At 44.6% G+C, this 144179-nt stretch overlaps 2 protein-coding genes across 6 annotated transcripts in view; both read left to right on the top strand.

The window, feature by feature from the left end:
• The first annotated feature begins 23153 nt into the window (after window positions 1-23153).
• Window positions 23154-81972, top strand: SLC17A5 (solute carrier family 17 member 5). 5 transcript variants are annotated; one of them, NM_001171293.1, is made up of 11 exons: window positions 23274-23367; window positions 36011-36207; window positions 37879-38112; window positions 43681-43768; window positions 47172-47258; window positions 49016-49134; window positions 52307-52465; window positions 58956-59088; window positions 61220-61367; window positions 75118-75208; window positions 80573-80710. In NM_001171293.1, the coding sequence occupies exons 1-11, from the start codon at window positions 23274-23276 to the stop codon at window positions 80708-80710; spliced, it is 1488 nt and encodes a 495-aa protein (NP_001164764.1). The 5 variants fall into 5 exon arrangements, with proteins under 5 accessions (XP_051710119.1, XP_051710117.1, NP_001164764.1 ...); XM_070073278.1 differs by lacking the exon at window positions 23274-23367 and adding an exon at window positions 32583-32702 and having other exon boundaries at window positions 80573-81972; XM_017344781.3 differs by lacking the exon at window positions 23274-23367 and adding an exon at window positions 35367-35497 and having other exon boundaries at window positions 80573-81972.
• A 59721-nt stretch (window positions 81973-141693) lies between these two features.
• EEF1A1 (eukaryotic translation elongation factor 1 alpha 1) overlaps window positions 141694-144179 on the top strand; it is a gene marked incomplete at its 5' end in the record, with an annotated part of 2521 nt that continues 35 nt past the window's right edge. Inside the window, 7 exon segments of the mRNA NM_001082339.1 lie at window positions 141694-141865; window positions 142123-142302; window positions 142416-142712; window positions 142793-142943; window positions 143045-143301; window positions 143468-143702; window positions 143805-144179. The exon segment at window positions 143805-144179 is cut by the window's right edge and continues 35 nt beyond it. Coding sequence (NP_001075808.1) covers window positions 141722-141865; window positions 142123-142302; window positions 142416-142712; window positions 142793-142943; window positions 143045-143301; window positions 143468-143702; window positions 143805-143929 — 1389 coding nt within the window. The 3' untranslated portion in view covers window positions 143930-144179.

Below are 144179 nucleotides of genomic sequence, written 5' to 3' on the forward strand. Positions count from 1 at the left end.
CTTTATCCTGTCCTTTTTTGGACAATTTTTAAATTATGACATAAGGAAATTTACCACTTTACCTAATGACTTCTGCTTTATGTGTCTTATGTTAAAAGAAATTGTTCCTATTACAGTCATAAAGATATTCCTCTATATTTTCTTCAATAGTCTTAAAGTTTTACTTTTCACAGTTAGGTTTTTAATCCATCTAAGATTTTTTTTTTTATGTACCACATGAGGAAGCTATCTAATTCATGCTCTCAACACATGTGTTAAGTTAAAAAACTTTCTTCTACTGATTTGCATTGTCATCTGTAGCAGTGTTCTGGTGGTTCCTTAATATATTTTCCTCCTTGGCCGACGCCACGGCTCACTAGGCTAATCCTCCGCCTTGCAGCGCCGGCACACCAGGTTCTAGTCCCAGTCGGGGCGCCGGATTCTGTCCCGGTTGCCCCTCTTCCAGGCCAGCCCTCTGCTGTGGCCAGGCAGTGCAGTGGAGGATGGCCCAGGTGCTTGGGCCCTGCACCCCATGGGAGACCAGGAAAAGCACCTGGCTCCTGGCTCCTTCCATAGGATCAGTGCGGTGCGCCGGCCGCAGCGCGCCAGCCGCGGCGGCCATTGGAGGGTGAACCACCGGCAAAAAGGAAGACCTTTCTCTCTGTCTCTCTCTCACTGTCCACTCTGCCTGTCAAAAAAAAATATATATATATATATTTTTCCTCCTTTATTCTATATATTAGGGGAATGTTTAACTAAAAACATGAACATCCAGACTTAATTACATTTCCCAGTCATATTTGCAACTAACTGCAGCCATGTTCTGGCCAAGGAATTGTTAGTAAAAATAATGTTATCAGTCCTTCATGAAATGTCCCCAAAGGGAAGAAGCATTGCTTTTTCCTTTACCTCTTCCTTATTGGTGGAATAAAGACATGATGGCTAGAGCTGGAGTAGCCATCCTAAACAGCAGTTGAGTTTAGAAAATAAAGTAGGGGCTGGCGCTATAACACAGCTGATTAAGGCCACAGCTTGCAGCACCAGCATCCAATGTGGGTGCCAGTTCGAGTCCTGGCTGCTCCACTTCCAATCCAGCTCCCTGCTAGTGTTCCTGGGAAAGCAGCAGAGGATGGCCCAAGTACTTGGGCCCTACACCCATGTGGGGAGACCCAGCAGATGATCAGGGCTCCTGGCTTTGGCCTGAACCAGCCCTGGTCGTTGCAGCTGTTTAGAGTGTGAACCAACAGATGGAGGATAACTCTGTCTCCTTCTGTCTCTGTAATTCCACTTTTAAATTTCAAATAAATCTTTTTTTTAAAAAAAAAAAGGAAGTTAAAGAGATATCTATATTTCCATGCTTATTGCAGCACTACTCACAGTAGTCAAGAAATAAAAACAACCTAAGTGATCATCTACTGATAAATAGATAAAGAAAATATGGTACATATACACAATGGAATATTACTCAGTCACAAAAAAAGGATAAAATCTTGTCATTTGCAACAACATGGATGAAATGAAAGGTCATTGTGTTAAGTTAAATAAACCATGCACAGAAAGATAAGTACCACATGATCTCACTCATATGTGGAGTCTAAAAAGATGTTAAAATGGTGGGGCTGGTGCTGTGGCATAGAAGGCTAAGCCTCTGCCTACAGTTCTGTCATCCCATATAGATGCTAGTTAGAGTCCCGGCTTGCTCCTCTTCTGACCCAACTCTCTGCTTATGGCCTGGGAAAGCAGTGGAAGATAGTCCAATCCCTTGGGCCCCTGCACCTATGTGGGAGACCTGGAAGAAATTCCCAGCTCCTGGCTTCAGATTGGCTCAGCTCTGGCCATTGCGGCCATTTGGGGAGTGAATCAGTGGATGGAAGACATTTTTCTTTGTCTCTCCCTCTCTCTGTCTGTAACTCTACCTCTCAAATAAATATATAAAATCTTTTAAAAAAGCAGAATGGTGGTGATCAGGGTTGAAGAGGGAAAGAGACAGGGATGGGACAAGGTTGATTAACGGTTAACAAGTTATTATTAGTTAGGAGTAAGAAGTTCTAAGGTTCTATTGCACAAAGAAAGATAATGTTAGTATATACAACAAATCTCTTTTTTTAAGATTTATTTATTTATTTGAGAGGCAGAGTTGCAGAGAAAAAAGGAGAGACAGAGAGAAAGATCTTCCATCAACTAGTTCAAATGGTCTCAATGGCTGGGACTGGGCCAGGCTGAAGCCAGGAGCCAGGAGTTTCTTCCAGGTCTCCCACATGGGTGCAGGGGCCCAAGCACTTGAGCCATCTTCTGCTGCTTTCCCTGGCACATTAGCAGAGAACTGGATAAGAAGTGGAGCAGCCAGGACTCAAAATGATGTAGCAGGTAGATTGCAATTCAATGCTACAAATGTTTTGGAGAGAGACTCCTGATTTCTAAGCCTTAAAGTGCTGTAAACCTGTTGGGCCTGTAACCACATTTGGCCATCATTCCACTCCTCAGCGTTGTGCAGGGCAACAAACACTTGAGGTCTGTTTTGTAAATCAGGACCCAGAGACACAGAGGGAGTAAGTGGACAGGAATAAATGCTGGAAGAACATATAATATTATTAAAACAACTATATGTTTCATTTGTCCTTCAGAAACATTAGTAAGTAGATAGTTGTTTCTGTGTATTAGAAAGCTATGAAAGGCAAATTATTTATTAGAAAAGTATTCATAAATGGTGCACATTTTTAGCCCTTAATAACTTATGAAAGTCTATATACAAAGTTAATTGAAAATGAATCTTTTTTTTTTTTTTTTTGACAGGCAGAGTGGGCAGTGAGAGAAAGAGACAAAGAGAAAGGTCTTCCTTTTGCCGTTGGTTCACCCTCCAATGGCTGCCGTGGCCAGCGCATCACGCTGATCTGAAGCCAGGAGCCAGGTGCTTCTCCTGGTCTCCCATGCGGGTGCAGGGCCCAAGCACTTGGGCCATCCTTCACTGCCTTCCCGGGCCACAGCAGAGGGCTGGCCTGGAAGAGGGGCAACTGGGACAGAATCAGGTGCCCCGACTGGGACTAGAACCCGGTGTGCCGGCACTGCAAGGCGGAGGATTAGCCTAGTGAGGTGCGGCACCAGCCTGAAAATGAATCTTAATGGAGAATGGGACTGGCAAGAGAAGAGGGAGGGGGAGGAGGGGTGGGAGTGTGGATGGGAGGGCTGATATGGTAGGAAGAATAACTATATTCCTAAAGTTGTACTTATGAAATTTGTATTCCTTAAAAATAAATTTAAAAAATAGCTTACAAAGGGTTTCACTTGCATTTTAGAAAGCAAACCCTCCAGGAGCTGGCACTGTGGTGCAGCGGATTAAAGCCCTTTTCTGCAGTGCCAGCATCTCATATGGATGCCAGTTCAACTCCTAGATGTTCCACTTCCAATCCAGCTCTCTGCGGTGGCCTGGGAAAGCAGTGGAAGATGTTCCAGGTCTTTGGGGCCTCACACCCTCATGGGTGACCTTGAAAAAGCTCCTGGTTCTTGGCTTCGGATCTGCGCAGCTCACTCCCCTATGCATTTCTCTCACTGAATAAAAAGCTTAAGAAAACTTACCATGCTGTCTGGTATATTTGAGCCAATATTCAGAATTCTTCTCTGAATTCATGGCAAGAACCCACACAGCTTATTAACATAAGAAGTTTGGTAAGCAAAACAGTTTTTTTTAATATTTATTTATTTGAAAGTCAGTGTTACACAGAGAGAAAAGGAGAGACAGAGAGAGTGAGAGAGGTCTTCCATCTGCTGGTTCACTCCCCAATTGGCCGAAATGGCCAGAGCTGTGCTGATCCAAAGCCAGGAGCCAGGAGCCAGGAGCTTCCTCTGGGTTTCCCACATGGGTGCAGGGTCCCTAAGGACTTGTGCCATCTTCTACTGCTTTCCCAGGTCATAATAGAGAGCTGGATTGGAAGTGGAGCAGCCGGGACTCGAACTGGCGTCCATATGGGATGCCAGCACAACAGGCAGCGGCTTAACCCGAACGCCACAGCGCCACACCCCCTCCCCCCCCCAGTAAAACAGCTTCAAAACCAGAGGCCATACAGGATGCCAGCTCTGCAGGCAGTGGCTTTATCTGCTATGCCACAGAAGATCTTAAAGCAGACATGAGGAAGAATAGTAATTGGCATTGTAGGTACATAAGGTGACAAATAAATTCATCCAGACCTTACATTCTGAATCCAAGAAAAGCCTATGCAAATACTCATTATGCCAACACCCAAAGAAGTCAGACCTAGAACAGTGCCCAGAGCTTCCCCACCAGCTGCCATTCTGCATCAGCCTGACATCTAGTGGTCACAGAAGTTGATGCAACATGTTACTGGGGGCACAGCTTGCATCTTACATAAGCCCAGCCTCGTGCTTGTCTGTGCCTCCTGGTCAATGCTTACTGCATAAAATCAAGGGGGAGAGAAGAGTAGACATTCCTGTTACAATATGCCCATTTGGCTCCTATAACAACAACAAAAAAAGCATAGATTGGGTTCTCTGTAGACAGAGAAGTTTATTTCTCACAGTTCTAGAAATTGGAAAGTCCAAGACCAAGTTTCTGGCAGACTTGGTGCCTGGTAGGGGACTCTTTCTTGGTTCAAAGACAGTTTCTTGTGCTCACTTCGGCAGCACATATACAAAGACAGTTTCTTTTCACTCTGTCCTCACACAATAGAAGGGGCAAGGTAGCTCTCTGGGGCCCTTTTATAATGACACTAATCCTATTAATGAGAGTTCTGCCCTTGTGGCCTAATCATCTCTCAGAGGTCCCTTCTCCTAATGCCATCACATTGACAATTAGGTCTCAACATTTTAATCAGGGGTAGAACACAAACATTCAGACAAGAGAACACTGTGACAATGAAAACACAGTTATTGAAAAAATGCTTAGGAAGGCACGTTCCCAATTACCAAAATATATAATTCTAACACTTGTTATATAATTAGGAGTCTACCTGAGTTAAGTGTTTAATGGCACTTGCTTAAACATCAGAGAAACAGATCATTAATAACTGCAGCCTATACTACAGTTAGATGGTTGGCTCAGGTATACAGAAAGTTGAAGACATAAAAAAGAGATCACAGGGACTTCAGGATTACCACTCTAATTGTAAATGGCCCTATATTCATTATCATAGATGTCACTGTGAATTAAAGTATTTTAATTTTCCTCAGTAAAATACAAAGATTATCTCAATTCAGTGCCAACTTCAACCTTAAGACAAAGACCACCTAGCCTAATCACACCTTTTGGTATACATTTTGGAGACTATTTTTGCAGTACTTGAAACTAGGACTAGGTCACTTACTCCAAAACATAAGGGGTCTTCACAGAATTCATGGAAAATGCATATTATGAAAAAACTATGCATGGATTTCAGTTTTTTGCACCAAAATAAACTGATATCTAGTTGTTATAACATTTCTGAACAGAATTTGCTTTGAGGCACTAAGAATAAGACATCAGTTAAAAAGAGTCTCAATAAGAACAACGCAAATGCTGCTAGCATTGAAGCAAGAACAAACATCAAATTCATCCTGAAGCTCCTGTAGAAGAATGATGAAATCATCGATGCTTTATGAAAAATTGGTGGGGGCAATGCCCCAAAAGAAGTCAGCAGCTCGCCAAAGGGTAAGTGTTAGTTTGAAGAAAGGAAGAGACAACACTGACGATGAAACCTGCAGCAACAGACCATCCAGATAATAAACTGTATTTGTGCCCCAGTTGAAGAGCACAGACAATTCACAGCAGGAACAATAACCAGCATCACAGATATCTCATTTGTTTCAGCTTACACAATTCTGACTGAAAAAAATTAAGTGGAGCAAACCTTCACTCTATAGGTGGCAAGATTGTTGTGCCCAGATCAGCTACAGACAAGAGCAAAGCTTCCAAATGGAAATTTTAAATAAGAAAGATCAAGGTTCTGTAGGATTTCTTTAAAGAATTATTAACAGCAGCTTAAACGTGGCTCTACCAATAAGATTCTAAAGACAAAGCATTAATCAAAGCACAGGCTACCAAGGCGTGGAAATGTTTCAGTCAAAGTAAAAGCAGACCAGTCAAGAACAAAGGTCATGGCATCAGATCTGGGGGATGTTCAGACATTTTGTTTGCTGACTTTCTAGAGGACCAGAGAATGGCATTTCTTTATTATTGACAGTATTTGAGAAAGTTAACCAAACACCCAGGAAAACTTCCCCAGAGAGTCTTCCTCCACCACTACAATACTCTGGCTCGTTCCTCTCACTAAACAAGAGAAATTTTGGAGAATTCCCATGGGAAATCACTAGGCAACTATCTTACAATCTTGATTTGACTCCTTCTGACTTCTTCTAATCTCAAGAAATGTTTAAAGGGTGCCCATTTTCCTGCGGTTAATACCATAGCGATGTCATCATTGACAGTTCAATTCCCAGGACCCCCCACTCTTTGGGGATGGACTAAATGGCTGATCTCATAATATAAAAGTATCTTGAACTTGATGGAACTTATGATGAGAAATATAATTTACATTTTTAGCTTTTCATTACATTTTTCCATGAACTTTTTGAAGTTCCCTTGTGTACCCATGTTCTGGAGATATTTTGATACTATTTTTATATCCCTTTTGAATTTTCAGTGTCCAAATTGTTAACAAATTAAATAATATACATCAACCTTTGTCAGGAAACAGCAAAATGAACCACCTCCATTGTTTGCGACAGGGAAAACATTTAAGAGACCGCTTATAAACCACAATGAATCTGGGCAGCACCAGTCAATTTGCCTATATAATGGACAATTTCCACAGAAATACTAACTTCTTGATAAAAAGCTGACAATTTCAAAAATATATATGACGTGGGAATCTATTAATAACAACAGCATTATATTTTATAGGTTCCACTATCTGCATTGTTTTAATAAACAAGATGTTTGTTAAAAATACAGAAAGTGTGCTTCTAAACTTTCAGTCTATTATATGTATCAGTTTATACATAATCAACGCAGACAATTGTTTTTATACTGGAATTTAAGACACAGGAATTGAAAGAGTAGTAGGCCACAAAGTAGTAGACCCTGTACTTTTTTTAAAAAAAGTTCTATCTATCAAGAGAAATTGGTGTTCACAGCCACCACCGAGCGCCCTTCACTCTAACACCAGCACCACCTCTCCCTCAGCGAGCTCCAGCTAAAGGAGAAGCAGGGTACCTAAGGCGGTCTTCATTGCACGGCTCGACAAAGCACACTTCTCATAAATTGGCTGAAGATAACGCTACCAGGAAGGAACTACCTACAAAAGCCACTCGCAAGAGTGCACCCTCTACTGGAGGGGTGAAGAAACCACACTGTTCCAGGCCTGGTACTGTAGCACTCTGTGAAATTAAGAATTAGAAGTCCACTGAGCTTCTGAGTCACAAACTCCCCTGCCAGCAACTGGTGTAAGAAATCACTCAGGACTTCAAAACAAACCTGTGCTTCCAGAGCAAAGCTATTGGTGCTTTGCAGGAGGCAAATGACACCTATCTGCTTGGTCTTTTTGAAGACATCAGCCTGTGTGCTATTCATACCAAATGCGTAACAATCATGCCAAAAGACATTCAGCTAGCATGCTGCATATGTGGAGACATTTTTAGGAATCCACTTTCATGGGAAACAGCTCATTCTCAAAAAAAATTTTTTTTCTCTTCTTGTTGTAATGGTGTGACAAACTGTGGTATATCCATAGGACAAACATTAGTCAGCAATAAAAAGAAAGGATTTGTCAAGCAATAAAATGACACAAAAGAGAATCTTAAAGGCTTAATGCTAAAGTCAAAGAAAAATCTACATATTGTATAATCTCAATATTTTTTTTTTTTGACAGGCAGAGTGGACAGTGAGAGAGAGAGAGACAGAGAGAAAGGTCTTCCTTTGCCGTTGGTTCACCCTCCAATGGCCGCCACGGCCGGCGCGCTGCGGCCGGCGCACCGCGCTGATCCGAAGGCAGGAGCCAGGAGCCAGGTGCTTCTCCTGGTCTCCCATGGGGTGCAGGACCCAAGTACTTGGGCCATCCTCCATTGCATTCCCTGGCCACAGCAGAGGGCTGGCCTGGAAGAGGGGCAACCGGGACAGAATCCAGCACCCCGACCGGGACTAGAACCCGATGTGCCGGCGCCGCAAGGCAGAGGATTAGCCTAGTGAGCCGCGGCGCCGGCTTTAATCTCAATATTAAAACATTCTGGAAAAGGTAAAACTAAGGAGACAGTTAAAAATCAGTGGTTGGCAGGAGTTGGGGAAGACTGGATGGAAATAAATCATGGAACATGAGGGAATTCAAAGCAGAAAGACTGAATGATTTTGTAATGGTTGATACATAGCATTTTGCATTTATCAAAACCCACAGAACTATACAACACAAAGAATAAACTCTAATGTAAACTATGGACTTAGTTAATACTGTATTAATAGGGGCTGGCTCTGTGATGTAGTGGGTAAAGCAACCACCTGCAGTGCCAGCATCCCATATGGGCAACGGTTTGAGTCTCAGCTGCTCCACTTCCAATCCATCTCTCTGCTATGGCCTGGGAAAACAGTAGAAGATGGCCCAAGTCCTTGGGCCCCTGCACCCACATGGGAGACCCAGAAGAAGCTCCCGGCTCCTGGCTTCAGATTGTCACAGCTCCGGCCATTGTGACCATTTGAGGAGTGAACCAGCAGATAGAAAACCTCTCTCTCTCCCCTTGCCTCTGCCTCTCTGTAACTCTGCCTTTCAAATAAATAAATAAATCTTTTTTTAAAAAAATTCATCAATGTAATGAAATACTACAGAAATAATGAATTTTAAACTAACAAATCCAATAGTAATCTAAAAAATAACGTATTAATAATAACGTAATAATACCGATTATTACAAAGGAACCACACCAATGCGCCAACATAAGGTGTTACTAATAAGGAAACTAGTGGTAGGCATTTAGCCTGACAGTTAAGCTACAGGTTGGGACATCCACATCCCACATTAGAGTGCCCGAGTTCAATCATGGCTCTACTCCTTCGGCTTCTTGTTAACACACACCCTTGGAGGCAGCAGGTAATGGCTCAAGAAGTCATGTCCCTGCCACCCATGTGGGAGACTGGGACAGGGTTCCTGAATCTTGCCTTTGGCTTGGCCCAGCCTCAGCTGTTGCGTGCTTCTGGGGAGTGAACCAGCAAATGGGATCTCCTCTCTCTTTCTCTTTCTCTGACTCTCAAATAAATAAACCAAATAAATAAATTATAAAATGATGCATTTTTTAAAAAATAATAGATGAGTCCAGCATTGTGGTGTAACAGGTAAAGCCATTGCTTTCACCACCGGCATCCCATATAGATGCAGGTTCTAGTCCTGGATTCTCTATCTTGGATCCAGCTCCCTACTAATGTGCCTCCAAAACAGCAGAAGATGCCTTAAGTACTGGAGTTCCTGCCACCCATGTGGGAGACCAGGATAGTTTCTGGTTTCTGGCTTTTGCCTGGCCCAGCCCTGCCTGTTGCGGACATTTAAAGAGTGAACCAACAGGTAGAAAATCAATCAATCACTCTCTCTCCCTCCCTCCCTCCCTCTCTCTCTTAACTCTGCCTTTCAAATACATATAACAGAAGAAACTGGATAGAGGGGTAAGAGGAAAAAGAGGAACACATGGGAACTCTTTTCAGTTACATTTTTTCTAATATATCCAAAAGTGTTCTAAGATATAAAGTGCCGCGAGCGTCTCAGGGAGTCTGGCCGGCAGACTCAACCCAGGGCCTGTGACAACGGTTTCTCGGGCGAGAAAAGAACGAACGACGTTTATCCGTCTTCAGTAGACTTTTTATTAGAGAAAGTAAACGTGACAGAGGGAGGAGGAAAGGAGAGGAGAGAAAAAAAGCTTCCGCCTTACACCCGCGGCTTATATACAAAATGCGACCAATCAGGAGCAAGCTAGAGTCCATGCATCAGGCACACCAATCCTGTCTCTGTTCACGTGAAAGGCATGCGTCGTTCGGCCAATCAGGTGAGGTGTCACGCAGCAGGCAGGCAGGCAGACTCACTGCGGGGGGGGGGGGGGGGGGGGCCTGCCGCCATCTTGTTGTTTACCGCGACCTCGATCCCTCAGCCTCCGGAGAGCCCTGCCCGTAGGAAAGCCCCCCCGGTCAAAACCGAAAGTAAAAACCTCCGCCTAGCGATACTGCCGCGGACTATTCCCCAACAATAAAGTATATTAATTTAAAAATAGAGACTTAGCAACATATCAACCAATTTCAATTGAACCTATTGGGGATCCTAATTCTAATAATCCAACTGTAAAAGGCCACCTTTAAGACAATTGAAGAAATTTAAGTATAGATGAGTAATAGATGATATTAATGAGCTGTATCATTTGTCTGATATAATTGAAACATTGTAGGGTTTTTTTTAGGATTATTTATTTTGATTTATTTGAAAGCAGAGAGAGAGAGAGAGAGAGAGATCTTCCATAAGCTAGTTCATTTCCCAAATGCCCACAACAGCCAGGGCTGGGCCAGACAAAAGCCAGGAACCAGAAACTCCATTTTGGTCTCCCATATGGGTAGCAGGAATTCCAGTACTTGAACCATCATCCGCTGGGAGTCAGCAGGGAGTTAGATTGGAAGCAGAGTAGCCAGTGCTTGAAAAGGCACTCTGGGGGGCTGATGCTGTGCTGCAATGGGTTAAAGCCCTGGCCTGAAGTGCCAGCATCCCATATGGGCGCCAACTGGAGTCCCAGCTGCTCCTCTTCCGATCCAGCTCTCTGCTATGGCCTGGGAAAGCAGTAGAAGACAGCCCAAGTCCTTGGGCCCCTGTACCCTCATGGGAGGCCCAGAAGAAGCTGCTGGCTCCTGGCTTTAGATCAGTGTAGCTCCGGCCTTTGTGGCCATCTGGGGAGAGAACTAGCGGATGGAAGACCTCTCTCTCTGTCTCTACCTCTCTCTGTAACTCTTTCAAATAAATAAAATAAATCTTAAAAAAAAAAAAAGAAAAGAAAAGAAAAGAAAAGGCACTCTGATATGGAATGCAGGCATCCCAAGTGGCTGTTTAACTGATGTACCACTACACCCACCCCAGCATCATTATCCCCACTCGAAATATATTTAATATTTGGAAATTGTTTTTACAGTAGTCCCTTGGTTGTATAGGAGGTGCAGAATAGGAAGGCTCAAGTTGATAGAATGGGAAACATATAGAATCAATTTGACAAAATGGATGAACTAGTAACCACCAACACTGAATACTCAATAGTTTATTATTCTACATCCTCTATGCATATTTTAAATGTTTCATAGTGAAACATTAAACATTTTTCTCATGACTATAAGGCATAAGAAACAGAATCAAACCACCTGTTCACAGCAAGGAAAGCATAGGGAAGACTAGGTTTTAACTAAGTAATAATTGGAATTCCTTTTCAAATTTCAGGTTGTAATGTTAATACAACACAAAGACAGCATAATTTCATTAAGATTTCTTCATAGCATACAATTTATACATTCCCAGGCCTAAGTAATCAGAAAATGTCAACAATGGAAACAATGATTCTAAGATACAATTCAAGCTATCAATAAAAATTCCTTCCAAGCTTTATACAGGTATGATAGTGTTAACTTGCTTAAACATTTGATTTATTCATTCCTGTGCCTAAGTAATCATAAAATGATGACAATGAAAACAGTAACTTCTGGGACACAACTGAAGTTATCAAAAATAAATGGGGGGGGGGTGGCACTGTGGTGTAACGGGTTAAAGCCCTGGCCTGAAGTGCCCGCATCCCATATGGGTGCCAGTTCGAGTCCCGGCTGCTCTACTTCCAATCTAGCTCTCTGCTATGGCCTGGGAAAGCAGATTTGACAGAATTTTTAAAAACATCAATGATTGAACTTTAATATTGATTTATTAGCATTATAACTAGTGACTTATAATACTGATGTTTTATTCCTGAGGAATTCAATTAGAAACATCACTTGATTTCTCTTTTTACTTAAATTACTAGATGAGGAAAATGACTATAAATGGTCCCTACTAAAAGAATGCTTAAAAATTAAAGTCAGCTATCCTTTTGAAAAGATTAACCATAGCTTCTCCACAAACAAATCTTCATATTTCATTTCAAATTGTATTGGATTTACATAAAAATGTAAAAGTTCATCTGTCAGAAAAACAGTTACAGCTGTTTTAATTGGCAGGTTATCCTAAAATTTTCTAGTATCAAAATTCCATTGATGTAAGAAGCAGTTCCAGCAGGGACAGACTTTTACCAAATGACCCTGTTAGAAATTCTAAGAGTCTTTCAAATCTTTTCAGTGGATGTGCACCTCCTGGGAGAGAAGTGTCAAGGCTGTGCACCTTCTCCCCAGTTCATAGAGCCATCTGGCTCAGCTCTTCCACAGAGTAGGGCACTGAAAGCTCAGGACATTAGGTCTGTAAAACTTCTAGAAGAAACACAGGAGAAAAGCCTCTGGACACTGGTCTTGGCAATTATTTCTTTCACATAACACCAAGAGCACAGGCAAAATAAACAAAAGTAAACAAGTAGGACTGCATCAGACTAAAAAGCTTCTGCACTGCAAAGGAAGCAATCAACAAAGAGACCATCTAGAAAGTGGGAGAAAACAGTTACGAATCATGCATCTGGGGCTGATACACAAAATAATACAAGGAAAAGACAATTCAGTAGCAAGAAAACCAAAAAGCCAATGTTTAAATGAGCGAAGGATACAAATAGACTTTTCTCTAAAGAAGGCATATAAATGGCCAACAGGTATACAAAAAAGTACTCAACATCACTAATCATCAGAGAAATGCAAATCAAATCCAAAATGTAGGGCAAGCATTAGGCCTTATTGGTAAGATGTCCATGTCTCACATCCATGGCCTGGTTTGATTGTCAACTCTGGCTCCTGACTCCAGCTTCCTGCTCATGCAGATCTTGGAGGGCAGCAGTGACAGCTCAAGTGACTGGGCTCCTGCCACCCACATCAGAGACCTAGATTGAATTCCTGGCTACCAGCTTCTATTGCAGCCCAGTTCCAACCACTGCATGCATTTGGTGAATGAACCAGCAAACAGGAAATAGCTCTCTCTCTCCCTCCCTCTGTGTGTGTGTGTGTCAAATAAACAAATAATGAATAATTTAAAATGAGATGTCATTCATATCTGATAAAATGACTATAATCAAAAAGACAAAAGTTAGCAAGTGTTGACAAGAATGTGAAGAAAAGGAAACCCTGCTGATGAGAAACTGTTGATGAGAAGATAAAATGATGCAGTCCGTATGTGAAGCAACATGGAGTTTCCTCAAAATATCAAAACTAGAATTACCTGGGCCCAGCACTGTGGTGCAGTGGGTTAAGCTGTCGCCTGCAACACCAGTGTCCCCACTAATGCATCTGGGAAAGCAGCAGAGGACGGCCCAAATCCTTGGGCCCCTACACCTATGTGAAAGACCCAGAAGAAGCTCCTAGCTCCTGCCTTCAGATCAGCTCAACTCCAGCCATTGTGCCAAATTGGGGAGTGAACCAGACCTCTCTCTCTCTCTATCTCTATCTCTCTTTGTAACTCTGTCTTTCAAATAAATAAAATAAATCTTACAAAAATTAATAACCTGGCTGAGGTTGGAGGATAGTATGCTTAATGAAATCATCCCGTCTCAGAACAAATACCACACAATTCCAGTTACATGCAGCACCTTCCGAAGCATCACAGAAGCAGAGACTAGAAAGGAAGTTGCCAGGGGTTGCAGGAAGAGTAAAGTGGAAAGTTATTCAATTAGTAAAAATGTCAGTTATGCAAGATGAATACATTCTAGAGCTCTGCTTAGTGAATAATAGTGGACTGTAAATAATACTGTTCATTTGAAAAGTTTAAAGGGTGGGGATAGATGTTTAGCCTAGCAGTTCAGATATTGGTTAAGACACCATTGTCCCACATCAGAGTGCCTGGGTTCCATGCCTACCCTCCAGTCTGACTCCAGTTTTCTGCGGCAGGTCCTGGAAGGAGCAGTAATGGCTCTAGTGATTCGGTTTCTGTAATCCATGTAGGAGTTCTGGATTAAGTTCCCAGCTCCTGGGTTCAGTCCCAGCCTCGCTCCAGCTATTGTAGGCATCTGGGGAGTGAACCAGCAGATGTGAACTCTTTCTCTGTGAATCTCTCTCTCACTCTCCCTGTCTGTCTCCCTCTTTCCCTCTCTCCATCTGCCTCTTAAATAAATAAGTTAAGAGGGTAGATCTCGTGTTAAGGGTTATCACAACAAAAAGACAAGCAAAAAAGAAAAGAATCGCAAGAAATTTTCTGGAAATAATAGCACATGTCTATGACCTTGAAATTGGTGATGAGGTCATGAATACAGGCATTGTCTAAATTCAAATTGTACACAATAAATATGTACAGTTTTGTATAGCAATTATACTTCAATATCATTTTTAATTCATTGATTTCATGTTTTCTTTCCTGTTATAAAATAGCAACAAACTGTTTCTGAGCTACTGGGTCTGTAATTAGTCAGAAAATATTAATGTCAATGTGCAAAGAATTCTGAACAAAAACAGTTACCAGAGAGGGCTAAGCACTGTGGTTCTGCATATTTCTTAGAAGACAGCAGAGCCATAATCTTCTAATCTGCCTGAGTCATTCAAGTTTAAGTTGCTTCACACGCACTTTCAGCTCATTTTAAGGTTGTTCTGTTTTTGTACTTCTGTTGTGATTTTCTACATTGATTTGCTATGTTTCACTGATGTTTTATGACATTTGCAAAATTTAAACTCCCTGAAGCTGAGGAGAAAAACAGTTGAAGAGACATATCTTCTTATCTTTTTCAGTGTGTTTCAATTTTAGATAGTAGTCTCTTTCAGGTTTTTCACAGAAACAACCCTACTTGTGTCTTTTTTTATTTTGTTTAACATGGCTAGTTTTTCAGCTATTCAGGGAAAGGAAATTGACAAGGGAAATGCTATAAAATTTGTAATCAGTAGGTTTAAGTGCAATTATGCTCAAAAGTGTTAAGATGCAAAGGTGACATATAAGGTGTATAAAATTAAGGGAAGTATGAAGAAGCACCATTATAGGATTTGAATACCAGGAAAGGCAAGAAATCAGAATTGTAAGAGTGACTCTCGCTGACATTGAGTAAATTACTTCCCTCAATTGCCATCTATTAGTGGCCCGTCTTTTTTAAAAAATATACGTATTTATCTGAAAGGGAGAGATAAAGAGAGATCTTCCATCTGCTGGTTCACTCCTCAAAGGGCCAGCTCTCCAACATGAGTAGCGAGGGTCCAAGCACATGCGCCATCTTCCATTGCTTTCCCAGGTACACTAGCAGAGAGCTGGATCAGAAGTGGAGTAGCAGGGCCAGTACCGTGGTACAATAGGTTAATCCTTCGCCTGTGGCACTGGCACCCATATGGGTGCCACTTCTAGTCCCAACTGCCCCTCTTCCCATCCAACTCTCTACTATGGCCTGGGAAAGCAGTAGGGGATGGCTCAAGTGCTTGGGCCCCTGCGCCCACATGGAAGACCTGGAAGAAGCTCCTGGCTCCTGGCTTAGGATCGGCACAGCTCTGGCCATTGCAGCCATCTGGGGAGTGAACCAACAGACGAAAGACCTTTCTCTCTGTCTCCCCCTGTCACTGTCTGTAACTCTATCTCTCAAATAAATAAAATCTTAAAAAAAAAAAAAAAAAAAAAAAAAGAACAAGAAGAAGTGGAGGAGCTGAGACTCAAACTGGTGTCTATAGGCAGCTAAACCCACAATGCCACACTGTCCCCTAGTTCCCCTCTTTAAAATGGTTGTAACAAGACATCTGTGTCAGAAGAATTGCCCAACTGCTAAGTCGTAAAGCACTGAGAAAACTCAATCTCTACTGTGAAAACAATGAACATCTTCTATCATACAAACATGACAGAAGACATTTACCTATCTTACTTTGCTTACATTTTGGTCACTTGCTAAGGACACCTAACACTAGAACTGCTTAGAAAAAATGGGATAAAGACGCCAGCTCTGTGGCATAGTAGGCTAAGCCAGTGCTGGCATCCCATATGGGCACCATTTCGAGTCCCACCTGCTCCAGTTCAGATCCAGCTCTCTGCCTATAGCCTAGGAAAGCAGTGGAAGATAGCCCAAATGCTTGGGCCCCCGCACTCATGTGGGAGACCCAGAAGAAGCTCCTGGCTTCAGATCGGCCCAGTTCCAGCCATTGCAGCCATTTGGGGAGTGAACCAGCAAATGAAAGACATTTCTCTCTGTCTCTGCCTCTCAAATAAATACATAAAATCTTTAAATTAAAGAAAAAGAAGAAGAAGAAATGGGATATGGAAATGTATGTTCAGACTATCCTTTTTTCAAACTTCTTCCTAAAAATATCATTCTTCCTCTGGAGCACATTAATCATATAACACTTGCTCAGTAGAAAACAGAAATAAAACATATCCCCTGTTCTTCATAATCGAGTATTTCCTTTGAATGATATTAAGAAGTATTTTCTTCAAGTTAAATTTCATTTCTTAGTTCTTTGAAGGCAGAAACCATGTTTATACATCTTGTATACTCTTTTAGCAACCAGGACAGTGCTTTGAACACAGTATACTCCACAAAAACTTGTTGTGTATCCAGAGATGAGTCAAGGTTCTTGCTATCATGAATAAGCCACACACTATCCAACTGTCATAAGTAACCCTAATTCAATGTGCTTTAACAAAAATATGCATTTTATGTATAAGAGCACAAGTAGAGATTCAAGAGGAATCATAAAATAGAAGGAGACATTTTAGCCTCAACAAATAAAAACTCACCATACACAAAATAAACAAATATGTTGGGGGAACAATAAAAGCAAAAAAATCAGATGTATAATGTTCAATATGAACAATGAATAAAGTATACAGCAAGTGGCACGAATGGTGAGAGACTGGAAATGTAACCTGGGGCCAGTTTGTAAGGGCTTGTGATCCATATCAAAGAATTTCTTTTTAGGGTTTATTTATTTATTTATTTATTTATTGAAAGGCAGAAATACGGAGAGAGAGAAAGAGATCTTCCATCCGCTCATTCACTCCCCAAAAGGCCACAACGGCTGGGCTATGCCAGGCCAAAGCCAAGACCCAGGAGCTTCTTCCAAGTCTCCATGTGGGAACAGGGGCTCAGGCACTTGGGCCATCTTCCTCTACTTTTCCCAGGCGTGTTAGCAGGGAGCTGGATTAGAAGTGGAAGGGTAGGGATTCAAACCCATGCCCAAACAAGATGCCGGCACTGCCAGCAGAGGCTTAACCTTCTATGCTACAGTGCTGGCTATATCAAAGAACTTAAATTTAACCTGCTAGACTCCAAAGTGGAGTGCATTCACCCAAGAGCATATGCAAAATGACCCAGGGAGAAATCAGATCACCGATTAATGTGTCTACCTTTTCTCATCCTTTGTACTTTTGACTATTGACAGGTCAAGTGTGAATGAGAGAGGGAGATTTATAACGAAATACTACATATTGGGTACACAGCCAGAATTTCTATTAATGGGACACAAAATTACAAATTGTAAAGATCTAGCCAATCAGCTACCACTGAAGCTTTTTTTAAGGGGATAGCGGAATCATTATCCCTCCACATTTTGGAGGAATAACAATAAAGTCCATGAAGATGACTTCATGTTGGAGTGGAGAGAAATCTTAGATTTAATGGAATATTTCCTATCAAAAACATTTTTTAGGTATTTTAGCATGCCACCTTAAATCAATTGCCTTGGATCATTGACATAGGTAAGCTGGCTTGTGTGGTACTGTTTTAATGTTTCTCCTTTGCATAAAGCATTTTCTGTATAAATATTTCTATTAATACTCGTAAAAGTTACAATATTACAAGGGAAAAATGATCAGTGGAATTTTTTTTATTTAATTTATTTGAACGGCAGAGTTACAGGGAGAGAGGTGGAGAAAGAGAGAGAGAAAGAGAGAGAGAGAGAGGGAGAGAGATCTTCCATCCACTAGTTTATTCCCCAAATGACCGCAATGGCTGGCACTGGGCCAGGCCAAGGCCAGGCGTCAGGAGCCCCCTCCTGGCCTCCTATGTGGGTGCAGGGGCCCACACACTGGGCCATCCTCCACTGCCCTCCCAGGTACATCAGCAGTGAGTTGGATTGGAGGTGTGGCCCTATAAAACTATCCTTTCTTTATCCCAATCTTCCCAGTGTAATGATTATGGATACATGCTATAAGTATAAAATGCACACCTAATTTCAAAGATTTAGCACCAAAAAAGAGCATATCTCACAAATAATTTCATATTGACTAGATGCTGACTTAGTAACTTTTGATTCATTGAGTTAAGTGATACATAATTATAAAATAACTGGTTTTTACTTTTTTTTTTTTTTTTTTTTTTTTTGACAGGCAGAGTGGACAAGTGAGAGAGAGAGAGACAGAGAGAAAGGTCTTCCTTTTTGCCGTTGGTTCACCCTCCAATGGCCGCTGCGGCCGGCGCGCTGCGGCTGGCGCACCGCGCTGATCCAATGGCAGGAGCCAGGAGCCAGGTGCTTTTCCTGGTCTCCCATGGGGTGCAGGGCCCAAGCACCTGGGCCATCCTCCACTGCACTCCCGGGCCACAGCAGAGGGCTGGCCTGGAAGAGGGGCAACCGGGACAGAATCCGGCGCCCCGACCGGGACTAGAACCTGGTGTGCCGGCGCCGCTAGGTGGAGGATTAGCCTAGTGAGCCGCGGCGCCGGCCTGGTTTTTACTTTTTTAATAGGGCTACTACAAAATTTAAAACTACATATATAGATTCTATTGGAATATAATAGTCTAAAGTGTCAATAAAGGAAGGAATTACCAACCAAAAAATAAATAACATTCATAACAATCTTCTACAGTAGTGTGCAAACAGGCAGTAAATGCTACAGATAAAGAAGAAAAAAGTATCATCTTACTTTAAAAAAAATAGTCTTGGGAAGGAAATAAACAAAAACAATAGTACTTCCTCTGGGCCTAGAGTCAGCGACACTCCAGTAGGAAACAGTGTACACCATGCCCAACTCTTGGCTTCTATCATCTGCCTAGGAGAAATGGAAAAGAAGACACAAAAAAAGCCTCGAATATCTTATTGTACCAGAAAGTAAGGTATTGCCCAAAAAAACACAACAATGGAAGCATGTAAAAGAGACATAGGAGACAACTGAAAGACCTCCCAATCACCAATTTGAGCAACAAAAGTAATAATGCAGAGTTGGATCATAGCCAAAGTATAAAATAAATACTACATGATTGAATAAACAAATGGGGGAAATAGACAAATCCTCTACACAAAAGAATTCTGCCCCTCAAAGTAGAGGGGCACATCTCCTCATCTCTCAAGTGTAGGCTATATACACTGCCTTCCTGCTAAAAAGAAAAGTAGGGAAACAGGGGAAAAAAGAGTAATTTTACAGTAGAAAAACTTGACAAACACTGTATCAAGCATGTGATAACACTTAACATCTACCAATGATAATCATCAGTGATAAGTTATATTGACAGCACATTCCTGTGAAATTACACATTTTACTTCTATGATATTCCCTAAAAAAATCCTAACCCCAGTTTAATGATAAGAAAACTATGTCATTTGTGACAAGGAGTCACTATATTACATACAATAAGTCAGGCAAAGAAAGATAAGTATTGCATGATCTCTCTTATGTGGATTTTTTTTTTTTTTTTTTGACAGGCAGAGTGGACAGTGAGAGAGAGAGAGACAGAGAGAAAAGTCTTCCTTTTGCCGTTGGTTCACCCTCCAATGGCCGCCACGGCTGGCACCGCACTGATCCGAAGCCAGGAGCCATGTGCTTCTCCTGGTCTCCCATGGGGTGCAGGGCCCAAGCACTTGGGCCATCCTCCACTGCACTCCCTGGCCACAGCAGAGAGCTGGCCTGGAAGAGGGGCAACCAGGACAGAATCCGGTGTCCCGACCAGGACTAGAACCCGGTGTGCCGGCGCCGCTAGGTGGAGGATTAGCCTATTGAGCCGCGGCGCCGGCCTCTTACGTGGAATTTTAAAAATTGATCTCATAAAATTTAAGATGTAATGGTGGTGGGAGTAGGGTGAAGGGAAAGATGGAAAACGGCTGATTATCAGGTACTAAGTTGGGGCCGGTGTTGTGACATAGCAGGTAAAGCCGTTGCCTGTGACACCAGCATCCCATTTGGGCAGCCAGTAAGTCCCGTCTGCTCCACTTCCAATCCAGCTCCCTGCTAATGGCTTAGGAGAAGCAATAGCACATGGCCCAGATGCTTGGGACCTTGCCATCCACATGGGAAACCTGGAAGAAGCTCCTGGCTCCTGGCTTCAGCTTGGCCCAGCCCCAGCAGTGGTAACCATCTAGGGAATGAAGCAGCAGATGGGAGATTCTCTCTCTCTCTCTCTCTCGCTCTCTCTCTCTCTCTGTTAATCTGTCTCTCCCTCTGTAACTCTGCCTTTCAAATAAATAAATAAAATATGTATTAAGTTTAGTTAAGAAAGGGAAGTTCTGACATTCTATACAGTAGGGTTACTACAGATAACAATAATGTATTGTGTGTGTGTGTGTGTGTGTATTTAAAGCTGGAAGAGAGATTTTGAATGTTTTCAGCAAAATAGATGATAAACATTTGCAGTGATAGCTATGTTTACCCTATGTGGAACATTACACAGAATATACATATCAGAATATCACAGGATACTTCATAAATATGTATAATTCAAATGTGTGTTAAAAATTTAAAACTACAAACATCAGACAAATCCAAATTGAGAGACTTTCTATAAAACCTAAGAGTAATTTACAAAACTGTTAAGAGACACAAAAACATGGCCGGCGCCACGGCTCACTAGGCTAATCCTCCACCTGCAGCGCCGGCACCCCAGGTTCTAGTCCCGGTTGGGGCGCCAGATTCTGTCCCGGTTGCCCCTCTTTCAGGCCAGCTCTCTGCTGTGGCCCGGGAGTGCAGTGGAGGATGGCCCAGGTGCTTGGGCCCTGCACCCCATGGGAGACCAGGAGAAGCACCTGGCTCCTGGCTTCGAATAGGCACAGCGAGCCGGCCACAATGCACCAGCCGTAGCGGCCACTTGGGGGGTGAACCAACAGAAAAAGGAAGACCTTCTCTCTGTCTCTGTCTCTCTCTCTCTCTCACTGTCTAATTCTGCCTGTCAAAAAAAAATTTTCATGAAAAAAATAAAGAGACACAAAAACAAGGGAAGTCTGAGATCACAAAACATAATGTGGCATTTTGGGTAGACTCTCAGACAGAAAGGATATTATGTAAAAACAAGACTGAATATACTGTGAAATTTAATTAATAATCCATCAATATTTGTTCACCAATCGTGACAAACTATCATATTAAAGTGAGATCTTTTTTTAAAAAAAGATTTATTTATTTATTTGGAAGGCAGAGGCAGAGAGAAATAGAGATCTTCCATCCACTGATTCACTCCCCAAATGGCTTCAATGGATGGAGTTGGGCTGATCTGAAGCCAGGAACCTGGAGCTTCTTCCAGGTCTCCCACATAGGTGCAGGGGCCCAAGAACCTGAGCCATCTTCTGCTTTCCCAGGTCGTAGTAGAGAGCTGGATCAGAAGTGGAACAGCTGGGACTTGAACCAGCACCCATATGGGATACGAGTACTGCAGGTGGTGGCTTTACCTGCTACACCACAGAAACGGCCCCAAAAGTGAGATCTTAACAACCAAACTAAACAAGGAGTATGGAGAATTCCCTGTACTGTCTTTGCAACTTCTCTGTAAATCTAAAACTTCTAAAATGATTTTATTTTTTAATTAAAAGAAACTCCACTGATTTGAAATCTTCCAAGTGTGTTGGACTTGACAAGTCTTTATTTCCTGGTCCAAGTCCTCTGTGACTGTGCAATTCAAAGTGTGGTCACCTGACAGCTTGTTAGCAATACAGAATCTCTGGCCCATCCCAGATGTACTGGAGTTTTCAGAGAAGTGGAACTAACCGGAGACAAAGAGAGAATAAGGTATTGGCTCATACAGTATTGTCCCACAGGCTTCAGGTGCAGTCGGAAGGCAAAAGCTGGAGAATTCTATCAGAGACGTGGGGGCTGCTCTCTGAGATCTGATCAGGTCTTCAACTATTGAGGCCCACCCACATCGCAGAGGGTAACCAGTCTCACCTAAACTTTACCTATCTGAATGTTAACCTCAACCAAAAGCATCCTCCAGGTTAACACAAAACAAACCATCGCCCCAGACCTGCTGGACCTGAGCATACCTTTGAAGAGATCCACCAGATGATTATAGGCATACTCGGGTTTGAGTGGCATTTCTCTGCAACCCTCAGAGAATTTAAAATCTACGTGGTAATTTCAGTAACTCAGAAACAAGACTTGATTTGCTGTTTTAGATGGAAAACTTGCCCAGCACCCACTGATCTGGAAATTATAGGCATGCCTTCAGGAATTCTCATCCCACTTTGTGGGTAAACGTCCTTTCCCTTGGTTCCTACGCGAACTTCCCTAACCTCTTACCTGTTCTCCCAAAACACTGACCTTGAGTTTCCCTGTCCACGTGTCATGTTTTCATCCATCTCCACAGAAAGCCCTTGTTTAACCCACCATGGCCTACCAGATCTGCCTGCCCAGACAGCCTGGTAACATTTTCCTAGTTCCTCTTTCTCAGGAGCAGCAAACATTAGCAGAACCTGTCCACGTGAGACTCAGAGAGATCCCGACCCTCTAAGACATCAGAGGCTTCCACAGACTGAGCCGCGTGAAACTGCCTACACTGGATTATTTTTACCCACCAATTCGGGAATATCCTAGGACTCAACATAGTCCCATTTTCTGTTTTTCCACCTTAGAAGCTACTTTGGGGACGATATGCCGTGGCAGGGTGGACCGCACAAAGGTTGTTAACAGTCATGGCAATTTTCTCCCGACAGCTGGGCGTCAAACACACGCCCGGAGTTCCACCGAAACTGTCTCATTCTTCCGGAGGGCGGGCCCTCGCGCTTCACACGGGGGCGCCACGGAGGCAGACGGTCCCAGGAACCCCGGCAGCCCCGCTGGCCCAGATGCCGACCACTCCCCACCGCACCGGAACCCCCGCCCCACGCACCCCGGAGTTGCCCGAACCTAAGATGGCGGCGGCGCGGGCGGAGTCGGCGCGGCCGCCTCTGGGCGGGGCCACGATGACCTAACCCAGCCCGGAGGCGGCACCAGCACTCGTCCCGCCCCGCTGCGCCGGTGAGGCCCGGGGGCTTCGGCTGAGGGACCCGAGCGTTCCTCTTTGCGCGGTAGCAAGCAGATTGATTCAGCGGAGCCGTCATGAGGGCCCCGCTTCGGGCCCAAACCCTGAACGACGGCGAGGAGAGCACGGACAGCACCCCGCTTCTGCAGGGCCCCCGGCAGGCCGAAGCCGGTGAGCTGTGGGGCTGTTGAGGGTCTTCGGACGGGCGGCGGTCCCGGGGAGGGTGTGGCCAAGAGGATCCACACCCTGCGCCAACGCGCTGGGTCTGCCCAAGCCCTAGGGGATTCGAGGAGGAACCTCGTAGGGCGGGCGGGGACTACGAAGCGGAGACGCCGAGGCTGGGCCGGGGGCTCAGGAGTGGCCTTGGCAGGTGCCTTGGCAGGTGCAGCCCTGCGGGGCGGGACAGAGAGCAGCTGTGTGCCTCAGGCCGTGAGGTCCTAGTTTTCAGTAGTGCAGTGATGGGGACTCGGTGGGAGAACCACCTGGGAGAGAGCCTTCAAATTAATGGGCAAAGGGCTGAGCGGAGGACCCCGGGTATGAGTAGGAGCGACCTGGGGGGGAGTCCTGCAAATCAGTGGACCAAGGACCAGGGAGAGCCGCTGGCTCTCCTCCCCTATCACAGCCAGGTTTCCACAGAGGGATATCAGCCAGCATGTGATCTGGGCGTGAAGGAGAGACCAAAAAAGACGGTGGCTAACATTTGTGAGTATGCAGAGGGCATTTATTGCATAACCCAGCGAATATCTTGACATTGTGCAGGGAGACAAAAAATGCTGCTGACGTTTCAATTTTTTTCCAGCTAGCAGTCCACAGTTTAAGAAACATTCTGATTTTTCCACAAGATATGTTATGTAGGGAGCTCTAAGGTAATTTGCCAAAGATCTTGCAACGAACAGAAAAGGAATTACTTTACAAAGCATCTTCCTTGAATTTGGGGAAATGAAAATATTTTGCTCTTTGACACTTTTCTAACATAGCTTCTTTAAAAGTAATGAAAACCTAAAGAGCAGTTCAGTTAGCGAGCATTCGATAGTTTCAAAGATATGTGTGTGACAAAGAGTTGAATTGGAAATTTGCCTTTTTGTGTCTTTTTCTGTGTTGTCTTTTTGTTTCTAAGCTTACCGGATGGTGACAGTAAAGGTGGCAATGATATGGCTTCATCAGGCATCTGAGAGATTATTTTAATCGAAGTTAAATACTATACAGAAGTGATGTTTTACCTGGAGTATGGACTTAGTACCATAAGCTAACCTTTTTTTCCTGTGGCTTTTAAATAGTGTTAGAGCTCTGGCCAGCGCCGCGGCTCACTGAGCTAATCCACCTGCGGTGCCGGCACCCCGGGTTCTAGTCCCGGTCAGGGCACCGGACAGAAAGCAGGTCAGTAATTGCCTGGAAACTATGGGCAGCAGGAAGTTGACTGCAGAAGCTCTGGGGTATTTTAGGGGCAGGGGAGTGGTAGGAGTAATAGAAAAGTTCTACATTTTGATCATGAGTGCAATGAACAAATGTATACATTTGTCATGTAAATTATATTTCAATAAAGATGATGAAACAATTTTTTAAATACCTCATAGTACTACTTTTAAAAAGAGTTCCTACTTGACTGATGAGTTAAGTATATAGATCTAATGATCTGGGGCCAGTGCTGTGGCGCAGCAGGTTAACACCCTAGCCTGAAGCACCGGCATCCCATATGGGCACCGGTTTGAGTCCTGGCTGCTCCACTTCCGATCCAGCTCTCTGCTATGGCCTGGGAAAGCAGTGGAAGATGGCCCAAGTCCTTGGGCCCCTGCATGCATGTGGGAGACCTGGAAGAAGCTCCTGGCTCCTGGCTTCGGATTGGCGCAGCTCCAGCCATTGCAGCCAATTGCGGAGTGAACCAGCGGATGGAAGACCTCTCTCTCTCTCTGCCTCTCCTCTCTCTGTATAACTCTGACTTTCAAATAAATAAATAAATAATCCTTTAAAAAATAAAATAAAATAGATCTAATGATCTTAGCCCTGCTGTTGCTGGCTTGAGGCTGCCCTCGTTATAGCCACTTTCCTTCTTCTTTTTACTCTTTTCCTTTTTTTTTTTCTTTCAATTTGAGAGACAGAGAGAGCTCCCATCTGCTGGTTCAGCCCCCCAGATGCCCTAGCCAAAAGTAACAGCTAACAATACAATCCAGATCTACCATGAGGGTGCAGAAACCCAATTACTTGAACCATCACCCAGCATCCACATTAGCAGGAAGATACAGAATCAAGAACTGGAGCCAGGAATTCAACCCAGGTAGTGTGATATGGGTCACAAGGGTCTTAACTAGCATTTTAACTAGTATCTTACCTGGCCTCTTAGCTGCTAGGCTAAATGCTCACTCCCTTATTTTCACTCTTTACATAGACACTGAGAAGCAAATGAAGTAAAAATATCAGCAACACATGAGTTTTACTGTTTAAGTATGATGGATGCGTTATTGAAGAGGAGTGTGCAGTTCCAGGATATTGTTTTTGTTTTTGTTTTTTGTTTTTTGACAGGCAGAGTGGACAGTGAGAAAGAGAGAGAGAAAGGTCTTCCTTTGCCGTTGGTTCACCCTCCAATGGCCGCCGCGGCCGGCGCGCTGCAGCCAGCGCACCGCGCTGATCCGATGGCAGGAGCCAAGTACTTATCCTGGTCTCCCATGGGGTGCAGGACCCAAGGACTTGGGCTATTCTCCACTGCACTCCCTGGCCACAGCAGAGAGCTGGCCTGGAAGAGGGGCAACTGGGACAGAATCCGGCGCCCCGACCGACTGGGACTAGAACCCGGTGTGCCGGCACCGCAAGGCGGAGGATTAGCCTAGTGAGCCGCGGTGCCGGCCCAGGATATTGTATTAATCAGTAATATTTAATGTTCAGCCATATGCCTGGGATATTGTGAGCAGGAGAAGAGAAGAGCACTAAGGAAAAGAGGAGGGAAGAGAAAGATGGTTTAACAACCTTCTGGAAGCTGCCAGGAGCGACCTGCGTGCCTCCCAGTGGTGTCCCCTCTCCTGACTTTAGCAGTGGTATCTACCATGTGTGATCTAATAGGGGAAACAGAATAACCCTTATAAATGTTTTGAAATATTAAATATAAATGTTTTATATATTCAGTTGGCACATGTAAGAAAGTGTGTATGTGTATTTAATAAAGAAAAATTTTCTATCCAGAATGACTTTTTGAAAAGTTTTGGTACCAGAAGGAGCCAATGTTTAGTAGTCCAACTTTCCTTTCCATAGGTTTAGATGTATTCTATTTAGCTTTTATGTTTGTTTCTGGAACAAACCGGTATGAAATTAGCTGTACTTTATCTATACCTATGTATATAGTTTTGCTTTTAAGAGAAGTGCTGACAAAGATGTCATAGTCATAAAATTTTATGACGGTAAAAAGGCTCCTGGTGGAGCGACATTTACCTGTATGTGCAGGCAGCTGAGGGCTAGAGGGGGTGAGGTGCAGACAGTCGCACATAGTGGTGGGAATTAAGGACCAGCCTCAGAGGCCTGCTCGTTAGTCCCATTGTTCGTCCTCAGCACACAACTCTGCCACATTTGGTTATAGTCAGTAAATCCCTATTTGCAAAATAGCTTACCATTTTTACTTGATCCTTCCCAAATTTGAAAGTTCCCTACCCCAGCATGAGTAAAATAGATATGGTTTTAAATGAGAAACAATGTTTCTTTATTATGAGGGGTAAAACTGGGCTGTGTCTTCAGTGTTAAGAATTATCTCTGGGGCAGATTGTTGGTACAGGGCTTTAAGATGCAGCTTGGGACACCAGTATCACATGTGTAAATGCCTGGATTTGAGTCCCAGGTCCACTTCCAATTCCAGCTTCCTGCTAATGTATGCCATGGGAGGCAGCAGTGATGGCCCAAATAGTTGAGTTTCTGCTACTCAGAAGGGAGGCCTGGATTAGGTTTAGGGCTCCTGTCTTCTACTTAGCCTAGCCAGACATTTAGGGAGTGAACCAGCAGATGGAACAATTCTCCGACTCTCTGCTTCTCAAATAAATAAAAGTTTTAAGAATTAATACTTCTGAGTTGGATATAACAAGATTCTCAGTAACAGGCCTATGATTTTCTTCCTAAGCATTTGCTTCCACTGAACTCCACAGAATTCAAAGATGCCCACTAGAATGATGGGAGAAGGGCAGCTCCATGAGAAACAACAGGACAGGACATCTGAAAGTTTTTCTGCCTGATTTAGACAGGAGGGAAAGAGGAAATTAAGCAAGGAGGAGAAAAGCTTTCCCTCTCACACATAAAACAATTCTTCATTCGTAGCACGTTTGACCAACTGGAGGTTTGCTTTTGTATAAATGAGCTATCCCTTGTATTGATTATTGATTGATCATCTGTACTGATTCAAAATACCTTGTAGCAATGTTATTCATGTTAGGAGAAATCAGCTTCAGGGCTTCCAGGACATTTCTGTATGTATGTCTGTATAGACAAAGTATAGATTAGAGTTGTGTGCCTAGATGCCAGTCTCAACTCCACTAACTAGCTGTGTGAACTTTAGCATGTTACCTAACTTCTCTGTGTTTTTTTTTTTTTTTTGTGGTAAATCAGGAAAATAATATATCTGATTACAGGATTATTGTTATCATTAAGTGAGCTAATATAAGAAGTGCTTAGAAGAGTTTTGCACAGAGTTAGCATAAGCTGCTGTTACTATCAGGAACAGTGAGACCATTTGGAGTTTGCATTCCTCAGAGAACTGGCACCAAAAAAATAAGGGCCCATCGGTCATTGTCACCGTATTGAAATTTCTATTTTCCTGCTTATAATTATGATAATCTCATACATCCTATACTTTGTTTCTTTTCTCTCTCTCTCTCTCTCTCTCTCTCTCTCACTTTTATTTTGGGAATTTACATTCAATGTTGAGTTAAAAGCATTGGGTTTCACAGACAAGTAACTGTGGGGTATAGAGTGATGGCAGAGAGCAACCATTTTTTTTTTTTTGAAGATTTATTTATTTATTTGAAAGGCAGAGCTACAGAGAGACAAAGGTGGAGAGAGAGAGAGAGAGAGAGAGAGGCATCTTCTATCACTGGTTTATTCCCCAAATGGCCACAATGGCTGGAGCTGGGCAGCTCCAAAGCCAGGAGCCAGGAGCTTCTTCTGGGTCTCCTACATGGGTACAAGGACCCAAGGACTTGGGCCATCTTCTACTGCTTTCCCGAGCCATTGCAGAGAGCTGGATCAGAAGTGGAGCAGCCAGGATTCGAACTGCCTCCCATGTGAGATGCCGGCACTGCAGGCAGAGGCTTTACCCACTATGCCACAGCACTGGCCTTGAGAACAACTGTGTTACAGAATGAAGGAAAATGGCCTTGGGTCATGTGTGATAGTCACTGTTAGTATTGAAGTATCTGGGTCCATTGTAACAGACATTAGCTTGGGAGCTAAGAATACATAGGATTCATCAGGAATTGATCACCCATAGGCAGAATAAGACTAGTCAACTACCGTATTTAAAATTGCCCTTTTTTAAAAGCGAGACTTATTTTATCAATTTTAGATAGGCAATCTTTTTTTAATGCAATACCCTTTCTTTGTTTTTGTTTTTGTTTTTGACAGGCAGAGTTAGACAGTGAGAGAGAGAGACAGAGAGAAAGGTCTTCCTTTTTCTGTTGGTTCACCCCTCAGTGGCCACTACGGCCAGCGTGTTGCGGCCGGCGCACTCCGCCTATCTGAAGCCAGGAGCCGGGTGCTTCCTCCTGGTCTCCCATGCGGGTGCAGGGCCCAAGGACCTGGGCCATCCTCTACTGCCTTCCCAGGCCACAGCAGAGAGCTGAACTGGAAGAGGAACAACCAGGACAGAATCCAGCGCCCCGACCGGGACTAGAACCTGGGGTGCCGGCACTGCAGGCGGAGGATTAGCCTAGTGAGCCGTGGTGCCGGCCACAATACCCTTTCTAGTGGGGCTCACTTGCTCCAGTAGACACCCTGCTGTACAGAAGATCGTCATCTTTGTATTGAGCATACATCTAGACATAGATTATAGGCCTTGTCTTCAGTCCCTCATCACTCTGTACCTGTGACCCTCTCAGTAGCTACAGATTGAAAATATCCGGAAAAAAACATGTATTGTTGCTGACTTGTACTATGTAGTTAGGCCTATGCTGGTTGACAATTGCACCTGTAATGAATGTGTACAGACTCTTCTTGCCATTATTGCCTATGCATTGACAGCTATCTATGTAGCACTCTAATTGTATTCAGGATTTTAAGTCACCTAGAGATGATTTAGAGTACACGGAAGAGTATGTGCAGGTTGGATGCAAATACGAAGCCATTTTTACATAAAAGACATGAGTGTTTCTACTAAGGGTCCTGGAAACAATCCGCTACTCAGGATTCTGAGATGACTGGCCCAGGCCCATCCCTCCCCACTGCCTCTCCCTTCCACGACGAGTAAATGCTCAGACATCCTCAGATTTTCACCAGCCTTGCCTTGCTGCCTGTACTTCCTTGCTCATCAGAACTCGGTGTCCTAGGTATACACTGGCACTCCCCACTGCTCTCTCAAGGATGACTGCTTGTTTTTCATGTGTCACACTAATGGATGAGGTTGATGACTCTTGCCCGTAGGCCAGGCCCCCTTTCCACGACTTGGTTGCTCTCCGCCACCCACTTCACCTTTTGCTTCATTCATCACAGGCTTTGCCATTACCCATGGTGACTTAGCCAACACTGTTCCCTCAGTTCTCCGGACTCCTACATGTCTAACGATTTCCTTCCTTCTTTGACCATCCTTGTACCGTGTCATCTCCCACAACTGCTTTAACCACAGCTAGGCATCCTTCCTACTTGCTTGTGTAACTACCCTACTTTCACTCTCTCTGACTTCACCTGGACCTTGATTTTTTTTAATAGGAAAGTTCACACATATACAAAAATAAAAGGATATAGTAAACTCATATGTAACCATGTTAAACAGTAAAACAGTTACTACTTGGCCAGTCTTGTTTCATTTATTCTTATGCTCATATATTATTATTTTGAAGCAAATTATAGATACCATTGTCATTTCATACATAAATATTTTGGTGTGTATCTCTAAAAGATAAGGATGCTTTTTAAAATGTTGTTTTCTTTATTTGAAAGGCAGAGAGACAGAAATAGACGTCGCTCATCTGCTGGTTTGCACCCCAGATACCTACAATAGCCAAGGGTGGGGCTGGCTGAAACCAGGATACCTGGAACTCTGAGTCTGCCACATGAGTGGCAGGGACACAAGTTACTTGAGCCAATATCTGCTGCCTCCCAGGGTATACTTTAGCAGGAAGCTGGAATCAGAAATGGAGCCAGGAGTCAAACCCAAGCACTTGGCTAGGGAGTTTTATTTATTTGAAAGGCAGAGTTACAGAGATAGACAGAGAGAAAGGTTCATTCTCTCTGACTCACTCCCCAAATGGCGTTAACTGCCGGGGCTGGGCCAGGCTGAAAGCGAGGAGCTAAGAGCTTCTTCCCAGTATCCCACATGAGTGCAGAAGCGTAAGCACTTGGGCCATTCTTCCACTGCTTTCCCAGGTACATAAACAAGGAAGTGGATTGGAAGAGGAACAGCTAGAACTTGAACTGGTGCCCATATGGGATGCCAGCATTGCAGGTGATAGCTTTATCTGCTATGCCAGAACGCTGGCCTCAACCAGGACACTTTTTAAAAATAACTCTAGGCCGGCGCCGCGGCTCACTAGCCTAATCCTCCGCCTTGCGGCGCCGGCACACCAGGTTCTAGTCCCGGTCAGGGCACCGGATTCTGTCCCGGTTGCCCCTCTTCCAGGCCAGCTCTCTGCTGTGGCCCAAGAGTGCAGTGGAGGATGGCCCAAGTGCTTGGGCCCTGCACCCCATGGGAGACCAGGATAAGTACCTGGCTCCTGCCATCGGATCAGCGCGGTGCGCTGGCCTCAGTGCGCCGGCCACGGCGGCCATTGGAGGGTGAACCAACAGCAAAAGGAAGACCTTTCTCTCTGTCTCTCTCTCTCACTGTCCACTCTGCCTGTCAAAAAATAAAAAAATTAAAAAAAAAACTCTAGTACTATTACCATAAGAAATAAAAGTAATTCTTATTGAATACCTAATAAATGTTCATATTTCCCTAATTATATCATAATTTTCTATGCTTTGTTCCTATCAGGATCTCAATAATGTCTTCCAAATAATCAAAATGTTTCTTAAGTCTCTTTTAATCTGTAGTTCCCTCCCCACACTCTTTTTTCTTATAATTTATCTTCCTGTGTTGTCATATATAGCGCATATTTTCTTCTGTTCCCTGTGTTGACTGTAGATTTGTAATTGGTAGGTCTCGAGGTCTGACCAGCTGATTCTGTCTGATCTACTGTCAAGAGGACTTCATAGGTGGGATTGTGTGCTTCTGTCAGGAGACACCTCTGTACTTTGAAGCCACAAAAGTATATCCCAGTTCTCCAGGCCCTCCTCTAGGCACTGCAGACACAACAGTGAACAGGATAGAACTGTCATCTTGGGTCAGAATCAAAGCCCGACGCTTCCTTTTCTTTCCAGGAGTCTGCAGTCATCTGCCCTTGTCTTTGTCATTACCTCCATCTCATCACCCCCTGCTTTCTCAGCACCCACAGACGTGCAGTGCTTGAAGTTACACTCCAGGGCACAGCGCTCCACCCATTCCGGGTGGGTGTCCACCCGCTCGGCAATCCTGTATCCTTTCCTGGAAACCACGTGTCGCACAAATCCCGATGTCTCACAAATGAGAAATAACCTCAGTTCCTAACAACCTCAATTCCTAATATCCAGAAAAAGCCACAATACTATCAACAGTTCATAGCTACTGAAGGCTTACTGTGTAGTAAGCAGTGTTCTGAGTATTTTACATCCACCAACCAGGTAATAATTATAACCCTAAAACAGGCAAAACACTTAGACTGGTACCAAGCATAGAGTAAGTACTCAATAAACATTATTATCTTATGTTTTTAAACTCAGTACCTGCCATCCCACTCAATTGTCTTAGTTCTTAGAATTGCCATTGCACACAGTCCATGTAGTCCACCCACCTCGGATCACTTGGGATTTCCTCTCCCTGCGCCTTCCTTTCTCATGTCCCTCCCTCTGTACATGCTGCTGCCTTTGTTCCCATTATTCTCCCACTTCTCACCAGCCTGGTGATTTCCTGTTCACTGTGAAGACTCATCAAATACGCTTTCTCCTAAGGATTTCCCTGACCGGGCCCCACCTGCAAGCATATTCATATACCTCATTTGCCCCTTGCCATCTCTATGTACACAGTATTTTCTCTTTTGGCATAACTTCCTCCAGGGTAAAAAATAAATAAATAAATAAAGGAACTCATTTTTACTGTGTGCCTATGGTTATTTTGTTTAATTCCCACACAGCTTACTGAGGTGGTTGGTAGTTTCCTTATTTTGGAGCTGAGAAACCCAAGGATGGAAACTATTAAATAACTCCTACAGAGACCACAGCCAGTGACAATCAGAACTGAGATGCATTTACAGGTCTGCTTCACCCTAAATTAGCCTGTGTTCTTTCAGGTACACCCTCTTCAGCTGCACCCACTCCACCTTCCTAAGTGTGAGCCGCATTTCAGAAGTTGATGTTTGTTTTGATGGGTGCTCTGTTCGTTATGCTGGCATGATTTTGCTTTGAACTCAATTTCAGCGTGGTGGGTGCTCAGTGGATGTTCTTTCTCTTTGTCATGCAAGCTTGCTTTTGTTGGATCAATTTCAAGACTTACCCAAATTTATGGGCACATGTTGCTCTACCACCCTACTTTCCTGAAATGTAGCTTTCCTGTCTGAATATATCTATAACCAAAAATCATCTCTCTTTTATTCTATTTATTTATTTATTTATTTATTTATTTGAAAGGCAGAGTGACAGAATGAGAGAGTGAGATTTTCCTTCTGCTGCTTCACTCCCTAAATTGCTGCAACAGCTCAGGCTAGGCCAGGCTGAAGCTAGGAGACTAGAGCTCCATCTGGGCCTCCCACATGGGTGGCAGGGACCCAAGTACGAGGGCCATATTCCACTGCTTTCTCAGATACATTAACAGGGAGCTGAATCAGGATCAGAGCAGCCAGGACTGGAACTGGTGCTGATATGGGATGCCAGGGTGGCAGGCAGTGGCTTAACCCACTGTGCCACAATACCACCCCCTCTAACCAGGCAAAACCATTTTTATAAAGCTAATAGCCATTTATTTTTAATATTTTTAAAATATCAGCTATATATGTATCATATGATGTCTGTGCTTTTTATTTTCTGACTATTGGTTGCATCCCCTAAAGTTAAAATTGTCTGGTCCATTACTTGTAGATAAGATTTTCAAGTAATATCACTAGTAATTTAAAATCATTTTACTTGGCACTCACATTGTAGCATAGCGGGTAAAGCCAACTCCTGTGATACCAGCATCCCATATTGGTACCAGTTTGTGTCCTGCTGCTCCACTTCTAATCTAGCTCCCTGCTAATGGCCTGGGAGGGCAACAGAGGATGGCCCAAGTGCTTAGGCCCCTGCACCCATGTGGGTGACCCAGAAGCTCCTGGCTCCTGGCTCCAGATCCACGCAGCTCCAGTCATTGTGTCATTGCAGCCATTTCGAAAGTGCACATTCAGATGGAAGATACCTCTCTCTCTCTAACTCTGCCTTTCAAATAAATATTAAAAAAAAAAAAAAAAGATATATCATAATCCAAAGCATCACCTGAGGGGAAACTAGTAGCATACAGTAAAAGCAGGCAACTGCAAATGAGGATAGAATGAAGAAAAAAAAAATAATGTACCAAGTCAGAATAACGTAAAATAAAGTTGCTTAGGGTAAGGAAATTACTGATAGCCCTCCCTCTCACTTATTCCCACCTCTAACACTTAGGCAAACCCTGGTAATTCTACCTTTTAACTTATGTCAGATCTGCCCATTTCTCTCCATTGCCTCCTGCTTTGTGCCTAGTTTAAAACATCTTCACCTTACACCTGGAAAACTATAACAGCAACCTTAAATGGTCTCTCTGAATCTACTTCCCCCACACCTCATCACACTTGCCTTAGCAGCCTTCGTGCGGCACTTGTATAAGCTCTTTAAACCATAAATCACATCCTGTCATTTCTTTGCTGGAGTAGATAATCAACATTTTAAATAGTGCCTGGCCAATGCAGACATGATACATGAATATGAACTTTTTGCATCAAAATTTTCAAAGTAATACATTTTAGTCGCCCAGAGTTGGCAAGATTACAATTCCTCAGCCCACATTCAGACTTCACGTATTACAAATATTGCATGAGAGAATGATGATGAAAAATGTTTTCTCCTACAGAACATGCCTTACAGAAGCCAAACTGTCCTTAACTGATTAGATGCCCATTTGGCTGGAACAGAAAGAGCAAAAGCATCTAAATTCAAGTCACAGAGGTAGTGTCCTTGGAGTCTTGGAAATGCAGTTCTCACAGAACTGAATTTAACCATGTTGGTGTGCCATAATTCTAATAGTCATACCCCTGAAAATAGGATTCAAGAATGCCAGTTGACAAATGATCTGTTAAAAGTTGCAAATCTTGCATAGAGAAAGAATAGAAAAGTGAATTGGATCCTGGTATATTGATGTGTGCCTAAGTATAGTTGTGCCATATTCATTAGTGGTTTAGTCTGGGTCAACCCATCTGAATCAGTACCAAGACATCTGTGCTCCGAAAAATGTATTTTTGTTGGAGATCAGGTCAATGAAAACAACAGGATTCCTGTGTAGGAGGAAACACATGCATGTATGTAGTACTAATGTGTCATTGCCAAATAACATATTTTCATATATACATATTTGGTTTTAACTTATCATTGCCTAAGGAAATAGATGTACCCGTCTTTTAATAGATATTTATCACTAAATGTTTGCCAAACTTAAAGGTAGACGGCCCTGAGTTAGGCCATCTAATTAGCTGGCTTTCTGAATTCCCATCTGTCTTCAATTGTGCAACTCAATAAAACAAAAAAAATATGTGCATAGGCCTACAATTAAAATTTTAAAATGGCTCAAACTCCTCCTCTCACATAATCCTTCTTTCATTGGTTCCTCCAACCTATTCAGCCATCCCCCTTATGTTTTTCTTATCATTGTGCTACCTTCACTTATTTCTCTTTGACTGTGGGCTCTTTAAGCATGATAACAACTGAATAACTGTCGCAGATGCTGCAAGTGTGCGCCTGGATTCTTTAGTGTGCTTAGTTTAGAAGAGCCTTTAGGTATTAATCATGGCTTCCGATTTAAACCCAGCCTCTGAGGATACTCTTCAAGGTAAGAAATCTGTCCAGAGGGCTTTCAAGCCCTCATCTCGCAATGGATTGTTTTTACCATGCCACCTTTACAACAAGCTGGCTTCCAACCCATACATATGCTGTGCCCTTGAAAATACTCAAGGGCTTACTCACCATGTTTTAGGTGTTTTTTTAGAAATAGTGATATCATTAAAATCCCCATACCAACTGACTGGGACTAAGGGTACATTTTGACTCCGGAATAGGGATTTTTTTTTTTTTTTTTTTTTAGCAAAATTGATAAAGTCATTATCGCTGTTTTAGTGAACTGGTTACAGTTCAGCTTTCATGTGACTGATTTTTACCAAAATTACAGTTGCTCTGGGAGCCAATTCTCTTTGATAAATATTTTTAGATATGTTTAATCTAAGAATGTTAGATTATTCATGATTATTCATTTGTGTACCTCTTAAAGACTAACGTTTTTCATGATTTAGACAGTGTCATCTAATGTATCCTTTTAATTAAGGTTTTCCTCCAATCTTTATTTCAGCTCCAGCATGCTGCTCTGCTCGTTACAATTTAGCAATTTTGGCCTTTTTTGGTTTCTTCGTTCTCTATGCATTACGTGTGAATTTGAGTGTCGCATTAGTGGACATGGTAGATTCAAATACAACTCTGGCAGATAATAGAACTTCCAAGGAGTGTGCAGAGCATTCTGCTCCCGTAAAGGTCCCTCATAGCCAAACGGTAGGTGGTATTTTTTAACCTTAAAATACTTACAGGTCTTAAAATCCTAGTTGGTCTTTCTTCATCCTACAAAAGCCGCAAACACTGCTTTATGTGTACTTCCAATCAGTTTCTTTTTATGTTGTTCAACTGGTTGAACAAAAACTTACAACTAGAACTACTGCTGCTGTGCTAGAATACAGCATGGTTGGTTCCAACAGCAGTTCTTCAATTTTCTCACTAGTTTACCATCCTTGAAGAGGATTTGTGAAACCTTGTTTGGCATTATCAGAAAATTGGATTGTTTGAAATGTTGCTAAATAGTTTCAGTAGGACTTGTAAGAGCTGTGTCACACATAGAGTTACTATTACAGGAGAGTGTAGGTGATCTCAGCTAAAGGATGAAAAATAAGAATTGGTCAATCTCTAAGGAAATTCTTTTCCAAAATCTATACAGATCCAACTTAAGCTTAAGTCATTTAGCTTCCCTTGTGTTATTGTGGAGCTGATAAAGTGTGTGTTCATCGTTTGAATTGAGTTTTATACACTTGAAATATATACTCTGCTTGTCATACAAGGAGACACAACAGGGAGAAAAGACTAGTGAGTGTGCTTTTGTCCATTTCCTGTGCTCCCAGAGGAGCCAGATGGCACTTTGGTGAGTCTCCTCTGTGGTATACAAACATGAGTATTTAATTAGCAGAGAGGATGGCTCCCCAAACAAGCATCCATACAAAATAATGACAACAAAAATTTATATTTGACTTTAATAATGTTGCTGAGTGACATGTTTGGGTGTACATCATCTGCTTTCTCCACTTCAACTTGTGACCTGCAGGGACAGTACTGGTCATTCAGGAAGTCTGGAATTCCACATATAAGCTGCAGATTGGTCTCCTACACAGGGATAATTATAGGTTTGCCTTGTATTGTCCCCTTTGTTAAGTGTATTTGTTGACCTAGCAACTTATCTTGATCTGCCTTTATGGGCAGTGGAAAAAAAATCCCAACACAGTGGCTCAATTGTACAGCTACATGCATTAAAGATGTCAGATATTCACATCCGTCACTAAGTCATCATTAGTTCTTTACTACTGCTGCTGTTAATTGAAAAACAGGAAGTTTATAGCTTGTTTTAAATTCTTACTCTTGTATTATTTCATGTGCATGTTCAATTACTTGGTCTGAAAAGGGGAGATATTAACTACCTATATTTGTGCATTCTGACATCCAACATTACGTGAACACTTACTGTGTATCGGGACTTTTTTTATGTATTTAATCTTCCCAGGTCACACATCCAGTAACTAATAGAGCTGGGCTCAAACCCATGCCTGACTCCAAAGGTTGGCTCAAGCGCTACAGTATCTTGTTTAACAGGTTTCTGGATTAGGCTTACGGCTGTTTCTTGCGGCTTCTTGGTTGGAGTTAATACAAAGCCTCCACAGCTCATCCTAGAGTCTAGTTCATAAAATTTCAAGCCCTTTCAAAAATTTATGACTTTCAGTTCTTTTCCATCCACTTGTAGAAGCAACTTGTCTGTATTTTGATGACCTACCCACCCCCTAGAAAGATGGCATAGTCCAATACTGTTGTTCAGAATTTCATTTATAGGTACTTGCATGCCAGAAGGAGACAGAAGCTATTTAGTGAAGGTCTTAAAGGATTGTTTTTTGCCTCCTATTTTTATAGGGTAAAAAGTACCAGTGGGATGCAGAAACTCAAGGCTGGATCCTCGGGTCCTTTTTTTATGGCTACATTGTCACACAGATTCCCGGGGGCTACCTGGCCAGCAGAGTCGGAGGGAAACTGCTGCTAGGACTGGGAGTCCTTGGCACCGCTGTCTTCACCCTGTTCACGCCCCTTGCCGCAGATTTAGGAGTTGGAGCTCTCATTGTGCTCAGAGCACTGGAAGGACTGGGAGAGGTAATTTTTTAAAATACATGTATAAATATTTTAATTGACATATAGTGGTTGTACATATGTTTGGGGTACAGTGTGGTATTTCAGTAAAATGTGTATACAATGTGTAATGATCAGACCAGGGTAATTGACATATTCATTACTTACCATTTCTTTATGTTGGAGATAATTTTTTTCTCCTTTTCTTTCTAAGTGAATTTTGAAATAAATGAAAAGAAATACACCTGTTAGACTTGGTGGGCATCTCAGAAAAGAACTGAGAGCCAATTTTTTTCTCTTATTTTACTTCTTACCCTGTGTCACTTTATTTTCTTCTTCTTCTTTTTTTTTTTTTTTTTTTTAATTTTCTTCTTAAAGATATCATTCTTTGGGCCAGCGCTGCGGCTCACTAGGCTAATCCTCCGCCTGCAGCACCGGCACCCCGGGTTCTAGTCCCAGTCAGGGCACTGGATTCTGTCCCGGTTGCTCCTCTTCCAGTCCAGCTCTCTGCTGTGGCCCGGGAGGGCAGTGGAGGATGGCCCAAGTGCTTGGGCGCCTGCACCCGTGTGGGAGACCAGGAGGAAGCACCTGGCTCCTGGCTTCGGATCGGTGCAGTGTGCCAGCCATAGCAGCCATTTGGAGGGTGAACCAATAGAAGGAAGACCTTTCTCTCTCTCTCTCTCTCTCTCTCTCACTGTCTAACTCTGCCTGTCAAAAACAAACAAACAAAAATATATAATTCTTTGTTATGAACCAAAGCATAACAACAGATGATGTTATGGCACCTACCAGGAGGAAGCACCTGGCTCCTGGCTTCGGATCAGTGCAGCGTGCTGGCCACAACGCACCGGCCGTAGCGGCCACTTGGGGGGTGAACCAATGGAAAAGGAAGACCTTTCTCTCTCTCTCACTAACTCTGCCTGTCAAAAAAATAAAAATAAAAAATAATAAAATAAAATAGAGAACCAGTTAACTAGAAAAGAACCTGGGTAGTAGATGAGGTCTCCAGGGAAAGCACCTGAGAATTGGAAACTTGGGGCTGGCACCATGACCTAGCTGGTTAAGCTGAGGCCTGCAATACCCACATCCCACGGGGGCACTGCTTCAAGTCCCAGCTGCTCCACTTCTAATCGAGCTCCCTGCAAATGGTCTGGGATAAGCAGCAGAAGATGGCCCAAGTGTTTGGGCCCCTGCACCCACATGGGAGATCTGGAAAGCTCCTAGCTCCTGGGTTCAGCCTGGTGCAGCCCGGCTATTGTGGCCATCTGGGGAGTGAACCAAAGGATGAAAGATTCTCTGTCTCTCTGTCACTGTCTCTTTTCTCTCCCTCTCTCTGTGTAACTCTGACTTCCAAATAAATTAAAAAGTCTTTTTTAAACATCAGAAACTTTACTCAAAGACTAGAGAAAACATCTTCCAGGGGGAAATGCCTTAGATCAAACTGTAAGAGATAAGAAAATAAACAATTACAAAAATGGTTAAGATTTGCTATCCTAACCTCTTGTACTTTTGCCAAGATTGTCTCTGCTCTATCATTGATGCCCAGATCTAAAACACATTTTACAAAATAGACCCTTAAATTGCTCTTTTTCACTTTTTAAAATTTATTTATTTTTATTTATATGAAAGCAAAGAGACACAAAGGGAGAGGTAGAGAGGGACAGAGACAGAGAGAAAGAGAGAGAGAATCTCCCATCCACCGCTGATTCACTGCCCACATATCCGTAACCTGCCAAAGCTGGCCAAGCAAAAGCCAAGAGCTGGGAATGCTGTCTGGGTCTTCCTTTGTGCGTGACAGGGACTCAGCCACTTGAGCCATCACCACTACCTCCCAGCGTGCACATTAGCTGGAAGCTAGAATCAGGACTGGAGCCAGGACGCGAACCCAGGCGCTCTCATATGGCATGCAGGTATCTCACGTGCTGTCTGAACCACTACACCAAATACGGGCCCCCTGTTTCACTTTTAAATGTGTTGTTATTTGTGGAGCTGCTTCTGTATCATTTGTACTTTTATTTTTTCTAGTGTTCTAACTTACAAACAAAATTATGATCTTATAGAACTACCGCAATTTAGTTCTATGTTTTTAGAATTATTCCTGCTATTCTTAGAATTATCTTTTTTCTCCTCCTAAGGTGTTATCATTAAATTTTTTTTAATTTTTTAATCTTTGTTTACTTTTTCACTTCTTGTTTGCATTTCGTCATGTGTACTTCCCTTTTTAAATAATGATCTCTTTTCCTTTTAATTCTGAACTTCTCCCTGTGAAATCCTGGCATATTTTAATTTGTTCTCCTTGAGTCTTTAACTCAAGCAGGATGGTGGCCTCATTGTTTGGTATATAGCGTGAAGGTGTGTCCTACTATGTTGGAGAGAATACTAGACTGCAGTCAGAAAACCAGAGGTTAGACAATAATAGCTCCACTCTATCTAAGAGCGAAACTGTGGTGAGTCCTAGCCTCTGGAGGTCAGTTCTAAAATACATGACCCATCCTCAGTCACAGGATGGCTGTAACACTCAGGTGTGATGAGGTTAGCTGGACTACATTAGAAATTGCCAAGTGCTATTTGAATTTCAAGTTTTATCATTCATCTGAATATTCTTATTTAATGCTTATCAGTAGAGCTCTATTAAATAAACTCTTCATGTTACAAAATAAAGATCCCCCCCCCCATTACCAGGTTTCTCTTCTCCTTATCTAAGTAAAGTGTACTTAATTGTAGTATATTTTCTCTGATCAAGGTATTGAATCTCCTTGCTGAACATTTTACCCTCCTGTTTATGCCACCAATTTAACATTATAGTGCACCTCTTATATTACCACTGCCATTTCAAGGGACCATTTTATTTCTAAGTAGAATCTCAGTTGTATTTATCCTTAGGTTCTCTCATTTTTGTCCATTCTTCGATCTGTATCACATTGCCTTATCCAGAGAACTGAGCCTAGATCCATATCTTTCATCCCTACCAACTGAATCACCACAAATATACCTTGTCCCTGGGGTTTTGTACTCTGCAGGCATTTCTAAACAGTGTCTCAAGTTTTATTTTATAAAGATTGCATCCTATGGCTGCTCCATGATACAGATTCTAGATATTGCAACATAGCCTAAATCCTCTTTGCCTTCCCTTCTCTTTTTCCTCCTTCTTTTCCTCCTCCTTCTCCTCTTCCTCCTCCCCCATCTCTGCTTCCTCTTCCTCTTCTTTTTTTGAGAGAATCAGAAAAATAATTTTTTTTATTTGACAGATAGAATTTTTTAGACAGTGAGAGAGAGAGACAGAGAGAAAGGTTTCCCTCCATTGGTTCACTCCCCAAATGGCCACCATGGCTGGCGCTGTGCCAATCTGAAGCCAGGAACCAGGTGCTTCCTCCTGGTCTCCCATGCGGGTGCAGGGCCCAAGCACTTGGGCCATCCCCCACTGACCTCCCAGGCCACAACAGAGAGCTGGACTGGAAGAGGAGCAACCAGGACCAGAACCTGGCGCCCATATGGAATGCCAGCGCCACAGGCAGAGGATTAACCAAGTGAGCCACGGTGCCAGCCCCAAAATATAAATTATTAAGCACTAGTCAGGCCCGAGGCTGAGCACTTTATCCACAGCTCGCTCTGGGCCTCAAGCACTCACTAAGAGCAGGACCTTGGAGCACGGAGGTGGCTCACATCACAACCTCTGGGCAACAAAGCAGTTGTTGCTATCAGATACTCTCAGTTGTAATTCTATAAACCCACGTGTATATGAATGAGGGCCAAGAGAAAAGATGCAAATACGAAAACAGAGTGTTTGAGGGGGCTGGTGTTGTGGCACAGTAGGTTTGTCATCACCCATAGGCGCTAGCATCCCTTACTGGAGCACTGGTGGGAGCCCCAGCTGCTCTGCTTCAGATCCAGCTCCCTATGGTGCACCTGGGAAAGCAACAGAAGATGGCCAAGTGCCTGGACCCCTGCCACCCAAGTGGGAGACCCAGATACAGTTTCTCGCTCCTGGCATTGTCTCTGGCTATTTTGACCATTTGGTGAGTGAATCGGTAGATGGAAGATCTCTTAGTCTCTCTCCCTCATTCTTTCTCTGTCACTCTGCCTATCAAATAAATAAACCCTTTTAAAAACAAATAATAATAATAGTAATAGCACTAGCTTCCATTTATGTTTATAACTATTATGCATAGGTAGTTTTATCTCTGTTTTACAGATAAAGAAACCAGAGTTCAAGGAGTTGAACAGTCTTTCAGAGGTTACACAGTTTGTAAGGGGTCAGGGAGAGCTGTCACTTCCCTGCCTTGAATCTACCAAGTCTAATATCTTATTCTCATGTGGAATATCCTCATCTGCCAAATCTCTGCAAGCTCCCCACACCCATACTCCATGACTCTCCACATCAACAGTGGACATGGACTAGGCAGGTTATCTCCAGCAAACACTGTAATTGAATCCATACCTTTTTTTGTAAGACCATTTTTCCCATAGAATCAATTTGAATTTTCTTAAAATATCCCAAAGTAGTAGTTAAGTATTTTTAAAAGTTATAAATTGGTAACATTTCCCATTCATACAGGCCATCAATAAAACTGAATAAAATTAACCTTGAGAATGATCCCTTTATATCATTACTAGTGTCAGTACATTCTTATTTTTTAAATAAAATATTTATTTATTTATTTATTTATTTTGAAAGGCAGAGTGACAGAGAGAGAGAAGGAGATAGAGAGAAAGAAAGAGTAAGAGAGAAATCTTCCATCTATTAATTTACTCCCCAAATGACTGTAACAGCCAGGACTGCCCCAGCACAAAATCAGGAGCCAGGAACTCCATGGTCTGCCATATGGCTGGCAGGGCCTAAACACTTGGACCATCTTCCACTGCTTTCCCAGGCACGTTAGCAGGGAGCTGGATTAGGAGCAGCACAGCTCAGCCTCAACTGATGCTCCAGATGCAGGATACTACTGCTACAAGCAGCAGTCTAACCTGCTATGCCAGCTGACATTCTTTAGATTTATTGTAACCCTTGCCTTACAGTGCTCCAACTAGTTCCCGAGCCTATGAATCCTTGTTTTGAAGGTACTTCATTCTATGGTATTTTCACTTAATATCGCAAAGACATCCCACTCAATGGTACCTAATTCTGATATGATTCATTTTTTAATCATTTATTTAACTTTTTCATAAATATTTTATCTGTGTCATAAATAAGTATTTCATTTTTTTATGTCATTGGAAAGCAGGAGACACAGAGATAGAGGTCTTCCATCCACTGGTTCACTCCCTAAATGCCCACAACACTGGAGGCTGGACCAAGCCAAAGCCAGGAGTACAAAACCAGTTTCCTACATGTGTGGCAGGGACTCAGTATTTGAACCATCATCCACTGCCTCCCAGGCACATTAGCAGGAAACTGGATGGAAAGTGGAGGTAGAGGTGGGACTCTATCCCAGGCACTTCCATATGGGATACAGGTGTCCCAAGTGGCAGCTTAACCCACTCCACCCACTGGTGCGATTCTTATTCAGAAAATTATTTCACAACAAAATATTTGATTTGAAACATTAACAAAACTGCCTTGCATTTTACCAGAAATATCCTTTCCCCATTCAGGGTGTTACGTTTCCAGCTATGCATGCCATGTGGTCTTCTTGGGCTCCCCCTCTTGAAAGAAGCAAGCTTCTAAGCATTTCATATGCAGGTGAGATAGCTATTCTTACTAAACATCACTATAATTTAATTGCATATACATCTACCTTGGGGGGAAAAGTGCCTGCTTGTCACAATCATGCAATGTTGTATGTATCTTTTGGGAAAAAAATGACACTTGAATAGGGTACTTTAATTAATAATTAAAAATTTATTAATTTTTCTTTTCTATATAACAACATATAGTAATGTATCTTGACTAATGTCATATTCTCCATCATCCATATTTTATTTTAAAATATGTTACCATTTCAGATGTTGGTATAGAGAATATCCTTTAATTGTGTTTTTTTCTTATTAATTGTACTTATTTATTTGTAATGCAGAAAGAGAGAGCAGAGCTAGCAATAGTGCCCCCATCCATTGATTCACTCTCCAAATGCTTCCAGTGGCCAGGATAGGGCTGAGGCTAAAGCCAGAAGCTGGAAACTCAATCCAGTTCTCCCATGTGGTTGGAAGAGACCCAATGGCTTGAGTCATCACCACTGCCTCCCTGGGTCTGCACTGACAGGAAGCTGTAGTCAGGTATCAAATCAAGGCTTTGTAATATGGAATGTGGCATTTTTCTTTTAAGATTTATTTATTTATTTGAAAAAGCAGAGATATGGAGAGAGAGAGAGAGAGAGAGAGAGAGAGAGAGAGAGAGAGAGAGAGAAAGTATCTTCCATTCACTGGTTCACTTCCCAAATAGCCATGGCCAGGACTGGACCAGGTGGAAGCCATGAGCCAGGAGCTTCATCCAGGTCTCCCAAATGGGTGACAAAGTGTCGTTACTTAGACCATCTTCCTCTGCTTTCCCAGGCACAACAGCAGGGAGCTGGACTGGAAGTAAAGCAGCCAAGACTTGAGCCAGAACCCATATTAGATGCTGGCATCCAGGTGGTAGCTTAACCTGCTATACCACAACACCAGCCCCAGGGGATATGGCGTCTTAACTACTAGGCTAACTGCCCACTCCTAATTGTGATTTCTAATTTGATTGTGTAGTGACCATCATGACTCTCAGCCACTTTCTTCATATGTCATTTTTTATGCATTTATCATCATTTTGACCCACAGGTGAGATAACATGAGCTTTATGTATCTAAATTATAATTTTGCTAGATTACATAGATCTTCTAGCCTCTCTTCCACTCACTGAATGAAAATTTTTCACCTTGAAACCAGCATTGCTGCACAGTAGCTTAAGTCGCCACCTGAGACATCACCATCCCATGTGAGCACTGGTTTAAGTGCCAGCTGCTCTGCTTCAGATCCAGCTCCCTGATAATGCTCCTGGGAAAGCAGCAGAAGATGACCCAAGTACTTGGGTCCCCACCACCCACAGACAAGCCCCGATGGAGTTACTGGCTCTGGGCTTCAGCCTGGCCCAGGCCTGGCTGTTGCAGCCTTTTGGAGAGTGAACCAATGTATGAAAGATATCTCTCTCCACCCACTCCCTCTCCCTCATAATTCTGCTTCTCAAGTAAATAAATAAACCTAAAAACAAGAACAGAAGAAGAAAAATTTTCAACTTGACTGATTTCAAATACAGTGATTGAGAAATGCCTCTCTGTGGTGACTTTTAAGTTAAAGTCTGCAGGTTAAGAACAAGCCAGCCATGCAAAGAACAGAGAAGTACACTCCAGCCAATCAGAACAGCATGTACAAGAGCTCTCAGGCAGGAAATAAAGCATTCAAAAAAATGAAACACCACAGTGGGTGGCTAGAACATAATGCATAAAGAGGACAGTGGCATAAAGAGAGGTTAGAGAAATAGACAAGAGCCAGATCACTCCAGGCCTTACAAGCTACAAGAAGGAATATAGATTTTACCCCCATATCCAATGGGGAGCCATAAGAGCTTTTTAATCAAGAGATATGATTTAGTTTATATTTTGAAAAGATCATTCTTACAGCTTTATGAAGGTTGACATGAGAAAGCTGATGATAAATTCACAGACAGGTACTACTTACAGTTCCTCTTTACCTAGGGAATAAAGTCTAGACTCCTTGAACTGGAGGTCAAGATTTTTTTGGCCTTCACCCCTGAATTGTGTCTAGCTTAATCCCTCGTACCTAGAGCCTGGCATGGAGTACATGCTCGCTGGTTCACTCCCCAGTTGACCACAACGGCCGGAGCTGCGCCAATTCGAAGCCAGGAGCTTCTTCCAGGTCTCCCACGTGAGTGCAGGGGCCCAAGGACTTGGGCCATCTTCCACTGCTTTCCCAGGCCATAGCAGAGAGCTGGATGCGAAGTAGAGCAGCCGGGGCTGTGCCCATATGGAATGCCGGCACTGCAGGTGGCGCTTTACCCACTGCACCACAGTGCCAGCCCCTATTCCTTTCCTTTACCCAAGTGAAGGTCCCAGACCCCCTGTGTGCTTCCCTTCCTCCTTTCCTTTGCTAATCCAGTTACACTGCCTTTAAATCTTCTTTCTCTGTTGCTGTGGGACCACACCCTACCTATCACTTCAGTCCGGTTGCTGCTGCTTCTGTCTTCCTGACCTCAGGGAATCGGAAGTGATATCTCCCATACAGTACTAAACGAGGCAAGAAGTAAAGTCTGATTTCATCATATAGCTTCCACAGCGCTTACTAAGTTGTCTTGCAGTTGACGTTTGAAATATGTTTGTCATTTATTTGTCTGAAACATTTGTTTGCAATATGTAGGGAAATTACTAAAAATCTAATTTTTATTTCACCAAGTACACTACAGTACGCCGTACTTATCAACCTTACAGACCATCTTTGAATCTGGATTTCTAACACATGTAGGCTTTATTTTGTGATATTTTAATGAGCCTTCTATTGGCCAGCACCACGGCGCACTTGGCTAATCCTCCACCTGCGGCGCCGGCACCCCAGGTTCTAGTCCCAGTTGGGGCGCCGGATTCTGTCCCGGTTGCTCCTCTTCCAGTCCAGCTCTCTGCTGTGGCCCAGGAGTGCAGTGGAGGATGGCCCAAGTGCTTGGGCCCTGCACCCGCATGGGAGACCAGGAGGAAGCACCTGGCTCTTGGCTTCGGATCGGCGCAGCGCCAGCCATGGCAGCCATTTCGGGGGTGAACCAACGGAAGGAAGACTTTTTTCTCTGTCTCTCTGTCTAACTCTGCCTGTCAAAAAAAAAAAAAGAGCCTTCTATTGAGTTATTACACCTAATTCTTCAATAGCTACATGGTTTTAACTGGTGTAAATACCTATTAATGTATATGATTTATATTATATACCATGAGTTTTCTAGTAAGTGGCCTGTTAAGAGAATGAATTGTTTATGTTTACATGCAACTGTTTCACTTCCCTTGTATTTTAGGAATCCCTTCTTTTCTTCATCATCTGTTATTCTTCTTTAAGCAGTAGACTGTTCTTTCCTTGTTCATGGCTCCCAAGAGCTTATAAAGCCCTTTGTGTTGTTCCAGGAGCACAGCTTGGGACAGTAATTTCTCTTCCTCTTTCTGGAATAATTTGCTACTATATGAATTGGACTTATGTCTTCTACTTTTTTGGTAAGTTTGAAAAGTGAAATTATAATGTTACAAATCCATAGTGTAATATGTATTTTATGTATAAACTATATATAATATATATAGTACAGTACAGTATGCTCATCTAATGATTAGTTAAAAATAATATACAATATACACTCTAACTCACTGAAGGAAATAATCTTCTAAACCACAAAGTTCTAAAACACTTACCAATAACCTGTTTTTCAAGTTCATGCACTTAAAAAGATCTCACTGAGTTATGATTGGATTTTAGTTTTAAAATATTTCTCAGTAGAAACAGTTGTTGAGTCCTGGACTCAAATGGGCATGCTTGCTGTCAAAAATTGTGATGCTGGGTATTATGAAAATGTGTATTTTGAAAATATTTCTTCTCAAGTAGGATGCTCTTACCCAGTGATGTAATCTTTTTTTTATTTAGTCCCATAACATTTCATTTCTTATCTCAAATTCATTAACAGGATTATTTAAATTTTTAATAAATTAGATTTTCATGTACTTTTTTTTTTTTTTTTTTTTTTGGACAGGTAGAGTTAGACAGTGAAAGAGAGACAGAGAGAAAGGTCTTCCTTCCATTGATTCACCCCCCAAATGACTGCCACGGCCGGCGCACTGTGCTGATCCAAAGCCAGGAGCCAGGTGCCACCTCCTGGTCTCCCATGTGGGTGCAGGGCCCAAGGACTTGGGCCATCCTCCACTGCCCTCCCGGGCCACAGCAGAGAGCTGGACTGGAAGAGGAGCAACCAGGCTAGAAGCCGGCCCCTTTCTTTCTTTCTTTCTTTTTTTTTTTTTTTTACTTATTTGACAGGTAGAGTTAGACAGTGAGAGCGAAAGAAAGGTCTTCTTTCCGTTGGTTCACCCCTCAAATGGCTGCTACCGTGCTGCGCCAATCCGAAGCCAGGAGCCAGGTGCTTCCTCCTGGTCTCTCATGTGGGTGCAGGCACCCAATCACCTGGGCCATCCTCCATTGCCTTCCCAGGCCACAGCAGAGAGCTGGACTGGAAGAGAAACAACCGGGACTAGAACCCGGTGCCCATATGAGATGCCAGCACTGCAGGCAGAGGATTAACCAAGTGAGGCACGGCACTGGCCCCTACCCCTTTCATGTACATATTTAACAAAGGAAATATCTACAGTCAAAACAAAAAAAAAGATGAACAAACAAAAGCAGACATATGGCCATATGTGAATTGTAAAAATTTATTTTCTTTTTTTTAAAAGATGTATTTATTTTACTTGAAAGTCAGAGTTACACAAAGAGAAAGAGAGAGAGAGAGAGAGAGGTCTTCCATAGCCTGGTTCACTCCCCAGTTGGCCGCTATGCTAATGCTGCACCTATCCCAAGCCAGGAGCTTCTTCCAGGTCTCCCACGTGGATGCAGGGGCCATCTTATACTGCTTTCCCAGGCCATAGCAGAGAGCTGGATCGGAAATGGAGCAGCCAGGACTCTAACTGGTGCCCATATGGCATGCTGGCACTGCAGGCAGCAGCTTTACCTGCTATGCCACAGCACCGGCCCCAATAAAAATTTATTTTCAAAAAGATTTGTCTGGTAAACCCTGATAGGCTAAATCATATGGTTAAAGTTGTTTTCTTCAAAATGTGTAAACAGAAAAATAGTATAGCAATTATATATACTTGAAAATGAATCTCAGCTGAAACCAATTTTACATTAAGTTTATAATTACATAATTTTTAAGACATAAAAATTGTTGGTACATTCTGATTTTTCTTAACTATAATTTTTCTATTTTAAGGTATAGTTGGAATTTTTTGGTTTATTTTATGGATTTGGATAGTTACTGATACGCCAGAAACTCACAAGACAATCTCCAATTATGAAAAGGAATACATTCTTTCATCATTAAAAAATCAGGTATGGACTTGGAAACATTTCAGAAATAAGTACAGAACCTTTCTGTCCTCAGAAATAAGATACCAGTTTTCATAAATAGATATTTCTGTTGTGTGTGCACTAGGCAAAGTGGCCAGATGAGGCAAATATATGAAGTATTGTCAGAAGGATTCCAGTCCTTTCCATATTAAAACTATGAAAAATAGGAGCAGGTGTTTGGTCAAGCATTAAGATGCCTGTGTTCCATATCAGAGTACCTGAGCTTGATCCCTGCCTTGGGCTCCTGATTCCAGCTTCCTGCTAATGTAGACCCTGGAAGGCAGCAGTGACAGCTCCAATGACTGGGTTCCTGCTACCCACATGGAAGACCTGGATTGAATTCCCAGCTTCTGGCATGCAGACATTTGGAGAGTAACCAGCAGATGAAAAATAGCTCTCTTACTCACTTTCTTTGTGTGTATGTATGTGTGTGTGTACACATGCCTTTTGAGGTAATTTTAAACCTTCCAGAATAATGGTTATATACATGTTTGTTCATCTACAGTAGGTCATCTTTAGAAAAATGTTTACATCTTATTGAAACTAGATTTGTGTCACTTAATCAGGCACAAAAGCAAATCAGAAATCAAAGTCAACCGTAATTCAATACATAAGTTCTCAAGTCATAGAAACAAAATACTTGCCTTTGGGGAGGAATCAAAAAACATAATACAGTAGGAAAATTTTAAAATATATATCCTATTTTTAGCATTCTTTTTGACATCAAAGTCACTTTATTAGTATAAGAATGTTAAATATTTCATGTAATGGCTTTTTTGCCCATTAAGTTATGATGCTTGATACTTTAATTTTTTTGTTTGTTTTTAAAAATGTATTTATTAGCCGGCGCCGTGGCTCAATAGGCTAATCCTCCACCTTGCGGCGCCGGCACACCGGGTTCTAGTCCCGGTTGGGGCGCCGGATTCTGTCCCGGTTGCCCCTCTTCCAGGCCAGCTCTCTGCTATGGCCAGGGAGTGCAGTGGAGGATGGCCCAGGTGCTTGGGCCCTGCACCCCATGGGAGACCAGGAAAAGCACCTGGCTCCTGGCTCCTGCCAGGATCAGCGCGGTGCGCCGGCTGCAGCGGCGGCCATTGGAGGGTGAACCAACGGCAAAGGAAGACCTTTCTCTCTCTGTCTCTCTCTCTCACTGTCCACTCTGCCTGTCAAAAAAAAAAAAAAAAAAAAAAAAAAAAAAAAAAATGTATTTATTGTCCGGCACCATGGCTCACTAGGCTAATCCTCCGCCTGTGGCACCAGCAGCCCGGGTTCTAGTCCCGGTTGGGGCGCCGGATTCTGTCCTGGTTGCTCCTCTTCCAGTCTCTGCTGTGGCCCGGGAGTGCAGTGGAGGATAGCCCAGGTCCTTGGGCCCTGCACCCCATGGGAGACCAGGAGTAAGCACTTGGCTTCTGGCTTTGGATCAGAGCAGCGTGCTGGCTGCAACACGCCGGCCGTAGCCACCACTTGGGGGGTGAACCAATGGAAAAAGGAAGACCTTTCTCTCTCTTTCTCTCTCTCTCTCTCTCTCTTACTGTCTAACTCTACCTGTCAAAAAAATTAATTAATTAAAAAATTTTTAAAAATTTATTTATTTATTTGAAAGGCAGAGTTACAGAGAGAGGGAGAGAGAAGAGACAGAGAGAAAGAGAGCTTCCACCCACTGATTCACTCCTCCAAAGGGCCCACAATGGCCAGGCTGATGCCAGGAGCCAAGAGCTACATTCAGGTCTCCCATGTGGGTGGCAGGGGTCCAAGGACTTGGGGCCATCTTCTGCTGCTTTCCCAAGTGCATAAGCAGGGACCTGGAGCAGAAGTGGAGCAGGCGGAACTCTAACCAGTGCCCAAATGGGGTGCTAGCACAGCAGGCGACAGCTTAACCCACTGCGGTGTAGTGTCAGTCCCTAAATTTTTATATGTGATATAACCAGACAGTAATTAGAACTTTAACATTTCTTCTAGAGTGTTTAAATCTTGCTACAAGTGTCTCTACAAGCTGCTAAACCTTAAGAAAAAATGGCATCTCTTGGTTTTTACTAAAGATTGACAAATTAGAAGAATTCAGCAATATAACGAATAGTGAAGAAAGTTAGCTTTGAGAGTTTGGTGTTCTCTATTGATGCTAATCAAATGAACAACCCACTTTTTCCCTTTAAGGAACAGATTTTTTTGTCATTATTTTTATGAACTTAACAAAACTTTTTCATTTAGATTCTTTTACATTCATAGGGAATTTATATTATCTTGTAATTCCATTTTCTATGAATTTTTTTTTTTAACTTGAGAGTCACAGAGAGCATTAGGAGAGAGAAAGAGAGAACCAGACATATAGACAGAGGCTGCTCCCATCCACTGGTTAATTCCCCAAATGCCTGGATGGCAGTGGTATAGCCAGGATGAAGATAAGAGCTGGGAACTCAATGCAGGTCTCCCCTCTGGATAGCAGGAACCCAGTCAATGAAGCGATCACCTGCTGCCTCCCAGAATCTGCATTAGCAGAAAGCTGGAATTAGAAGCCAGAGCTACAACTCAAACCCAGGTACTCCAGTATGGGTCTCAGGCATGTTAACCGCTAGCCCAAATGTCCACCATACCCTACTGGACACTGCAGTTATAGGACATTTCCCTCAACATAGAAAGTGTTATTGTACACTACTACCTTAAACCCTTCAAGGATTATTTTTAATATCTGCTAGATATTTGGAGAGTTTCTCTAAGTAACATTTTAAAGTGCATTTTCAATCTGAATGTTTTTATAAATGAAGATTTCCCCCCTTCCCACCCTGTCCCAAAATATAACTTGTCATGTGAAAATACTGTAAGTGGATCTCACCATTCTTATTGAGAGAGAAAAGAACTGTTGTTTTATACCTACATTGTGAACACCAAGCTGTATTGTGTGCATTTCTTGTTCTTGTTTCCAAACCATTAACTCTGTGGGCCTCGTATTCACGTGATAAGCAGCTATGAAGAACCTGGCCTGTGTCAGGGTTATGTGTTTGACATTCAAATGATCTTGGTAGTTTCTGTGAAACATCAGGCTGTCAGAAATTCAATTGGTATTTATAGATTGTGAAAATAGGCTAGTATTACTGAAATTTTTTCAACATTACTTTGTTTATACAAACAAAATTATGCTAATGGACCTTGCTTTCTTCAGCTTTCTTCACAGAAGTCAGTGCCATGGCTACCGATATTAAAATCACTGCCACTCTGGGCTATTGTAGTTGCACATTTTTCTTACAACTGGACTTTTTATACTTTATTGACATTATTGCCTACCTATATGAAGGAGATCCTAAGGTTCAATGTTCAAGAGGTAAGAAATAATAATCATCTGCTTCTTATGTAAAGTACATATTCTAAAACCACACACAGAATTTGTTTTCATCTATTTGAAATTCAGTTATTTTGTGGCTTCCATTCACAGACTTCTCTTTTTGGCCTCCATAGTTGCTTCTTTTTTTGACTTTTTTTTTAACATTTTTAATTAGTTTTTAACAGAGTCAATGTGATTTGTAGCTACAACTCTAAGAACATAAGCATAGTCCTTTCCTCTCTCCCTCCCTCCCTCCTTCATTCCTCTCCTCCCCAACCTCTTTCCTTCTCCCTTTCATTTTTTTATGTTTAGTTTTTGAGCTTTTTTTTTTTTTTTTTTTTGGACAGGCAGAGTGGATAGTGTGAGAGAGAGAGAGAGACAGAGAGACAGAGAGAAAGGTCTTCCTTTGCCGTTGGTTCACCCTCCAATGGCTGCCGTGGCCGGCGCGCTGCGGCCGGCGCATCGCGCTGATCCAATGGCAGGAGCCAGGTGCTTCTCCTGGTCTCCCATGGGGTGCAGGGCCCAAGCACTTGGGCCATCCTCCACTGCACTCCCGGGCCACAGCAGAGAGCTGGCCTGGAAGAGGAGCAACCGGGACAGAATCCGGCACCCCGACCGGGACTAGAACCCGGTGTGCCGGCGCCGCAAGGCGGAGGATTAGCCTAGTGAGCCACGGCGCCGGCCTGAGCTAATATATTTTAAAAATTACATTACAGTAAAAAGGCTTAAATATTTCACCAAACACAAAGTTTAACAAGTAAAAAGCAAAAACACCCTAGTTTAGTGGGAACATGGACAATGGCTATGAACAATAATTGAATGGGAAAATGACCATTTAACCCATATACAGTAATTCTAAAGTAATCACAGGTCATTAAAACTGTAGTAGTATAAGATTCTTAACATTGCCTTGACAAAGTTGTTAAAATTTTATAAAACTATATTCACAGCAGTAATGATACACACAGACATTTCTTTTTTTCTTTTTTCTCTTTTTTGTTTGTTTTCTAAATTTTAGGTTCCATGTACACAGGAGAACATGTGGTATTTGTCTTTCTGGGTCTGGCTTATTTCACTCAACATGATGTCCTCTGGTTGCATCCTTTTTGCTGCGAATTGTAGAATTTCATTCTTTTTATAGCTGAATAATATTCCATTGTGTATATATATTTTTTTCCATTCATCTGATGATGGACAATTTTGGCTATCGTGAACAGTGCTGCTATAAGCGTGGTGGTACAGGAATCTCTTTGATACATTGTGTTCAAGTCTTTTGGGTATATAATTAGTAGTGGGATTGCTATATCATATAGTTACCTCTTCTTTTCTCAGTGTATATTAACTGTTGATTCAAACCATCTTTAGCCTGTTATCCCCTTTAACCATAAAGGTTGTACTAGTCCCTCTTAGTATGCCAGCATATCAGATGACTCATGCTGGCAGGTGAGCAGGGAGCCTGGGAGAGACAAGATCCCTGGGCAAACCTGCTGTACGTCATTTGTCAGGCATTGGAAGATACACAGTTGTAGAGCTGTGAAACGGCCTTACCTGAAACTACCTTCTTAATTTATCGCATGTAATTAGTTCCTGTTATCTCTGTAGTGGTAGTTTTAAAGTAAATCTTATCTTAAAGAGATTCACAGAAAGCCTAGAGTGACACACTTTGTAACGAAAGTTTGGTGATGTCTTTGCCTTCAAAATGAAGGACAGATCAAAGACTTAATTGTGAAAGTTAATGATATCAAACTCTTAGACGAAAATCTTCATGATTTTGGATTAAGAAACCATTGCTTAAATATGACACCAAAAGCACAAGTGAACAAAACGGGTTGAAAAAAAGATAAATTGAACCTCACTAAGGTTAAAACTCTTAGGCATCACAGAACAGTATCAGCAATTGAAAAGACAGCCCATGAAATTGGAAAAAAACATGTATAAGTCATATATCTGATAAGTCTGGTATCCAGAATATATGAAGAATTCTTACAACTCAATAATTTAAAAACAAACAGTTATTAAAAGGGACAAAGCACTTGAATAGGCATTTCTCAAAAGATGCCCAAATGGGCAGTAAGCACATAGAGAGATACTCAATGTCATTATGGAAATGTAAATCAAATGAATACCACTTCAAGGGTGCTAAGATGGCTATAACTGAAAACAAAACAAAACAAAACAAAACAGCTCCCCCCTCCCACATTCACAGACTCACACAGAAAATAGCAGGTGTTGGTGAGGCAATGGAAGACTTGGAAACCTCATACATTGGTCCAGGGAATGTAAGAGGGTTCCGCTGCTGTGGAGAAGTTTGGCTGTTCTCAGAGTGTTAACATGGAGTTACCGTATGACTTACCAGTTCTGTGCCTAGGTCCATGGCCAAGAGAAATGAAAACATATATTCACACAGAAAGGTACACATGAATGCTCATAAGCAGCATTGTTTGTAGTAGACAAAAAATGGAAACAACCCAAAGGTCTGTCAGCTGATGAATGGACTGACACAGGTAGTGTTTTCAGAGTGGACTATTATTCAGCCATAAAGCAGAACCTGTCTCCAAACGTAAAGAAGCAGCATAGATGATGAGTAGAAAGAGTAACTTAAGGGAGCAGGTCTTTAGCCTAGAGGTTAAGAAGCTCACATCCTACATCCAAATGCTTGGGTTGGTTTCCTGCCTCCAGCTTCCTACCAGTGCGGACTCTAGGAGGCAGGAACAGCAGCAGTGGCTCAAGAATTTGAGTTCTTACCACCTATGTGGGACACCTGGATTGAGTTCCCCACTTCCCAGTTTGGCCCCAGCCAAGGACCATTTGCAGGAATTTGGAGACTGAACCAGTGGATAGAAGCACACGCTCTCTCTCTCTGTCTCTGTCTCCCCCCACCCCCAACCCCGCCTCTCTCTCCTTCTGTCCCCCTCAAATCAATAACCATTTTAGAAAAAGAATAGCATAGAATCTGTGGGCTTTTCTTTTAATTTTTATTTGTTTTTATTTGATAGGCCAACAGAGAAAGACTGAGACATAAAGACCATCCATCTGCTGGTTTGCTCTCCAAGTGTCAGCCCAAAGCCAGGAGCCTGGAACTCAATCTGGGTCTCCCACGTGGACGGCAGGGACACTGAGCCTCACCTGCTGTCTCCCAGCATGTAATGGCAAGAAACTGAATGGGAATTAGAGTAGTCAGGATATGCATTAGCAGGACCTGGAATCAAGAGTCAGATCCAGGTGCTCCCATATGGGATGCAGGTGTTCCCAGTGACATCTTAATCACTGCAACACACTTTAAAATTGTAAAGCTCTTTATTCTTTGTTATAAGCTGCTTTGTCATATAAATTTGTTTTATTAGTTATCCTCAGTTTCCTCTTCCTAGGTTTTCCCAGTTCTAACCTCCATATTTCTTACAAATTAGTGACAGTTGGGATGATATCTGTTCCCTTATTTGGGATATTAATGTAATAGAATCTTTTTTTTTAAATAAGGAGAGACATGTCCGTGAACAGCTTAACTGTTCTTGAGTACGCCCAGGGGTGGGTGAGAGGAAAGAACACTGAGAGACATCATCCCAGTCGTCCACTAGTGAATGGAGAATGCAAGGGGGGATGGTGTTTGCCTGGCAGCACTGAGGACCGCTTGAGGTTCATGCTCCTTAGTCTAAAGTAAATAGGCACACATGTTTGTGTTATTTCTGGACACATTCAATTGCCCAAGTGCAAGTACATGATAGAAAAAGAGTTTGGTTTAACCAGATGAAGTAGGAAAGGACCCATGGAGTCAAGGGCCTGTGTAAGAGAGTGATTGTCATGATTAACTGTAGGATTGATATTGGCTAGGGAGAGCAACAAAGAATTGAAGAAGAGTAAGTAGGTGGTAGGATCAATAAATTTGGGAGGGATGGCATTGTGGCACAGTGGGTTAAGCTGCCACCTGCAATGCCAGCATCCCACGTGGGCGCCACTTCACTCCCTGACTGCTCCACTTCTATCCAGCTCCCTGCTAAAAGTGCGTGAGAAAGCAGTGGGAGAGGCCCCAAGTGCTAGGGCCTCTGCACTCATTTAGGACACTAGAAACTCCTGGCTTCAACGTGGCCACAACATTGCAGCCACTTGTGGCATGCATAAGCAGGTGCAGATCTGTCTCAATCTGTCTCTCTCTCTCTCTCTCTCTCTCTGTAACTCTGCCTTTCAAATAAATAAATTGATTTTAAAAAAATAAATAGGCCGGCGCCGCGGCTCAATAGGCTAATCCTCCACCTAGTGGCGCCGGCACACTGGGTTCTAGTCCCAGTCAGGGCGCCAGATTCTGTCCCGGTTGCCCCTTTTCCAGGCTAGCTCTCTGCTGTGGCCAGGGAGTGCAATGGAGGATGGCCCAAGTGCTTGGGCCTGCACCCCATGGGAGACCAGGAGAAGCACCTGGCTCCTGCCATCAGATCAGCGCGGTGCGCCGGCCACAGCGTGCCAGCCATGCTGGCCATTGGAGGGTGAACAAACGGCAAAAAGGAAGACCTTTCTCTCTGTCTCTCTCTCACTATCCACTCTGCCTGTCAAAAAAGAAAAAAAAAAAAAAGGAAGGAAGGAAGGGAGGGAGGGAGGAAGGAAGGAAGGAAGGAAGGAAGGAAGGAAGTATCGGGGCCAGCACAGTGGTATAGTAGGTTAAGCCTCCACCTGTGGTGCTGGCATCTCATACAGGCACGGGTTCAAGTCCTGGCTGCTCCACTTCCGATCCAGCTCTCTGCTAATTGCTTGGGAAAGCAGTGGAAGATTGCCCAAGTGTTTGCGCCCCTGCACCCAGAAGAAGAGAGAGATCGGAAAGACGAGAGAGACCCTGAAGAAGCTCCTGGCTTCAGATCGGCCCAGCTCCAGCTGTTGCGGCCATTTGGGGAGTCAACTAACGGATGGAAGACCTCTCCTCTGTCTTTCCCACTCTGCATCTCTAACTCTCAAATAAATACATTTTTTTTTAAATCTTTAAAAAAAATGATCAAGAGTTTGGGACAAGATACTAGAGGGAATGAGCTGGAAAGATAGGTGGTGAACAGAGAGGGAAGCCCAAAACTGCAATCAGGAAAAGGCCAGAGTTATTGGTAAATAGAGTGGAGGAACAGTAGACGAGGTTAGCTAGTTGTTTTTGGGTTTTTTAGGGAAGTAGAACAGGCCGTACTTACTGATTAGACGTGAAACGTCAGAGAGAAGAAACCATCAAGACTCCCAGGTTCCCAGGTTATGTCAAAAAAGAAATTGTATGTGTGGTGGTTGGGAGGAGGGTGTTTCAGCTCTAAGATCATTGCTTTGAGTTAAGGTTTTACTTTGTCACTGATCTTTTGAAAATAAGTAAAATGAAATGTAAAGGGATTTACAGGTTCAAAGAGACCTAAAAGATATATTGGGGCTGGCATTTGGTTAAGATGCCCTGTAGTGGAGTGCCTGAGGTCAGTACCCACCTCCCGTTCCTGACTCCAGCTTCCTGTTAATGCAGACTCTGGGAGGCAAGTGGTGATGGCTGAACGGATTGGGAGACCTGGATTGGGTTTCTGGCGCATGGCTTCAGCCCAGCCCAGTTGCAGTTTTTTGGGGAGTGAACCAGTGGATGAGAGGGCGCTTGCTCCCTCGCTGTCCCAACCCCTTCAGCATCTGGGAAGCGAACCAGCAGATGGGAGCACTTGCTTACATTCATGCTGTCTTTCTCTCTCCCCCTTCTCCTCCTTCTCCTCTTTCCTCCCTCTCTCCTTCCGTTTCTCTCCCTCTCCTCCTCGCTTACCCTCTAAACCCCTCTCTCCTCTTCTGTCTCCCTCTCTTTCCCTCCATCTTCCTTCTTCTCCCTCTCTCTACTCCTCCTCATCTCTTTCTCTCCCTTTTTCTCTTTGTCTGCCTCTCAAATAAGTAAATTTTTTTAAGTCTTATCGAAAGTTTTTAAGATGTGGAGACTGAAGTGTGGCGTGTAGGGATGCACACTTGAAGGATGTGATGTTAAATAAATGGAAGTCTGTGAGTGCTATGTATTATAACCTGGATGATATTCACTTAGAAGGAGAAGAAAGGGCCTGAGATTGGACCAGCACCATTGAGAGCCCACTGGGGTGGCCGGCAAAATTCTGTTTCTTGACCAAGATGTTCTTAGAATAATTCTTTAAGCTGTATATTTGAGTTACATAGTTTTCTGTATTTTTAAGTAAACAAATCAATAAAATTTGAAGACAAAAATTTTTCAGTGGGAAGAATCCATAGGCCAATTGGAAGATGTCCCCTTCTATAACCCAGTTCCCAAAGTTTCAGTGGAGATTACCCTGAGCGACAAGACTGCCATGAGCCTTGTTTCCCTCTGAGTCAGTATATTAGGGATGGCATTTAACTGAATTCCATAATCTTTCTAAAAGTCAAACTTACCTCCTGTGATTATATTAACAAACAGAATATGTCTATGTTTTTCCTTTGTTTCCAAGCAATAGTGATGGGCTATGATGTATGTACTAATTATGTATCTTCTTCTTCCTTCCAGAATGGGTTCTTATCTGCAGTACCTTATTTTGGCTGTTGGTTATGCATGATCCTGTCTGGTCAAGCTGCAGACACTTTAAGGGCAAAATGGAATTTTTCAACCATATGTGTTCGCAGAATTTTTAGCCTTATAGGTAATAACATGAATGAAGTTTTGTTTTTATGTACAATTACTTATTGTATTTACAGTTATTGGAGATGGGAAGAAAACAGTGTTTCTCCTTCTTGATACACAGTCATCACAATACTCAACACAGAACACTTCACCTCTGGCCATCAAACTGTGCTTGAGGACTTCTACTCAACATAAAAACGATTCTGCCATGACAACCGCTGGGTGTCCTATAATTCTGGTTGAGTGTTTAATCCCACAAGACTGCCCCCCACTTCAAATGCCAATCACAAACCCCAGACTGTGATCTGTACTTCTGACAAATGGGCTGTAATTCAGCTGTTCCCATGACAACCTCCTTGAGTTCCATTAATTTGCAAAGACATTTATAGAACTAAGGAAAACATTTAGGTTTACCTGTTTATTATAAAGGATATTACATAGGACATAGATGAACAGCCAGGTGGAAGAGATGTATAGGGCAAGGTGACTGGGAAGGGACCAGGAGCTTCTGTGTGCCCTCTCTGGGCACACCAACTGCCAAACTCTTTCATGTTCTATGCAGAAACCATCCAAGCCCTGTCCTTTTGAGTTCTTATGTAGGTTGCATCCTACTGACATGATTGATTAAATCATCGTCCATTGGTGATGGGTTCAGCCTCCCCGGAGATTAAGGGTTACTGCTGAAAGGCCCAACCTACTAATCATGCCTTGGTCTTTCTGGTGATAGTACCCATCGTGTAGTTATCTTGGGACCCCCAACCACCAGTCATCTCAGTAGCATATAAAAGGTAATCTTGTTAATTCTAAGATTTTAGGAGCTGTGTGCCGACATGAAACAAAAACCAAATACATATTCCTTCTTGTATCACAGTATCACAGCAGCGTAAGCCAAAATACAAATGATTATATGAGGCATTTATTTTGTTTGCATATTGAAATACTGTCATGCGTGTAGTGTATTTCTGTACCAGATGGTTCTTTCTGAGGATTAAGATTTATAATATCCTGCTATCTCTACCATAGCTTACAACTATAAAAATGGCTTATCTTGCTGAACATCATCCCCAGATTTTATAAATCACTTTGTTTTCAGCTATAAGTTTACATTGAAAGCACTTCTAAGCCACCATCCCTTTTCTAAGTGAATACATTTTCTATTTCAATCCAGAGAATTCAAAGGAAACCTAAGCAATTATATTTCAGACTCTGCTTTTAGAAGGTCGATTTTAAAACTATCTAAAGCAATTATTCTGCTGTTTAAAGGTGTCCAGCAGTTAGAGATCCTGGGAGCTGTATTTGAGCAATGACATTGCTAAGGGACTCCCTGTTCAGTTAACTCTGCAAGCACCTTCTGCATGCCCTCCCTTCCCAGGAGATGCTGGCCTGTTCCACAGCCTTACCTTGACGTCACACCTGCAAGGTGTGAATTAAATCCCTGTAGCTTTAATCTGACTTTTGTCACTTTTCAGGTTTTTATTGGGCTGTTCTTCACAGTATAATACGTACTAGACATGTGGCTGTTTTAAGTTTAAAATAAGATCTTTAGCTATAGTATATACAAACACATTTCCATGATCACAGAGAGTTCCTAGATAGCATTACTGTAAATACGGAGAAAAAAAAAAAAAAAGGACAAGCCCTGTATTAAGTCCCTGTGTTACTTGTATTTTATGCTTAGCTACCTGTAATGACCTGTGCATATTATTATCCTATTATTATCCGCTTTTAGAACTAAGACAGAGTATACCTCTAACTATACCCAAAAGAATTTGTCATTTTGTTCCCCATTTTTGGTTATGTGAATTTTAAGTCATATCTGTATTAGCTGTTGCTTCTCTGAGCCATATTTTTTAGTCATTCTCTTCCTGCCCATTTCTCTAACACTATAGAACTTTTGCCAAGTTCTGATCACATGTAGGCTTAATAACATTTGCATAAAGATATTTTCCTTTTACCATTATATTAGTTGTATTATGTCCATATGTTTCCTGCAGTTTGTTTATAAAATTCTGCACTAGTAGAGTCTTCTAGGCAATACAGTGTTTCTACAGTAGGTGGCAGCAATACCAAATTCTAGATTTATGCTTTATTAAGATAGGGCAAATATTAATGCTGGGACTTCATTTCTTTTTATAACTTTTTAACTCCAGGAATGATTGGACCTGCAACGTTCCTGGTAGCTGCTGGATTCATAGGCTGTGACTATTCCTTGGCTGTTGTTTTCCTAACCATATCAACAACATTGGGAGGCTTCTGTTCCTCTGGATTTAGCATCAACCATCTGGATATTGCTCCTTCGTGAGTACAAACCTGAAGATTTACTGTGATTGACTTTGACTTCCTTTTTTTTTTTTTTAATTATGGTAAAACTATATATACAATGGCACTTCAAAACTTTGTGGGGAAATGGAATTAAAAGATCAGTTTAGGCCAGCGCTATGGTTCACTTGGCTAATCCTCCACCTGTGGCGCCGGCACCCCTGGTTCTAGTCCCGGTTGGGGCGCCGGATCCTGTCCCGGTTGCTTCTCTTCCAGACCAGCTCTCTGCTGTGGCCCGGGAAGGCAGTGAAGGATGGCCCAAGTATTTGGGCACTGCACCTGCATGGGAGACCAGGAGAAGCACCTGGCTCCTGCCTTTGGATCAGCGTGGCGCGCTGGCTGCGGCGGCCACTGGAGGGTGAACCAACAGCAAGGGAAGACCTTTCTCTCAGTCTCTCTCTCTCTCTCACTGTCCACTCTGCCTGTCAAAAAAATAAATAAATAAATAAATAAGAAATCACTTCTACAAACAATATTTTATGCTTAAATCATTCCTATGAAGTATATATTCTTGCCTTATTTTAAGGCTGAGGAAACTCGAGTCCAGAGAAGTTAAGTGATTTGTCCTCAAATTATAGCTAATAAATGATGAAACCAAAATGTGAAACTAAAATTGATATTGATTGATTGATTTTGGAAGGCAGAGTTAGAGAGAAAGAGACAGAGATAGAAATCTTCCATCTGCTGGTTCACTCCTGAAATGGCTGGGTCTGGCCAAAGCCAGGAGCTTCTTCTGAGTCTCCCACATGGGTGGCAGGGGCCCAAGCAGTTGGGCCATCTTCCACTGTCTTCCCAGGTGCATTAGCAGAGCTCAGAAGTAGAGCAGCCAGGACTGGAACTGGTGCCTATATGGGATGCTGGTGCTACAGGTGCACACAGCGGCATACAACCTGCTAGGCCACAAAAACAGCCTGGATTCATACTTTCAAGCCCAAAGTTCTTTCCATAGCTACCTCTCTGGAAACACTCTTTGAGCTGCTTACTTTAGAATTCCTTTGTGCCGGTTGACAATATAAAAGAGGTGCCTATAATGGTATAATGGTGGTATAATGGATAAAGCCACTGCCTGCAGTACCAGCATCCCATATGAGTTCTGGTTCGTGTCCCAGATGCTCCACTTCCAATCTAGCTCCCTGCTAATGGCTGGGAAAGCAGCAGAAGATAGCCCAAGTATTTGCACTCCTGCCACCCACGTGGGAGACCTGGATGAGGGTCCTGGCTTCAACATGTGCTCAGCTTTGGTCGTTGCAGCCATCTGGGAGTGAACCAGCAGATGGAAGATCTCTCTCTGTCTCTCTCTCTCTCTCTCTCTCTCTCTCCCCCTCTTTCAGTAACTCTCTGACTTTCAAATAAATAAATAAATCTCCAAAAATAAAATAATGGATATGAACTTATTTCTGGAGAAAAGTCCTGGGTCCTTACACCCTCCTTCCTCTTCTCCAAATGCTTGGTACCTAGATTACCACAAATCCTCTGATTCCTACTGATCCTCAGTCTCCTGTCCCTTCAATAAACACTCCAAGAGACTCCACTCAATGCATCTTATGGAACTCCAACAGACCTTTGAAATTCTGATACTTTTCTTTTGTTTATATAGAAGTCCAAGAAGATTCCACAAGCCTAGAATCTTAGCCAACCTAGCAGCTGACTGAGCCTCTGTTGGCCGCTCTATAGTGCCTTCTGCCAAGGTCTCCCCCCTCCACGGCAGCACGTTTCCTATCCATCTGAGCCCTTCCCAGTTCACTTCTCAATTCTCCACTGGGTCTTTCTAGATCATTGCTGCCTGCTTTTTTTGCTCTTCCTTCTCTATGCATTCCACTTATAATTTTGTGCTAAATACATCTGTGATTGGTTACTGTCTTCCTTTGATATATAATTACTTTTTTATTTTATTTTATTATTTTGACAGGCAGAGTGGACAGTGAGAGAGAGAGACAGAGAGAAAGGTCTTCCTTTGCCGTTGGTTCACCCTCCAATGGCCGCCGCGGCCGGCGTGCTGCAGCCGGCACACCGCACTGATCCAAAGGCAGGAGCCAGGTGCTTCTCCTGGTCTCCCATGGGGTACAGGGCCCAAGCACTTGGGCCATCCTCCACTGCCCTCCCAGGCCATAGCAGAGAGCCGGCCTGGAAGAGGGGCAACCGGGACAGGATCCGTCGCCCTCTCCGGGACTAGAACCTGGTGTGCCAGCGCCGCAGGCAGAGGATTAGCCTATTGAGCCGCGGCGCCGGCCTGATTTATAATTACTTCTGAATGTTACTCTGATCTTTCTTATCTCCTGGATTTGAATATATGTCCCTTCGACTGAGACATCCGTGTATCCACATCACAACTCTTTTTTTTTTTTTTTTTTTTTGACAGGCAGAGTTAGACAGTGAGAGAGAGAGAGAGACAGAGAGAAAGGTCTTCCTTTTTCCATTGGTTCACCCCCCAAGTGGCCGCTACGACCAGCGTGTTGCGGCTGGCATGCTGTGCTAATCCAAAGCCAGGAGCCAGGTGCTTCCTCCTGGTCTCCCATGCAAAAGCTGTTGTATCAGGCTCATCTTGTACTTTCCCTGCCTATCCCTGGGATCAGCCCCATTCTCCAGGGGTACAGGGCCCAAGTACTTGGGCCATCCTCCACTGCACTCCCGGGCCACAGCAGAGAGTTGGCCTGGAAGAGGGGCAACCAGGACAGAATCCAGCGCCCTGATCAGGACTAGAACCCAGTGTGCCGGCACCTCAGGTGAAGGATTAGCCTAGTGAGCCACGGCACCAACCCTATATCACAACTCTTGGCACAAGAGAGGCATGCCTGGTCCATACTTGTTGAGCCCTTGACTTGTGTGATTACATTGAAAAACAGGAGTTTCACTGCTACATATGACCTTATCAATGAGGAACCAAGGGAAGAGAACTGATAACACCTAGGCCTTGGACTAAGAAGCCATTTGTAATAAAAGATAACTTAAGCAAAAGCTTTTGGACTACAAGCTCTGACCGTGCAGAACTTCCCACAGTGGTCCCAGCACTTGGCCCTGCACCAGACCATAGTGCTCAGTTGATCAATGCCATGAATGGAAGAGTAGAAGTAAACTTTCATAGGCACTATCTTGTTAAAATTCCTGCTTAAAAAAAAAAAAACTTTGTGCATTGATCTTCTTATATGTTAACATTTTTATATAAAGATTTATTTTATTTATTTGAAAGGCATAGTCACAGAGAAAGAGGGGGAGACAGAATGAGAAAGATTTTATACCTGCTGGTTCACTCCTCCAGATGGTTGCAATGGCCACGGTGAGGCCAGAGTGAAGCCAGGAGCCTGGAACTCCAACCTGGTCTTGCACGTAGGCAGCAGGGGCCCAATCACTTAAGCTGTCCTCTGCTGCCTTTGCAGGTGCATCGCTAGGGAACTGGATAGGAAGTGAAGCAGCTGGGACTTGAATGAGCACTGAGATGGGATGCCAGTGTCACAAGCCTTGTTGTTTACAATATTTATATATTTTTTTCTTTTTGTTTTTTTTTTTTGGTTTTTTTTGTTTGTTTGTTTGTTTGGTTGTTTGTTTTTGACAGGCAGAGTGGACAGTGAGAGAGAGAGACAGAGAGAAAGGTCTTCCTTTGCCGTTGGTTCACCCTCCAATGGCCGCCGCGGCCGGCGCACTGCGGCTGGCGCACCGCACTGATCCGATGGCAGGAGCCAGGTGCCTCTCCTGGTCTCCCATGGGGTGCAGGGCCCAAGCACTTGGGCCATCCTCCACTGCACTCCCTGGCCACAGCAGAGAGCTGGCCTGGAAGAGGGGCAACCGGGACAGAATCCGGCGCCTTGACCAGGACTAGAACCCGGTGTGCCTGTGCCGCAAGGCGGAGGATTAGCCTGTTGAGCCGCGGCGCCAGCCTACTATTTATATATTTTAAATCAATGTTTATATTCTCCATGAAAATTTAATTCAACCAACATACAAAACCCTCTACTTCAGGTCCCCAACCTGCCTTTGTCATTTTATTCCTTCCCCCTTGTATATATTTTTACCCCCTCTTTGTCTTCCAAAAGTATCCCCCAACATTTACACACACACTCAAATGCACACACTGTTCCCACTTTTGGCCCTTTGCTCACGCTTTTCTCTATACCTGGCATGCCCACACTCACTTGGGTTTGTTTCCTCTCTTGTCGTGATTAGATTCAGATAAATTATCCCTCACTGTAGTAGCATATAACTGGCTGTATGACCTTCTCAGAAGCCCCCAGGGATGTTAATTTTGATCACTCCCAGTCAAGATGTTAACCATTGTCTCCAGAAACTAATTAACTATTTTTCATCCTTGGAACTCATAAATCAATAAATCAGTCTCTGGGGAGATACTATGAGATTGTGCAATAGCCTACTCCTCTTCAAAGCACTCCCCCACCCTAGATTTAGCACCCATTGGTAACTGAGGCCCAAGCCAGTGGTGATGTTCCAGCCCTACCACCCTCTCCACATGTATCAGTGGACATCCTGTTGGAAGAAAGATCTCCCCTTCTCCTCATTTGTGCTATGGATTCTTACTGAATGAATTTCAATCCATTGTTGGCCTTATTTATTTATTCGCGCTCTAATCATTCCGTTTGACCACTGGCAGCTCCTTTAACCTGGGCTTCTGTGGCCTATTGATTTGTCCCATCTTCTTTTTTATTAAAATATTTTCTTTCTTGGCATTGCAAAAGGTGTTGTATCAGGCTCATCTTGTACTTTCCCTGCCTATCCCTGGGTTCAGCCCCTTTCTCCAGGGAATACTGGTTCCTTTTGAGAGGAATGGTGTTTAGAAAATAAGACCCCAAGGATGACTGAATGTTTTGATTTCTCATAAGAAAATGTTTATTACTACTTAGAAATTGATAACTATCAAAGGTTTGTTTACCAATAGAGCCAAAAGTCTTCAGTTTTATCAAACTATCTCTTTTATATCTATTGCACATGGAATAATTACCTAATAGGTTTTATTTTAAGTCCTGTTTTCACTTTATTATCCTGGGAATTTTGAAAAGTGATTGCCCAGTTCTTCAGAGAATTACAATATAAAGTTATTAGTATAGACTTGTAACCTTTTTTTTTTTTTTTAAGATTCATTTATTTATTTATTTGAAAGGCAGAGTTACAGAGAGAGACAGACAGGTCTTCCCTGGGCTGATTCACTCCCCAAACAGCCACAATGGCCAGGGCTGGGCCAGGCCAAAACCAGGAGCCCAGAACTCCATCCAACTCTCCCACATGGATGCAGGGGCCCAACTACTTGGACCATCCTCCACTGCTTTCCCAAGCACATTAGCAGGGAACTGAATCAGAAGTGGAGCAGCCAGGACTGAAACCACTGGCCGTGCAGGATGCTGGTATCACAGAGGCTTAACCCACTACATCACAAGCTGGCCCCATCTTCTTAGAGTGAATTTTTTTTATAATGAATCTTTTTAGAGTGAATTTTAGTGACCCCTTCTGGGTTAGTGAGGTGTTTTTTGTTTGGGGGGATTTTTTTAGATTATTGCAGAAGATGGCAGCTTTAAATATATATTACTTTTGATGAACCTTTTTACTTCCTATTTCTGCTAAGTGAAATATGAAACTTTTTATTTCTATATCCATAAACCTTAGTTGGAAAAATTGACTGGCTAACTAGCTGAATTTAAATGCAGTAGCTATATTTAAATAGGTATAAAAATATTTGTATAATAGTGAATCCCATGGGATAGTATATATGTTTATGTTAGCATTAACATTGAGACTGAAGGTGAAAATGCTATATTTGCTGAGGTCAGGAGCAAAAAAGAAAATGGAGTATCTTAATGAGACTTGGGCTATCTTCCACTGCTCTCCTAGGCCACAGCAGAGAGCTGGATTGGAAGTGGAGCAGTTGGACTCAAACCAGCACCCATATAAGATGCCAGCCCCGCAGGTGGTGGCTTTACCCACTGTGCCACAGCGCTGGCCCCCTCTTCCTTATAGTCTGATGTATACCTTCAGATGAACTTGCAGTTTTGATTTCCCAAGGGGGTTACACATGTTATGATCATGTTGTTGCTTAGTTACTTTTTGTCTTGGTATCAACTGAGTGCCTGTCCAGTGTAACACTTTTAGTAGTTAGAAAAAGAATTCTGGAAGACTACAGAACCTTAAGGCATTCAATTCAGCACTGGGGCTTATGGTGAAAACTTAAGCGTGAGAAAATTCATCTTTCTTCCATACCAAGTACAGTGATCACACAACTAACAAGGTAGCCCTATAAACTATAACATAATATCAAGCACTGATTTGGAATCAAACAAATTGGTTAATATTTTATATTCTGTTTTTCATTCATAGAATGAAGAAAATCCTTACCTCATAATTGACTTAACTATTGAAATGAGATTTCATATATATGTATGTATACACACACACAGACACACATCTGTAATACTTATAACCATGCCTAATGAAAGACTCCATGAGCAGTATCCCTATTAGCATGTAAATGGGTACCTGGTGTTTTCTGAGCTTTTTCTTCTCCAGACGGAAGTAGAGATTTTTCTATGGATAGTTACATTACCCAGATTAGAGAGAACTGGGTAGATGTTTCATTGTTAAGCCCATGGAATTTTCATACTCCAGTAGCATAAAATCCCGACAGAGTCTTTACAACATGTTTTCTTCCATCAATCTTTCATTGCCCTTCTCGGCCACATGTAATATAAATACTTGAATGAGCTTCTTGGTGCTGACATTTAGAATTTCACAGCATTCATCTGCACTTAATATCTGTCACTGAAAAGACCTGGCAACATTGCAGCTGGTTGCTCCTACTGCCAAGGTGTTAATGGTTTAAAAAAAAAAAAAAAAAGTCCTGCCAAGCTTAATTTAAGATACACTCCCTAGAGGGCATAAGCCAAAAAGATCTGTGCCTGGTGGTTTTGCTGTTACGTTGTATATGCAGGGGGTTGAAAATAAGATGTGTGATGTTTGTAGATAAACTAAATTAGGTTTTATATTTAGGAATCTTTCCATCCAAAGTGGGGAGAGGGGTTTCAGTTCAGTAGTCTACAACCTTGGTATTAAGGATCCTAAACCCTAATAGAAACTGCATTATCTCACAATTAGACTATATGGATTAGTAAAACATCAGACCAAATTTTTATTTTATAATAGCTCCAATTATCACAAAAAGTTCAAAACTCTAGTTGGACTTTTATATGTCCAAGTACTTTTATGAAAAATAAATTACTTGCTTAATTTTTTTAACCACCTTTTTAAGTTTTTTTGCCAAAATATCAAACATAAATATAATGAGCCCTGTAGGATCTGGAGTCCAAGTACCACCAGTGGACAGGAATACAGGACTTGAGATTGTGTGTAATGATAGCTGCAGGCTGCAAGCTGCAAAAGCCAGAACTTGGGAATATCTACACGACAAACATCCCAGTTTCCTGAATTAAAAAGTGACAGCAATGAACTGTGGATACACACAATTTGGAACAACGCTCAGCGACCCTAGTATGTAATCTAAAGTGTTACATACACTGAGATTCCACTCCCATAAAGTTCCTGATCAGGGACCAGCGGCTTTCAAAGCCAGTATCAAGAAGAGTGCCAGTCTGCGTGGAACAAAGTGCATGGTCTGTGCGGTCAGGACCCCATGAGTCTATGCCTGGGGCTTAGATGATCTGTGGGTCACATGCTGCTTCTCTGTAGTCAGCATGTCCTGAATGAGTACATGTGTTGTACTGGGCGCTGGATATAGTGCAAGGAAATAAAACAAGTTTATGGTGGGACTGGAGTCGGAATCAGCACACTTGAATTAGAAGAGTTAATGCATGTAGTATTAGCTTTAAAGACAGTAACGATCTGAGAGGACAGCGCAATGTGAGCTGAACTAGACAGAGAAGGCTTCATGGAAGAAGTACCAAGCAGGAGGTCAGAATGGAAGGAACGTGGATTTCAGGTAGCAGATGTAGTTCAAGTAAAGAGAAGTAGCAGGACTGAACATGGCAGACAGGAGCAGCTGGAGCCCAGAGCTGCCTGGAGCTGCAGGTGTGATTGTGCAGCACTAGGAAATAAGGCTGTGCAGATCAACCAGGCCCAGGCCACTGCAAATCATCCCATATGAGCACCAGTTTGAGTCCCAGCTGTTCCACTTCCATTCCAGCTCCCTGCTAATGAACCTGGGAAAGCAGCAGAAGAGGAGATGGGCCAATTGTTTGGGCCCTTGCACCCGTGTGGGAGAGCAGTAGGAAGTTCCTGGCTCCTGGATTCGAAACAGCCCAGCTCCAGCTGGGGAGTGAACCAACGGATGGAAAATCTCTCACTCTGTCTCTCTCTCTCTCCCACTCTGTAAACTCTGCCTTTCAAATAAATAAATAAAATCTCTTAAAAATATATTTCAGAATATTTGGGTACTTAAAGGAAAAAAATACATATGTTTCAAAAAGATTTATTTATTTATTTGAAAGGCAGAGTTACAGAGAGGGAAGGAAAGACAGAGAGATCTTCCATCCACAGATTCACTCCCCAAATAGCCACAACGTCCCAAGCTGGGCCAGGCAGAAACCTGGAGTCAAGAGCTTCCTCTAAGGACTTGGACAGTCTTTCTGCTGCTTCCCCAGGGGCTTCAGCAGGGAGCTGAATCAGAAGTAGAGCAGCTGGGAGGTGAACCAGCACCCCTATGGGCACCACAAGTAGCAGCTTAACCCACTACGCCAGAGCATTGGCCCCAAAGATTTCTATCTTAAGCATTAAACCATCCTTATAGATTTTTGAGTAGGAAAGAGGTGACCTTGGGGCTGTCACTGTGGCATAGTGGGTAAAGCCACCGCCTGCAGTGCCAGCATCACATATGGACGCTAGTTCAAGTCCCGGCCCCGCTCCACTTCCAATCCAGCTCTCTGCTATGGTCTGGGAACGCAGTACAAAATGACCCAAGTCCTTGGGTCCCTGCACCCATGTGGGAGACCCAGAAGAAGCTCCTAGCTCCCAGCTTTAGATCAGCACAACTCCGGCCATTGCAGCCATTTGGGGAGTGAAGCAGCAGATGGAAGACCTCTCTCTCTCTCTCTCTCTCTTTCTCTCTCTCTCTCTAACTCTGCCTTTCAAATAAATAAAATAAATCTTTAAAAAAAAAAAAAGGTGGCCTAACAGAATTTTTGCTATTCAAATTAAAGTGTGTACAGTCTAAGAGTAGTTCAATCATATGTAAAATATCTGTGAACATATTTATTCTGGTAGATTCTGTCTCTTGATTAGCTATTAGCTACTAGTGACATGAATATGTTCACTTTGTGAAAATTAAGAACATGTACCCTGATAGTTTATGTACTTTTGCAGATGTATATTATACTCAAAAAATATGTTACATGTATACCTTTGTGAACCCATGGATAATAAGGGAAATAGTAATTACCACCAGCTTGTCCATTGTCACACAGTTGTTAATGGTAGAGCTAAGTTAGGAATCTTCAGGTTTCCTGAAGACTGGTCTAATAGGACTTCTTTATAGAAAATGATAGTGCTTCTTTCTTTTTAAGGTAGTGCTTACTGAAGATCTCAGCTATAGTAGCCTTTCTGAATCTACATATATTCTTTATATATTGGAAAAATCAACAGGCCATTACCATTTCCCAAATATAGGCAGAAATTCATTGAAGATTTGCATCTAAAGAATGCTTCCCAATGACTTTGAACAGCCCTGTCTTGACTGTTGAGAAACATTTTTTATTCATGCTACTTGTTGAACTCTTTACTTAACATAGAGTTAATCATATATGTATGGCCGGCACCACGGCTCACTAGGCTAATCCTCCGCCTTGCAGCGCCGGCACACCAGGTTCTAGTCCCGGTCGTGGCACCGGATTCTGTCCCGGTTGCCCCTCTTCCAGGCCAGCTCTCTGCTGTGGCCAGGGAGTGCAGTGGAGGATGGCCCAAGTACTTGGGCCCTGCACCCCATGGGAGACCAGGATAAGTACCTGGCTCCTGCCATCAGATCAGCGCGGTGCGCCGGCCATTGGAAAGTGAACCAACGGCAAAGGAAGACCTTTCTCTCTGTCTCTCTCTCTCTCACTGCCCACTCTGCCTGTCAAAAAAAAATCATATATGTATAAAGTTAATTGAAAATAGCTCTTAGTTAAAAAATAAGAATGGGAATAAGTGAGGGAGGAGTAAAGGGGATAGGAGTATGAGTGGGAGGGCTGGCACAGTGGGAAAACCCTAAAGTTGTAATTATGAAATGTATGAAGTTTGTAACTGTAAAGCTGTATAGTTCTGCATACATTCCTATAGACTTATTTCTAAGGGTACAGTTTAAAAATTTACCATGGGATGCCAAATCCCCTTAAGCCGGGTGGTAAAAATAGCATTTTAAGTGTTAAAGTGATCATATGGATAGCATTAATTGTTAAAGTGATCATATAGATAGGTTTAAGTGTTTGGTAGTCATAAGAGGTAGAATTAAAAAGGAGCAAATGCTCCAACATGGGAAGCAGTCCATAAAGCATACTCAGAGAAGGACAATTGCTTTAAGTAGCACTCTGACCTCAGAATCAGCACTTAAGGTGTTCTGGTCTAGCTGAAAAGCCCATGAGAGCATTTCAGGCATGGAAAGCTAAGACACTGTGGCAAAAAAAATGTCCCACAGAAGGACCTCGGTGGGTGAGACCCCCATGGAAAGTGGTCATCAAAGAAGGATGTACTTTTCTCTGAAAGGAGGAGAGAACTTCCACTTTGTTTATGGCATTGTCTAAGTACTGATGGAGTTTGTAGATTCAGAAGGCTCCCATAGATTAGGCAGCTTATGTCAAGAGCCTCCAGTGATCACTGATGTCATACGTGAGAGTGTTAATTGTTAACAACAGGAGTCACTCTGCACTAACTTCCCTTGCAGGACCTCTGTCCTCAAAGAGTTGTATTATGAGAGTTAATAGTAAAACTTGTTCTCAAAGATTTACTTCGTTTTAGTGTATTAAGTGGAGGATATATTTATGTCTCATAGTTATGTCTAAGTGCTCACAAAAGATGTGTAAGATGTATCATTCTTTTTTAAAGTTAATTAAGTTTCTCCAAAAAAATGCTTATAAAAAAAGTGAAATCAACTTCGATATGCAGTAACTTTGAACAGCCCTTGTCTAATCTGTCAAGGAATAGCTTTTTTTTCATACAATTTGTTGAACTCTTTACTTAGTACAGAGTTAATCTTATGTATATAAAGTTAATTGAAAATAGATCTTAGTGAAAAATAAGACTGGGAATAGGAGAGGGAAGAGGAAGAGAGCTGGGAATGTGAGTTGGAGTGCAGGTACGGTGGGAAGAATCACTGTGTTACTAAAGTTGTACTTATGAAATGCATGAAGTTTGTATTCCTTAAATAAAGGGGTTTTTGGGTAAAAAAAAAAAAAAACAAAGAGTGCTTCTAGGGTCTGCGTCAGCAGCAAGGTAGAGACAGGAGCCAGACACTTGGATATGGAACATGGGTGTCTTAACAATAGGTGAAACGCCTACCCCTAAAAATACCTTTTTCTTCATACATACATACAAAGGCACACACACACACACACACACACACATACTATATAGACTCAACTTGTCTGCTTTTTTTTAAGATTTTTTTTATTTGAAAGACAGGGTGATAGAGAGTAGAAGAGACAGAGATCTTCCATCGGGCTGGTTCATTCCCCAAATGGCTGTTAAAAGCTAGCCCTGGGCCAGGCCAAAGGCAGGAACCAGGAACTCCTTCCAAATCTTCTACATGCGTACCAAGGGCCCAAGTACTTGAGCCATCCTCTGCTGCCTTCCCAGGCACCTTAATAGGAAACTGGATCAGAAGCAGAGCAGCCAGGACTAGAACTGAACTCCGATATGGGATGCCAGCATTGCAGATGGCAACTTAGATCACTGAGCCACAGTGCCAGCCCTCAACTTACCTACTTCTGGGACAGTGGGCAAACATTTATATAATAAGAAAAAGTTCCTCTGTCTCTCTCTCTTATAGCCTCCTTCTCTTTTTCCTTTGCCGCCCCTTCACTCTGGTCTGTAGGGTGTTCCCCAATAAACCCTTTCCCTTACTCCGGTGTCCGGTGTGTTTTGCAATGGCTAACATTAATATATAACGCTTGTGCCCCCTACTTCTTTTTTCTTAAAGTGTATAAGTTTGTAATGTGGCAAAAATAATATATGAATTACATAAAATATATATAAAAATTTCCTTTTATCTTTGCTATAAAGAAACTATTTCTCCAAAGGAAAAATCATGGCTGTCATGGACAAACTTATTCAATTAAAGACTGATGATGGGCCCACCTGAAAAAAAAAAGTGTAATTAATTTAACATATTACATATTCAATATGTTCCCATATCTATAACAGTATGCTACAAATATACACATATAGAAAAAATAATTAGAATGTTTACCAAAATGTTAGTGATGATTATCCCTATGATTATCCCTATGATTATCACCTTTGACAACTTTTTTTTATTTTTTAATTTTTTTTTGTCAGCCAGAGTTAGACAGTGAGAGAGAGAGAGAAAGGTCTTCCTTCCATTGGTTCACCCCCCAAGTGGCCGCTACGGCCAGCGTGTTGTGGCTGGCGTGCTGCGCTGATCCGAAGCCAAGAGCCAGGTACTTATCCTGGTCTCCCATGGGGTACAGGGCCCAAGCACTTGGGCCATCCTCCACTGCACTCCCTGGCCACAGCAGAGAGCTGGACTGGAAGAGGGGCAACCAGGACAGAATCCAGCGCCCCGACCAGGACTAGAACCTGATGTGCCGGCGCCACAAGGCAGAGGATTAGCCTAGTGAGCCGCGGCACCGGCCCTGACAACTTTTTTTAAAGACATTTATTTATTTGAAAGAGTTACAGAGAAAAAGGGAGAGAGACAGATATTCCATCTCCTGGTTCACTCCCCAAATGGCCATCCACTCGTTCTTTCTCCAGATACCCACAACAGATAGAGCTGTGCCAAGCTGAAGCCAGAAGAAAGAAGCCTCATCTGAGTCTCCTACATGGGTGGCATGGACCTAAACACTTGGGCCATATTTGCTGCTTTTCCCAGGCCATGAGCAGGGAGCTAGATTGGAAGTGGAGTAGTCAGGACATGAACTAGCCCTCGTATGGGATGCCTGCATCACAGGTGGCAACTTTCCACTGCACCACAACACTGGCCCCACCTTTGGTAGTTTTAAGCTGGGCAAGTGTTTGGTGTAACCGTTAAGATGCCTTTTGCAATGCCCTGGATTCAAATTCTGCCTCTGTTTCTAAATCCAGCTACCTACTAATGTGTACCCTGGGAGGCAGAAGGTGATGACTCGTTCTTGGGTACCTGCAGGCCTCAAAGGAGACTCACATTGGAGTTTCGGGCTCCTGGCTTCAACCTGACCCCGCTCTATCTGTTGTGGGTATTTGGAGAATGAGCAAGTGCATAGAAGATCTCTCAGTCTCTCTCTAATATTTCTCTATATCACTATAAAAGGGACCATCTTATTGGCAATGTTCTTCTATGTAATGTTAAAATAATAATTAATTATTGATATTGAAGTTTTTCCTGTTGGCCATGTTCTTCTATGTAATGTTAAAATAATAATTATTAAAATGCAAATTTTTTACCAGCTGAATATTAAATCCCACGTAAGTAGGACGTTAATTGGACATAAGATTTCACAAGAACACAACATGGAGCTGGAAGATGTATCTATTGAAAGAAGCTTCTTAATGTGTAACACAGTGATAAATCTCTATGAAAATATTTCCACAGGTATGCTGGTATCCTCCTCGGCATCACAAATACATTTGCCACTATTCCGGGAATGATTGGGCCCGTCATTGCTAAAAGTCTGACCCCTAATGTAAGTAGACAGTTTGCTTATAAACTTCAAAGGTTTGAGAGCTTCCCATCTGTCAAAGTTGAATATACAAGGGAAATTCAAAAAGTTCGATGAAAAACGGAAATAAAAGGTAAATTTGTTGTGACACAAAAAAAAGACTTTGAAATCCATACATGTTTTTTTATAGCACACATATTCCATAAACTTTATGAAAACCCCCTCATATGCATCGATTTTGAAATTGTTTTACACAATAAGTTTATCTTTTAATTCAATTTTCCACGGAATTTTCTGAAGTATTTAAAAATTCTGAATATTTTTTTAATTTGCTTTATTTATTTGAAAGTCAGAGTTACAGAGAGAGGTGGCGAGAGAGAGATCTTCCATCTGCTGATTGATTCCCCCAAATGGCTGCAACAATAAGGATGAAGCCAGGAGCTTCCTCCAGGTCTCCACATGGTACAGGGGCCCAAGGACTTGGGCCATCTTTGGCTGCTTTCCCAGGAATGTGAGTGGGGAGCTAAGCCAGAAGTAGAGCAGCTGGGACACGAACCTGCACCCTATGGGATGCCAGCACCACAGGCAGCAGCTTAACCCTGCTGTGCCACAGCGCCAGCCCCACTTCTGAAATTCTTCATCGTAACCAAAAACTAAATGCCTTAATGTTGAGAAAGTAAACTGTTTTCAACAAACACTCTTTTTACTTTAGACAGAACAATAGAACTAAGTTAATTGAGGATCTTATAGCTAAAATCACACCTATAGTTAAAATTTATGGTATTTTATCAATTAATGTGTGTGTTTGGACACATAAAAGTCATCGATGTAAAATTACTCAAAAAGTAGACCCACGAAGGTGAGGTGTCAGAAAATTACATGAGAGTGAGTGGGAACAGCTGAATAAATGGGGACTGTTTAGAGGCCCAGGGAACCTGGGAAGACCTGAAATGTGTCCACATATTTGAAGGGCTGCCAAGCAAAAGATGGTGCCTTGATCTCTGCGCCTCTGCACAGATGGAGAGAAGTTATGCGGAGACTTGGGAAATTTCCTGTTCAAAGCTGTTACCTTATAGAATGGGATGTCTGGTGAGTTAGAAAGCCCTGAAATAGTCAGACATTTATTCAAGCATTTCTAGAGTACATATTAGGATGCTAAATAACGAGGATCCAAAGACAAAAAGAGATTACATATTAGCAGAGAAGTACAGTGTGACAGAGGCTGCCAAGGGCAATGTGTGCGGAGTGCTGTGAACAGAGGAGAAAGACCTGTCTGCTCCAGGCGTACAAGTAGCATGGTAAGGGCCAGGCACACAGGCCTCCGCATGGGCACTGAGCCCTTGGAGGCTGGGTACCCTTCCGGAAGCTGGAAGGCAGCCCCAGGGCCAGATGAATAAGCAGAGGACTTTGAAAGGGTGCCTGTGCTACATAAGAACTCAAAATAGGGGCCGGCGCCATGGCTCACTAGGCTAATCCTCTGCCTGCAGTGCTGGCACCCCGGGTTCTAGTCCTGACTGGGGCGCGGAATTCTGTGCCAATAGCTCCTCTTCCAATCCAGCTCTCTGCTGTTGCCCGGGAGGGCAGTGGAGGATGGCCCAAGTGCTTGGGTCCCTGCACCCACATGGGAGACCAGGAGAAAGTATGCGGCTCCTGGCTTCGGATCGGCACAGCACCAACCATGGCAGCCATTAGGGGAGTGAACCAATGGAAGGAAGACCTCTCTCTCTGTCTCTCACTGTCTAACACTGCCTGGCAAAAAAAAAAATAGGGGTGGACATTTGGCCTAGCTGTTGGGATGGCCACAGCCCATATCAGAGTGCCTGAGTCCACTCCTGCTTCCAGCGTCCTACTAATGTGTACCCTGGAAGGTAGGAGGTGATGATGGCTCAAGTGATTGGGTCCCTGCCACCCCCACGGCAGACCTGGATTGAGTTCCTGGCTTCTGGCTTTAGCCTGGCCCAGCCCTGGCCATTGTGGACATTTGGAGAGTGAACCAGTGGATGGGGGAGCTCTCTTTTCCCTGCATGTATGCTCGCTTGCTCACTCTCTCTCTCTCTCTCTGTCTCTCTCTGTCTCCCTCTCAAATAATAAAGATTTTTAAAAACCAGAATAAACTGATGTCAGAGGCCCCTTCCAACTCCAGTTTTCTTCTGTTTAAAATATCTAAAGGAGTGGTGGAATATATTCTTTAAGAAATTAACCTCTAAAAGAGACTTTATTTTTTTCTGTTTTGCCTGTGTAATCAAATTAATAACTTGTCTAGTTCTTGGAATTTCAACATATGTTTACAGATTTTCTTAACTACCAAACAGACTGATTTCAGACGTACATATTCACCACAGATAATGTTCCTATCTCTCCTCCGTTCTCACCGTTTCTCATGCCTTACTTAAGTGGCCCTGCACCTCCATGCTACTACTTTCTCTCACTTAATATGAAGGGCTGTCACATAACGGTTTTGGGGGCTTTTTCTTTCTTTCTTTCTTTCCTTCTTTCTTTCCTTCCTTCCTTCCTTCCTTTTTCTTTTTCTTTTTTTTTTCTTTTTCTTTTTCTTTTTTGCATAAGGTTTTTCCCTAAAGTTCTGTATCTCACTATCAACACATCAGAAATGTTTAACTTTCTCTTCTTGGAGTAGTGTGGCAGCACAAGAACCTAAGTCAACACAGTACCATGTATTGCTTTCACGTATTACTGATAATCCTAGCACACCTGTTACCTAGGGTAACGTGGATTCCTGAATTAAAGTCTTGAATGTTTGTCAAGTAGAATACTGAGCTGCTTTTGGGTATGTTATATAGCATTTGTTTCATGTTATTAAAGAGAAAACAAATGTGCCAGCACCATGGCTCACTAGGCTAACTCCACGTTCTAGTCCCGGTCAGGACGCCGGATTCTGTCCCGGTTGCCCCTCTTCCAGGCCAGCTCTCTGCTGTGGCCCGGGAGTGCAGTGGAGGATGGCCCAAGTGCTTGGGCCCTGCACCTGCATGGGAGACCAGGAGAAGCACCTGGCTCCTGGCTGAGGATCAGCGCGGTGCACCGGCCACAGCGCGCCGGCTACAGCGGCCATTGGAGGGTGAACCAATGGTAAAGGAAGACCTTTCTCTCTGTCTCTCTCTCCCTCTCACTGTCCACTCTGCCTGTCAAAAAAAAAAAAAAAGAGAGAGAGAGAGAATAAATGCTTGCCTTTACAGTTGTAATTGTTTGCAGTTATAATCTGCACTGCCTCCAAAACTCTGTAGAATGGGTCAGAGTATAAATAAATAATGAAATAATTGAAATTCAAAGTGTATCTGAGGTTCAGTTTTGTTATAAACAAAGCAGCATTCTCTAAAAACTGGTAGTATTTTTCAACGAACTGGGAGCTGTGAGAGATTTCTGGTACAACTGATTGATTTTAAGTCACTCATTGCCTGCTAGTAACAAGGGCGCATTATTTTATCCTGTAGCCCACACAGAGCAGCTCTGTCTTAGGAATCCTGAGAAGCTGCCTGAAACATTTCTTTCTGGAATAACATGTAGTTATTGACAGACTCATTCCCGAGAATGGTGACACATCATTAGCATGTCTGAATTTTAGTCACTAACAGTTAAGATGGGTTTCTAACATTCTTGTTTTTTTGTTTTAAGATTTGCTTATTGGCCAGCACCGCAGCTCAATAGGCTAATCCTCCACCTAGCGGTGCCAGCACACCGGGTTCTAGTCCCGGTCTAGTCCCGGTCGGGGCGCCGGATTCTTTCCCTGTTGCTCCTCTTCCAGGCCAGCTCTCTGCTGTGGCCCGGGAAGGCAGTGGAGGATGGCCCAGGTGCTTGGGCGCCTGCACCCATGTGGGAGACAAGGAAAAAGCGCCTGGCTAGTGGCTTCAGATCAGTGCAGTGCGCCGGCCACAGCGCGCCAGCCGTGGCAGCCATTGGAGGGTAAACCAACGGCAAAAGGAAGACCTTTCTCTCTGTCTCTCTCTCTCACTATCCACTCTGCCTGTCAAAAAAAAAAAAAAAATTGCTTATTTATTTAAAAGTCAAAGTTACACAGAAAGTGGAAGAAACAAAGAGGGAGAGATTGATTTTCCATCCACTGGTTCACTCCCCAAATGATCACAGCAGCCAAGGCTGAGTCAGGCAGCAGCCAGGAGCCAAGGAGCTGCTTCCAGGTCTCCCTCCTGGATGCAGGGGCCCCAGCACTTGGGCCCTCCTCCACTGCTCTCCCAGGCACATTAGCAGGGAGCTGGATCAGAATCAGAGCGGCCGGGACTGAAACAGTGCTCATATGGGGTGCTGACATTGCAGATGGCAGCTTAACCTGCTGCAGCACAATGCTGGCCCCTCTAAGAGCCTTTTGTGACTTAAATATGTCAGTCTCAGACAAGTAGAAAAATCGCAGCATGCCACTTTATTTCTCCAGGTTTTTCTTTTATTTCCAAAATGACCTCTTTCTGGCTTCTTAGTCCCTTCTCTTTTTCTTCCTCATTGCCTGTGTTTTACTGTTTTGTTTTGTTTTTTCTTTTTAATGCTGCAGAGGTAGCTTTCTCACTAGATAAATTATAAAACTCCGAGAAAGGATTGTTGGGAGAAGTCACGTGACCCAGGGATTTAGCGAACTGATGTTTTTATGTTACTGGATTATACACTGAGTGATCATTGCTCTCTATAGACAGATGTCACCCATCTTCAGCTTTGTGTGCCACTGAGGGTCTTTCACCCTGGCCGGGCCTCCCTCTGATATCCGAGACCCTCAAACCTGCACTTCAGTGTCCATCTCAATTCCTCCTGACTTGATCAGCCTGACTCCTCGCACCTGAGATTTCAGGCGATGGCACACAGGCATAACTTCCCTAATAACACATGATTGAGGGACACCCCACACCTGTTGCTTTCAGTGAACTTTTCATTGAAACATAATGTATTTTTAGGAGGCACAAATCCTTTAAGTATAGAACTAAATGGATTTGCGCAATATGAATATATCTGTGTCACCAGCACTTAATATTCCCCAGGGACCCTTCCCCCCATTCCTCCCTCATCCCCACAAGGGGAACCACTACCCTGCCTTTCAACACCGTGGTTAGTTTTGACTGATTTTGAGCTTCATATAAATGGAATCATTCAGAATGTACTCTTTTCGTATAGCTTCTTGGGCTGAACATATTTTATTTGTGTTGTAGCTTTTTTCATTCTCGTTGCTGTGAAATAGTGCAGTGAACAGAATACACTACAGTTCTGCTGACAAGCATGTGGGTTGTTTCAAGCATGGGGCTTTTCTGAAGAGTAATTCTGCTGTTACTGGTTTTCATAAAGTGGGCTACACTTGATCTTAGCCAAAAGGCCGAGAAGCGATTGTAAAGTGGGCTACAGACAGTTGTCTTACTTGCGTTTTTTTTTCTTTCTCTGTAGAACACCATTAGAGAATGGCAAATTGTTTTCTGTATCGCTGCTGCTATTAATGTATTTGGTGCCATTTTCTTTACACTGTTCGCCAAAGGTGAAGTGCAAAACTGGGCGCTCGATAATCACCATGGACACAGACACTGAAGGAACCAACAAATAATCCTGCCTGTATTAATGTATGTTTATTTATCATGTAACCAAAAGTGCCTTTGATATTTTTAATAAGTGAGCATTCTAAATACCAAAAAATTATACTTGTATTAAGTGTTTAAGGCTTATAATCATGAAATGTCACTAGTTCCCAGATTAGCAAATTAGTGATTATAATGATTAATAATATATGTGCTGGACCTTATACGTTAGGTTCACACACCTGGCTGCAAGTCAAGCAACATGAAGTAAGGGACTTCTACTTATTTTTAAGGGCCATACAAAAGGGAATGAGCTGAAATGGACTTCTACCCCCTGATACCTTTGCTTAATTGAACTACATAATAATTCTCAGTTTCTGCTGAGCACCTGTTTTCGTCTACTTTCTGTGTACAAATTATTTTATATCAGCTCCCCTGACACTTAGGTGTCAAACTTGCGCACCAGGGAGCTGCCAGCCACTGCATAATCCACCCTGGCAACTGGACTGAGGGAAGCTTGCCCAGGCAGCTGCCAGGCATTCCCTCCCTGGCTTCGGGGACCACATGCCCAGCATCCATCAGAGGCACGCTCCAAACCCAGGGTCGGCGCCAAGTCTTAGAGTGGTGTCCTTCCTTCCTTCCAGGGCAGGTCACGTGCAGACAGAGCCCTGAGACGGCAGGAGCAGTGAGATCCGCAGCTCCGATCTTACTGTACCTCAGACTCCCTTCCCAACACACAGAAACGTTGGCTTGGCGTGTAACCTTCAAAAGAAAACTGATACCCGATAAGTCGCAAATATCATCTTTGCCTAAAACTGCTTTCACATGGAGCAGAATGTAAATTTCCCATTTCTGTGGGTTTTTTTTTTTTTTTTTTGAGCTATGCTGGAATTTTTTTTTTAATTTTTTACTCAATTTTTTTTGTGATCTGTCTTTATATAAGCTTCTGTTTGCAGTTTAAATTTAAAGTGACTTTTAAAGGCCATATCACCCAAGACCACTGTAATCATCTTTATCACTGGTTTCTGAAATCATGTTTTCCCAGGTTTTTTTCTGGACTGTCTTCTGGTGGTTTGTGAGCATTTTGGGATTTAAAACTTGATTTATATTGTGTTGTGTTTGTTCCACACTTCCTGTAACCTTTTAACTAAAACTGTTCAGTGTAACATGATGTGAATACATTTGTGTAAATTTATCTTCAAATTTGTAAATAGCTTTAAGTTGCTCTGGTGATACTTGTTTTATAAATCATCAAAATAAACCTTTTTCGCACTGATTTTTGGATCTAGTTGTTTTGTGATGATCTTTTTTTAAATGTTGATTTGTTTTATTTTCATCTCTTTGAAAGGCAGGGCAACAGAGAAAGAAGGGAGATTTTCCATGTGCTGGCGTAGTCCCCAAATGGCCACAAGAGCTAGGGCTGAGCCAGCCTGAAGTCAGAGCCTAGCTGAAGCTCCATCCAGGCCTCCCACTTGGGTGGTGGGGGCCAAGCACTTGAGCCACCATCTGCCACTTCCCAGGATGCATCAGCAGGAAGCTGGAGAAGTGGTGCCAGGACTCGAACAGGCACTCTGATAGGAGATACAGCATCCCAAGCAGGGGCTTAACCCACTACACCACAGTGCCTCCCCTTTGGTATTTTCCAGTGTCCACACTGACAGTTTTACACCTTTTCTGTGTCTTCTTCAAGCTACTGGTAGACTTCTGCACGGTCTCTGCCACCACCGGGCTGAGGAGACAAGGCCGTCCGTCTAAGTGAAATAGCAACAGAAGTCTCCATTGCCAGCCCCCTGCCTGTCCTAGCTTAGAAAAAGGGTCCACTCTTCCTCCCAAAGCAGATACCTACATCACTGGCTCTCTTCTGTCTGCCTCTTCTAAGAACGTGCTTCAGTTGTTCCTCTCTAAGTTGCTTCTTCAGTCTCCCAGTCATCTTCTATCCCAAAGACACACAAGTCTTCTCTAACTGTTAAACAAAGACGAGGGGCAGGTATTTGGTGCAGTGGTTAAGACACTGCTTGAAATGCCTGCATCCTATATTGGAGTGCCCTGAGTTCGAGTCCAGACTCCACTCCCAATTCCAGCTCCTGTTACTGTGCACCCTGGGAGGCAGCCCGTGATAGTTCAAGTACTTAGGGCCCTGCCACCCACATGGAAGACATGGATTGAGTTCCTGGCTCCTGGCTCAGCCTGATCTTTTGCAGGCATCTGGGGAGTGAACCAGCCAGTGGGAGATTCTCTCTTTGTTTGTGTGTATATCTCTTTATCTCTCTCTCTCTGTCTGTTTTTCTGCCTTTTGAATAAACAAATAAAAGTGTGTTTTAAAAGATGAAAGTCTCCTGTGGACATGAAAACATATGAGAGTTCTTCCATAAGTTCATGGAAATGTGTATTATGAAAAGACTACCAGGCCAGTGCCGTGGCTCACTTGGTTAATCCTCCGCCTGCAGCGCTGCCGGTGCTGGCATCCCATGTGGGCACCTGGTTCTAGTCCCGGTTGCTCCTCTTCCAGTCCAGCTCTCTGCTGTGGCCCAGGAGGGCAGTAGAGGATGGCCCGGGTGCTTGGGTCCCTGCACCTGCGTGGAAGACCAGGAAGGGGCACCTGGCTCCTGGCTTCGGATCAGCATAGCTCTGGCCGTAGCGGCCATTTGGGGGGTGAACCAGCAGAAGGAAGACCTTTCTCTCTGTCTCTCTCTCTCACTGTCTAACTCTGTCAAATAAAAAAATTTTAAAAATTAAAAAAAGACTACCTAGATCTCAGTTTGCACCAAAATAAACTTACCTTTTAATTCCATTCATCCGTGAACTTTCTGAAGTGCCCACATATATACAGAATATCTGTAGAATAATACTCAGAAACTGGAAAGAGCAAGTTTCCTCTAGAGAGAGGAATCAGGCAACCAGGGATAGGGAGAATTAATTTTTGCTCTACTAAACGTAGCAGTGTAATCTGTTCAGGTGAATACGTCATTTCAAAACCAAACACCTGTTGCTAAGGCTGCTGTGTAGTCACCTCAGGGTTCATTTCAGCTGCTTCCTGGACAACCCCAGCTGCCTTCCTCTTTGCACCTAAGACTTTATATCCCACCTCACCCCTCCACTCCACGCCAAATAAAACTGCTGTTCCTGCCACCTTCTTTATTCGTGTTAAAGGTACCATTCCCCCAGGACTCGGACTTGGGCCTGCAGTCATTTCTCCTCCTCCTTCCTCCCCAGTCTCCCCCAACCTCTCTTTTCCCATTTCAGTGTTTTTCCTGTCTCCAAAAAACATTGTAAGCCCTTTGCCATCTCCAAAAAAAAAAAAAAAAAAAAAAAAAGCCCTTGTGGCTTTTGTTTCCATTGGCTATAGACACATTAGGTGGCCTCAGTGCCTGCAGTCTGAACCTCTTCTGCCCCAGCTCCCCACGAGTGCTAGGTCAATGGTTCCAATATATGTAACCTCCCAGATAAGGGTGGTCCCCAAGAACAGCCTCCATGGCTGCCCTCCTCACTCATCAGCCAGGCTTCTCCAGTCTCAGCCCCATCCTCGGCCCCCTTGCCTTCTGGCAGCAACGCCTGGCTACTTCACACACACACACACACACACACACACACACACACACACACATTACCTGTTCTCCACTTTCCCTATTCATTTCATTCCTCGGGCCTGGAAGTGCTCTTCAGCCCCCCCTCCTTCATGACCCCTGGTTTCTTCTACCCTTCCTGATTCAGATGTGGTATCTTCCTTTGATCCACTGAAACACTATTTGGGTGTGTTGTTGTTTTTGAGATTTTTTGCCTTTATTTTAAACTCCAGGATGAGGTTCAGTTATGAGAAAGAGATCATTTCTTCATTCAAAAAAAAAAAAAAAATTAAGGGCCTACTCTTCTTTGCCAGGCAATAAGGATACAAAGATGTACTTGACATAGCTCTTTCTGTCCCTGGACTCAGTCTGTCTCCCTGACCTCCATCTCCTCCCATATAATACTTAAGAACACACATAGTAGATTCACTTCGAGTATCCTGAAGGCGTGGCTCATTTGATCTCAGCAGTCTCCTTCATAACACCTGCTTAGCCCATGTCAGTTGTTTAATAGTCGGTAAAACCCTCCTTAGTTAAATGAACCATGGAATGAATTTTTCATCTCACTTTTGTAATATGGTGTTTTGGTTTCAAAAACAATAGTTCAATAACTACCAACACTTTGAATGAAAAAATGTTATGCTAACTTCAAAATAACTTAAAAATGGCCATGATCATTCATGGTTCTGAAAGTCTTTGAGAATACCTTAGTTCTGTATAGGCGAACTACTTCTCCTGGTGTGACTCCACAGATTCACTGAGCATTCATTACGTGCCAGGCATTTTTCTTTGCACAAGGGATACAGCGGTGAAAAGGCAATCCCCTCTTCTCAGGAGGCTCACCCTCTTATTTATCAAACCTTCTTCTTCCGAGCTCCGAGCCTTTGAAAATTCCTTGCAAAAACATTATCCACCCAACAGTCAGATCCGGGGAGAATGAGCGTGCCAGCTGACCTTGAGAATCAAGTTTAGGAAAGAAACAAAGACAAACGCTGCAGTGAGCAGTCTGCATTAGCCACGACAATGTCCTTCTTCAGCCTTAGTTTCAGTTTCAAGAAATCGGAAGATACTTGAATGTCAACCCTGTTGGGAAGTGGAGTATGGAATCTCCTCTCCGGGTAGCACACTGCTGTACAAAATAAAATTCCCCTAACAGAAAACCACCAGTGTCGGATTTGAACTGGAAGGCAGGAAGAGCACTATAGGAAATTGCCTGGTTGTCCTCGGAAAAAGCACACACGTTATGTCAGATAAACAGACATGCACTAAATGTCTAATTTCAGTTAAAGGATACATTATCTTTCTCATAGAAATGTAAATTGCGATGGAACACAAAGCCTTGTCAGATGCCTCTGCCTCTGGCAACAAAAGCCAGCTATGAAAGTTTTTACTCTGAAAGGCAAATGTAGAAAATTCTTCCTAAGAGCCCTAAGAGGTGAGTACAAGTGGAACGGAAAGGAAGTGAAATGTATCGAGGTTGCCTCCCCCTCTGCTCCCCTGCCCCATGAGGAAGAACACTAGTAATTTTCCAAGCGCCTGTTTGCTTTTACTTTATCTTGGTGCTGGGGGAGGAGGAAACTTGGAAGTTCCACGTCACTGCCTACCCTGCGCTTGTGAGTGAGAAAGCCCTTAGTGTACAGCTGTGCTGACAAAGGATTAAAACTCCTCGTCCCTCCCACACCCTCATGCCATAACAGTCTAATCCTTTTTTTTTTTGGGGGGGGGGGGAGACCTTATGTGTATTGTATTAAATCTTTTCCTTAAGCACTGTATTGGCAGAAACAACTGGAATATGCTAATGTTTCCAACAGTGTCTGTCCCTCCAGAGAGCAAGTGTGCAGCCGGTCCCTGTCTTCCTTCAGAGCGCTGCCGATGCTGTAAGCATTTTACAGTTCCCATCCCACAGTCTGTAATGGGAGCGTTCCCCAGAAGGTGAGCTGCGAACAAGAGCAATATGGATAGGATAGATGATCTGGTCCTTGGAATGCTCAAGACCTGCTTTGTGTGAATAAACCAGGAAATTCACATCTGAGTTGTACAAACCACCTAGACAATATCTAGTGGGACGCACTTCCTTTTTTTTTTTTTAAATCACTACAAAGATATTTCAGATATCTCTCATACTTTGAGTTGTGTGGCCATCAGTGGGGGAAGCTTACCCCAGGGCATTCCCAAGTCTGTTGGCCATTCCCAGCTGCACGGAGAAGCCTCTGACACCAGCGCTTGTATGGACCCCTCCCATACGTGGCCTCAGACCTTTCTGGGTAGCTCCCTCGGACGCCCGTCCTGTCTGTAAGCTCTTGCTCTTTGAGTCACGCTGTAAAATGGAGTCCGTGGAAGCTGATGAGGAACAGCAGTTTCTCTCCAGATTTAGGACGGCCGGGGATGTAGGCAGGTCTGGGATGCTCTGCACTAACTCTCTGTCTCTCCATTCTTCTACGGCGAGTCTGAGGAGAGGAAAAAAGAGGAAGAAGGGTGGAATGACCTGGACCAGGACGATCTGAGACAGCCAAGTGTGTAAAGACTGAAACAGTGAAGACTTGTGTTCTAAACTGAATACAGCACTCCCTAGTATTATCGCACGATACATAACAAGATTTATAAATTTCCCCAACTAGAGATCCATGCCAGGTACTGTTTGAGAGTCTACAGTCAACATTTGTTTAATCCTCATCACAGCCCTCTGGTGTAGGTATTAGCACCACCATTTTTTACGTGAGAAAACTGAGATAGCTGCACAGCTAAGATACACTAACAGAGACAAGATTCACACCAAGTCTTTCCAATGGTAAAGAAAACCTCTTTCCTCGTGTGCTATCGTATCTTTTCCATCAAAAGTCACACCTGCGCACTGTTGATGAGCATAAAAATCATCACACTGCTTTTGGAGGGTAATTTGGCTGTAAGTCAAAAATAAATGTATATTCTTCAAACCAGCTATTTTATCTATAGTAATATATCCTAAAAACATACTGGTTAAGCATATACACATTGTTGGGATATTGTCAATTTTCCATCAGCACAGAAATTGTTGAATAAGTTGTGGTGCAGCCACAGGAGAGAATGCTGTGCACCATTAGAAAGAATGAGAACAGAGGCCGGTGCTGTGGCGTAGCGGTTAAAGCCGCTGCCTGCAGGGCCGGTATCCCATATGGGAACCGGTTTGAATCCCATCCAGCTCTCTGCTATGTCCTGGGAAAGTAGTAGAAGATGGCCCAAGTCCTTGGGTCCTTGTACCCATATGGGAGACCCGGAAGAAGCTTCTGGCTCCTGGCTTCGGATCAGCCCAGACCCAGCTGTTTCAGCCAATTGGGGAGTAAACCAGCAGATAGAAGATTCTCATTCTCTCTCTCTCTCTCTCTCTCCTCTCTTGAGTCATGATTTCCACCACCTTCTTCCAGATTTGGCAAACCTGCTGGTGCTAAGCATAAGTCCTCCGTATCTGATGATTGTATTTTCAGTAAAACCCATACAGAATAGATGAAATAAATAACCATCAATCAGTAACTTGGTACCAACAGGAGTTTCAGTCCTTGAGGCCATCAGATACAATTTTGGCTGCACAACAGATTAAGCTGCCTCCTATAACACTGGCATCCCATATGAGTACCAGTTCAAATCCTGGCTGCTCCACTTCCAATCCAGCTCCCTGCTAATGTGCCAGGGAAAGCTGCAGAAGATGGCACCAATACTTGGGGCCCTGCCACCCATGTGAGAGTGCCAGGTGGAGTTCCAGGATCCTGACTTCAGCCTGGCCCGGCCTGGGCCATTGCAGCCATTTGTAGAATGAACTATCAGATGGAAGATCCCTTCCTCTCTCTTTCTCTCTCCCTCCCTTGCTCTCTGCCTTTCAAATAAATAAATAAACCTTTGAAAACATTTTGATTCCTTGAGTCTTCATGACTAACGTTTTTCCAGTATATTATTATTATTTTAGAAGCAGATAGATACACACAAAGATCTCCCAATCACTAGTAGACTCCCAAATGCCCACAATAGCTAGGGCTGGGTCAAGTCAAAGGCAAAAACCGGCGCTGTTAACGCCCTGGCCGGAAGTGCCGGCACCCCATATGGGCTCCAGTTCAAGTCCCGGCTGCTCTTCTTCTGATCCAGCTCTCTGCTATGAGCTGGATAGTTCACTCTGCTATGGCCCGGGAAAGCAGTAGAAGATGGCCCAAGGCCTTGGGCCCCTGCACCCATGTGGGAGACCTGGAAGAAGCTCCTGGCTCCTGGCTTCAGATCGGCACAGCTCTGGCTGTTTCAGCCAATTGGGGAGTGGACCATTGGATGGAAGACCTCTCTTTCTCTCTCTGCCTCTCCTCTCTCTCTGTAACTCTGATTTTCAAATAAATAAATCTTAAAAATAAATAAACAAATATTTAGAAAACGGGTCAGCCATTTTCTTCTTGTCTCCCTTTTTTGCCACCTTTGGGGAGGTTCTTGTTCTTGCCAATCACCATGATGGTGCTAAGAGAGAGAAAAGATTGTTGATTTTTTTTAAATGTAAGAGCTTACTGAGATAAAATTCATATATGATAAAAATTCTTTTTTAAAGAGTATAATTCCTTGATTTTTAGTGTATCCAACACCCCAAAAAAAGACACTAGCACTTGTTCTCCATGCCCCTCTCCCCTCAGCCCCTGCCCACCACTAAGGTACTTTCTGCTCTACAGGTATCTTTTCTATAAGTGGAATCATGTAACATGCTGTCTACTGTGACTGGCAGCTTTCTCTTAGCGTAATGCTTTCTTTCTTTTTTTTTTTTTTTTTTTTACGATTTATTTATTCATTTGAAAGGCAGAGTTACAGAGAGGCAGAGGCAGGAGTCTTCATCTGCTGGTTCACTCCCCAGATGGCCATAACGGCCATAACGGCCATAACGGCCATAACGGCCATAACGGCCGGAACTGCGCTGGCCCGAAGCCAGGAGCCAAGAGCTTCTTCCCATGCTTGTGCAGGGGCCCAAGGACTTGGGCCATCTTCTACTGCTTTCCCAGGCCATAGCAGAGAGCTGGATCAGAAGTGGAGCAGCCGGGACTCGAACCGCCGCCCATACGGGATGCCAGCACCGCAAGTCGGCGGCTTTACCCGCTACACCGCAGCGCTGGCCCCAGAATAATGCTTTCGAGGTTCATCCTGTTACAGCGCCTATCAGTCCTTCATTCCTTCTTATTGCCAAATAATATTTCTCATGAATTCACCATTCTTGTTTATTCATTCATCTGTTGATGGACCTATTTAGTCACTTCTACTTTGTGACAGTTGTGAACAGTATTTCTTTGAACATTCATATACAGGTGTTTTGTATTGGCTTGTATTCTTAATTAGCTTGAGTATAGTGGTTCCAGTTTTGTTTGAATAAAATATGCATCCATACACCAATACGTTAACAGCGATTATTTCTAGATAGTGAATTACAGGAAATTTACTTTTTTCTCCTTTGTATTTTTTTAAATTTCTGAAAGTTAAAATAAATGGGGCAGGAGTTGGGTCTAGCAGTTAAATGCCAGCCCTCCAGATTGAAGTGCCTGGCCAAGTTCCTGGCTCTGGCTTGGGACCCTCGCTTCCTGCCACTGCAGACGCTGGGAACCAGCACTGGATGGGTCCCTTTCTCTTATGTGGGAAATCAACTGTTTTAAGCATTTGCGGAGTGAATCAGCAGATGCGAGTTCTCTCATTCTCTCTGCCTCTAAAATAAATATATATTTTTTAAAACAGGAAAAATATGCATTTTTTTAAAAAAATACAAAAATTCAGAGACAGCCGTAGAATTGTCCCCGCTGGCTGTGGAATCCCAGACCCAGAGTCCCTGGTCCTGGAACTCCAAGGTCCCCACGAGTGTCATCCCCTCAAACTATACCGCGCAGCCAGCGCAGGGCAGTCAAGTGGCTTCCGGCTGACAAAGTGGCCCTTGTTGATATTCATGTCAGCCCACAGGCTGTGCCAAATGACCCATATTTACTTGCCAGAAACACAGACTCTCTCCTGGAGGATGTCATTCAGCTCTGCCACTTTATCCACTCCTTGATCCCGGAGTAAATCCCCGCCAACTTTCACAGTAAGGATTTTACATTTGTTAAAAAAAAAAAAAATACTTCGTAAAGGTCGGATGTTGAAAGCACGCACACACACACACACACACACACACACACACTTCACAAGCTTGGAATGCACAGCCCTCACCATCCCCCACCCCGGATCACTTGACCCCGCACACTAAAAGCACGCTCCAGATTCGAGCCACTTGGGGGCGAAACTCGAGCTGCGGGCATTTCTCCGCGGGGTGGGGCACGGCAAATATTTGTCGCTGTCCGGAAACGCGAGTTTGACTCATCTTTTAGCTGACTCGCGAAGCAGAGCTCCGAGAGGCCGCGTTTCTTTTGTCTGAAAGAGGACTATTGCAGCGCCCATCTCTGCGCGCGGAGAGCACACAAAGAGGAATTTTTGAATGACTCAGCCAGCGCGCGGCGGGCGCGGCCTGGGGACAATGGAAAGTCACCGCGGGGCCCCGGAAGCGGCGTCCGCGCCCGCCCGCCCGGCCGCTAGGACCGGCCGCTGGGGGCAGCAGGGGCGCTGGGCAACAGGTGACTTTCAGAACCCTCACGTCTTGTTGTGTAACAGCTCTCTCGATGCCCATCTAGTTACGCTGATTTTTGGAAAATCCCACACGAACACCGGGACCTAAAAGCCCCTTGGGCAAGCGAACGACAGAAGCCAGGAGACCCCCACCAAGTCCGCGTGGGGGCGGGACGGGGCGGGGCGCCCTGCACGTGTTTTCGTAACTCGGCAGAAAAAAAGTGTCGTGAAAAAAAGTCTTTGCGTCCAGCCGTGAGTGAGGGCTGCGCTGTGGCTGGAGGAGGCCTCCCGGGAGCCTCGCGGGACGCGGTTTCCCCTGCTCAGGCGAAACCTTGGCGCGAGGCCTGGCCGAGATCGTGGGCGGAAAATGCAGTGGTGCAGTTCAGGATCTGTTGAGCTCGGGGTTTCTTATGGGGCACCCAGCTACTCTCGAGGAATTTAGGGCTGCAGCCAACTTTAAAAATCGATACAAGTGTTGAATACCCGGGGGTTTTGTCCTGTCTGTTTGCTTGTGCGGCTGGTGGGAGGAAGAGGGGGATGGAAAGAGAGCCACGCTAGGGCTGGCCGGCTCTAAATCTCTCCAGGAAGCTGCATCAGTCCGCCAGGGAGGCTGGCCTGCAGCCGGCCCGGTCGCCCAAGACTTTCACCAGCTTCAAAGCCAGGGGCGCCATCCAGCTGCACAAGTTACCCGTGTAAATCTCCCTGTCCCCCACAATACTACTACACTAACCCTGTTACAGTGGTACATGCACGTCCATCTTTGCCCCTCTCTTTTTGCGATTGCTGGGGTGACCATGTAAACCAAGGCGTTTAAGTGGGAAAGGGATGCTACTAGTAATTACACCTGGACAACAGCACAAAGCTGTCACAGGCAAACTGAGACATAAATATAGTCACCCTGGGGGACGTGAGCAATTCATCTAAATTCACAAAACATTCCTGACTCCACACACTCTCTGGGAGAGGGAGGCAGGCAAAGGGGCTATTTAAAAAGAAAAGTCATCTGGGGCAGGGGTTGTGACCCAGCCAGTTAAGGCCTCACTTGGAACACCCGTGTCCCCTGTGGGAGTGCCCGGGTTCTGGTCCAGCGCTGCTAATTAGCTTCCTGCTAATGTGCCTGGTAATGCACTAGAGGGTGGGCCGAAGGCTTAGGTCCCTGCCCCGCATATGGGGGACAAGGATGGAGTTCCTGGCTGCTGGTTGTGGCCTGGCCTAGCCCCCGCTGTTGCTGCCATTTGTGGAGTGAACCAGAAGATGGAAGTTCTCCCTCCGTCTTCCCCTCCCTCTCCCTCCAAGTGAAGACAGAAACTGTGGTGACACATTTTCAGCAAAATGGTGGCAAGGTGTGCAGAGGGGAAAATTGTCTGCAAAATGTTAATTTTCCCCTTCCTCTCCCCTTCCAATAAATAACTAAATTTTAGAAAAGAAAAAAAGTCACTCCAATTCAACGCTGCATTTTGGAAAATATCCTATTTTGTTAAGAATGCCTAGATTGGGACTGGCACTGTGGCAGAGCAGGCGTCCCATATGGGTACCAGTTGTTGTCTCAGCTGCTCCACTTCCAATCCAGCTCCCTGCTAATGCACCTGAGAAAACAACTGAAGATGGTGCAAGTCCCTGGGCCCCTGCACCCATGTGGAAGACCTGGAAGAAGCTCCTGGCTCCTGGCTTCGGCCTGGCCCAGCCCTGGCAGTTGCAGCCATCTGGAGAGAGAACCAGTGGATGGAAAACCTTTCTCTCTCTCTTCCTTTCTCTCTCTCTAACTCTGCCTTTCAAATAAATAAATACATCGTTTATAAAAATACTTGGATCTAGTTAATCACTTTGCTCTGCTTTTGTTACATACTTGGAGATTGGTTCGTAAACGCAGGCCACGATTTCTGTGGACATCGGCAAGGCAGGGATCAGGTGCTGCAGGAGGTGTGACTCCTGCCTCATTGTGCTTCACTACCCAACAGCGGGATTTCTTCACACAGGGTTCACTGTGCATTATCCTTATACACATACAGATATCAGTTACATGTATACAGGGTTTGAAAAACTAGATTTTTTTCTGACTATAGCCTCCTAGCTGACTCACTAGAGATAGCAGACCAATTTTTTTTAAGATTTATTTATTTTTTCAAAGGAAGAATTAGAGGGGGTGGGGGAGAGAGAAAGACAAAGAAAGAGACAGAGAAAGAGAAATCTTCCATCTGCTGGTTCATTCCCCAAATGGCCACAACAGCAAGGGTGGGTCCAGGCCAAAGCCAGGATCCCAGAGTTTTTCCTGGTCTCTCAAGTGGATGCAGGGGCCCAAGTACTTGGACCATCTTCCACTGCTTTTCCAGATGCATTAGCAGGGAGGTGGATTGGAAGTGGAGCAGCCACGATTTGAACCAGTGCCCATATGAGATGCCAGCATCACAGACAGAGGCTTAACCTGCTACACCACAAAGCCGGCCCCAGCAGACTAATTTTTTAAAACTTTACTCCACCTACTATGTGCAGACATTGTATATTCTAAGAACTTCAGAGCGACTCATTCAATTCTCACAACTCTATGAAGTACGTACTATGGTTACCCCATTTTACAGATAGGGAAACTGAGCGAGGCAAGGTTAAGTAAATTGCCCAAAAATCTAAAAGTAAATTGCATAGGTGGGATTAGAACCCAGGCATTCTACTGTTAGAGCCAGCACTTCCTAGCACTAAATTATGTCAGCCTGACCTGTGAGTGCTCCCTGCAGGCAACAGGAGAGGTGTGAACCGGCTCATTTGCTAAGGTCCTTAGAGATGTGTTTTATTGCTGCCCAGCCCTCTGATAAATGTTCCCATCGGACATAGAATAAAGCTGCTACTAGGATTCACCCCAGTGGGGTAAGGCCGTTAGCAGAGTGACCCACTCTCCTTTCTCTCTAACCCTGAGCTTCAGCTACATGAAAATTCCTGATTGTACTTTCCTGCCCCAGCATCTCCCTGTGCCTTTTCCCTCCTCCGGGAAGGCCTCCCAAGCCATCCCTGTCCACCTGGCTTCTTCAGTGAAACCCCAACTACTGCTAAGGTCCAGGGCCAAACTGGCATTCCACTGCCACACAAGACAGAATCGCTCCAAAGGCTGAAATCCTACAGCCATTATCTGCACCACTCACAGGCCTACACGTCTTATCTCCCCGACTCAGCAATTTCTTTTCCCCACAACACTTAGCACAGCACATTTTCACATAAATAGTTTTCAGTGAATGTATAGTCCCGCATTGTTTGCCCTTCATCCATTTTCTCTTTTAAATATCTGAAAAGAATTAGAATGCGTTGATTATCTCGAAAACAGAAGACTTTTTCTTTCTAAAAAAAAAAAATCATTTTGTTCAGGACTCTGTCCCTCTCCCATTCTGGAAGTAGACCTTGCTTTGGCAAGCTGATGCTATCCAATAGAAATAAAAAGCAAAAAGAAAAGCAAGTCATATATATAATTTTAAATTTCCTAATAGCCACATTAAAAAAGTAAAAATAAGGGGGCTGGCATTGTGTTGTAGTGGGTTGATCCACCACCTGCAATGCTGGCCTCTCATGTGGATGCTGGTTTGAGTCCCCGCTGCTCCATTTCCAATCTGGCTCCCTGCTAATGCACCTGGGAAAGCGGTGGAAGATGGCTCAAGTACTTGGAGCCCTGCATCCACATGGGAGACTCAGATGAGGCTCTGGCTTCAGCCTGGCCCAGCCCCAGCTGTTGTAGTCATTTGGGAGTAAACCAGCAAATAGAAGATCTCTCTCTCCCCTTCTTTCTCTCTATAACTCTTTCAAATAAATAATAAAATAAATCTTTTAAAAAGAGATTTTGCTTGCGTGTGTGTATCATCTGGTAAGTATTTTATACTCACAACACATTGAGACCAAACACATTTCAAGTGCTCAGTAGTCTCCCATGGCTGGACACAGCAGGTCTGAGTTTATGGGACCAGCATTCTCATGGCATCTAGTATTGGTCAAAGAGGGCTGAGCTAAAGAACCAAGTAAGGCTTGGGGCTGAGCCCATGAAAGCAAAGAGGTTTCTGCCTGCCGGCAGTGACGCAGGAATCCTGTGGCTATGGCAGCTACTGGCAGCCTTAGTGAGAATCACCTTGGAACCATGAGGGAAAACCAACAGGACTGGTGTTAGGATGACAGCCAAGATGGAGTGTTGCTCCCCCACTCGCAGAGGAACGACACGGGACCCTGCACTGTTCTCTTTGCCCGGCCCTTCCCGGGTTTGCTGCCGCTCCCCCACTCGTGAAGGAAGGACGCCGTCCCGGGTTAGCTGCCAGCTGCCGGCCCCCCTCCCCCGCCTCCACGGAGGGGCGGCACCCCCGCCGCTTTCCCCACTTCCACGGAGGAGCGGCACTCACTGGCCGGCTCTCTCAGGGGTTGCTCAGGGGTTGCTCAGATGTTCCTGGTGCATGTTGTCTCTCTCCTCCTTTATAGTCCTCTTCCACCAATCCAAGCTCTGCTGCCCACACGCCGAACACGCTGCTCTCCTCCAATCAGGAGCAGGATCAGCTCCTGCAGCTTATTAGTTGAATTGGTCAGCTGTGTGGAAGCTGTTTGCTCTCTCTCAGCGCCATATTGTGGGAGTGGGAAATCAGATGCATAGAATTAGTCTTAGTTCCAGTAATTTAGTCTAGTCTCGGTTGCTCCCCACAATAGAGGTAGCAGGAATGAGAAAACTAAAAGATCTCTGGGTCTTAAGGGACATCACTGACCAAATAGGACCCAGAGGTCACCCTGCTTCTGGTTATAAAAAACATTACATTTGTCTTTTGTTTAAGGCAGACTCAAGGTTTTTATACATCTGAGAACATCCCAGCATCAGAGCTGACCCTTAAATCCATGTCTGCAACCTCTATAACCAGACTTCTCTACCAGGACGCCTCTTTAGAAAGATTCTGGGGAGCACAATGGGTTAAGCTGCCACCTGCAACACTAACACTCCATATCAGAGTGCAGGTCTGAGTTCAGCACTCCGCTTCAACTCCACTTCTGATCCGGCTTCCTGCTAATGCACCTGGGGAGGCAGCAGATGATGACTCAAGTGAGGACCCCCGACACCAACATGGGAGACTTGAATGGAGTTCCTAGCTCTTGGATTCACCTTGGCCCAACCCTGGCTGTTGTGGGGATTTGGGGAACAAACAAACTGACGGAAAATTCTCTCTCTCTCTCTCTCTCTCTCTCTCTCTCTCTCTCCTCTCCTCTCCTCTCCTCTCCCTTCCTCCCTCCCTCCCTCCCTCCCTCCCTCTCTCTAATGCTCTGCCTTTCAAATAAGCAAATCTTTTTTTTAAAACCACTGACCAATTCTTTTGTATCTCTGTTAGATTCTGTCTGTTACTGCCAATGAATTGGAAGTACAGATCCCCAAAGTTGCAGGCACATGTGAACACTGCTTGCTCCGTCTGCCAGGGCAGGCGTTTGTCACAGCCCTTCAACACCTCTCCTGGAACTGATAGCTGCTGGGGCTGGCCCAACGCTGGATAAGCAGGAGCCCCTTGCCAGGAGGCAGCCCAGGAAGCCACACTTGCCACTGTGACCTGGCAGCTTTTTCTGGCAGGATGCTGAAAATAGGATCAGCATGTCCTAGGCCAGCTGCTGCTGCTAGTAGTTTGGAGAAAAGGTCAGAAAGATTAACAGCAGTGCTGACACTTGCAGGGCTGTAAACTGAAGAGGAGCAGGTGCAAAGAAGAGGGAGTAAAGAAATGCCACCACGGGAGTGCGAGTAAATCTCTCAGAAACGCAGTCCATCGTGCCTGCTTACACGCAGCAGCGGCGTGCGAACTGCTGCCAGGCACGCAGACCTCAGGGTCTCTTACAACGCACAGAGCACACAGATCCAAACCCGGGAGGGAAGGCAGAGTCACAAGTAATCCAGCCTCCCCCAAGTCTGTCTCGAAGAATATACCTCGTGCACTGGTTTTTGAAAAATGGCAACATAGTGGGGCAGACATTTGGCCTCACCGTTAAGACACTCGTATCCCATTTTGGAATGCGTGGTTCTATTCCCAGCTCCAACTCCTGATTTCAGCTTCCTGCTGATGCAGACGCAGGGAGGCAGCAGTGATGGCTAAATGACCGGGTTCCTACCACCCACATGGGAGACTTGGATTGAGTTCACTGCCTTGGGCCATTGCACCCATTTGGGGAGCGAGTCAGCAGATGGGAGAGTATTTCTCTCTCTCTCTCTCTCTCTCTCTCTCTCTCTCTGCCTCCCTCCCTCTCAAATAGTTTGTTTTTGTTTGAAATATGGCTTCTAAGCCAAAGACTTACCACTCAGTGTTGGTACAATGGTGGACAAGTCACAAGGCCTCAATGATAATGCTGTTTTCTAGTCTTTAAAATGAACATTACCATGTCTTACAGCATTGGAGGGGTTGCTTATTTATTTATTTATTTATTTGAAAGACAGAGTTACAGAGAGAGGTAGAAACAGAGAGAGAAATCTTCCTTCCGCTGGTTCACTCCCCAGATGGCTGAAACGGCTGGAGCTGAGCTGATCTGAAGCCAGGAGCCAGGAGCTTCTTCCAGGTCTCCCACACAGACACAGGGGCCAAAGGACTTGGGCCATCTTCTACTGTTTTCCCAGGCCATCACAGAGAGCTGGATTGGAAGTGGAGGACCCACGAGTTGAACCTGAGCCCATATGGGATGCTGGCACTGCAAGCAGTGGCTTTACCTGCTACGCCACAGTGCCAGCCCCGAGTCAAGGTTTCTTTGCTCAGAGGACAAAGACTTGGATATTGTTTGATTCAATGGGAACAAACCCCTCTTGATAAAAGTTTTACCCTTTTTATTATATTCGTAATATTCAACCAGTGTGACTGAAATATGACATAGAATCTACCAACCACCACCCCAATGAGCATTTAATTTCTTTCTTTTCAGCACCTAAACTCCTCTTCCTTTTACACATTCAACTGTGTTTGTTCTCAATTTTATTACAAACAAAGGTAATTGCTTTCAAGGTAGCTTAATTAAGGCACATGAATTTTATACGCTAAAAATCCCACAGTTAGGTACCTCACTTCCTGAAATGTCCCTACTTCAGATCTAACCAAGTATTGCACATGATATTCTCCAGGACAAAAGCTGGTCTGTCTGGTTGTGCCTGTACTCACTTTATTTGAGGTCCTGCTTGCCCTCCCCATCCCACCTGCTGCCTCTCCTCTGCCACACCCCGCGAGGCAGCCGTGCTGACTAAATCACTGGCCTTCAGACTGCCTCGTCATCACCTAGATTATTCCCCTGGCCTAAATTAGCACGGCACCCACTCATCTCCCAAGACTCAGGCACACTGTCGCCTCCTCCGGGGAACTTCTCTGGGCACTTGCTGCTCCATCAGTCACTGAACACAGCTCTGTTTGAGAACTGCCGTCTTTGCCATAATCATCTGCATCCACACCTTGCTCCTCCAGTATCCTGAACATTGTAAAGCTCCAAAATTATAATCTACTCATCTTCCACTTCTAATATCTACTTCTAATATTCCAAATGAATGAATGGATAAATATGGCACAGCATAGCGTTTTTAGAAATCATGTGCTCAGGCATTGTGGGGCAGTGGGTTAAGCCACCATTTGTGATGCCAGATCCCATATCAGAGGATTGATCTGAGTTCCAGCTACTCTGCTTCCAATCCAGCTCCCTGCTGATGCACCTGGAAAAGCAATGGAAGATGTTCCAAGTACATGGCCCTACCACCCATGTGAGAGACATGCACGGAGTTCTAGGCTCCTGGTCTGTGGCCATTTGGGAGGTAAACCATTGGAGATCTCGCTGACTCTCTCTGTCACTTTGCCTTTCAAATAAGTGTTTAAAAAATATCATCTGGCTGGTGCCGCAGCTCACTAGGCTAATCCTCTAGTTGCGGCGCACCCCGGGTTCTGTCCCGGTTGCTCCTCTTCCAGTCCAGCTCTCTGCTGTGGCCCAGGAGGGCAGTGGAGGATGGCCCAAGTGCTTGGGCCCTGCACCCGCATGGAAGACCAGGATAAGTACCTGGCTCCTGGCTTCGGATTGGTACAGCACACCGACCGTAGCGGCCATTTGGGGGGTGAACCAACGGTAAAGGAAGACCTTTCTCTCTGTCTCTCTCTCTCACTAACTCTGCCTGTCAAAAACAAAAATATATATCATCTGCTCAAATTGAGCATTTGGTGGAGGGTTTAACATGCTGCTTAGACTGCCTACATCCCACATCGAAGTACTGGCTCCACTCTGATTCCAGCTCCCTGCTCATGCACACCCCGATGAGCAGCAGGGGAGGGCTCAAGTACTTGGGTCAGTGCCACTCACATGGGAAACCCAGATTGATTTTCTGGCTGTTGTAGCTATTTGGAGAGACAGCCAGTAGATAAAAGCCATCTCTCTCTCTCTCTCTCTCTCTTCCTCCCTCCCTCCCTCCCTGTCTCTCTGCCTTTGAAATGATTAAAATAAATTATTTTTTAAAAAATCATTTGCTTATGTGCCACAAGAAATTTACAAGCAAATTGCGAAGTGAAATGCATAGACATTCTAACAGAAGCACTACAGAGTGTCCACGTAAGGTAAACAAGACGACTGCTGGTTAAAGGTGCTGGGACTGAGTCGGGCTTCCTCACTGGGGTTCTAGAGCCACGTGCCTCTAGCGTGCAGAGCAAGCTCAGTGCAGAGGTAGTACGTTTTATAATCATGAAGGACTTTCTTGATCAAAAACCTGTTTATTCATCACACATCGAACAAATCCTGCTATTCAGTTCCCAAACTGCTCTGTTCTCACAGGTTTCCCGGAGAATACTACAGGGTACTTATGTGTTCAAGCGAAAGGAGGGGAAAACAGGAAGCCAGGGAAAAAGGGTAAATAATGTAATAATAAGGAGAAACCATCAGGATTAGCACACATGGAACTCTGCAGAACTCTGCAAGATTTGACTACTGCTTTCCAAAAGCACTTCAATTTTCTATTTTATAAATATGAATTCATCAAAATTGCCCTACAGCCTATGTAGTGGCATTCTTGATTTATTTATCTATTTTTTAAAGTCTAATGATTGTTTTTTTTTTTTTTTCCAAAAAAAGCTTTCTGACCTACAGGATGAGAAATATGGGATCCTAGGAATCTGTGTGTTAGCCTGGCCTCCAGGTGACGCAGATGCCTCCTGAGATACAACAACCACTGATCTAAAGTGCTGTGGGCGCCCGCAGCAGCTCCGGAGTTGCTTTGTTCTGGCTTGCATGGAATTTGGAACCAGGCATCTCCTGCTGTCCTGTTGCATTCATAGCCACCCAAGAACCCACTCTGTCTACCCCAGCTCACAGCCCTCGCAGTCTAAATCCTGAATCCTACTGCTTGTCCCACACCCTTTCCCATCTCTGCTCAGCCTCCCTCATTCTTCTTCCCAGCTTCTTTGCGGTATTTTCCAGGTAATAGGCATGGCACACCAAGTGAATACAAAGGGAGCACTAGTACTTTGTACCCTGCTCTCCTGAGCAACCATGTTTCACCGCGAAGCTGCCTGAGCACAGGGAACCCGCCACTGCCCTGTGAGCTGATGGAACACACCAAGGACACACTAGACACACTTAGGGAACTCCCTCTCCGAGAACTGCAGTGGGGCCTCCACCAGAAATCAAACTGTAAGAAGCAATCACAGTCAATATTTGAAAATATGTTGTGAGAATATTGCTGTGTGCTCCATGTATATAGCACCTCAAAATATTTTTCATGGGATCGACGTTGCAGTACAGTGGATTAAGCCACCACCTGCGAAACTGGTATCCCAAATGAGCACCTGATCATGTCTCGGCCGCTCTACTTCCAACCCAGCTCCCTGCTAATGCACCTGGGAAAACAGCAGAAGATGTTGCAAGTGCTTGGGCCCCTGCCCCCACGTGGGAGACTTGGACAGACTTCTAAGCTCCTATTGTGGCCATCTGGGGAGTGAACCAGCAGATGGGAGATCTCTCTCCCTCTTTCTCTGTAACTCTGCCTTTCAAATAAAGAAATCTAAACAAAATTTTTGTTCATGTTTTCTTTTATCCAGAGGTGATGCTGTGGAATAGAATTTTTTTAAATCAAGCAAAGTCCAGTGAGGTTCTCGAGAGAGAGCTGCATTCAGCAGGTGCTTGTCTCTGAGGCTCTGGGATTAAGCAGGAAGTTAGACATTAGCTTGTGTAAGAGAGGGGCTGAAGAACAAAAATGGGAATCCATGAAATTGAATGAGAGAAGAAACACAGAGGCAGGCCTCAGAAGCAGACAGGCACCTGCACATCAAAAGTCTTGTCCAAGTTCAATAGCCTTGTCAGGTAGGTCCCAGCCCTCCTGGGGGCAGCTTGGAAGACTCCTCCCCACCCCGTGCCAGCAGAGCTATTAGGTCCAATGACCCTACTGATTAAAGTCCTGAGAGAAAGTTCACGAATTTCATGTCTTGAAAGTCCTCCGCCTAGCAGTATCACAGGAGGAGAGGGAAGGGGGAGGAAAAACCATGGGCCAAACCCGTATCTACGAAAACCCCAGTCTGAATGCAAACCTGGCTCTTAGTTCTTCGCTGAGATTTCCACCTGGTCTGTCAGGTATCACCCCTTCCTTAAACTTAACTGGCACACTTACTGCTACTCGCTGTCTCATGTCTGACATTCAGGTGCTAAGACAAGGGCCTCTGACCCAGCATTCTCCAGTAATAGCAAGACGAATCCCCGTAGGCATACTCACGGCAAGACATTGTTTCTAGAAGAGTGTGTCGCCAGGGTCGGCGTTGTGGAGGAGCTGCTTGAGCCGCTGTGATGCCAGCATCCCATATGGGTGCAGGTTCAAGTCCCAGCTGTTAAATCTTCCATCCAGCTCCCTGCTCACGGCCTGGGAAAAGCAGCAGAAGACGGCCAAGTGCTTGGACCCCTGCAACCATGTGGGAGACCCAGAAGAAGTTCATGGCTCCTGGCTTTAGCCTGGCCCAGCCCTGGCTGTTGCAGCTATCTGAGGAGTGAACCAGGAGATGAAGATCTGTCTCTCTGTCTCTCTGTAACGCTTTCAAATAAAAAATTTTTTTTTAATCTAAAAAAAGAGTTCATCTAGCACAGACATCGAACTATGTAACAGTCTAACCTCTCAATTAATTTAACCTTAAATGCACCTTAGAATAATATGCAGAACTCCAGCATTCTAAGCTCGAATGAATGAAGCTTCCACCTTCACTGATCTTGGGTTGTCAAAGGACAAAACTACGATTTGGCTTCAAGATCTTAATTGGCATTATTTCAATTTTAGAATTGGGCAACAGCCGGCGCCACGGCTCACTAGGCTAGTCCTCCGCTTAGCGGCGCTGGCACACCAGGTTCTAGTCCCAGTCAGTCGGGGCACTGGATTCTGTCCCGGTTGTCCCTCTTCCAGGCCAGCTCTCTGCTGTGGCCCAGGAGTGCAGTGGAGAATGGCCCAAGTGCTGGGCCCTGCACCCCATGGGAGACCAGCAGCGTGCCAGACGCGGCGGCCATTGGAGGGTGAACCAACCGCAAAAGGAAGACCTTTCTCTCTGTCTCTCTCACCGTCCACTCTGTCTGTAAAAAAAAAAAAAAAGAAAAGAAAAAAGAATTGGGCAACAGCTGATCCCATAAAATAGAAAAGTGTTCCTAGGGGCTGAGCAGAAGTTGTTGGCTTTATAGACAGAAAGGCTAAAGAAGGCAGAAATAAAAGAACAAACAGCAGATTGGCCATTTCAAAGTCACTTTCCTTGTAAAGTGGGAATAGAGAGACAGAACAATAGGGAAAGAATGGACCAGCAAATGCCAGGTTGCTTATTTTGTGCAAGAATTAAAGCAGAGGGCACTGACTACCTTATGCCAATTGAAACTGGCCTGTTTGGGAAATTTGGCTGTAATTTCTTCAATCCTGATTTCTGGGACACTCAGATGTACAGTTTAGTTTCAGGTTGGTGACACGGAAACATTAGCACAAGTTACTCCATCTTTGTTTTCATCCAGCTTTGCCCAAAACAGTAGCCTCCTGTAGCTGTTATTTAACAGAGCACTGCTCTTCCGCAGGCACTATGGGATTCAAGGCATACAAGGGCCAAGAAGTGAAGTTCAACTTTCTTTTCAACTCTCTTCTCAACCTATTTCCCACAAACACCTGTAAAATTCTCAGTCCTAACCGGTCTGGATTTGCACTTCCCCGCCCTCCTGCTGGGGTTTAAGAAGCCCATCCGTATGGAGGCTCCTTACCCTCTTCCACTTGGGATACCCACATCCCACATCATAATACAAGGGTGCAAGTACTGGTTCCACTTGTGTCTCCAGCTTCCTGCTAATGTGCATCCTGGGAGGCAGCAGCTGATGGCTCAGCTACTTGAGTCCTTGCACCCATGTGGGAGATTTAGATTGACTTCAGCCATTGAGGGCATTTGGGGAGTGAACCAGAAGACAGGAAAATCAATCTTTCTTTCTCTCTCGCTCTCTCCCTTTCAAATAAATAAAATAATTTTATTAAAAATTTTAACCCTGCGTGTGAGACCAGGAAGAAGCACCTGGCTCCTAGCTTCGGATTGGCGTAGCTCCAGCCGTAGCGGCCATTTGGGGGGTGAACCAACAGAAAGAAGACCTTTCTCTCTGTCTCTCTCTCTCTCACTGTCTAACTCTGTCAAATACATACATTTTAAAAAAAGAAAAAAAATTTAATCCTTCTGCAAACTATTTGAGTTACTATCTCTTAAAACTTCCCTATAGCAGTCTCTCAGGCCAGTTTCTGTAGAATGGGTGTTACTGCCTGTCAGGGAAATGAGAAGTTGACTTTTGGCTACTTTGATTATCCTTCTCTTGGCTCAAGGAGAAATGGCAAAACACACTATAATAATGCGAATGCAGATTTGTATGTTAACGTGCATATGGCTTCCCATTTTCTGCCATAAACATGCAGGAATCCCAGAGGCATGGGGCAAGAATGTGTGGCTGCCTGTGCGTGCTCAGATGACAGACATTCCTTAGATGTCTGGACCCTGCCCCTTCTGCCTTTGTCTCTTAGTCTTAAGCCACCCAATGTCCTACTAGCTGCTAGACTTGCCTTTCTCCAACCCCGCAGCCAGCACAGCTCAGTAGCTGAACCGTGTGTCTTCTGCTTAAATGTCATGCAAATCACCTGGGGTCTTAGCAAACTGCAGATTTGAATCTAGCAGGTCTGGAGTGGGCCTGAGATTCTGCTTTCCTGGCTGGCTCCCCGAAGGTGCCCCCTTGCTGCTGCTCCCCAGATCACAGACCGAGTAGCAAAGCTCTGCAGCAGAAGTCATCGGATTTTTTCTCTAAAGAGCCAGAGAGTAGAAACTGGCATTTGGTGTGGGTCCTAGGGTCTCTGCTCAGCTGCACAGTGCTGCTCTTGTAGCACAAAAGCAGACAGACAACATGGAAGTGAATGCATGTGGCTAAGCGCCAATAAAACTTTAAATAGTGTCCCTGATGTATGAGTTTTGTCAAACTGTCTTATGTTGGAAAATTTGTTCTCCTTTCGATTTTTTTCTCCTTCCTTTAAAAAATATAAAAACCATTTTTACCTTGTAGACAGCTCAAAAACAGGCAGAAAGCTACAGTTGGCTGATGTGTCCTGGGTTGCCAACCCCTGCTCTAGAGCACAAACATTCGTGGCGATGACTCGAGCATGGGTCTCAGTTCAGCCATTTATTAACATTGTGGTTTCAGAAAGTCACTCGACTGCCTGGAGTCTCATTGGACCAAGCTGTTAAGTGGAGCGGTAATTCTTATACTCCTAGAGTTGCTGACCTAGTGCCTAGCACGCATAGGGCCCTCAATAGAAGGAAACCAATATTATGATTGTCATTTTCAGCTAATTCCTTATCAATTATTTTCCCCAAGCTACAGTATGATTTGAACAAGATTGGGCTCCCCAAACTAATGCAGACATTTAAATCCCTATGTCTTAGGTTAGCAGCTAATGGATTAATGTTTTGTTTTGTTTTGAATTTGAGAGGCAGAGAGACAGCCAGAGAGAGAGAGAGAGAATTCCCATCCACTTAGTCACTCCACCAAATGCCCACAATGGCTTCTGACTGAGGTCAAAGCCAGGAGTCAGGAACTCAATCCAGGTGTCCCACATGAGTGCAATGATGCAATTTCTATCACTGCTGTCTGTCAGGGTTTGCATGAACAGGAAGCTGGAATCGGGAGCAGAGCCAGGATTCAGATGCATGTACTCCAACAGAGGATGTAGATGTATTTGCTAGCATCTTAACCAGTGGGGTGGGTTAATGTTAATGATCAAGGATGGAGGCTTGATTCAATTATGGTGCCTGTAGGCTGGACTTCTGAGATTGGATTGGATGAAGTGGCTAGGGCAGAGCTCCACGATTGAATCATGATGATTTTTAAAAGGAGACACAGATGGACAGGAGGAAGTAGGTGTTTCCTCTCTCTCTCTCAGCTTCCCAGCTCACTGTGTGACCCTCCCTCTTCAAGTGTTCTGCCCCCATCAGACCCCAGATTTATGGGCTGCCTGAGCGTAGACTGTGAACCCCCAAACTTGTAAACTGAAATAAGTCTTCTACCTTCCCAAGGAACTCCTCTCAAGTTTTTTTTAGTTAAAATAGCAAAAACAAACAAACAAAAAAGTTGACGAATGCAGATTATTTACCCATTGAAGCCTCTCACGGCTCCCGGAAGATGAAGTTCCAATACATTGTGTGACCTTCAAGGCCCTCCATGATCTATCTGTACGCTCTCCTGTTCCCATTTGTTCCCAAGACTTCCCACTTCCAGGCTAGTCATGCAGATTTCTCATTGTCTCCAGCCTAATATGACATTATCCCCTTCCTGAAATATTATTTTTTTTTAAATTTTGGGGTCCGCCACTGTGGCATAGCACATTAAGCCACAGCCTAGGAGACCAGCATGCCATCTGAGCTCTGATTTAAATCCCAGCTGCTCCATTTCTTTTTTTTTTTTTCTTTCTTTCTTTTAAAGATGTATTTATTTGAAGGGCAGACTTACTGAGAGGCAGAGGCAGAGAGAGAGAGCGAGAGCAAGCGAGCAAGCGAGAGAGAATCTTCCATCTGCTGGTTCACTCCCCAATTAGCCGCAAGGGGCAGAACTGTGCTGATCTGAAGCCAGGAGCCAGAAGCTTCTTCCAGGTCTCTCCAAGAACTTGGGCCATCTCCTACTGCTTTCCCAGGCCATAGCAGAGAGCTGGATTGGAAGCAGAGCAGCCGGGTCTTGATCGGCGCCCATATGGGATGCCAATACTGCAGGTGGCAGCCTTACCCACTCTGCCACAGTGCTGGCCCCCTCTCCTTTCTTTACTTCAAACTAAGCACCAGTTCAGTTCTGTCTCCTCCATAAAAAATGGCCTTAGGATTATGATTGTTTTCCATAGTCCATGTCATTATACTCAGTCCCCCTATGGCATGTCATGAACTTCCTGGCTAACAATTATGTGAATAATATTGTTTGTTAAGGCAGCACAATATATCCATACTGTCAGTTTTTATAATAAGAATCATGAGATGGTTTTTAGTTATATTTGTCAATTCTGATTTAGGAACCAAATTCATTTTTTAAAACATTATCTATTTATTTGAAAGTCAGTGACACAGAGAGAGGGAGCAAGTTCTTTTACCTGCTGTTTCATGCCCCAAATGGCTGAAGTCAGGAGTCAGGAGTTTGGTCCAGGTCTCCCACATGGGTGGCAGGGGCTCATACACTTGGGCCGTCTTCTGCTGCCTCTCGCAGGCCATAGGCAGGGAGCTAAATTGGAAGTGGAACAGCCAGGACATGAACTGGCGCCCATATGGAATGCTGGTGTAACAGGCAGTGGCTTTTACCTGCTAGACCACAGCGCCAACCCCAAATTCATTTTCAAAGAGATCAATCAAACATTCACTGGTTTACTTGTTTTTAAAGATTTATTTGTTTTGTGGCTGGAGACTCATCACACACTGGGTGCTTTCCTCCGCTCATGGGCCCAGAGCCCTGAAAACAATGTCCCACATCAAAGAGCAGGCCGATCTGTGAAATAAATGGTCTGTCACCTCCTTCCTTTCAACCTGGTTTGTGGACCTTTATTTCACATATTTATTTTTCTGGATAGCACCCTAAATTCTAATAGTGGATTCCTTTGCGTTTTCAACGTATTGATTTTTTTGTAGCTCATAAATCTTTTTTTTTTTACCTAAACAACTATTTCTGGGTTTTGAGGGAATCTTACCCAATGATCTGGGGCCTGCCCTCCAATGCTGTAAAATACCACTGCTGGCTGGTGTTGTGGCATGGCAGGTAAAGCCACCGAAATCATTATTGTCTTCAAGTATATAAAGAGTAATTTAAGACTGCAGAATTTTATTTATTATTATTTTTTTGGACAGGCAGAGTTAGACAGTGAGAGAGACAGAGACAGAGAGACAAGTCTTCCTTTTCCGTTGGTTCACCCCCAAAGTGGCCACTACAGCTGGCACCCTGCGCCGATCCGAAGCCAGGAGCCAGGTGCTTCCTCCTGGTCTCCCATGCGGGTGCACAGCAGAGAGCTGGACTGGAAGAAGAGCAACTGGAATAGAATCCAGCGCCCCAACTGGGACTAGAACTGGGGGTGCTGGCGCCACAGGCAGAGGATTAGCCAAGTGAGCCGTGGTGCCGGCCAGAATGTTGTTCAAAGTGACTTAAAACATAGCTCAGGGCCAGCCGTGTGGTGTAGCAGGTAAAGCCATCGCCTGCAGTGCCACCATCTCAAATGAGCGCCAGTTCAAGTCCCAGCTGCTCCATTTCTGATTCAGCTCTGCTATGGCCTGGGAAAGCAGTAGAAGATGGCCTAAGTCCTTGGGCCCCTGCACCCGTGTGGAAGACCCAGAAGAAGATCCTGGCTCCTGGCTACGGACCAGTGCAGCTCCAGCCATTGTGGCCAATTGGGGAGTGAACCAGCGAATGGAAGGATGAAGATCGATCTCTCTCTCTCTCCCCCACCCCGACTCTCTGTAACTCTTTCAAATAAAAAAAAAATCTTTTTTTAAAAATAAATTTTTATTTTTTATTTTGAAAGGCAGTATTACAGAATTACAGAGTTACAGGGAGAGAGAAGAATTTTTATATTCCATCCACTGGTTCACTCCCCAAATGACTGCAACAGTCATGGCTGGGCCAGGCCAAAGCTGGGAGCCAGGAGCTTCTTCCAGGTCTCCCATGTAGGGGCAGGGGCCTAAGCACTTGGGCCATCCTCTGCTGCTTTCCTATGTGCATTAACAGGGGGCTAGGTTGGAAGTGTAGCAGCCGGGACTCAAACTAGTACTCATATGGATGCCAGCATCACAGGCAACAACTTAACCTGCTGTGCCACAATACCAGCCCCATTCATTTTTTCATTTATGTTTGGTATCTAAGAATATTCGTTAGGAATCATGCAATGTTTTAGGTTCTCAGAACACAAAGGTTGAAAACAATCATGTGTATTTGGTACAGCAGTTAATATGCCACTTGGGATGCCCTCATCCCACACTGCAGTGCCTGGTTTTAACCCTAGCTCTGTTTTTGAGTCCTGTTCATGTGCACCCTGGGAGGAAGCAGGTGATGGCTCAAGTAGTTGGGTCTTTGCCACCCATGTGGGAGACGGGGATTGGATTCCAGGCTATTGGTTTCAGCATGGTCCAAAACCAGTTATTACAGCATTTGAGAAGTGAACCAGCAAGTAGAAGATCTCTCTCTCTCTCTCTCTGGCTCTTTCTTTCTGCCTTTTAAATAAATAAGTAAAAGTTTATAGAGAAAGAGAGATTCAGTTATCCTGATTTATATACTACTACTGTAGTCATACTCCATAACTAAATAAGGAAATGTCTGGGACTTGTATAGTCACAGATACAAACTTTGGAGAGTAGATGCCTATTCTCTAACACTATCCCATCCAGGATCAGAAATTCTGGCCATTTCTTGCATTATTCATCCCTTCAAAGAAAAAATAAATGAAGGAAAATGAGAATATTTGCCCTTTTGGAGAATAGTCATTAGGCCTTGGCAAGGCAATAGGATCAATTCTTGGCTTGTTCATTTTTTTAAGATTTTTTAAAATATGTATTTATTTATTTATTTACTTAAAAGTCAGAATTACACAGAGAGAGAAAGAGAGAGGTCTTCCATCTGCTGGTTCACTCCCTAACTGGCCGCAACGGCCGGAGCTGTGCTGATTTGAAGACAGGAGCCAAGGTCTTCCTCCGGGTCTCCCATGTGGGTGCAGGGGTTCAAGGACTTGGGCCATCTTCTACTGCTTTCCCAAGCCATAGCAGAGAGCTGGATCAGAAGAGGAGCAACCAGGACACGAACTGGTGCCCATATGGGATGCTGGCACTGTAGGCAGCAGCTTTACCCACTATGCCACAGTGCTGGCCCCATATTTTTAATATTTATTTATTTGAAAGAGTTAAAGAGTGAGAAGGAGAGTTTGAGAGATAGAGATCTTCCATTCACTGGTTCACTCTCCACGTGGTCCCAACAGCCAAGCACTTGGGCCAGCTTCTGCTGCTTTTCCCAGCCATTAGCAGGGAGCTGGATCAGAAGTGGAGCAGCTGGGTCAGGAGCCAGCACCCATATGGGATGCCGGCACTGCAGGCTGTGGCTTTATCTGCCATTCCATTTTGCCAGCCCCAACTTGTTCATTTTCTAACCACCTTCTGGCAAGATCAGTAAGGTTGCTGCCCATCAAATGGACCCATGGCAGGGCCAAATTGGTTCCTGGTGGTACTAAGTATTCATGCACTATTAGGTAAACTTGAATAATCCCTTTGAAAATTCCCAGGGGCAGGTGAACAGTATTGTGGACCTTCTTTTCCAAGTAGCGACTATACTTTCCCAATTACAAAGGAACATCTGTCAAATTCTTGGGATCAATAGTTAAAATGTCAGAGACTGCCACTGAGAAATTCTATAGAGATAAAACTTGAGAGGTTAGCACCGACAGTTCTCTCTGAAACCCAGCAGACAAGTATGAGGAAAGTGAGGGGATCAGGAATGCCGGAGATTTTTACTCCTTGCTACTTGAAGTTCACTTTTTGTTTAACCTAAGCCATTTGTTAACTTTGCACAGGAATTATAAACCTGTAATCATCACATATAAAGTTGGACTCTGTCCGTTTCAGTGATGGAAATAGCTTAGAAATGGGCAGGAAGGAAGGTTTGCTCAGTGATTCATGCCCTAGAAACTAGACTTGCAGAAGGAATTTGAAAGTAGCGGGAAAATTCCTTTGAATACTTTTTGTGTGATCTCTTTTCTTTTCTATTTTTTTTTTCTCATTTCTCTTTAACTTGTGAGGTAGAGAGAAACACACACACACACACACACACACACACCCCACAGGAGAGAGAGAAAGAGTTAACCATCACTAGTTAACTTACCAAGTGCCCACAACCATAGGGGCTGTAGCGTAGAACTCAATCCATATTTGTTTGATAAGTGGAGAAAGAACGAAACTTTGACAGCAGTGGTCTAATTAGCGAAGAAAGAAAAAAATAGAGGACAAATTGGTCTCCATTTTAGTTCAAAGGTGAGCTGCTGCCCCGGCGGCTCCACCTCCTGGAGCGTTGCTCCTTTCTCCCCAGCACCCTGCAGCGGCCCTGGGCTAAGTAAGACGATCAGTGAGCCCAGTCCTGGACTCTCCCAACCCTGTGTGACACCCCTTCCTGAGCTGCCCCGGCAGCGGTCAGTCATTGCAACACTCATTGCAATGTTCACCAGACTATTTTTTTCTTAAGTTCTTTTAATGGGGAAAAAATTAACAGATAATTGGTTGGAGAATCTGATTTTGCCTAGTTTTTCTTCTGTATAGTAAGGTTCCAAATCTATTTGCTTTTGGTTTATCTATATAATATGTACAATGGGCAATTCAAATTAAAATATTCCTGTCCGGGCCAACGCTTGGCATAGCAGGTAAAACAGCCGCTTGTAGTGCCGGCATCCCATATAGGTGCTGGTTCGAGTCCCGGCTGCTCCACTTCTGATCCAGCTCTCTGCTATGGCCTGGGAAAACAGTAGAAGATGGCTCATGTCCTTGGGCCCCTGCACCCACGTGGGAGACCCTGAAGAAGCTCCTGAATTCTGGCTTCGGATCGGTGCAACTCTGGTAGTTGCTGCCAACTGGGGAATGAACCAGCAGACAGAAGACCTCTCTCTCTGCCTCTGCCTCTCCCTCTCTGTAATTTCACCTTTAAAATAAATAAATATAGAAAAAGAAAGAAAAAAGGAAATTGAGGGCAATGGTGGTTGAACTAGCTTCAAAAAGATGAGCTTCCAACCAGTCCTGAGAATGACTTCCAGCGTGAATGTCCTGTCACGGCCATTTATGGTGGCGATAACGCCAAAAACGATGTTCCTGTCGTTCTGAAGAGCAGTCAGGAGACTTGTGCTTTTAGCACTATTTAAAACGTCTGAGTAAGGCGTTGACACTTGGGGAAAAAAAAACTCAGACTGGAGCTAAAAGAATCCCCACAGCTAAAAATGAGTGCTGAGCCTGGAGTTGAAATTCGCCTCCGTATTAGGGAAAGGGGTGAGGGGCACAGCCAGGCAGCCGCAGTAGCTGCCAGTGCGTGGGTGCAGCTCACGCTTGCCCCAGTAGCAGCTGCAGGCAGCTCAGCCAGTGCAACCCGACCATGCTCGGCGGTGCCTTCCCTGGGGGCTGATTTACCGGCTCCCTCTGTGCCCAGTGCACAATTAGAGCTCTGTTTCAAGTACAGACTGAGAAATTAGCAGGTCTCCAGAGTAATCAAGAAAGCTATCAAGGCCACATGGCCCCAGAAACGGAGAGCCTGGGAGTGTCTGGGACCGGAGTTCTTTTGCCTTTGCCTCAGTATTGGGCCATTCACTGCCTGGGGTTTTTTCCCTGCATGCTTAGAGGAGAAAGCTGAGTGATGCTACAGATGTTATGAGTGATTATATGATGTTTCCCAAAATGCAAAACAATACGCATGCACTTGTCTGGTTTCTTATGGCTTTTTAATAACCAAGAGGTCTGGGCTGCCAGTGTGGCATAGCAAGTAGGGCAACTCCCATATGGGTGCTGGTTTGTGTCCCGGCTGCTCCCTGCTAATGCGCCTGGGAAAGCAGTGGAAGATGGGCCAAGTGCATGGGTCCCTGCACCCATGTGGGAGACACAGGTGAAGCTCCTGGCTCCAGCCTGGCTCAGTCCTGGCCATTGGGGCCATCTAGGTAGTGAACCAGTGGGTGGAAGATCTCTCTATCTGTCTCTCTCTCCCTCTTTCTGTAAATCTGACTTTCAAATACATACATAAATCTTAAAAATGATAAAAATAATACTATCAGAGAGGTCTGGCTTCAATGGGAGTGTGAGAGAAGGTATTCTCCAAGTCCATTTTCTCAGCTCTCTGTGGGATGATCTCTTCAGCTCTGTATCATTGAACCAAGAGAATCAGAGATTCAGAAACTGTGTGACCAACTCCGAAACGAAGAGATCGAAGAGATCGGTTTTCTTCTTACTCTCTAGGGGTGTTAAAAATAGCAGTGGAATTAGAAAGAAGTATCTCAGTCCTCCAGGAGAAAGAGGCCATGCAGGAATGCAGTGTGGTTTAAACTTACACGGCAGGACCAACAGTGGCTCTTTCATTCCAGCAAGTGTCATCCAGCTGCTTTCCTAACACAGAATTCACAGTCGGGGCGAGCCAGCAAGCAGGGAAAATTTGGGCAGCAGGAAAGAAAAAAATCTGGTTTTGATTTTTCCTTACTACTCTCTATCTCTGTATATCTACTGGATGAAGAAGCACAGAAATACAAAATAATTCATCTCTCACTTTCTCTCCCCTTCCTCCCTTCTCACACCCACTTAATTTTGTTTGTGCCTGACTGAAGGTTGGCAAACCTGTAAATAGAAAGTAGAGGGGAAAAGAAGGAGAACCACTCGCCCACTAGAGTAGTGAATCCCTTCCCGCATTTTCATGCTCAAGAGCAAAAGAAACAAAAGAGGGAGAGACAGGAAGGAAAATGAAAAGGGAGAGAAGAGATGCGAGACGTTCGGGTCACCCACAACAGGACGTGTTGACGGCGGCTTCTTGCCAGCTCGGTAGGAAGGTCGACATTGACTGCAGAGAGGAGCAGCCTGAAACTGTGGAAGAGATGCATCTATTCACACGGAAAATATGGTCTGTAACTCCTGTAACTGATATTTGCATTTCAGCCTAGAAACTCCCACCTCCCCTAACAAGCTGGAGTTCAAGGCTGCCCAGAAAGCTCCATCACGGTGAACTGATCGACTTTGAGAGTTGTTGGCAGCAGCTCCGGAGAGCAGGAGTTCAGGGGTTGATGGATTACTAAAAAAGGCCCACTCTTCATCCATGAGTGCACATACAGCTACTAGGGGAACTGGTCCAACGGGCATGTCTCTATTTCGATTGAACTAAGTTTGGGCAGCTCCACTAAATTTGCCAAGTTTGCCTGTACCTAAACTAACTTTTTTTAAAGATTTATTTATTTATTTTAAAAGTCAGAGTTACAGAAAGATAGGGAGGAGAGAGAGAAAGAGAGAATGAGAATCTTCCATCCACTGTTTCACTCCCCACACAACCACAATGTAATGGCCAGTGCTGGGCCAGGCCAAAGCCAGGAGCCAGGAGCTTCATCCTGGTCTCCCATATGGGCCATCTTCTGCCGCCTTGTTAGCAGGGAGCTGGATAGGAAGTGAAGCCCCTTGGACACAAATGGATGCCCATATGAATGCTACTATGCCACAAGTTCACCCCTGCCAGGCTAATTCTTAATGGACTGTATGTCACCCACGGATAACATTTTGAGGAGCACTGAATGCATTAAAAATTGACAATCAAGTGTGAGAAAGAATACATTCAAATGGGATGGGTGAGAGGTTTTATCCTTGTTAAACATTTCGAGGTGGTGGCAAAAAGGCTAACTTAACATCTGGGATCAAAACTTGCTTCCACTTTCTTATTGGCTGAAGCCCTGTAGAAAGGTAGGTAACGCCTCTGAATTTTTGTTTGCTCACAGGTGAACTGGGGAGAACAGTACCTGTGACACTGTCATCCACAAATGCTGAGCATTAAAGAGACAGCATTTGTAAAGCACCTGGGGTGCAGTAAATAATTGTTAATTTCCTCTTAAGAAAAGGCCCAGAACCAGTGGATGGAAGATTTCTCTCTCTCTCTCTCTCTACCTCTCTTTTTATCTCTCTTTCTGTAACTCTGCCTTTTAAAATTAATAAATAAATCTTTAAAAACAAAAATGGGAAAGTTTAATCTCTTTACTGGAAAGAGTTGGTTACTACTGTGACTATTTTATCTAATTTTTTAAAGATTTATTTATTTATTTGAAAGGCAGAGTTACAAAGAGGCAGAGGCAGTGAGAGAGAAAGAGAGAAAGGTCTTCCAGACACTAGTTCATTCCCCAAATGGCCACAATGGCCGGAACTGCGCCGATCTGAAGCCAGGAGCTAGGAGCTTTTTCCGGGTCTTCCCCCGATGGGTGCAGGGGCCCAAGGACTTGGGCCATCTCCACTGCTTTCCCAGGCTTTTCCACCAGAAAGCTGAATCAGAAGTGGAGCAGCCAGGCCGGCGCCGTGGCTCAATAGGCTAATCCTCCACCTGTGGCACTGGCACACCGTGGTCTAGTCCCAGTGGGTCGGGGCGCCGGATTCTGTCCCGGTTGCCCCTCTTCCAGGCCAGTTCTCTGCTGTGGCCCGGGAGTGCAGTGGAGGATGGCCCAAGTGCTTGGGCCCTGCACCCGTATGGGAGACCAGGAGAAGTACCTGGCTCCTACCTTCGGATCAGCGCGGTGCGCCGGCCGCGGCGGCCATTGGAGGGTGAAACAATGGTAAAAGGAAGACCTTTCTCTCTGTCTCTCTCTCACTGTCCACTCTGCCTGTCAAAGAAAAGAAAAGAAGTGGAGCAGCCAGAACATGAACCAGAGCTCATATGGAATGCAGGCGCTGCAGGCAGTGGCCCCAGAGAAGATTTATTTTTAAAAACAATGTTAAGTACTTTGCATAAACATCAATCCCAACATTCTGGCCACCTAACCCTGATGACTTGATTGTTTTGCCTGTCATCCCGTCCTAGATTCTCTTCCTCATTGCTTAACTGTCTCTATGTTATCATTTCCAAACCTCAGTGTATCTCTGAGCAAACTCTCAAGGAATGATGGTGCTCTCTCCACCCTTCAAGCGTGTCCTATTGTACTTCAGCAAGGCCAGTGGCAGGCTAGCCTTGGCCTATTGATCATGTTATCAGTGCTGACTGGCTGACCTGTGGAACCTCAGTTAATCGAACTGCCACTGTAAAAACTCTAAATAGGGCACACTCTGCTTTTTTCCTGTTCTTCCATAAACAAACCTTGGAAGTCTGGCTGTTTGTCATGTCTTCCAGGGGTTGATTTAAATGATCTCTGCAAACATGATAAGCAACACATCACCTATGTGTCTATCTTCCTTGATAGATTCTAGAACTATAGCTTGCTTTCTTGCTTTTCTTTTCTTTCTTTTAAAGGTATTCATTTTTTTTGGCCCACTATAGCTTTGTTTCAAAACTGTATTTAGAGGGATGGGCATTGTGCCCCCGAAGGTTAAGCCCCGGCTTGCAGTGCCTGCATCCCATTTCAGAGCCCCAGTCCTCCAGTTCTGGTACAGTACCCATATGCTAGACCCAAGTTGAGTTCCAGGCTTCTGGCTTTCATCTGGCCCCAGCCACGGCTGTTGTGGGCATTTGGGAAGTGAACCAGTGGATGAAAGATCTCTCTCTCTTACTCTTGCTCTGCCTTTCAAGTAGATGAAAGAAATAAAACTGAATTTAGATTTTTACATTTAAATTGGATTAAATATTAATATTAAATGTTAAATATTTCTATTTAAATGTTTCTCTTGGGGCCTCTGCTGTGGCATAGTAGGCTAAGCCTCTGCCTGCAGTGCTGGCATCCCTATGAGACCTGGTTCATTTCCCGGTTGCTCCTCTTCCAGGCCAGCTCTCTGCTATGGCCTGGGAAAGCAGTGGAAGATGGCCCAAGTGCTTGAGCCTCTGCACCCATGTGGGAGACCCAGAAAAAAGTACTGGCTCCTGGCTTTGGATAGACCCGGCCTGGGCTGTTGCAGCCATTTGAGGAGTGAACCAGCCGATAGAAGACCTTTCTGTCTCTCCCTCTCGCTGTAACTCTTTCTCAAATAAATAAATCAGAATTTAAAAAAATTGTTTTTAAAAAAAGAAAACCTTAGATTTATGGAAAACTTAGGGATTGACCCAGTGAATGGAAGACCTTTCTCTCTGTCTCTCTGTCTGTAACTCTACCCCTCAAATTGAAGAACCTTAAAAATCAAACCAAGATGGAGTGACTTAAGCTAACACTATCAAAAACAAGAAGTCACCTTTGCCCCAAATAAATTAAAGTTTAAAAATTATAGCCCTAAACTTTTTCCCCCAAAACTAAAATTAGGTGCAGCTATAAAAATAAGAGACCCTATGCTTAGCTAGCTGTGACACTTGTGCCTGGCTGTGCTAAGACCTAACCCAGTTTGTATGCCTCCTAATACTCAAGTAACGGTGTGGGAAGCGGGACGCTGCTCTCCCTCCAGGGGAACGGAGGGAGTGAGATGTCATCCCCCTCAGGGTGAACAAGATGACGCTGACAGGAAAAGGAACTGCTAAAGAAGTAAACAACAAAATGGCTACGAGGTGCATGCCTCCCATGTGATCCCATAGCTGATTGGATAGAGGACGCATGCCTTTCACATGATCAGCTCACGGATTGGACTGCTGTGTGCATGCCTCCCATGTGATCCCGTAGCTGATTGGATAGAAGACGCATGCCTTTCACATGATCAGCTCACGGATTGGACTGCTGTGTGCATGGACACTGTAGTGCTTTTGATTGGTCGCTGCAGGTATATAAACCGTATGGCTCTGTGCTGGGGGCGCTCTCTGGACTCCCGAGTTCAGGAGGCCCGTCTGCACAGATGCCGAATAAATCCTCTTGCTTTTGCATCAGCTGGTCTGGACTCTGAGTCTTTGGGGTGTGCCTCTCGACGTGTTAGCATCCTCACTCCGAGGGTCTAAAAATAAACAAGTAGAAATCTTAAAAAACAATTTTTTTTCTTTTTTCAGTATTTAGTCCTATACAAAACACTTTCTTATGGATCTGATTGTGTGGCATGAGCTTTTTTTCCTTAACTTTATTTATTTGAAAGAGAGAAAGAGACATTTACTAGTTCACTCCTCAAATGTGAGGCTGGGCCAAGTGCAAACCAGGAGCCTGGAATGCAATCCTGGTCTCCCAGGTGAGTGGCAAAGACCCAGCTACTTGAGCCATCACTGCTGCCTATCAGGATACCTATTACATGGAGCCAGGACTCAAGCCCAGGCACTCCTATATGGAATGCAGGCATCCCAAACAGTGTCTTAACCACTGTGTTGCATGTCTGCTCCTGGCGTGACCGTCTTACGTTAGCATAGCCTTTTTTTTTCTTAAGCACATTATTCTTGTTATATTACTCTAGCAATAACTGCATTATAAACCATTAGTAAGTGAATTAGTGAGTGAATATGTTATTTTTTCCACATTAACCCTTTATCTCCTTATGAGGGAGTGTGGACTGGATAATCTGAGTGACAGAAGGGATGAAGAATTTGGTTTGGAACCAAGCAGGCACTTGTGAGGTTTAAGCTTGAGTGAGTTTTTACATTTCCCAAACCCATTTCCTTATCCACGGAAGGGTTATAACACCCCTCTCATTTACCAGCTGTAAGGACTTGATGATGTTGTACATCATACAGCAGCTTGCAGCAAGAAGAGGCTCTCAACTTTACGAATTCATTATGGCTTCTTGTGTGTTCATGTTGTCTTTCACGCTGAGTTGCAAGCTCCTCAAAGGCAGTGTAGGTCTATTGCAAACCCTGGGAAGCCAGCACAGCACCGAGTGAGAAGTAAATTCCCACTGACCGTATAACTGTTTTCCCATCATTCCCGAAGTTAACACCTGGTTTAAATTTTAATGAAAGCTACTCATGAGCTGATACTGACTCAGGGTTGCAACCTAAGCCACCCAAGTTGAGAAATGTTTTAGCTTAAAAGCAAACCAGAAAACAAAGATAAAAATAAACACTCTTTGTTTAACGAGGTTCTTATAAGCCTACTCCCCCCGCACTGGGAGAGTTCAACACTGATGAAGATAAAGTTAAAAAGTGATTAAGCCAGGCCAGTGCTGTGGTGTAGTAGGCTAAGTCTCCATGCGCGCTAGTCAAGTCTCAGCTGCTCCTCTTCCAATCCAGCTCTCTGCTTATAGCCTGGGAAAGCAGTAGAAGATGGCCCAAGCCGGCGCCGCGGCTCACTAGGCTAATCCTCCACCTTGTGGCGCCGGCACACCGGGTTCTAGTCCCAGTCAGGGCGCCAGATTCTGTCCCGGTTGCCCCTCTTCCAGGCCAGCTCTCTGCTATGGCCAGGGAGTGCAGTGGAGGATGGCCCAAGTGCTTGGGCCCTGCACCCCATGGGAGACCAGGAGAAGCACCTGGCTCCTGCCTTCGGATCAGCACGGTGCGCAGGCCGCAGCGCGCCAGCTGTGGCGGCCATTGGAGGGTGAACCAACGGCAAAAGGAAGACCTTTCTCTCTGTCTCTCTCTCTCACTGTCCACTCTGCCTGTCAAAAAAAAAAAAAAAAAAAAAGAAGATGGCCCAAGTGCTTGGGCCCCTGAACCCACATGGGAGACCAGAGAAAGCTCCTGGCTCCTGGCTTTGGATCGATCCAGCCCTGGCTTTTGTGGCCATTTGGAGAGTGAACCAACAGATGGAAACCTTTCTCTCTATCTCCCCCTCTGTCTGTTTGTAACTCTACCTCTCAAATAAACAAACACAAAATCTTACCCAAAAAAGTGAATACACAGGCTGGCATAGCAGGTAAACTGCCACCTAAGATGCCAGCATCCCTGTGGGCACTGGTTTGTGTCCAGCTGCTCCACTTCTGGTCCAAGAATAATGTTAATTTTTATGTGAGAAACAGAGAGACCGAGATCGCCCATGTACTGGCTCACTCCCCAAATGCTCACCATGGCTGGGGCAGAGCCAGGGTGAAGGTAAGAGACAAAAACTCAGTCTGGGTTTCTTACTTGGGTGTCAGGGACCCAACCGCTTCAGCCATCATCTGCTGTCTCCCAGGGTGCACAGTACCAGGAAGCTGGAGCAGAGCCGTGACTAGAACCCAGGCGCTCCGATATGGGATGAAGGCCTCACAAATAGGGTCTTAACTGCTACGCCAAAGTCCTGCTCCAGATCTAATGTTATTTATTTATTTTTAAATATTTACTTATTTTATTTTGAAAATCACAGTTACACAGAGAGGCAGAGAGACCTTCCATCTGCTGGTTCACTCCCCTTTGGCTGCAACAGCCAGTTATGGGCCTGGTAGAACCCAGGAGAAAGGAGCTTCTTCCAGGTCTCCCATGTGGGTACAGGGGCCCCAGGACTTGGGCCATCTTCCACTGCTTTCCCCAGGCCGTGAAGAGGGAACTGGATTGGAAGTGGAACAGCCTAGACAGCAACCAGCATCCATATGGGGTGCTGGGATCGCAGGCAGCATCTTTGCCTGCTTTGCCACAATGACAGTCCCAGGTTTTAATATTTTAAAATCATTGAAGGGGCCGGCGCTGTGGCACAGTGAGTTAACGCCCTGGCCTGAGGCACTGGCATCCCATATGGACGCCAGTTTCATACCCGGCTGTTCCACTTTCGATCCAGCTCTCTGCTATGGCCTAGGAGAGCAGTGGAGGATGGCCCAAGTCCTTGCGCCCCTGCACCCACATGGGAGACCTGGAAGAAGGTCCTAGCTCCTGGCTTCAGATCGGCACAGCTCTAGGTGTTGCGGTCAACTGGGGAGTGAACCAGAGGATGGAAGACCTCTCTTTCCCTCTCTTCTCTCTGTGTAACTCTGACTTTCAAATAAATAAATACATCTTTTTAAAAAATCGTTGAAAATGAACTGAAGGAAGAAAACGTTTCATGGTTTTTACAGGAATTTGAATTTCAATGTCCTTAAATGAATGGTTAGTGGAGCACAGCCACACCCATCGATTTACATTTTGTCTGTGACTGCTATGGATCTACAATGGCAGGGTTGAGACACCTGATGGCCAGGACAGCCTAAAATATTTTCAGTCTGGTCCTTTACTGATGACAGTAGGGGCTTATGAAGAGCTCAGTTAGGAGGCATTGTGGGAGCAATCACATGGCGCTGCCGATTAAGCCTGACCAAAATGACAGCCTCCCCAAAGCACCAGGACTTCGTGGCAGGGCCCGTGGGGGAAAGCCAGTGGGGAGCCTGGCCGGGATTGGCGAAGTCCAGGGAAAGGCGCTAGAGGAGCGGGACTTCGACAAGGCCTGTGCGGTCCCTGGCCAGAGTTTTGGAAGACCTCTTCCAGGAGTGGCTGCAGGACACAAGTGGCGCCAACAACCAAGCAATGCCAGGGCCGTGCTGGGTGCCTTTGAGAGTGGCGTGAGGCCTCGTCCTGCTCTCCGGGGGCTTGCGGGCCCCAAGTCCAACCAGTGCTGCAGCCGGGTGGGGCATCCTCCTTGTGCTCCTCAAAGGAAAGATGGCTGTCTTCCTGTTCACCTCTTATGTATCCCAGAGCCCATTGGGAGTTCCCTGTCCTCATCATTTCCGCTTTTCAGGAATTGCCACTCTTTTTTTTTTTTTTAACTTTTATTTAATGAATATAAATTTCCAAAGTACAGCTTATGGATTACAATGGCTTTCCCCCCCCCATAACTTCCCTCCCACCCGCAACCCTCCCCTCTCCCACTCCCTCTCCCCTTCCATTCACATCAAGATTCATTTTCAATTCTCGTTATATACTCTTGCATGCATCTCCTTCCTTCAATGTCCCTTGCCAGTTCCACAGCGACAGTTTCTGGTCCTCCTGAGTAACCCCATGCTCACCTCCAGTCTGTTTAATGCCATTTGGCTCCTTCTTTTGGTAGAACAATCACGGTCCTCATAAAACTATTTAGATCAATAAAGTCCATGGCCTTCAAAAAAACAATCGGTAAGTGGGTATAAAGAATACACATCATTCTTAATATGTCATTGATATTTTCTATTGAATTTCATTTACTCACAGAGGATTCCTTTTTCTAATTAATTAATTTATTTGAAAGAGTTACAGTGAGAGGCTGGCACCGCGGCTCACTAGGCTAATCCTCCACCTGCGGTGCCGGCACCTCAGGTTCTAGCCCCGGTTGGGGCGCCAGATTCTGTCCCGGTTGCTCCTCTTCCAGTCAAGCTCTCTGCTGTGGTCCGGGAAGGCAGTGGAGGATGGCCCAAGTCCTTGGGCCCTGCACCCGCATGGGAGACCAGGAGGGGGCACCTGGCTCCTGGCTTCGGATCAGCACAGCCATTTGGGGGGTGAACCAATGGAAGGAGGACCTTTCTCTCTGTCTCTCTCACTGTCTAACTCTGCCTGTCCAAAAAAAAAAAAAAAAAAAAAAAAAAAGAGTTACAGTGAGAGGGGGGAAAGAGAGAGAGATCGATCTTCCATCTACTGGTTTACTCCCCAGATGGCTGCAACAGCCATGGCTGGGCCAGGCTGAAGCCAGGTGCCAGGAGATTCACTGGGGTCTCCCATGTAGGTGGCAGGAACCCAGACACCTGAGCCATCTTCCACTGTTTTTCCCCCAGCCACTAGCAGAGAGTTGGATCAGAAGTGGAGCAGCCGGGATTCAAACCTGCACCCATGAGGGATGCTGGTGTGGCAGGCAGCAGCTTTACCCACTCTACCACAGCGCCAGCCCCCAGGATTCTTTTTTGTTTGTTTAAAGATTTATTTATTTATTTATTTATTTGAAAGACAGAGTCATGGTGAGGGAGAGAGCAAGACAGAGAGAGAGAGAGAGAGAGATCTTCCATTCAGGTTCACTCCTGAAAAATGCTGCAAAGGCCAGGGTTGGGCCAGGCTGAATCCAGAAGCCATGAGCTTACTCTGGGTCTCCCACATGGGAGTAGAGGCCTAAGCACTTTGGCCATCCTCCGCTGCTTTCCCAGGCCATTAGCAAAGAGCTGGATTGGAAGAGGAGCAGCCGGGAGTCAAACCAGGAGGATGGTGCTGCAGGCAGCCGCTTTACCCACTACTCCACAACAGGCCACAGGAAGGATTCTATAAACATATTCCTTGTTTTCAAATGACTGCGTATTGTACTTCTGTTGTTTGCATGTTTATACAGTTGACTCACCCACCCTGCAGCCTAGGATATAACATGTAGCTCATGCATAGTCAAACTGAGATCCAAACGTGGTATATGTTAAGGCTTATAGAGTGCCAGGTTTATCCCTAATGATAAGGTCAATAGAAAAACTTTCCTGGGCCAGCGCCGCGGTTCACTAGGCTAATCCTCCACCTGCAGCGCCAGCACCCCAGGTTCTCGTCCCGGTTGGGGCGCCGGGTACTAGTCCCGGTTGCTCCTCTTCCAGTCCAGCTCTCTGCTGTGGCCTCGGGAGGCAGTGGAGGATGGCCCAAGTGCTTGGGCCCGGCACCTGCACCGGAGACCAGGAGGATGCACCTGGCTCCTGGCTTCGGATCAGCACAGCGTGCCAGCCATAGTGCTCATTTGGGTGGTGAACCAATGGAAGGAAGACCTTTCTCTCTGTCTCTCTCTCACTCTTATTCTGCCTAGCAAGAAAAAAAAAAAAACTTTCCTGCACAGCTTCAATAAATTATCTGTTTAAAATTCAGTTTTAATGTTCTTTCTGGTGTAGTGGTGGTTATTAGGGGCCAGGGATTGGGAGATGGAGGGAAGTAGAATTAGTATTTATGGGTGCAGAGTTTTGGGTGGAGCGGATGAAAAATTTTAGGTGTAGTGGTGATGGTTACTCAACGTTGTAGATGTATTTAATGCCACTGAAAGGTTTATACGATAAGTATGTTGAATACTTATTTTGTATTCAAAATTTTGTCATAATAAACCCAGTCTCGCCCTCATAAAAAATTTCTTTGAGTTATTTCAAAAGTTTCATAAATAAATACATAAAAAGTTTAAGAGTTTGTACAAAGTGGAATTCAAAGTTTATTTTTGTGCAAAATTTTTTGAAATCTACTCATATTTTTGTTTTTCTTTTTTTAAGGTTTATTTTATTCATTTGAAAGGCAGAGTTACAGAAAAAGAGAGGGAGGGAGAGACAGAGAGAGAGATCTTTCATCTGCTAATATAATCCCCAAATGGCTGCAACAGCCAGCACTGGGCCAGGCTGAAGACAGGAGCTGGGAGCTTCATCCAGGTCTACCACATGGATTCAAGAGCCCAAGTATTTGGGCCATCTTCTGCTGCTTTTTCCAGGCCATTAGTAGGGAGCTGGACTGGAAATGGAGCAGCCGGGACATGAACCAGTATCACAGGCGACGGTTTAACCAGCTGTACCACAACGCCGGCTCCCATGTTTTGTTTTCGTTTGTTTCTTTGTTTATTTTAAAGACATATTTTATTTGAAAGGCAGAGTGACAGAGAGAGTGAGACAGAGAGAAGAGAGGGTGAGTGAGCTTCCATTCATTGGTTCATTCCCCAAATGGCAGTAAAAACCAGGACTGGACCAGGCAGAAGCCAAGAACTCAGAACTCCATCAGGGCCTCCCATGTGGGAGACAGAGGCCCAAATACTTGAGTTATCTTCCACTGCCTTCTCAGGAGCATTAGCAGGACGATATATCAGAAACAGAGCAACCAGGACCTGAACTGGTGCTCAGATATGGAATATCGACTTAACCTGCTACACCACAATGTCAACCCTTATTCATAGTTTTTAAATAATACACATTGCTGTGAACTTTTTAAAATAACATTTATTTATTTGAAAATCAGAACAACAGAGAGAAAGAGAGCCATCAGTTGGCTCACTTCCTAAATGCCTAAAGTACCTGGGGCTGGGCCAGGCCAAAGCCTAGAGCCAGGAACTCCATCCAAGTCTCTCATGTGGGTGGCAGAGGCTCAAATACGTGGGCCAAGCCCATTGGCAGGAAGCTTGATCAAACCATTGTATCACTACACCCACCCTTCTATGAACCTTTTGCAGAACTCCTTAAACAAGTACAAATTCATATATTGACTATGTTGCATTATCGGGATATTACAAACATCACAGAAAATTCTTATTAGCCAAATTGGCTCGTATTGAACTTTGTTAGCTGCTTCAGTCTTTATCCAGCATGAATTGTTTAAAAATTCCAATAGAATATATTTCATACATTATATTCCTATAGATACAAAATAAAAGGTTGATAATTATATCTTTATTTTAAAAATTCCTACTACCTTGATATAACCACTGTTAAAATAAGGGAGTGGGACTGGCATTGTGGTATAGCAAGTAAAACTGCTACCTATGACATGGGTATCAACCAAGCACTTAGGTCATCCATCTTCTACTGATTTCCAAGGTGCACTAACAGGTAGCTGGATTGGAAGTGGAGTAGCTGGGACTTGAACCCACACCCATATGGGATGCTAGCACCACAGGCAGTGGCTTTACCCACTAAGCCACAACTCTGGCCACAAGAATTAAATATTGTTTAAACTGCTGAATTAAGTTTCAAATATGTCCACACTTCCATGGCAATAGAAAGTTATCCTTATTAGAGGAATTAGTTTAAAGGTGCCGTACCTCCGGAGAGATTGAGCCAGTTTGCCTAACTAAAGGGAAAAGTACTTCCTCCTTTTCTTATCTGGGAAATTTGCCTTCAACATTTAATTTAATTAATGTCCTCGATTTAGTATTTACCTGGTTTTTCAAGACGTAAATCCATTCTACACGTATCAGTTTCAGTATGTCCTGACCAACGCTGAGGACTGTAAAGATGAATGCAAGGTTTTCCATGATGAAGTGTCAAACTGTCTCTCTAGCTTTATTTGTTCTAGGACAGGACTGCTCAGCCTTGGCAGTACTGACATTTTGGTTGGATAGTTCTTCGTTGTAGTGGGTGTCCTAGGCAGCATCCTTAGCTTCTACTCACTGAGATGAATGGCAAGCCCAAGTCATGACAGTAAAAATGTCCCTAGATGCTGCCAATTGTCTCGGGAGAGGGGTATGAAATCATTCTTGCTTGAGAAACACTGTTCTAGAACCACACAGATGACTCAATTTTCCTTAAACCATGAAGTTATGTGTCTTAAATTATTGTCTTCACAGCTTTGCATGGTTGTAGAAGTACTTTATATTTGGGGCTGGCACCATGGTGCAGTGGGTTAGTAGTCCTCTGCCTGCAACACTGGCATCCCATATGGGCACCAGTTGTAGTCCCGGCTGCTCTTCTTCCAATCCAGCTCTCTGCTATGGCCTGGAAAAGCAGTAGAAGATGGCCCAAGTCCTTGGGCCCCTGCACTCAAATGGGAAACTGGGAAGAAGCACCTGGCTCCAGCCATTGTGGCCATTTGGGGAGTGAACCAATGGAAGGAAGACCTTTCTCTCTGTCTCTCCCTCTCAATGTCTGTAACTCTACCTCTCAAATAAATAAATAAAATCTTAAAAAAAAATAAGTACTTTACATTTTTAAAGATTTATTTATTTATTTGAAAGGCAGAGTTACACAATGAGAGAGGGTGAGACAACTGTCCACAACAGCGGGCTGAGCCAGGCCAAAGCCAGGCGCCAAGAGCTTCTTCTGGGTCTCCCATGTGGGTGCAGGGGCCCAAATACTTGGGTCATCTTCTGCTGCTTTCTCAGGCTCTTTAGCAGGGAGCTGGATTGGAAGTAGAGCAGCTGGGACTTGAACTAGCACCACAGGCTCTGGCTTTACCTGCTATGCCACAGCGCCAGGCCTCATATTTTACATTTTTTAAGATCCACATTCTCTATGAAGACTCCCCCGACATGGGTAATCCATTGGTGAACCATCTCTACCTGGCCCTGGCTTTTTTGAGGCCTATGGGCTTGCAGATATTAGGGGGATATCAGATAGTCATGGTAATACATGTATAGTTACAAACTAAGACAGGTGCCCCGAAGGAAGTTGAAACAGAAACTTGGTTCTATAAAAATATATGAAAAGGAAACAGTCACAGCTTTGGGGGAAGGAGGTGGCAGTAGCATGGGGGAGCTGAGAGACAAGGTCAAGACGGGCTTCCCTGAGAAAATGAGCGGAGATCTAAAGAATCAGGCATCTGCAACTAGAAGTGAGGGGCTTTCCAGGCCTCGCAGAGCTGAGGAACACCTCACAGTCTAGCGGAGAAAGGGTCCTAGAGAGAGTGCTTTTCGTGTGACCGTGGAAACATAAGACATTGCAGAGGGTGGTGGAGAAGCGCCGAGGAAGGCTATGAGCTCATTTTGGAGAATTCGGAAAAGATCTCTAGATAAAGGCTTCAGCTCTCTCAGTTCAGAGATGTAGAAACTGAAACTCACGCAGCCTGCCTAAGGTCACACAGCTTATGAGGAGCAGGGGCCTGACTCAACACCAAGTCTCCCCAACCCGGCTAGCGTGTCCTTTCCACTCCCTGGCCTCCTTCCTGGAGCCAGGGCACTTCACTGCTTTCTCCTGCTCAGTACTGACGTCATCCTAAAAACGTAGACTACATATGGCAACAACACTTCCCATAATCCTAAGACAGCATGTGTCATTTTACTTAAATACTTTTCCATTTTTCAAAAATGATTTGAGGGGCCGGCGCTGTGGCATAGTAGGCTGTCTCTGCCTGCAATGCCAGCATCCCAAATAGGTGACGGTTCGAGTCCCAGCTGTTCCTCTCCCGATCTAGTTCTCTGCTATGGCCTGGGAAAGCAGTAGAAGATGGCCCCAGTGCTTGGGCCCCTGCACCCGTGTGGGAGACCTGGAAGAAGCTCCTGGCTTCAGATAGGTCCAGCTGCAGCTGTTGTGGCCATCTGGGGAGTGAACCAGGGGATGGAAGACCTGTCTCTCTGTCTCTCCCTCTTCTGTCTGTAACTCTACCTCTCAAATAAATAAGTAAAATCTTAAAAAAAAAAAAATCAAGAAAGGAAACAGTGCAAGTCCAAATCAGAGAAGGTGCAGGACTAGGTCGAGGATGTTGGAGACCTTCTGGAAAACACCTGAGCTTCGGAATGATTTGTGTTTGACACCAAAGCACAGGTCTTATGCTTGAAAGTGAAGACGGTATACGTGTGTCAGTGGAATGGATTCACTTGAGGAGAATATGGGATTCCCAGATCCCTCCTCATTCATTCATTCAGCAGATGTTTGCTGAGCAACATCCATGAGCCAGGCTCGGAGCAGGATGGTTACAAGACGGAAAAAAAAAAAAAAAAAGACAAGATCTCAAAGTCGAGATAGCAGTCAATGGAATAAAATAATTCCACGCTTTGATAAGTGTTATGAAGGAGAATGAAGGAGACAAGGAAGGAACTGTACTGGGAAGCAGGAGGGGACCTCCTAGGGATGGTAGGCGGGGAGAATCCCTCTGAGAATGCAGCCGAATGAAGGAGGCCTGAGGGGGGAGCTGGGATCAGTCACAGAGGCCTGTCCTCCGCATGGCTCACCAGCTGCTGTGTCCATTTGTGTAGTACAAACTGTCCAACGGGAGAAACAGCCTTTCAGGAGCTGCGTTCTAGGTAGTTATTCAAAAGTGTTTGGTGCAGTTTGCAAGAATCCTGTCTTCCAGCTCCAGTTAAACATTCTGACACTGCAGGCTTCCAGTTTCCATTGCGTACCTGCATTCCTCCGATCATATGATGGACAAGCCCAAGGCTGAAGAGCATTTCTGTGAGCAACTTTTGTTTCAGGTTAGGCATCTGATAATTGACTGCCTGGCTTTCATTTATTTCCTTTGATTGTTAAAAATTTTTTTTCTTTGTTTATTTGAAAGGCAGAGAAACAAACAGAGAGAACTTCCAGGCGCTGTTTCATTCTCCAAATATACACAATAGCCAGGGTTGGGCCAAGACAAAACCAGAACCAGGAACTGAATCTGGGTCCCCCCGTCAGTGGCAGTACTTATGCCATTGCCTGCTCTGTCCCGGTTAGTAGGAAGCTAGAGTGGAGAGTGGAGCTGGGACTCAGATCCAAACACTCTGACGTGGGAGGCAGGTGTCCCTGGTTCTGGATGTTTAGTGTCAGCATATGTTTCGTAACACAAGGAGATTTTTACAGCGGTCAACTTAATTTGTAGGAGGCACTATTCTATCTTTTTCTTTATTTTTAAGATTTATTTGTTCATTTGAAAGAGAGAGAGAGAGAGAGGAAGAGACAGAGATCTTCCATCTGCTGGTTCACTCCCCACATGGCTGCAATGGCCAGAGCTGGGCCAGGAAAAAGCCAGGAGCCAAGTGTTTCATCCAGGTCTCCCATATGGGTACAGTGGCCAAAGCACTTGGGCCATCCTCTGCTGCTTTCCTAGGCACACTAGCAGAGAGCTGGATCAGAAATGGAGCAGCCAGGACTTGAACCAGCATCCATATGGGGTGCTGATGCAGTAGATGGAAGCTTGACCCGCTATGCCACAGCTCCAGCCCCACTGTTTATTTTTTTTTCTTTGTTGTTTATTTAGAGACTCATTTGGGGGATTGATGTTTTGCTTCCTTTTTTTTTTTTTTTGGCATTAATTTCCTTGAAGAACAGGTTCTCAGAGGGATTCTCCCCGCCTACCACCCCTAGGAAGGTCCCCTCCTACTTCCCAGTACAGTTCCTTCCTTGTCTCCTTCATAACACTTATCAAAACATGCAATTAGTTTATTCGATTGACTGCTATCTCAGCTTTGTTTCCTCTATTGCAATTCAAATTGCAATTTGAATTTGATGACAATATCAGTAGAAATAGAAAATCATTAAAGTCTTTTCATGAATCAGCGCTGTTACATAAAATGTTTAAGAATACAGATGGCCGGCGCCACGGCTCACTAGGCTAATCCTCCACCTAGCGGCACCGGCACACTGGGTTCTAGTCCCGGTTGCCCCTCTTCCAGGCCAGCTCCCTGCTGTGGCCCGGGGAAGGCAGTGGAGGATGGCCCAAGTGCTTGGGCCCTGCACCCCATGGGAGACCAGGAGAAGCACCTGGCTCCTGCCTTTGGATCAGCGCGGTGTGCTGGCTGCAGCGCACCAGCCGTGGCGGCCATTGGAGGGTGAACCAACGGCAAAAAGGAAGACCTTTCTCTCTGTCTCTCTCTCTCACTATCCACTCTGCCTGTCAAAGACAAAAACAAAAACAAACAAACAAAAAAGAATACAGATGAATTTTATTTTATCATCATTAATGGTGATGATGATAATAACTACCACTTATTGGTAGTTTTGCTGTCTTCCAGGCTCTGTGTAAGGATCTCACACACACTATTTTATTTAATCTATAATGTATCATACCCATATCACAGATACAGAACTGAAACTGAATAAATAAATTTTAAAAAGTTGCCTAGAGATACCCAGGCAACTTTTATTTGTATTCATTTTATTTGAAAAGCAGAGAGAGCTAGAAATATACAGATGGATGGATGGATGGATGGATGGAGATAGATAGATAGACAGACAGACAGATAGATAGAAAGAAAGAAGTGGACAGAGAGACATCTTCCAATCCATTGATTTTCTCTCCAAATGCCTATAACAGCCAGGGCAGGCTGAAGCCAAGAGCCTAGAACTCAATCAGGGCCTGCCACATGGCTGGTAGGGATCCAAGTACCTGAGCCAGGACCTGAGGCCTCCCAGGGTGCACATTAGTAGGAACCTGGATCAGAAACAGAGCCGGAAATTGAACCAGGCTGATTTGGTATCCAGGCATCCCAAGCAGCAATTTAACTGCTGCACCAAATGCCTGTCCCCCTGTACCATTTCATAAATGTGCAAATCTGCTGGCACCAAATTCTCTTATTTTCTTTCATCCAAAAATGCATCTGTTTTGTTTCCATCCTTTTTTTCCTCTATTTTTCACCATTTTTTGAAATATGATTGCTATATAGTAAACTACATATATTTGAAGTATACAATTTGATAAATTTTCATATATGTATACACCCACAAAATTGTCACCATGGTCAATGAAATGAACATATCCATCACTCCAAATTACATGTCTTGATAATACCTTCTTCTCTCTCCTGCCTGGCCCACTTTCCACAAACTTTCTGTCATTACAGAATGGTTTGCATTTTCTAGAATTTTACAAGGATGATGAGTCATGTAATAGGTGTCATTTTTCATATGACTTTTTCAATTAGTACAATTGTTTTGAAAGCCATGCATGTTGTTGCATGCATCAGTGGTCTATTCCTCTTCTTTGCTGTGTCATTTTCTTAGTGCATGGACATACCATACTTTATCTTCCTACCTGCTGGTGGACATTTGGGTTGGTTCCAGTTTGGGGTGATTACAAATAAAGCTGCTATGAGCATTTTGGCCCAAGATATTGTGTGGACATATGTTTTCTCTTCTTTTCAGTAAACACTCAGAAGTGGAAGGGATAGTCATATTGTAGATATATATTTAAATATTTAAGAAAACTGAGAAACTGCTTTCCTAGGAGATTGTCTTATTTTACATTTTCAGCAGCTGTGTGCATCTCAACTGCTTGCCAAGAGTTGGTATTGTCAGTCTTTTTAATTTTAGCCACGTTAGTGGCTGTGTGGTGGGATCTCATCGTGATTTTGTTGCCTTCAGTTGTAAAGGATATTTTTGCTAGATGAAAGATTCTGAGTTAGCCGGTCTCTTTTATTCTTTCAGCACTTTAAGATGTTGTTCTTTCTCCTTGCCTCCATGTTGCTGTTGAGATGTCCACAGTCATGGCACTGAAACCTGGAGCCCCTGCACATATTGGGCTATTTTTCTCTGAGCACTTTCAGCTTTTTCCTTGCTCTTTGGTTTTCAGCAGTCTGTCTATAGACTATGATGTGCAACGTCTTAATATAGCGTTTGCATATCTAGTGGTGTGTATCTGTCCTTCTCCAAATTTGGAAAGTACTCTGCCTTTATTTCTCTGTAACATACTAATGTAGGCCCCCAATTTTAAAGCAGTGTTATCTACAGCTTTCATATTCCATATCTACCACTAACTTGCTGATGTTGGACAGTGAAACCCATCCTTCCACAACTATATGCTTTTTTAATAAAAAACACTTTTTGAGTCGATTAGTCAAGGAATGACAGAGGCAGCTTGCCTTTTATTCATTCACTCAGTCATTTAACAAATATTCCTTGTGTAGATATTGTTTTAGATGCTGAGGATAGAATAATGAACAGAACAGAAAAAATAATAGCACACGCTAAATGTAAATAATTGAAAAACATGCATTTACTTACTTAATCCTCATCACAATGCTATAAATAAGTAATGTCATCATCCCTATTTTACAGTGGAGAAGCTGAGACCTTAAGAGTTAAGTAGGGGTGGCATTTGGTACAGGAGTTAAGATGCATTTGGGGTGCCCAAATCCCATTTTGGAGGCTCCAATCCTTATTCCAACTTCCTGCTAATGCGTGCTGTAGGAGGCAACACATGATGGCTCAACTACATGGGTCTCTGCCACTCACATGGAAGACCCAGAATGAGCTCTTGCCTCCTGGCTTTGGCCTGTTTAGCCCGATTGTTGTGGCGTGAACCAACAAATGAAAGCTCTCTCTCTCTCTCTCTCTGTCTCTCTTTCTCTCTGCCTCTCTGCTTTTCAAATACAAATTTTAAAAAGGTTTTACAAAGAGACTAATTAATGTCTGACATCACACAGCTAGAAAATATCATAGCTGGGCTTTAAAACCAGTTGGTCTAGCTCTACAGTGTGCACATTTACTCTCTACTACTTTACCTAGCGAAAGCAAAAACTGGAAGTCAGAGGAATTTTGGTCACAAGAGCATGGGTAGATCTCTCATTCTGACACTTTCCTTCACCTGTAAAATGAGTGGTTTCATTAAATGAAGATTAAACTCTCTTCCCACATCAGAGTTTATTATTCTAGACCTGAGAGCAAAGACTGGAACAAGTTGACTGTGAAACCACATATGGAAATCATGCAGAATTATAAAAAAAAAAAAAAAAGACAGTAGTTATTTTGCAGTGGACCCGCAGGTGGCAGATATTCAAATTCCCAGGGAGAACTGTCAGTAGCTTTTCTGCATATGATGACTTTCAGATTCTTCATTTTCAAATGAGTCTGTTCTAAAAAAAAAAAAAAAAAAAAAAAAAAGCAAAACAAAACACCTGATAAAACAGCTAGAGGTCACCTGTCTTTGCAGCAAAGAGCAAGCCCCCACGAGATACTGAATCTGCTGGCACCTTGATCTTGGACTTCCCAGACTTCAGCACTGTCAGCAATAAATATGTTGTTTATAAATTACTTAGTGTGGGGCCAGTGCTGTGATGTAGTGAGTAAGCCTCTGCCTGCATAGCTAGCATCCCATATGGGTGCAGGTTAGAGTCCTGGCTCCTCCTCTTCCGATTCAGCTCCCTGCTATGACCTGGAAAGTAGCGGAAGACAGCCCAAGTGCTAGGGCCCCTGCACCCACGTGGGAGACCCGGAAGAAACTCCTGGCTCTGGCTTCGGACTGGCCCAGCTCCAGCCATTGCAACCCTTTGGGGAGTGAACCAGCGAATGGAGAACCTTTCTCTCTGTCCCTCTCTCTGCCTGTAACTCTACCTCTCAAGTAAAAAAAATATAAATAAATAAATAAATAAATAAAATCTTTTTAAAAAATTACCTAGTGTATGGCATTTTGGTACAGCTGCCCAGACACATTAAGACAGCATCTTGAAGATTCTGATAGGAAAATGAGTGAGGAACCTAAAGGTGGAGGGATGTTAAACACAGAGCTCAAAGCAAGGTCAGTGCGCTGCCTTCCCAGTAAAGAAGCTTGGCAGATGCCAGGCACTGGGGAAATGATTCATGTTAATTGCCTCATGCAATCCTCACCATAAGCCCACTTTGTAGACACAAAAACTGAGGCTAGTTGTGGTAGAACTACCTTTAGAGCTGCCTCACTCTTGAAGTACTGTACAATATATAAAATGGGTTAAAATAAACAAAAAGGAAGGGAAACTTCCTGCCAATTGCTGCTCTAATATTATGCAAAATACCATGCTCTGCACCTGAGACTTTCCTAATCTAATTTTCATGACAGTCCAATAGGTAATTTATCCCCTTCCTACAGAATAGGGGGCTGAGGCCTAAAGGGGCGAAATACCTGGTGCACAGCTGTACATTCCGTATGTGGGGGATGCCAGATTGTGTCTTCAGAGTCCCACAGGGGTCTCAGGGAATGTACTGGACAGATACACCTTGCTCTCTGTTCCTGTCTGTGGAGGACACTTTGCTATGGCACCACTCAAGCACCGGCACCCATGGCCTCTTTCCACTGGCTGACACCTCACAGCCCCTACCCAACCCAGGTGAGATACTCTCCATGAGCAGCTTTCCTCCAAGCACCTCCTGTGCCTGAGAGCTCAGAAGCACCCAAGGGGGACAGCTCTGCCTGCAACACCGGCTTCCCATATAGATTCAAGTCCAGGCTGCTCCACTTCCAGGCCAGCAGCCTGCAAATGCGCCCAGGAAAGCAGCAGATAATGGCCCACATGTTTGGAACTCTGCTAACCACCTGGGACACCTGGATGAGCTCCTGGCTCCTGATTCCTGCCTGGCCCTGATCAATGTGGCCATTTGGGGAGTGAACCAGTGGATGGAAGATCTTGTTCTCTCTCTGTCTCTCCCTATCAGTCTGCCTTTCAAATAAATAAAACAAATCTTTATTTACAAAAAAAAAAAAAAAAAAAAAAAAGGTACTAAGGCTTTTCTTGTTCTAGCATTCATGCTTCCCTGGAGCCAGACATTTATTTAGTCTTCCTTCTTTCTCTCCCAGACTCTTTGGCTGGGATTGTTTTTTGCCTCCCGATTGTTTACCCAAGCCCTAGGCACACAGCGGATGTTCACTAAATGTTTGAAGGGCAGAAGAATAAAGACTGAACTCTGGCCATTGCCGCAGCTCACTTGGCTAATCCTCCGCCTGCAGCGCCGGCACACAGGGTTCTAGTCCTAGTTGGGGTGCCGGATTCTGTCCCGGTTGCCCCTCTTCCAGGCCAGCTCTCTGCTGTGGCCCGGGAGTGCAGTGGAGGATGGCCCAAGTCCTTGGGCCCTGCACCCGCATGTGAGAACAGGAGATCACCTGGCTCCTGGCTTCAGATCAGCGCGGTGCGCCGGCACATAGTGGCCATTTGGGGGGTGAACCAACGGAAAAGGAAGACCTTTCTCTCTGTCTCTCTCTCTCATTGTCTAACTCTGCCTGTCAAAAAAATAAAAATAAAGATTTATTAAAAAAAAAAAGACTGAACTCTGAAGTCCTGCACAAATTCAAAAGTCCTTGTCACTTAGAGGACACACACTCAGTGTTACATGTATTGGTGAATCTGTAGTTCTCCCATGTAAGTGACATAGGCCAAATCAAACTGTTAGAATGAATGCTGAAAACTGTTAACTGTATTTTGCACAGGTTTAGCGCATGTTTTGAAAGAACTAATGAGTATTTGCTATTTTATTTTTTATTTTTTTGACAGGCAGAGTGGACAGTGAGAGAGAGACAGAGAGAAAGGTCTTCCTTTGCTGTTGGTTCACCCTCCAATGGCCGCCGTGGATGGCGTGCTGTGGCCAGCGCACCGCGCTGATCCGATGGCAGGAGCCAGGTGCTTCTCCTGGTCTCCCATGCGGGTGCAAGGGCCCAAGCACTTGGGCCATCCTCCACTGCACTCCCGGGCCACAGCAGAGAGCTGGCCTGGAAGAGGGGCAACCGGGACAGAATCTGGTGCCCCAACCGGGACTAGAACCTGGTGTGCCAGCGCCGCAAGGCGGAGGAGTAGCCTAGTGAGCCGCGGCGCTGGCCGAGTATTTGCTATTATAATGAGCACTGGAGTGCAAAAACATTTTCCATATTCAGGTGCATTATCTCATTTACTCTTCTGTACAAAAGATTTATTTATTTATTTGGAAGACTGGGTGAGAGAGGGAGAAGGAGAGGCGGAAACATATTCCATTTGCTGATTCACTCCCCCAGATGGCCACAGTGGCCAGGGCTGGGCCAGGCAGAAGCCAGGAGCCAGGAGCTTCATCTGGATCTCCAACATGGTGCAGGTGCCCAAGCATGTGGCCTTGTCACACTGCTTTTCCCACGCCATTACAGGGAGCTGGGTTGGAAGTAGAGCAGCTGGGACATGAAGGGGCACTCACAGGGGCTGCTGGCACTGCCACACCACAACACTGGTCCCTCTTTATGATCAGTTCTATGAAATGGATGTTAGGTCAGTTTACAGTAAGATAATGAGCTCAAGGGGAATTTATTCAAGATAACACTAATAAAATATCTGGGACTAGGTGCCAACTCTTCTCTTAGCCCAGTGTTCCATCTCTACGTTCCCTGAGAATACATAAACACTGAAAACAGGTATCATCTATCAAATATGGATTCACAAGAACTAGTGAGTGAGAGAAGAAAACCATTTCCTCCACCAGATGACAACACATTTATCCTGGAAGGCACTAGATATGGCACTGTGAGAGCAGTGGTAGAAATCCCTTTAGTTTCCTTTTGTTAAAATTTTTATTTATTTTTGGCTGGCGCCGCGGCTCAATAGGCTAATCATCCACCTAGCAGTGCCGGCACACCGGGTTCTAGTCCCGGTTGGGGCACCAGATTCTGTCCCGGTTGCCCCTCTTCCAGGCCAGCTCTCTGCTGTGGCCAGGGAGTGCAGTGGAGGATGGCCCAAGTGCTTGGGCCCTGCACCCCATGGGAGACCAGGAGAAGCACCTGGCTCCTGCCTTCGGATCAGCACGGTGCCCTGGCCTCGGTGACCATTGGAGGGTAAACCAACCGCAAAAGGAAGACCTTTCTTTCTGTCTCTCTCTCTCACTATCCACTCTGCCTGTCAAAAAAAAAAATTTATTTTTATTTGAAAGAATTCCAGAGACAGAGGGAGATGAAGAGAGAGAGAAATGAGAGAGAGAGATGGGTCTTCCATTCATTGATTCATTCCCCAAAAGGTCACAACTGCCAGAGCTGGGCCAGGCCACAGCCAGGAGCCAAGAGCTGCGTCTGGATCTCCTGTGTGGGTGGCAGGGCCCCAAGTCTTTGGGCCATCTGCAGCTTTCCCAGGTGCATTAGCAGGAAGCTGGATCAGAAGTGGAGCAGCCAGGACAGGAATCGGCACACATATGTGATGCTTGGGTCTCAGCTCGTGGTTTGACCCACTGTACCATAGTGCCAGCCCCGCCTTTAGTTTCCCTAATCTTCTTTACATGTTCTTTTGATTTCCTTTAAACTGATAAAAAAGAGAGTATACATTTCACTGTGTAACCTCTGACCATTTATTCGCTCGGCACCTGTATTTCCAGTTTAAGTATGTTCATAATTAAAAAAGATAAACGATACTAATGAGTTTATTTCTCTACTTATTCAAGTGAGTACAAGTGTACACAAGGCACACCAAATGAGGGTGGGCATTCTCCAAAGAGCTTGTAGAAACTCAGCCCTAACTACCTAGTAAAATGCCTCTGTGTCTTTTCATGTCAGCACCTATTAGAATTGAGATAGGTGCTAAACGTGAACAATGAGCAGACCCCTTTTACAGCTGCGCTAAGAGACTCAGAACTGCCGGTTGCCACAGGCCACCAAAGACCAAATCCTGGGGTTTCTGCCTCCCATGCCATTGTTCCTTTCATTATACCAGGTTGCCTAGACCTGGCTCATGAAAGGGTTAGGACTAGCCCTCTGGTCAGATTACCTGAGTTTCAATCCTCCTCTGCTGTGCCCTAATCCAGAAGAGATTGCCAAAATGTATGAAGTGAAAAAAGCAAGCCTGTATGTTATAGTCTAGCATTTTGTGCAAAAGAGTGAAACTTTAAAAAAGAATATATATTTCTAATTATGCACAAAGTATTGGTTGTGGGTGGTAGGAGTACAGCAAATATTGCAAATATCAGAAGAGTGCCTGGCAGAAAGAAGTGCCATTTTATTTAAATTCTTAGCTCACATAATTCCTTGGCTCAGTCATCTACAATATCCTTTAAAAAATAATTTGCAATTGGCACAAGCAAGACAAAAACGTGTGCAAGCCACAGCAAAATGTAATTACTTAAAACTGCTTTAAATTAGGCCCACTAGCGGATTAGCCAACACTGGAAGATGCTTGGTGCATCACAATTACATATATAAAAGCCCTGCTTCTATTCAGCCCTTTACAGCAATCCTTAAAAGGGGTCAGGCTGATAGGTGCTTGCAATGTATTTAAATTTGCCGTGCCATATGGAATTGAACAGATTTCATGAAAATCGTTAAGCAGATTACAAGCATGGCTTATGATCCCAAAACACACCTATGAGCCTCAACAATGTTACAGGTTACAATTTTAGGTTAGTAAAAAAACATACTGTATCTGCTGTCAAGCTGTGGGGGAAACGCAGGAGGGTTGTGTTCAAAACACGGAGCCTAGGAAGAGATTTTAAAAAAATTATAACAACACTCCGTATCTGCTGTAGGCCACGTGGCTAAAGCCGACCCCTACCGCCAGCCTCACCCCTAGTCTCTGCCGCCCGGCCCTTCCTTCCGCAGTCCGGGGACCCGAGCAAGTGCCCTCCGGGAAGGGCGTGGCGGGAGGCGGGCCTGGGGACCCCGCGCCGCCCGGACCCCAGCCCGCAGGTCCGTGGGGCGGGGGCGCGCAGGTGTCCGCGCGCGGGCGAGAGGCTGGCGGCGGGGGCGGGGAGCAGGCGCCGGGGAGCGACCCCTCGCCCCACCCGCCGCCGTCCCCCGGAAGCCGGGTGCCCCGGGAGCCTCGCGAGGCGGCGTCGGGGCCCGCTGCGGCCCGGACCGCGAACAGAAATGTGAGCTGTGCCCTAAGAGACGCGCATGGTTAGTGTGTGTCTGCGCGTAACGCCCAATAATGTAGCTTGGGTGGGCACAAAGATGCGGGCCCTAAGCCCAAGCCCTGAGACCGGCCCTCGCCCGCCCGGGGTCTCGGCGAATAGCAACCTCAAGAGCGGTCGGCGGCACGCAGAAGGCTACTTAGAGAGCAGTGAAAGGCCCCCTGTGCCTTCGCTTTTGCAGGCGATATTTTAGAAAGCATTCCCTGTAAGGTGTTTGTAAACTATATACTCTTTCTTGCAATCACAGGGGCATGCGGAAAACTTGCTTATGATCCGGGATAGCTTTTGGAGACCTTTTTTCTCTCTCTCTTTTTTTTTTTTTTTCATTTTTCTTTTCTTTCTGGGCATAAATTTGGCTACCAAAGAGACACCTCTGGCCCATTCTGTTACTTTACATTTAGTATGTTGGACTTTTTTTTTTTTTTAATCATCCAGAGCAGCAAGGTGAGGTGACTAGGAAAAGGTTTAGGTCAGATTTGAATCAGGAGGTGTCGTTTTCATAAGGTCCTGTGGAGATGTTTGCAGCCATTTCTTAAAGAATAACAACATGATGTTGAACACATACACGCACACCCATAAAAATTACTGTTTCAATTATGGTAGATCTATATTTTCAAACTAATTCAACACAAAGCATACATATCCCCAAGTGTTCCAATATGAGGATTGGATAAAAGTCTTTAAGTTTGCAACACCACATTCTGCTGAATTGTGATTTTACAGATAATTTTGCTCACTTTTACTGAACTGAAATTATCTTTGATACTTTCCCCTCTTACCAACATCTACTTTCATTTTGACTTTTTATTCTTAGATTAGATGTTAGCTACGATTCTGGATCCCAAGTAAAACTCCAGTCTTTCATCTTTGCCTCTTTTCCTAAATGACCATTTCTTCCTAGCCATGCCTTCATGTTTATCAAAAACCTGCCACCTTTGATAAAATGTCTTAGTACATTCTCCAACAGCATGCAAACCTAAGCCATTTGAAGCACACACTGTTCGTGAAGGCATGGAAATAAGTCTAACATAGCACCATAATCTTAATCTGAAATAAGTACAGTCGATGTTACTTTGATATAATAACATTACAGATTGTGGGAATGTAATTCCAAAGAAAGTAGACAGTAATAAATATTGCCATGGAGATAGCAAGAGAGCAGAAGTATTTGCATTGTTCTATTGCTGGTGATTGCTTTTCATCAGTACTTCTTGACATCTTTCTCTTATTACAGCCAAGGACTAGAATATCAAGATAATTTTATTCCATGTGTATATGATTAGCCAAAGGCTAGGAAAATTTGATCTGACTAGAGAATTTGTGAAAGTAGAGAAGTTAAAAATATATATATTACAGAAAAGACTTTTGTGGATAGAAAAAAAAAGTTTTATACATATATATATATATTTCTGGGGAAACTATTTGGCCTAGATTCCCTAAACTATCTCAAAGCTAAATGAAAGTGAGTAGGCTAGAAGCCTAATGAAGAAATAGAGAAACCTGTTTTTTAGGAAGTATGTCTACAAGGAGTGGTAAAACAAGTAGATACAATTCCGGAAAAACCTCTTTCAGTTAAATAGAAAAAGAGTGTGAACTGTGAAAAGTAACTGAATGCAAGGGCTAGAACTTTATTCTACAATGAAACAGAAACGAGCACTGTACAAATGTGCCTTTAACTGCTTCTCCGTGGTTTACATATTACTCTCCTGCTCCAATTTGATGCTGGGTTCTTCTCCAGGAGGAACTATTTCTTTTGTGCACCCCTCAATGCTTCACACAGCACTGGGCGCATAACAGGTCCTCAAATAAATACTTGTTCATAGATTGGCCTGGGAAGTCGGGCAGGGATGTTACTGCGCCTGACACAATGAGCCAGCAGTCAGCTTATTAAAAATGAATGTTCTTTTCTCAAAGGAGCGTTTCACAGGGCCAACCTGACAGCCATCTACAAAGGCCGAATCTCATTTATGCTAAAATATAGTTACAATCAATAACAGTTACGATCAACAGGCCAACAGAAAAGGAAGACATGTACTTCAATGGGGGAGGGGGGCTTTCAGAGCAGTGGCTTCGCAGCAAGTGTTGGAAATAGGAAGCTGGGAGAAGCTTGCTGATGCTGTAGATCTCAGTCGCTGCGAGATCATGTGGGAAGGCTGAATGCGAAGCATGGCCTCTCGGGCTTGCAGTCGAGTGACAGCACACGATGAAAAAAATGGGACCACGAACTCTCTTCCAGAGTCTTAGCCCAACAAAACCAGGATTAGAAGTACAGCTAACGGTAGGACTGAAGTCTGTTCTAAACTGAAACACCCAACATCTGGAGAACCCCAGGCGGCGACTTGTATCACGGGCGTCCAGAAAGGCGACAGGCTTTGGTGGAACGAGCCCAGGAGCAGATGCGTGGTGCTCGCGGCCATCGGGCAGAGCCCCTCCCGGCTTCTCGCTCCCCGAGCCCTTAGCCCCGCGCTGCCCCGAGTCCCGGGGCCTTGCACGCCTCTCCCGACCGGAGGGGCGCAGAAGGCAGAGGCGAGGGAGCAGCAGGACCCGGCCGTGATCCACAGAGGAAGAGGCTCCGGGGCTTCCTCTCAGACCAGCGAGGCGCCAAGGCTGAGGACTGGGCGGGAAGACACCCCGAACCTCGATACCTCTGCGGTGCAGCGGGGAGAGTGGAAGACCCCGGAGGTGCCCTCGCCGCCGCCCTCCCCCCACCTCTCGCCGCCAGAGCCCAGAGTAATTCATACAAAAGAGGACTCGCCTCAGTCTCGGGGAAGCCCAGGGACCGTCGCTAAACTCCCGTTACCCTAGAACCGAGAGATCGCCGCGTCCCCGCCCCCTACCCCTCGCGCTCGTCGTCACCGGGACCGAGGCGAGCATGCGCGAGGCGCTGTGTGCTCGTCAGTGGTCGGAGCGCACATCGCCCACGGTCCCCGAGGCGTTGGGGGAGGGGACGGCGATTGAACCGGTGCCTAGTGGAGGTGGCGCGGGGCAAACTGGGAAAGCGGTGTCGTGTGCTGACTCCGCCCTCTTCCCGAGGGTGGGGGAGAACCGTATATAAGTGCCGTAGTCGCCCTGGACGTTCTTTTTCGCAACGGGTTTGCCGCCAGAACACAGGTGAGTGTCGGGTGTGGCTTCCGCGGGTCTGGCCTTGAGCGGGCTGGGGCCCTCGCGTGCTCGGGGACACTGCCATGCCACTGAGCCTCTTGACGAGGTTCCTGGCTCCGAATTTCGGGCTGTAACGGGGCGGGAGGGTTGGAGGTTTGCGCGTTTTCCAGGAGCCTCTTCCTCGTGCTGGAGTTGAGGCCTGGCGTGGCCGCCGCGTGCGAGTCCTCTCGCCTTCGCGCCGGCCTGGCTAGCCTCGCTCGCGGGGCCCTTCGGCCCTTTGAGTTTTTACGTGGATCGGTACGGCTCTTTTTTTGTTCGTCGAGATGGGCCCGCCGAGGCCGGGCGGGCTACCCCGCGCGTTCGTCGTCCGGCCCGAGGGGGTGGCAGGGCGGCCGCGCGGCGTAGGGACAGCGAGCGGCGGGGCCCGCCCGTCCGGGCGCACATGTCGGGCGCGGCCTGGGCGAGGCCCGACGGCGCCGCGCCTGCCCAGGCCGGGCGAGGGGAGAGGCGAGGGTCGTGGGGCGGGCGGCTCGGTGGGGCCGCGGCCGCCCCACCCCGGGCGGCGGAGCCCGGCCCGCTCGGCACCAGTTGCGTGCGCGGAAAAAGATGGCCGCTCGCCGTCCCCGCTGCAGGGAGCTCAAAATGGAGGACGCGGTGGCCCGGGAGAGCGGGCGGGTGAGTCACCCACACAAAGGAAAAGAGCCTTCCCCTCTTCGGCCGCCGCTTCCTGCGACCCCACGGGGTACAGGGCGCCGTCTGGGCACCTGGCTTCTTCGTGTGGCCTTTGGAGTTCGGCTTGGCTCGGCTGGGGGCGGAGATTTTTTAGGCGATGGAGTTAACTCACTCGGTGGGTGGAGACTGAAGAGTTAGGCCAGCTTGGCATTGGATGTAATTCTCCTTGGAATTTGCCCTTTTGAGTTTTGAACGTGGCTTAGTCTCAACCCTCGGACAGTGGTTCAAAGGTTCCCCCCCTTTTTCCATTTTAGGTGTCGTGAAAACCACCGCTAAATCAAAGCCAAAATGGGAAAGGAAAAGACTCACATCAACATCGTCGTCATTGGCCACGTAGATTCGGGCAAGTCCACCACCACTGGCCATCTGATCTACAAATGTGGTGGCATCGACAAAAGAACCATTGAAAAATTTGAGAAGGAGGCTGCCGAGGTATGTCCAGTATCGCAAGGGAAAGATGCTGAATTACATTAAGTCTGGCCACTAAAATGAGAGTGCTATGACTATAAAAGACAACAGTGATTAGTTGTCTGAATGTGAATGTTAAAATCACGAGCCACCATATCGACTGGAGAGCCACCTAGGCCCAGCAGTTTGGGAAGCGGAATGCATTCCCAAGCGGAGGGGGGCATGGGGTTTCAAGCTTTGCTGTGTCTTAGTAACCGTCTGAGTGCTCTGTGTAATTACAGATGGGAAAGGGCTCCTTCAAGTATGCCTGGGTCTTGGATAAACTGAAAGCCGAGCGTGAGCGTGGTATCACCATCGACATCTCCCTGTGGAAATTTGAGACCAGCAAGTATTACGTGACTATCATTGATGCCCCAGGACACAGAGACTTCATCAAAAACATGATTACAGGCACATCTCAGGTTTGTGCAACTAGTAACTGTAGACATAAGGTTTTCTAGGCGGGGGGTGGGTGAGTTCCTCCTTAGGTTTGAGGTACCTTCGTTCACAGTGTGTGTCCTTGATTTCTTTAAAGGCTGACTGTGCCGTCCTGATTGTTGCTGCTGGTGTCGGGGAATTTGAAGCTGGTATCTCCAAGAACGGGCAGACCCGTGAGCATGCCCTTCTGGCTTACACGCTGGGTGTGAAACAGCTAATTGTTGGTGTTAACAAGATGGATTCCACTGAGCCACCCTACAGCCAGAAGAGATACGAGGAAATCGTTAAGGAAGTCAGCACCTACATTAAGAAAATTGGCTACAACCCTGACACAGTAGCATTTGTGCCAATTTCTGGTTGGAACGGTGACAACATGCTGGAGCCAAGTGCTAATGTAAGTGACTTTCAAGACAGTGCTTGTTAAAGAGCTGGAAGTGGTGATGTGATAGAATTAATTGTTCTCTTGTGTTTCAGATGCCGTGGTTCAAGGGATGGAAAGTCACCCGCAAAGATGGCAATGCCAGTGGAACCACACTGCTTGAAGCCCTGGACTGCATCCTTCCACCAACTAGACCAACTGACAAGCCTCTGCGTCTGCCCCTACAGGATGTCTACAAAATTGGTGGTAAGTTGGGTATTAATGTAACATCAGAATATAACTTGAATTGGAACAGGTGAAAAATCTTTGGCCCTCAATAACTCTTTGGTAATCTGCAAATATTTTAGGTATTGGCACTGTCCCTGTGGGCCGAGTGGAGACTGGTGTTCTCAAACCTGGCATGGTGGTAACTTTTGCTCCAGTCAATGTCACAACTGAAGTCAAGTCCGTCGAAATGCACCATGAAGCTTTGAGTGAAGCTCTTCCTGGGGACAATGTGGGCTTCAATGTCAAGAACGTGTCTGTCAAAGATGTTCGTCGTGGCAACGTTGCTGGTGACAGCAAAAATGACCCACCAATGGAAGCAGCTGGCTTCACTGCTCAGGTAACAATTTAAAATGATCTGTTAATTGACAATGTTCATGCATACTCAAGGGGGTAAGCAATCTGATGCATGTATGAAGTGTTATCACATCAGGGGAGTTAGCATTTCTAGCTGTTACCACAGTTCAGTTTGAGAAGCACTAAAATGCATATCCTTTTTTTCCCAGGTGATCATCCTGAACCATCCAGGTCAGATCAGTGCTGGGTATGCCCCTGTACTGGATTGTCACACAGCTCACATTGCTTGCAAGTTTGCTGAGCTGAAGGAAAAGATTGATCGTCGTTCTGGAAAGAAGTTGGAAGATGGCCCTAAATTCTTGAAATCTGGTGATGCTGCCATTGTTGATATGGTTCCCGGCAAGCCCATGTGTGTTGAGAGCTTCTCTGACTATCCTCCTCTGGGTAAGGATTTTTTTTTTTATTGCTATTACAAGTTGTACTAAAGATTAACAATTGCTTCTGTGAACTATGTGTCTCATGGCAACTCAATACTTGTTTTAATAGGTCGTTTCGCTGTCCGTGATATGAGACAGACGGTTGCTGTGGGTGTGATCAAAGCAGTGGACAAGAAGGCTGCTGGAGCTGGCAAGGTCACCAAGTCTGCCCAGAAAGCTCAGAAGGCTAAATGAATATTACCCCTAATACCTGCCACCCCAGTCTTAATCAGTGGTGGAAGAACGGTCTCAGAACTGTTTGTCTCAATTGGCCATTTAAGTTTAATAGTAAAAGACTGGTTAATGATAACAATGCATCGTAAAACCTTCAGAAGGAAAGGAGAATGTTTTGTGGACCATTTTTTTTGTGCGTGGCAGTTTTAAGTTATTAGTTTTTAAAATCAGTACTTTTTAATGGAAACAACTTGACCAAAAATCTGTCACA

Source organism: Oryctolagus cuniculus, chromosome 5, assembly GCF_964237555.1.
Source record: "Oryctolagus cuniculus chromosome 5, mOryCun1.1, whole genome shotgun sequence".
NCBI classification, from domain to species: domain Eukaryota; kingdom Metazoa; phylum Chordata; class Mammalia; order Lagomorpha; family Leporidae; genus Oryctolagus; species Oryctolagus cuniculus.

What these genes read in the sequence shown, in the direction of transcription:
- SLC17A5 (NM_001171293.1), top strand. Translation starts at nt 23,274, where the DNA reads ATGAGGGCCCCGCTTCGGGCCCAAACCCTGAACGACGGCGAGGAGAGC. An exon ending in TCTAAGCATTTCATATGCAG is followed by an intron (nt 43,769 to 47,171) that starts GTGAGATAGCTA and finishes GTGTTGTTCCAG; the next exon opens with GAGCACAGCTTGGGACAGTA. An exon ending in CTAAAAGTCTGACCCCTAAT is followed by an intron (nt 75,209 to 80,572) that starts GTAAGTAGACAG and finishes CTTTCTCTGTAG; the next exon opens with AACACCATTAGAGAATGGCA.